General features: G+C 38.4%; 9 protein-coding genes, 2 long non-coding RNA genes and 1 other non-coding gene across 16 annotated transcripts; 8 read left to right on the top strand and 4 right to left on the bottom strand.

Annotated features, from left to right (window-relative positions):
- Positions 1 to 6,623: 6,623 nt before the first annotated feature.
- LOC103454871 ((+)-neomenthol dehydrogenase) lies at positions 6,624 to 9,369 on the bottom strand. The gene is made up of 4 exons (XM_008394463.3): positions 9,168 to 9,369; positions 8,483 to 8,741; positions 8,164 to 8,358; positions 6,624 to 7,444 (listed from the first exon to the last, which is right to left on the bottom strand). Exons 1-4 carry the CDS (start codon positions 9,257 to 9,259, stop codon positions 7,049 to 7,051), a joined length of 942 nt encoding a protein of 313 aa, XP_008392685.1. The 5' UTR covers positions 9,260 to 9,369; the 3' UTR covers positions 6,624 to 7,048.
- Positions 9,370 to 17,019: 7,650 nt separating this feature from the next.
- LOC103454938 (uncharacterized) lies at positions 17,020 to 20,366 on the top strand. Of its 2 annotated transcripts, none has more exons than XM_070811556.1 (4): positions 17,020 to 17,089; positions 18,238 to 19,090; positions 19,700 to 19,849; positions 19,982 to 20,366. In XM_070811556.1, the coding sequence occupies exons 2-4, from the start codon at positions 18,242 to 18,244 to the stop codon at positions 20,201 to 20,203; spliced, it is 1,221 nt and encodes a 406-aa protein (XP_070667657.1). In that variant the 5' UTR covers positions 17,020 to 17,089; positions 18,238 to 18,241; the 3' UTR covers positions 20,204 to 20,366. The 2 variants fall into 2 exon arrangements, with proteins under 2 accessions (XP_070667657.1, XP_070667656.1); XM_070811555.1 differs by having other exon boundaries at positions 18,235 to 19,090.
- A 17,842-nt stretch (positions 20,367 to 38,208) lies between these two features.
- On the top strand, positions 38,209 to 41,533 carry LOC139191620 (uncharacterized). 2 transcript variants are annotated; one of them, XM_070812567.1, is made up of 4 exons: positions 38,209 to 38,350; positions 39,462 to 40,314; positions 40,925 to 41,074; positions 41,207 to 41,533. In XM_070812567.1, exons 1-4 carry the CDS (start codon positions 38,262 to 38,264, stop codon positions 41,426 to 41,428), a joined length of 1,314 nt encoding a protein of 437 aa, XP_070668668.1. In that variant the 5' UTR covers positions 38,209 to 38,261; the 3' UTR covers positions 41,429 to 41,533. The 2 variants fall into 2 exon arrangements, with proteins under 2 accessions (XP_070668668.1, XP_070668667.1); XM_070812566.1 differs by having other exon boundaries at positions 38,223 to 38,350; positions 39,459 to 40,314.
- A 13,836-nt stretch (positions 41,534 to 55,369) lies between these two features.
- Positions 55,370 to 58,058, top strand: LOC103454870 (uncharacterized). The gene is made up of 5 exons (XM_029092327.2): positions 55,370 to 55,519; positions 55,982 to 56,832; positions 56,976 to 57,128; positions 57,434 to 57,701; positions 57,780 to 58,058. The coding sequence occupies exons 2-4, from the start codon at positions 55,987 to 55,989 to the stop codon at positions 57,689 to 57,691; spliced, it is 1,257 nt and encodes a 418-aa protein (XP_028948160.2). The 5' UTR covers positions 55,370 to 55,519; positions 55,982 to 55,986; the 3' UTR covers positions 57,692 to 57,701; positions 57,780 to 58,058.
- A 1,390-nt stretch (positions 58,059 to 59,448) lies between these two features.
- On the bottom strand, positions 59,449 to 59,818 carry LOC139191388 (uncharacterized). Its single transcript, XR_011575429.1, has 2 exons — positions 59,691 to 59,818; positions 59,449 to 59,560 (listed from the first exon to the last, which is right to left on the bottom strand). It is a non-coding gene; the product is annotated as an uncharacterized lncRNA (long non-coding RNA).
- Positions 59,819 to 83,370: 23,552 nt separating this feature from the next.
- Positions 83,371 to 89,219, top strand: LOC103452281 (uncharacterized). Its single transcript, XM_070812388.1, has 4 exons — positions 83,371 to 83,376; positions 83,597 to 83,734; positions 84,873 to 85,025; positions 88,959 to 89,219. Exons 1-4 carry the CDS (start codon positions 83,371 to 83,373, stop codon positions 89,214 to 89,216), a joined length of 555 nt encoding a protein of 184 aa, XP_070668489.1. The 3' UTR covers positions 89,217 to 89,219.
- On the bottom strand, positions 86,829 to 88,722 carry LOC103423753 (uncharacterized). The gene is made up of 3 exons (XR_527661.4): positions 88,341 to 88,722; positions 88,039 to 88,119; positions 86,829 to 87,184 (listed from the first exon to the last, which is right to left on the bottom strand). It is a non-coding gene; the product is annotated as an uncharacterized lncRNA (long non-coding RNA).
- A 1,655-nt stretch (positions 89,220 to 90,874) lies between the features above and the next one.
- Positions 90,875 to 93,795, top strand: LOC103451662 (calcium-dependent mitochondrial ATP-magnesium/phosphate carrier protein 2-like). 2 transcript variants are annotated; one of them, XM_008391076.4, is made up of 4 exons: positions 90,875 to 91,859; positions 92,197 to 92,985; positions 93,102 to 93,192; positions 93,342 to 93,795. In XM_008391076.4, the coding sequence occupies exons 1-4, from the start codon at positions 91,388 to 91,390 to the stop codon at positions 93,529 to 93,531; spliced, it is 1,542 nt and encodes a 513-aa protein (XP_008389298.3). In that variant the 5' UTR covers positions 90,875 to 91,387; the 3' UTR covers positions 93,532 to 93,795. The 2 variants fall into 2 exon arrangements, with proteins under 2 accessions (XP_008389298.3, XP_008389299.3); XM_008391077.4 differs by having other exon boundaries at positions 90,892 to 91,859; positions 92,183 to 92,985.
- Positions 93,796 to 98,298: 4,503 nt separating this feature from the next.
- Positions 98,299 to 98,380, top strand: TRNAS-AGA (transfer RNA serine (anticodon AGA)). Its single transcript has one exon. It is a non-coding gene; the product is annotated as a tRNA-Ser (tRNA).
- Positions 98,381 to 100,086: 1,706 nt separating this feature from the next.
- Positions 100,087 to 101,237, top strand: LOC103414245 (uncharacterized). 2 transcript variants are annotated; one of them, XM_070812209.1, is made up of 2 exons: positions 100,087 to 100,231; positions 100,414 to 101,064. In XM_070812209.1, the coding sequence occupies exon 2, from the start codon at positions 100,429 to 100,431 to the stop codon at positions 100,903 to 100,905; it is 477 nt and encodes a 158-aa protein (XP_070668310.1). In that variant the 5' UTR covers positions 100,087 to 100,231; positions 100,414 to 100,428; the 3' UTR covers positions 100,906 to 101,064. The 2 variants fall into 2 exon arrangements, with proteins under 2 accessions (XP_070668310.1, XP_008350863.1); XM_008352641.4 differs by having other exon boundaries at positions 100,185 to 100,320; positions 100,414 to 101,237.
- Positions 101,238 to 112,293: 11,056 nt separating this feature from the next.
- LOC103454869 (calnexin homolog) lies at positions 112,294 to 115,294 on the top strand. Its single transcript, XM_008394461.4, has 6 exons — positions 112,294 to 112,520; positions 112,620 to 112,689; positions 113,296 to 114,425; positions 114,527 to 114,598; positions 114,683 to 114,796; positions 114,898 to 115,294. The coding sequence occupies exons 1-6, from the start codon at positions 112,440 to 112,442 to the stop codon at positions 115,063 to 115,065; spliced, it is 1,635 nt and encodes a 544-aa protein (XP_008392683.3). The 5' UTR covers positions 112,294 to 112,439; the 3' UTR covers positions 115,066 to 115,294.
- Positions 115,295 to 116,610: 1,316 nt separating this feature from the next.
- On the bottom strand, positions 116,611 to 122,839 carry LOC103454868 (ribonuclease TUDOR 2). The gene is made up of 17 exons (XM_008394460.4): positions 122,574 to 122,839; positions 121,924 to 122,109; positions 121,631 to 121,705; positions 121,416 to 121,529; positions 121,214 to 121,324; positions 120,874 to 121,080; positions 120,542 to 120,760; positions 120,360 to 120,467; positions 120,001 to 120,171; positions 119,706 to 119,903; positions 119,242 to 119,607; positions 118,915 to 119,145; positions 118,654 to 118,839; positions 118,488 to 118,568; positions 118,206 to 118,400; positions 117,419 to 117,796; positions 116,611 to 117,079 (listed from the first exon to the last, which is right to left on the bottom strand). The coding sequence occupies exons 2-17, from the start codon at positions 122,077 to 122,079 to the stop codon at positions 116,891 to 116,893; spliced, it is 2,985 nt and encodes a 994-aa protein (XP_008392682.1). The 5' UTR covers positions 122,080 to 122,109; positions 122,574 to 122,839; the 3' UTR covers positions 116,611 to 116,890.
- Between the last annotated feature and the right edge of the window lie 1,336 nt (positions 122,840 to 124,175).

Genomic DNA, 124,175 nt, shown 5'->3' with positions numbered 1-124,175 from the left:
ATTTGAGGCAAGTGAAATTGCAGAAATATTATCACACCAGATATGAGGAACTCGAGGAAGATGAAAACCAATATCCTTGAACACTTTACATATCCAAGTTATTACGGCTGCTGTGCGAGTTAACGATCTGTACTCTGCTTCAGTGGAAGAGCGAGAAACAATTAGTTGCTTCTTAGCACTCCAGCTAATAAGATTGGATCTCAAAAATATACAATACCCACTAGTAGATCGTCTATCAAATATACAACCAGCCCAATCAATGTCAGAGTAAGCACTGAGATGAATATCACCTTTCTTGAACCACAAACCATGACTCACTATGCTTTAAGGAACCTGAGAATTCGTTTGGCTGTTTGGAGATGTGATTTTTGTGGAGCATGCATAAATTAACAGACCTGATTTACTGCAAAAGACAAACCAAGTCGTGCTTAAGTCAAGTATTGCAACACTCCTACAATTGACTGAGATGAATGATACATGGTTTAGCACCTTTCATATGTATCTTTTGAAGCAAGTCAAGAAGGTACTTGCTTTGATGTAAAAAGATGCCTTCAGAAGATCTTTGAACCTCAAGACCTAAGAAATAATGTAAGGGTCCTAAATCCTTCACATGAAAGACAATACCTAATTTCTAAATAAATTGTTGACAAGCTAAAGGATTAAGACTTGTGACAAGTATGTCATCGACATACACCAATACAATAACAAGAACATGTGATTTGATCATAAACAAAGAAGCATTAGATTGTGACTGATGGAATCCCAAAGACTGGATAACAGCAAATAGTTTGTCAAACCAGGCCCTAGAGGCTTGTTTCAAGTCATACAAGGATTTTCGAAGTTTTCAGACATGATTAGGGTAGTTGGGATCACTGAAACCTAGTGGTTATTGCATATAGACATCTTCTCGAAGATCCTTATGTAAAAAAACATTACTGATGTCCAATTGGTTGAGGAACCAATTGTATTGAGCTGCTAGAGAGAGAAGAATTTGAATTGTGACTAGCTTTGCTATTGGACTAAATATTTCCCTATAGTCCAAACTAGCTTGCTGATGAAAGCCTTTGGCAACAAGCTGAGCTTTATATCGATCAATAGTCCCATATGGATGCTTCTTAACTCGAAAAATCCACTTACAACTAACAATATTTTGATGAGGTTGAAAATTTACTAGAGACCAGGTACCTGTGAACTGTAAGGCATTGTACTTATCCTTTATAGCAGACCTCTAATGAGCATGTTTCGAAGCCTGAAGATAAGTGGTAGGGACAAAATCAACAGTTTCAGGCAAATGATGTTTGGTAGTTGAGTAGGCATTAGGTTTAGATATTCCAACCTTAGACCGTGTGATCATATAAATATTAGTTGCTGCAGGTAATTGAGATACTATAGGTTGAGAAACTGTAGGTGGTGTAGAAGAAATATTAGCATCCAAAGTGGCAGGTTATGAAACTGAAGATATAGGGAGAACAGACTGTGGAACTGGGGCATTAGTGGCATGAGGTATAGTAAATTGCAGAGTAACATTGGGGTTCACTTGTGAAGAGCCATTAGAAGAACTTGGTGTAACAGTAGAGGTAGGTGATAAAGAATGAAATGTAAAATTAGTCTCATCAAATAACATATGCCTTAAGATGTAAATTCTCTATGTAACTAGATCAAGACACCAATACCCTTTGTGTTGAAGGCTATACCCTAAAAATACACAGTGTTTACTCTTACCGTCCAACTTGGATGTAGTATAAGGCTTGAGCCAAGGAAAACATCCACAACCAAAAATTTTGAGCCGAGAGTAACCTGGAGGTGTACGAAAAAGAAGTTCCCAAGGAGATTGCAATAAGTCACCAATGGGAAGCCTATTAATCAGATAAGTAGCAGTGGGAAATGCTTCAACCCAAACCACATGAGGGACTTTAGATGCAACCAATAGTGTTCTTCCAGTTTCAAACAAGTGACAGTGCTTCCTTTCAACACATCCATTTTGCTTAGGAGTATGAAGGCAACTAAATTGTTGCAAAATGCCATAAAGTTTAAGAAAATTCTGAAACCGATGACTAGTAAACTCACCCCCTGAATCAAAGCGAACAATTTTTATTTTATTACCAAAAATGTTTTCTACATAAGTCTTGTACTCCACAAATGTTGAAAATACAAAAGACTTAGACTTTAGAGGAAAATACCAGATATGCTTGTTGTAATCATCAACAATAAGCAAGTAATACCTATAGCCACTTACTGAAACAACAGGAGATGGCCCCCCATACATCACAATGCAACAATTCAAGACTTCTAGTAGACACAGAGTGAGGAGCAGCAAATGAAAGCTTGTGATTCTTTGCGATAGTACAATCATTGTAGAAGAAGTCCATATAGGGTTTGCCTTGGACAACAACCTTATTTGTAGATAGAACTTTATGAAAAATAACAGAAGAGGGATGACCAAGCCTGTTGTGCCAGATTTTAACATTGGCAAGAGTACTTACTAGTGCAGCATGAGTAAAAGGAGTAGTTTTGCAAAAGGAAGATGAACTTTGAAGAGGAAAGAATCCATCTTTAACTTGTCTCCGCAAAAGCGTTCTCCCCGTAAAACGATCATTGACAGAGGATCCATGAATGCCAAGAGTTAATGAGCAATCATTATTGTTGATAAATTGATAGGCGGAAAGTAGACTATGTTGCATTTGGGGCACATGAAGAACATTTTGCAATTTAAAGGAATAAGCAGGAGTATGCAAAATAGAAATGCCAACATGATCTATAGATAGACCTTTACCATCTCCAATGTACACCTTGTCTTCACCATGGTAGGGAGTATGAGACCATATATTAGATATATCATTGGTAATATGGGATGTAGCACTCGAGTCAATGAGCCAAGAAGTTGATGGCTTGGCAGTGTAATGGGCACATATAGCAGCAAGTTTAGCCTAAGAAACCTTGCCTAAGATATCTGGATTCATTCGATTGAAGCAATCAATAGCTTCATGGTTGGTAGACCCACATATTTGACAAGGAGTTTTGTGACCAGAAGAAAAAGAACCACGATGGAATCCAGAGTTATAATTGCCACAATTATAACCTTGAAAACCTCGATTATTACCACGATTGTGCCTGCCTCGATTAGAATTATACCGAAATGAGTGTTGAAGTGGCTGAGTGCCATGATTTTGAGTAGCAAGAGCTTGTGGTGGTGTAGGAAGTAGTTGCAATTGGATTTACACAGAGAACTGTTGAAAAGGCTCAGAAGATGTGGTTTTCTTGCGACGCGCCATGGATAACTCCTTAGTAAGTAACAAGCCATGTAATTCATCCAAGGAAGTGGACGAAAGATGAAGCAAGATTGAATTAGTGAATGATTCAAATTCATTAGGGAGGCCTGCAAGAGTTGCTGCAATAAGATCGCGATCAATAATAGATGCTCCAGCAGCAGTGAGAGAATTATAGATTTTCTTGATTTGCTGAAGGTAATTGGACATTGACTGAGAGCCTTTCTGAATATTCTGAAGTCGCAAACACAATTGATGAATATGCCTATCCGAGACACCACCAAATCGTTGCTCAAGTTTGAGCCAGAGATCACGAGCAGATGAGACACCAATAGGAACAGAATGACTTCCTCAGAGTGAGTCGAATTGAACCAGATGAGCATATTTTGGTCCTTCTCATATCAGTGCTCAAAGGCAGGATTATCCAGCAGAAAGAGCGATGGACAAGGCTTAATGCCATCAACTTTACCAAGGAGCTTGTAACGACGAAGGATCGGTGCAAATAAAGCACGCCATGATAAATAATTTGATCGCTGGAGCATGATCCGAACATGCTTCCGATATTTTGGATTGTGAGAGAAGCATAGGATTGAGAGAAATTAGGGTTTGAAGGAGAAAAATTAGGGTTTAGAGCATGCACCGACTCAATCGGAGAAGAGGGTTCAGACGGAGACACCATCAAGATTCAAGATTAACAAGCCAGAAATTTGAATCGTAGTATAACAAGTACTCAATCAACACACCGGAGAAGAAGATCAGAGAGGAGCGGAAGATTAGAGAAGAAGGATTCAGCAGGATCAAAGAAGCCATGAGGCGGTTGGCGATGGTACCATGTAGAATCTAAGAATACACAGTTTCAGAATATAACTCTTTCATTTCATTCAATGTTTATTAAATTACAATGGTGCTTCAGTATATATATAAAAGCAATATACTACTCTCACAATTACAGTATGCCCTTGTTTAATCTACCAATTTACAAAAGGATTGTAACAAACATCTAACTAACTTGATGACTCAATACTTGACTCTTTAGTAGATTCGCGATTTTCCACCTCAAGTAGTAAGCCACAAGTTCTTCATCCAAGGGTTTGAAACAATACCCCGACAGGATTGAGTTGAAGAAAGAATCATAGTTGCCGTTGTGTCCGTCGTGGAGATCACTGCCATTGTTGGTCAAAAGAACAGCTCTGCTACTTCTTATGTTATGATTATTATTCTCCATTGTTTGTTAGAGGGATGCTCCGGTTTTGATGCTCTTGGGACTCATTGGAAACGTAGTTGAAACTTAAAGATATTGTTAACAACTAAAAATATGTATAAAATAAAAGAAATTAAATAAAACAAACTTAAAGTAGAGTTTGAGTTGGATTTGTTCACTATTTTTCTGTAGCCGGTGATATTATCATTAATCTTAAATTGAGTCGACCTTGATAATTCTTTTGGATAATCACGATTATCCCTTATTCTTATTGATTAATAATTATTATTTATTTTTATTTTGGCAGTATTTTCACGTGGTGCAATTTCACCAGTCAAAAAGTCAAGAAAAAGAAGTAAAAAACCATCTACCCGGAAAGAAATTAAGCAGTATGGACAAAATTTTAACTTTGAAAAATCTTATGCAGCCTTTTTTCTTTTTTTGGGAAAATGGGTTTCTTTATTACTAAAACACAACATAATTACATAACAAAGGCCCAAATACATAAACCACAAAAGCAAAAGAAGGACCTCCGTTGTAACCCAATAGCCCAAAACAGAAGCACACAAACAAACCCTAACGGCTTTCTCCATGCGCCGTAGCCGAAAACGCCGCAACAGCACAACGAGCACGAGTCTCCACAGCCAACACCTGCCAGGAGCCCAGCCAAATGGCACCTAAGAGATGGAAAGAAAATAAAGTTCGTCCTCCGTCAGATAGCAAACCGTAGATCGCAACCACCAAGTTATAGAAACCGAAGAAGCTTGTGGGATTTCCACAAGCAACACTGCCAAAGAAGGCAAACAGGGAGAAGGTGGTGGTGTGACCACCCGAGCGGGTGAAGACACCGGAACTCTACCCACCTTCTCGGTGAAAGGCCGCAACAGATCGCAGGTAAAAATGGTTGCAGATAGGAGCGAAGAGGGAATCCATGGAAGACAAACGAACATGCAAAAGAAGGTATGGTTGGGGGGGGGGGGGACATGCAGATGGGTGGGTGGGTGGATGGGGAGATGTTGATTGGTTGAAGGGGAAAAGAAATCAGATCTGAGGGCTGGAAAGCTCAGTGGCAAGTAGGGGTGGAAAAGCAAGAAAAACAAGGAGGAAACTGGGATAACCACCAAAGAACCAAAAAGGAGAGGCTGCCACGGACCCTACCGGTGGCTAGAGGAGGAAATTGAGGTTCTTTGCTACTCTCACGCACGGGGAGAAAAACTCTCACTCACGGAGAGGAAGACTTTCACTTACGGAGAGAAGTCACTACACACTTTAATCTCATGCAGTTTTTGCATGGGTTGAGACTTAGAAGAAATCTCACATGGGTAAAACCTCGTTTTAGCTCCTTGGAAAATAAATTTTTAATGTGGCACGATTCGAATCGAAAAAGAATGACTACCGGTGAAAGATCAGATGTATATTATTTTTACATTACGATACAAAACTATTGATGACATATGTATAATTTAGTAAGTGACCTTTTACCACAGTGGTGGAAAGATGTTGAGCATTTGCATGATGGCGTGGGTTCAAATCCCGTCGGTGATTAATCTAACAAAATCTATCGTTTGATAGAAAAAAAAAGAAAAAAACTCATGCATAATTTAGTGTAGAATAAATGAACTTAGGCAGAAATTTTAGGTAACGTCTTTCATGGATCGCTCTTTTATGTCATGAAATCCTAGAGCATGATGAGAATGATGAGCAAGATTGCACTCTAAGGAATAAAGTATAATTAAACTGTTTTATATGATAATTTTTTTTTTGTTTTTCTTTAATTTTACTTATTTTAGTTATTATGGTTTTTTATGAAAACATATTTTAGAAAATAAAAAACTTATTAACCATCTATAGTCCCGCTACGCTAAGTGGTTTTTTTTTTTTAAATCCTAATGGAAGAAGAGCAATTTTGGGATTATAAAAACTTCATCTTTTTGTACTCTCTTTATATATATAGATATAGCACACTTATAAATAATACCTCATTGATAAGAGACTTGTAACTCAGCTAGTTGTTCGATTTTTACTTTTTCAATATCGCTTATATAAAAAACGATATCCCCACAAAAAAGTATAATTGAAGTAAGAAAACTAGTAGAGCAGGATTTAGACATTTACTAGTAGAGTATCAAAATTATTTCCCAACATGATACCAAAAATTCTTCAAATGCACATAGAAAAATCACTTGCATTGATAGGTAAAACCTAAACAAAATAAACAGTGGCATAACAATCACTAAGCGAAGACTTCCCAACTTAATCTCTAACCCCAATAACTAAACACGATTGGGAACAAAATTGTGCTTTTAAAAATTCCAGCTTTCCGATGACACAGAAGCACGTCGCATAGCCTTTGGACATCAAATATTTTCTAGCCTCCATCATATCCGTTTACACCCTACAGTAAGTTGCTGGCTCCCTTCTTCAACATAATTCATAAGGTATTCACTCACGGCATATTGCAGTTCGGAAGATGTCGATTACAATAGAATTTTCACTGTCATTAGGACTGTAACGGATGTGAAGTCCGTAATGAAGCAATTGAACTGTTGCACAAACTTTCTTAGTCTTTAGACAGACTACCTTAGAAGCTTATCTCACGTCTTTCAGCGAAAAACTTCCCCGTTACTGCCAGGTCTGGAAGCAAGGCAAGCCAAACTGCAGTGTCAGCCCCTGCTTCAACTGAAATATTCCCAGCATAACCTGTCATAGCAGTCTTCACCCAACCTGGGCAGTAACAGTTGATATAAATTTTCTGGCCTTCTGGTCTGTCGGATAGCATCTTTGCCATCAGCCTGGTGTAAGTGTTGACTGCAAGTTTTGATACCGAGTAGTCAGTGAACGTTTTAGGCCACCCCCCGGATTCCCAAGTGCCATCTTGTACTTGTTGTAGAAAACTGGAAACTGTTTGATCAATCAGTTCCTCAGTGATTGTGTCCAAATTGCTAAATTTCTCTCTCAAACACACATCTTCAATTTTCTGTCAAGAAAAAAAATGATTAGATCGATAGCAAAGCTGTGCAAGTGCATAAGGTCGGGGAAAGATGAACAAGTTTCGTTAAGCTTCTGATATATTCTCAAAAGATATATAGCATCAAATGATATCATGCAATGGAGATTCCCAGCACGCTAATGATATCCCTCAGGGAGAAATCAGAGTTGATTAGAAAACCCGACGGCAGCTGGAAATCTAGCAAGCCTCTCAGAGATGCTTCATCTAGCAGCTAGACACTTACTTTCCTGACCTGTTCCGGCACCAAATCCACCTCATATCATTCACCCATGGTTTCTCAACACTGTTCCTCAATCCAGCAGCATAACCTGGGCGAACTATGATGCCTCCTAGGAATTTGATGCCATTGGGTCAAACATAAAGGCAGGTTCTCAAACTTCTGGTCAAATTTTGGTCAAAGGGGTAACACTCTGCTAGCACTCAGATGAGCACAAACCCTCTTCTTAGCTTCTATAACCTAAATTGGTTATTTTGAAATCCATCAAGTTTTGGCCTTTTAGAAAACACAACTTATTTCTTTTCAAGCATGCAACCAAAGATAACTGCCCCATGAAAAGTAGCGATCTAGCTCATCCCTGAGCACAACATTCTCCAATTTCCCTACCCGCAACATTCATGGACATACATAAAAAGGATGAATTTTTTATGAATACAAAATAAAAGATGAAAGAAACCAAGTTACTTACACTCCGCTTGCCATTTATTCTACCCAATCTTGAGCTCACATTAACAATACGAGCTCCAGCAGCTGAAGGTTTCATCAAGGGGATCATTGCTTGAATCATATTTTTGGTGCCATAATAATTTGTAGTAATAACCTGAGAGGCATACTCGACAGTATTATCAAAACCCTGATTGAAATTAACAGCTGCATTATTTATCTGCAAGATTGAAAGGGGAGCAAAATAATTGCATAAAATTAGAACCCATATGGAAAATGGCAAAGTACAGCTGGGAATGGAATGAAACAGTTTATCTTCAAAGCCCAAAATCTGATCAACTCACCAGAATATCCAACCCACCATAGTTTTGTTTCAACCAGTCACAAAACTCGGTGATGGACGCGGTGTCTAACACATCGAGCTGGTGACAAAACACATTGAAACCACCTTCTTGGAAGACCTTAGCCGCTTCAAGCCCCACACTGTGATCTCTGGATGTGAGTATAACAGTTACCCCTTGTGCCGCAAGCTGCTTCGAAATCTCAAACCCAATCCCCCTGTTACCCCCAGTCACCACCGCAACGGTCTCTGCTGACCACCACCTATACAGTCACACACATGTATGCCCAAATACACAAATCACAATTGGGTTGATCGTTTTGTTGTTCTTAATTCATGAACATGAAGAAATTGCAAAACTAACAAAGATCACAACAGCTAGAGGCTAAATTAAGATCATGCATTCCACCATGCACAAAATCACAAATGTGTTTTCTTTTTCTTTCTTTTTTTTTTGTGTATGTTCAATTCACAAACATGAAGAAATTGCAAAACTTGCAAAAATCATAAACATTCAATGCACAAATAACAAATCACAACTGGTTTTTTTGGTCAGTTCTGTTTTCAATTACGAACACGAAAAAATTGCAAAAATAACAAAGATAACAACAGCTAGAGTCATCATTTTTTACTCTATCAGAAATGGAAATGTGAGGAAAATTAAACGAGCAAGGTAAGAGCAAACCAACCTCTGGTGATCGGAATAAGGAATGGTTCTGAGGAGGGAGATTTCTTGAAGTCTCTTTTCTTTTCTTTCTTTGGCTCTTTCAGATTTTTCCATGTCTGCTCTGCGCTCTGCGTCTTGAGAGAGAGAGAGAGAGAGAGAGAGAGAGAGAGAGATAGAGAGAGAGATAGAGAGAGATAGAGAGTGAGAGAGCGTATGTTTTGGTTAGTTTAGCGTCGTTGGAACAGTTTTATCACAGCCGCCGCGGCTCTAGGAGCGACAGGACTCCGTCATTTGCCACGTTGTTGGTTTTGGTCAAGTGCCTGGCCGTTGTTCCTTCGTCAAAACTCCCGCCATAATTTCGGATCCTTTCTCTCCTCCTAACCATTGCTTCCCATGCAATGGACTTCCAGAACTTGCGATGTGTTGGCCCGACCCAAAGGCTTACAGCCGGATCGGGTTGCGTTGGGCCGACTTGATTTTAATACAATACAATACAATACTTACCTCGTTCCTTTTTCCTTTGACGTAACATTATTTTATAGTTAGCAAAAAAGATTTTTTTTAAAGGTATGTTTAGATAAATTTATTTAACTTAAAAATCGTTTAGTCATTAAAATGTGTCGAATAAATTGACAGTTCTGGTAACATCTAGCATTCTCATGATAAATGGTTAATATGTTTTTTTATTCATATGGATGACTAAACAGCCTAGAATGAATTTTTCTAAAAATAATTTTTAGATGATGATAACGAGAATGTCAGTTTTGATTATGATTGTTATACAATGGTAAATTAAAAAGGGGAGATAATGTGGGGTGCTTAAGAGACGTCAGATTTAATTATGAAATTGGTTTAAAATTACTTTGTACAAAAATTTACAATTAAAAAGTGTATTCAGTCAGTATGTCATTAGTATTCGGTTAGTATCTTGTCATTGTTGGATATCTCGACAGTATTATCATATGTCATCACTACTTGCTCAATATGTCGTCAGTTTTAGCGATTGAGTTGTTTTATGGAAGTAGCATTTTGAGATTCAGAATCCTCTTTTCTGTCAAGGGAGGGGCCACTAGGGTACCAGAGTGGTCACGGGCCCATCCTCCCATCCTGATTACAGTGTAAGAAATTTACCGGTAGTTCTAAGCCTACAGTTGTTGTGAAACATGAGGAAGAAGATAAATTGTCCTCATAAAGAAGTTGACTCCAACCACATTGTTATCTTCAAATTCTAACAATTTTGTTGTTTTGTATTTGTAGTTTAATGAAACGAGGAGTTTGTAAACCAGGGTTCTAAAACAAATTTTAATATTATTTCTAAAGCAACCTAATCATATATTATTTGTAGACTTCCTTTTTGCCCTCTTCTATCAAACTAGGCAAACCTGAATAATTTTGTATGTTCTTTTTATTTTTTATATTTTTTTAGTAGTTACCCTCCTCTCTGCCTCCTATTAAGTTGTATTGTGCAATTCTTTTGATTCTCTCTATTGAATTTAATGGGTCTTTTAGTTTTGTGAAAATTACTTCAATTACTCATGTTATAAGTTAAAAAAAAAAATCCATGCGTTTATGAAAGGCCCTCACTCACATAAAATTCTGACTCTGTCATTATTCTTTTGTCACCCATCCCACCATCCCTTCCTCCATCGCCTCCTCCATTCGACATTGCATTTGCAAAATCATAGTCAAACTTACTAGCACAATAATTTCCCAACTTTTATATCCATGAGTTGTCATCGCTTCCGATCGATCCCATTTCCAAACTCCATATGAGTGACTAAGAGGCTGTTTGATAACACATTTGCTTCTAGTTTTTAATTCTAATTTTTTTTTTCATTTTCTCTGAAACTTGTTTGGTAGCTATTTTCAGTATAAACCAAAACTTAAACATTGAAAGTCAAATTTTAAAAGGGAAATTTTATTTGAACCCATATAACCTCTTTCTACACCCAACTTACTCTCTACATCTATATTATTTTTAATTAAAGGTTTAATATCTTTTTAAACCCAAATTTACTACCTAAACTACCCACATAAACCCAATTCAAAATATATATTTATCTTTACACCCATTCCTTACCAATTTTCTTGGTGAACTTGGACTTCGCAAGCTTCTTGATCACCATACTTTGGGGGTTTGCTATTAGAAGATGATAGATCAGAAGAAAGAATAAAACATAAGCTCATGATCAAACAAAAATATGAACTATATCAAACAGAACTAGTCTACCATAATGTCATACCTTGAGACCCTTTCTATCTACATTTTTCTGGACCTCTTCAAGCATTGTGATCCCACCAGTATCGATGCTTCCAACAGCTGTAATTTGATTTTAATTTTAGCATTAGACTCGTAGTAAAGCTTAGTGGCAGATATCGTAAAGGTTTAATTTATGACCGTTGCAGATTGATCACTTATTGCCAATATCTATTATAACATAGTGTAAGCTTGTTTCTCCCATTTTATCTTGCATTCCTTCTCATGTACCACTTTGAGATCATGTGAACCAGATTTTGAGCATAGATTAAATATCTATCTCGCTGACTACTTTGTTTTCATATATCGATATCTAACTTGTATTTTATTACCTTTCCCTTAAATAGTTTGCATTAGGAAAAGTAGATATTGGTGCATCAATTTGAAGAATAAGAACTCGTGGAATATTATTCACAACGTATGGTCAATGCTTCTACAAATCGAAGATGGGGTCTCATCACCGGACAACGAGGATACTTGACTTCTCCTTTCCTCACCACGGCATTCAAGGTCATGGCTCCTCTGTTTGTTGTTTATCCAATGCATTTGGCTTCTATTGGAATCGTTCTTTTGTCAAGTTTGAAGATTAAGCTGTACTTCCTCAAGATGAAATAGATATTGAGCTTTATATGCTCGGAAAGTTCTGGATGTCTAGTTTATGAAGAATTTTATGGTTCTTGACTTTCGATTTTTCTAAAAGATGTTATTGCTATTTTTTTGTGCGGACAACTCATAATGAAGATTTCTTGCGAATAAATGGCTTAGATAAATGTTGATTAATTGCGTGATGAAAGTAGGATAAACATTGCGTGATAGTAGAATTCGATTATTTGGGATGTGGGTTTATTGATAAATTTTGGTTTTATTGTTAATTTCATCTTGTATTTGGTGGTAATTATGCACTAGGGTAAAAAAACTATTCACAATTAAAATTTAAGTTGGGTGTAGAAAGAGGTTATATGGGTTTAAATAAACTTTCTCATTTTAAAAACTCAAGAAACTAACTTTCATTTTTTGATTTTCGATTTTCAGTTTTCAAACGAAAGATGTTACCAAACGAGTTTTCAATTGAAAACCAAATAATTACCAAACAACCCTAAACTGAAACAGACCTCTTTAAAATTTTAAACTATCATGCCTACAATCCCTTCGAGATTAGATCGACTTTTCTAACATTTTGCCAAGAAATTATAAACATGTGGTAATTGACTAGTTTTGTAATCAAAACTCAAAAGATAACCGCAGCTAGCTAGCTCACTGTTGGGTTGTAATTTGTGAATGGGTTGTTTTCACGCATTGTACCATAGAGTCAATATCGATATTAAACCTTTTGATCAATCATAAGGCTATGAACATTTGAAGAATTATTAATTCTAAGAACTAATTACATGATCAATTCATAGATGTAGATTTCGTACTTATATGAATCCTCAGAGATAATGTGTTTGTGGGTCAATTTTCTGTATATTGATTGTCTCCGTAATGAGTTTTTTATATTGCAATTTACAGAACTAATATCTAAAGACCATTTAATTACAGCTGCTAATATTCACTTAACAACATTTACTGTGAGTAGCAACTAATGTTGACTATATATCAATGTTGTTGACAGATAGCAACTATTGTTGAAATCTGCTATATACATATATTGTTTGAATCTTTAACAGCAGCTCTTTTTGACATTAAAATCTTACTATCAAAATGGAAAAACTTGGACAAAAAGAAAAAATTGACTTTGAAAAAATCTTTCTTGTTCACCAAACCATCGTAATGAATCGAATATTGAATAATACGCAGTCGATCCCACCGTACGTAACTCCGGCAATCCTTCACCCCTCATTATAGCGGCTTTGAGTACGACTTGCAATCTTTTACTCCGATAGGTTTGAATGTTTGATTAAGGATGGGCAATGGTTATGACGGACGGGTAACTGCGGTTAATTTATCCATAACCGTTTATGCTCATACCCGCATAACCATTTACCCGTTGGGTAATTGCCTAAACGGTTATACCCATACCCATAACCGTTTATAAACGGTTAACCATACCCATAACCACATACCCATTTAACCGTAACAGTTTAATACCCGTTTACCCATTTATCCTTTTTAACCCGTTTATCTTTTTTTTTTACCATTACCCCTTTTTCACCCGTCTACATGTTTTTTAACAACTTGAAAATTAAAAAAAAATTGTCATTTTTTTTTACAATTAAACACCATTATAGGTACATTTATCATACATTTCCATATTTTAATTTTTTAAGTCCTTATATCATTCCAATAATTGAAATAATAGTTTACGGACGATATTTTTAACTATTACCAATGAAGGTAAATATAATATTTGCTAAGTATTATTTGGTTACACAAATTGTTTAGAAGACATTTCTGTCAAAGCATTTCTTTCAATTTCACGATTACCCGCAAGGAATTTAAATTAATTTGACTAATTCCTTGATGATGAGAATCATCATTCCTGTAGTAGTGTTATTGAGAGAAGGACCGATGAATTCCTTGCTAATTTATTGGGTGCGAAGTATTGTTAGATCGAGAACATGGTTTGTGTTAGTTTTACATATATAAAATAAATGGGTAAACAATTACCCGTTTATAATCGCGGTTAATACCCATAACCGCCCATTTAAATTTCGCGGGTAAACGGTTATACCCATAACGGTTTATTTATCTACACGGTTACCTATAACCGTAACCGTTTAATTTAAATGGACGGTAACCACGGTTATCCATAACCAATGGATATTTGCCCATCCCTATGTTTGATCCAAATTGAATAAACTTAAGATGAGACTAAATGCAGTCATACTTTCTTAGGTAGTTCCCTTAATTAGCATCATCATGGCTGAGGGCTGACTACTAATCTAGACCCTTATACCATTATTTGGCTTGTGCAGGAAGAAATTAACCCATCTGTCCAATTCCTGAAGTGGCAGTAAAGGCGGCGATAAGCCTCCATGGAATGGTCTAAGATTGCCCGTAAGTTCAATTCCTGGGGTGGGATGACCGAGGACAAGTAAACCGTACACATTGATAAAATAGTTGAATATCAGAGTACGCAACAAACATGACTAACAAAAATAATAGAAATATTATTAAACAAATGAGAATGCCGGAAAGGCTACAAAAAAACCTAAGAGACTACATTGTGAATAACTTATTATTCTATAAAGTTACAAAGTATCATATATATAGAAAACTAACTTAATCCTAATAGACAAGGAAATAAAATCCTAATACTAACGGGCTAAGCCCAAAATACCAAACATTAAAATAAATCTAAATAATAATATTTTCCAACAACCCCGTCAAACTCATGACGGTACACGACATGGGTTTGCCAAAGTAGACGTGGATGCATGATTCCAAATTCCAGTGCCGATGCCGATGCAAGACTCCAAATTCCAATGCCAATGCGCCAATGCCGATGCCAATGTCAATGCCAATGCGCCAATGCCGATGCCAATGTCAATGCCAATACCAATACCAATGCCAATATCAATACCAATACCAATGCCAATATCAATACCAATACCAATACCAATATCAAAATCAATACCAACTTCCAAACAAACAATAAAAAAAAAAATCCAACCAAACATACCATATTTCTTTCTGCCCATGTGGGTCTTCAAACAAAAAACCAACGTTTTTTGTCTTTATTCTTTTCTACCTTTTTTTTCCTATTTTTTTTCCTTCAAACATCACGTCTTCTTTCTTTTTTTTTCTTCTTTTTTTCTTATTCCTTTTTCTCTGCCCTTCTTCAATTCATGCAAAAACAGCACACGTGCAGATACGAAACAGATGCAGGTTTACAGGACTTCAAGGGAAAACGTGAAACAGCACGAGCGGTGATGCATATCAGGTACCGATGCAATTTCGAACGGTAGCAGAGGACGATGACATGACGCAGCAAACTGATTTTTTTTTTTAAACTAATATCAAACAAACAACATGGATACCTATCAAGAACAGATTAAATCCCGAAAGATCTAATCTGCTCTGATACCAAGTTGAACATCAGAGTACGCAACGAATAAGACTAACAAGAATAATAAAAATATTATTAAACAAACGAGAATGCCAGAACGGCTACAAAAAAACCTAAGAGAGCCCATGCCAATGCGCTAATGCCGATAACAACAACAACAACAACAACAACAACAAAGCCTTTTCCCACTAAGTGGGGTCGGCTATATGAATCCTAGAACGCCATTGCGCTCGGTTTTGTGTCATGTCCTCCGTTAGATCCAAGTACTCTAAGTCTTTTCTTAGAGTCTCTTCCAAAGTTTTCCTAGGTCTTCCTCTACCCCTTCGGCCCTGAACCTCTGTCCCGTAGTCACATCTTCGAATCGGAGCGTCAGTAGGCCTTCTTTGCACATGTCCAAATCACCGGAACCGATTTTCTCTCATCTTTCCTTCAATTTCGGCTACTCCTACTTTACCTCGGATATCCTCATTCCCAATCTTATCCTTTCTCGTGTGCCCACACATCCCACGAAGCAGTCTCTTCCTCTACCCCTTCCGCCTATGTTTTACATGGCCGGTCCCAAGCCCGGATAAAGGAGGAGGGGGAGGGCGTCAGGTAGTCGACAGCCGGCACTCCATGATCACGTCGAATCCTTATGAAAATGAATCCAGAACAATGCGCTAATGCCGATACCAATACTAATACCAATACCAATACCAATGCCGATGCCAATGCGAATGCGAATATCAATATCAATACCAATATCAAAATCAATACCAACTTCCAAACAAACAATAAAAAAAAAAAATCCAACCAAACATACCATATTTCTTTCTGCCCGTGTGGGTCTTCAAACAAAAACCCAACATTTTTTGTCTTTATTCTTTTCTACCTTTTTTTCCCCTTTATTTTTTTCCTATTTTTTTTCCTTCAAACATCACGTTTTCTTTCTTTCTTTTTTCTTATTCCTTTTTCTCTGCCCTTCTTCAATTCATGCAAAAACAACACACGTGCAGATACGAAACAAATGCAGGTTTACAGGACTTCAAGGGAAAACGTGAAACAACACGAGCGGTGATGTAGATTAGGTGCCGATGCAATTTCGAACGGTAGCAAAGGACGATTGACATGACGCAGCAAACTGATTTTTTTTTTTTTTTTCAAAACTAATATCAAACAAACAACATGGATACCTATCAAGAACAGATTAAATCCCGAAAGATCCAACCTGCTCTGATACCAAGTTGAATATCAGAGTGCGCAATGAATAAGAGTAACAAGAATAATAAAAATATTATTAAACAAACGAGAATGCCTGAACGGCTACAAAAAAACCTAAGAGACTACATTGTGAATAACTTATTATTCTATAGAGTTACAAAGTACCATATATATAGAAAACTAACATAACCCTAATAGGCAAGGAAATGAAACCCTAATACTAAAGGGCTAAGCCCAAAATACCAAACATTAAAATAAATCTAAATAATAATATTTTCCAACAAAAACATGTCAATTCCAGATTCCAGGCAATTTCTCAAGTTTTATTTTCTTCATTTGTGTCTGACATACTTACAAATAAGTATATATATAGGATAGGATGGATAGGTAATGGATTCATATCTAACACGGTGCTCATCTTCAACTCATACTCTTTCGGTGGTTGAGTGCTTCCTCTTCCAGCAACATCCATTTCGGAGTACTCTCTCTACTTTTATCCTTTTTATTTTCATCATTCTTTCAATTCTTATGGGGTTTGTAGATTCAATCAAGGTGGAAAAGAGTTTATAACAATTACATTGTCTTGGTTTTTTATTTTTTGAGGTGTTTTACTTATATCTTTTCTTATATCCACAATGTTACTCCAGACAAACAAAACTGATCGAATATATTAGAACGTATAAAAAAAAATATATTAGAACGTATGTAATTATATCTGTAATTATATCTGAAATCCGCCTATATTAGAACGTATGTAAATGAGGGAATAATTTCCCTCACCACTCTATTTATAACCGTTGAATGAATTTAAATTTTGAGATCTGTGTAGTAGATAAATACAAATCTCAAAATTTAAACTCGTTCAATAGTAATATGTAGGGTAGTGAGCATTACCATCACTTGAGGGTGGTGAGAAAAAATGTACCCATGTAAATGATGAGATCGGTTTTTTGTGTTTATAGTCCCTGTATCTATTTGGAAATCTTTTCCCCCATTCAGAAAGCCCTTCAAACTTGTTTTTTAGCTATACTTTTTTGTTTCTTGCGTGTTTTGAATTTGTGATGAATGTAAACATTAATGTCGTCATACATGTTATTTTATTATCTTACGCTTCGTAATATTATTTTGTAATTTCTGATAGTTTATAAATTGATTAATTGACATTAAAAATAAGAGATGAATAATACTTTCTTTATTCATAATTAAGTGAAAAGTTCTCAAATCTCGCTAATATGGTATTATTTTAGCATACAAAAGTCATAATTTGAGTCATTTATCATTGTTTAAAGATATTTCTAGAAAAATTCATTTGAGTTAGAGTTTCTTTAGTTATTTATATGAATAAAAGAAATCAATAGTTTACCACAAGAATGCTACTTTGTTATTAGAACCATTGATTTTTTTTGACATATATGGATGACAATGGTATCTAAATTGAATGATTTTTTAGAGATGGTCTAAAATTCTAATGAAAAGAATAAACGGTTTCGTTTATGTATTTATACAATGAAATGATATCACGTTCGTGAAGGAAGACCTTTCTCTTATAAGTATTATCCGTAAGAGATTTCATGAGCTTTTTGTGCGAGTATTTTTTCTAAGAGATTACTACTTCATTATTAGCAGGAAAATGGCACGCTGTTTTCAAGGTTGGGTATTTTTGTTAGCCGCGCTAGTATTGGCATTAAGCACTCCATGTTCACATGCACATCTGAAACACAAGAAATTTAAGACCAAGACTGGCGTCTACCTCTCCCCTAAGTTTGTATTGGAACCAGGATTAAGTTCCAGCAAATACTTTTACAACGTTCACTTCCCAAAAGGTCACATTGCCCTAAAGAGTTTCAATGCTGAAGTAATTGATGAAGAAGGGAATTCCAGTCCTCTTCATGAAGTCTACCTCCATCACTGGATTGTTGAAAGATATTATGCTCGGATAGGTTACGTGGAGCCAGAGCAGCAGCTTCCCCTGCAGCTCTCGGAATCGGATGTTATATGGTTGAGGAACAGTGGGATGTGCCAGAATGGTGCTCTTGGACAATATTTCGGACTCGGATCCGAAACACGAAAAACAGCCACAGACGTTCCAGGTCATTATGGAATCGAAGTTGGGGATGGTAAAGGGGTTCCTGATGGGTTTGAGGAGAGATGGATGCTCAATGTGCATGCAATTGATACTAGAGGAGTGGAAGATGACCTAGGGTGCACGGAGTGCAGGTGTGATATGTATAACGTGTCCAGGGATCAAAGTGGCCAGCCTCTGCCGGCTGGGTACACCGGGGGTTTGACATGTTGCCCTGACGGTGCAAAGTGCAGACTGAAACAAGGGTTTGATGGTGAAAAGAAAAACCACTACTTGAGATATACTGTGAAGTGGGTTGACTGGTCTGAGTCTGTTGTGCCTGTCAAGGTTTATATCCTTGATGTCACTGATAGAATGAATCATTCAGCGCCTACTGGAGCTAAACACAATTGCCTGGTAATTAATTAATTAATGAACTTAATTTTGTACTGTATGGCATTAACATTCTCTTATCAAACACTGTCTGTCTCTATACAGTTTATGTTGCCAAACTTATCTAAAAATTGACGTAACATACAATGTAAGACTTAGGGGTGGTTTGGGAGTGAGGTGCTTAAAAAAAAAGCACCCATGAAAAAAAGCTGTGAGGGTTTTAGGTGTTTGGTAAACTGAAAAAAAAAAGGCTTATTTTGGAAGTTGCTGTGAGAATAAGCTGAAATCAATGGAAAAAGCTGAAGCTGCTATTTGCAACTTTGGAAAACTAGCTTTTTTTTCAAAACACACAGAGCTACAATACTCCTTTAATGAAAATACCCACTATCAGACTGTTTTTTTTTTCCAAAAACACTTTTACAAAAAAGTTTACCAAACACTCTGCTGATTTATTTCACAGCCGCTTATTCTCACAGCACAGCCGCTTATTCTCACAACAACTTTTTTTCAAAGCCTGTACCAAACCAGCCCTTAGTTATGTTGATTACTAATTTGTTGCTAACATGCATGTGTGGTTCATCCAGTTTGACGACATACGTCTTTTGATTCTTTATATATCTTTCTTTTGTGCAGGTCGAATATGATGTTGAAAAATCTTGCAATGCCACTAATGGGTGCTTAGACAACAAATGGGCAAAGATTACAATGCCAACTGGTGGTCATGTCATCTATGGTGTAGCCCATCAGCACAGGGGGGGGCTTGGTTCAACACTGCATGGAGAGGTGCTTTTTTTCTTCCACTCCAAGTAATTTAATTGGTTGTTACTCAAATTAATAATTATACACTGTCGTAGTGTCATTAACTAACTGATTAACTAATGTTCTTGTTAATTAATTGTAATCGTTTTAATTTAGGATGGAAGGGTTTTGTGTTCGTCAACACCAATTTATGGAAAAGGAAAAGAAGCGGGAAATGAGGCTGGTTATATCGTTGGAATGACCACTTGTTACCCTTGGCCGGGCTCAGTCAAGATAAAAGATGGGGAGACACTGACTGTAGTTTCTAATTACGAGAGCACTCAGCTGCACAGCGGAGTTATGGGTCTCTTCTACATTTTGGTAGCAGAAACACTTTGAGTAAAATAAGCTGCTGGTTATGGGTCTCTTCTACATTTTGGTAGCAGAAACACTTTGAGTAAAATAAGCTACTGTTATCAAATTAAATAAACATCTGTAAGATCATATTCATCTGTTTGGTGAATGTGTGATGAAGTAATAAAGCTCCAGTCAACTTAATAAATTTGAAGATTTGCATAAATATTCTGGTGTTTGTTCACGAAATGATCGTCACTATATGTAAAGTTGAAAGCAAGATATCAGTTAAGCACCATCATTTAAGGATTAACTCATGCATTTATACATTCCTGCAAAGGGTAATGTTAGGGTGACAAAATTTGTAAACAAAAGTTGCAAACTAAATTATGTGTCACAAATAAGAAATAAGCACCTTAATAAACACTTAAGTTATAATCAAATCATCAACTTTTTGTCATTTAGTTTACAAAATTAGTCTTCCTAGCATTACTCTTCTCACAAATTATGAAATTTAAACAAGCATCAATAACATTTTTACAATATAATAATTACCTAAACCCTAATATTATTCTTCACATAGTTATATAGCTAACAAAAAATGTACCCACGTAATTACAAATATATTTTAAAAAATGAATACGCGTAATTAGCATGGGTATATTCAGCAAACATATGTGTACAAATTAAATTAAAAAATATGGGTACATATTCAAATTTGTTGTAGGCATAATTTATTGAACAATTATGAAGGTCAGGGAGAGGGAGGTGCGGCACATAGAGAGAGAAGAGAGAGATGTATAATTGTGAGGTGTGTTTTATTCTACCTCATTGTGCCTTTATTTATAGTAGTAGGGAAGGTTAATTCCTTACCCTTTTAGGATTACAACTTTAACAGGATATTAATTAACTACTAAAGGGAATATTCAAAGATATCCCTAGATACACTAGGATTTACACAATTACATTCCTAATCTAATAGGACTGCAACACTCCCTATTGAGTGTGTAAATACTCAAGTAAATAACGCATCAGGTCTTCAGCGATGAAGTAAGTACAGTTGATGAAGTCGTCGACACAATGAGCGAATGTGAGTCTCAAATCAACGGAAGAATGCATAATAAGGTAAAACTCACAAAACCATGCTATGGTAAAACCTAATGTGGGAGAAAAACTTATAGACTAAAGAGAAAAGTGAAAAGTTGCATTAAGTCAAAACTATACGTCTTCTGGACGCAAGTAGAAGAACTCACAAAGATATGATCGGCTCAGGATGGGTGCCTCGTGAAAACCTAGTTAGGTAGCAAAAACCCAGTGGGAAAATACTCTTAATCGTAGGGAAAAAAGTACATTAAATAAAGTGAGTATACTTCTGGATAATCCCCCTGAGTTTGACAGAACTTCCAAATGAGAACTACAAGCATTGCATACGAATAGTTACCAATTCCTCGAACAAGCTTCTGGAAGGTTGACTTCGGCAGTGACGTCGTGTAGAGGTTGGCAAGGTTGGCTAGGATCGGCTTACATGACTTCAATCTCCTGATGCTTTGCTAATGTACATGTAGACGCAATATGTCTTGGCATGGACTTCATTGATGTATCATGTCTTGGTCGGGTGAATACATGCAACATAATCTTCATGGATCATCGTTGAAACTCAACGATGGATGAAAACAGCAAGTGTTTCAAATATGCTCAACAAGAACACCTAACCATGTATCACTTGTGGCGTAGTGAAGTGAGGTGAGTCTTGGAACGATTTGAAGATTTCGCAACTAAGGTTATATTGTAGACCTCCAAGATATTACAATATCCCTATTGGTAAAGACATAACCATAGATCACCAGCGAATGAGATGTCCTGTCTAATACACTGAACTAAGTACAACGAAGTGCAAAGTTGAACTTAGATATGGAATTTCAGATTCCATAACCTCTTCAAGGGTCTCATTTGCATACAACATATGGACGATCACAAGTATACTCAAAGGTAACACCTTTGGGGTGTAGTTCGACTGGTAGACCAAGGTATCGTCAGAACAATGCTTCAACTTCAGGTGAAGGCATAAACGAGTTTTCCCAAGATCCTTCATCTCAAATTCCATCTTCAGTGCAAGGCAGTTTTCTCAAGCTCTTCCAAAGTCTTAGTGAGATTCATGTCAATGACATAAACTGTAACTCTAGCAATTCGGAATAAGACTTCATAGTTTAACACGTAAGGGCATAATTCATCCCTGACTAATAAAATAATCACTTAGACGGGTATACCACATCCGTTGCATTATTTCAATCCATAAGTGAATGCCTCAAACGAGTTAAGAAGGTGTCCCGTAATTTGAAACTATTTGAACCAGTCTATGTAATTCTTTGGGAACTTACATGTAAATCTCCATATCTATATCCCTATGGAGAAAACACTAACCACATTTCATAATGTTGTTATCAATCATAGGACGTTTGAAAGAAACATTGCATCGTAAGGCGTGCATCATATCGCACTATTTCACTCATCTCATAATGCTTCATTTCCCACTTGTAACACAACAGGGTTACCTTAAGCAGTGTAGGAACGATAGGTCCAAACACACTTTGGTAAGGAATTTGACTTGGATTGTAATTTCGGTTGTCCAATCAGTTTTACGTTGTCACTTAATCAACAGAACACGGTTCAATATTGTGGCTTTTTATTTATGTGGGTAGCTACCATATAAGTGAAAACATCATCGATGGTAATCTCATTTCAATTCTATTTAGCTAACCCAAACTAGTATACTGGACCAAAAACTTCAAGTCTCGGGAGTAATCTGGATTAATCTCATAAGATGGAAATGATTTGAGACAGCGATCAAGTATATATTCATTGTTGTGTCGTGTCTTCCTCTTCTAGGGAAGTGAATCATACGAACCGAGTAATCTGTCGTCCTCCAGGCCAAGACAGATTGATTGGCTATCTACCGATGTACCGGACCGTCCAACATGGGCGTTTAAACCGTTCAACAGGAGCGGCACGCCCTCCAGGGATGTTGACTCGACATCCGTTAAGTATGTCTATCCTTGCAGACATGTTTGTAGCTGGTATAATACGCCCCGATCCCGATGTTCTCGGGACATCGGGATGGCCGTGTGCTGGCTGATACCCGAGGGTGACGAAAGCTATTTAATTAATGCAAATGCTGAGAACATGTGAAACATGCATATAAATTGTAGCAAGATAATAGAATGTGTCTCTTCATGCAGTAACTAACACCATAACAATATTCAACTGCCAATAATGAATTGTTATGATAATGTAAGACATGTCCAGAGCATACAACTAATACAGAGTACGAGCGGAAGGTAAGATAGAGAAGTTATATTACAATAGATGCCAAAGCAAAGAGAATATAGCACGATGTCACTGGTAAGGGAATACCTCATACATCGGATCGTAGTCCTCGTTTCTATGTCCTGAGGGGGCACAAAACAAATATAAGTGGACCAAGTTGATATATATATATATATATATATATATATATATATATATATATATATATAATAAAACAGTTATCAACACACTAACCCCCAAAATTTTATGGAAATTTAATAGTATAATATGTAGTAGTGATAGGAGCATATTTATGCGACTTAGTTGGCTTGTTCTTGTGCATTTATGTCGTGTTTCCTTAGTTATTTTAATGTTTAAAGTCATTTTCGTGTGTTTTCAGATTTTATGGACAAAGTAGGCAAGAAGATGCATTTTGGAGCATTTTGGAGCAAAATGGGGCTTGGAATGGATAGCAAATGCATGGGCCAAAGTGGATGGACGAATTTGAGAACTAAAGAGGCCAAGAATATGAAGAATTATGGTCCAAAAGATGAAGAAAACAGCCCAAAAATCTGTCACCCCAACTTGCATTCCTTGCCATGCAAACCACATAGAATTCCCTTTGGATTCCCATGCCATGCTTGATCACTCTTGTCCCCTACATAATTTCTGATTTCATGCTTCAATTCATTTAATTATTACACTCAATTGCTTGATACCTCTTGTTCCCTTCACTCATTAGATTTTAGACAACATTTACATCCATTACATGCACCAATTGATGCTCCATCATTCACATTTGGAATCCAATGCCATGTGCAACACATGTTGTTGCACCTTTGACCCATTTGTTGACACATTTCACCTCCCTTTCCATCTCTATGCAATGTACACAATCATTCATGCTCCCTAGCTACAACACCACTCCATTTTACCCTTCACACTTTGCATCATTACTTCATTTTCACCCTTGGACCATCGCACACCACACACACAAATTGCCATGCATTTCATCCTTAACCTAACTTGATTTTCTAAGGTTTTTGGGGCCTATAAATACATGTTTACACCCCTTGGCCAAAGGACAATCCCCCATATTCATCATTTTATCACAAAAATTCGTCCATACACACCCTAGGAAGCAAAACACCCCAAAAACACCATTCTAGTGCCTAGAAAACATAACAGCCACTCCACCTTCTTCCACCCTCTTTGCCTAGTTCTCCACCACCCTCCAACCATCAAACACTCCTCCACACTCACCCTAAACCCTTCCATACCATTCCCCATCCATTCTACATCATAAAACTACCCAAAATCTGTCCATAACCCAATCTGCCGCAAGCATAGGGAAATGAGGAATCTTGGATGCACTTGCTACCAAGTTGGAGCATTTTAGGTGTTTTCTTTCCTTTGATTTTAATGTCTAATTTTATGTATCTTTGCTTTGTGAGTATGAGGAACTAAACCCCTCTTAGTTAGGGGGTGATTCGAAACTATGTTCATACTTGCAATATGATTTGATTACATCCAGTTGTGATTCATAAGTTGTGAATTCAATTTACTTATCCGTTCATATTAAAACTAATTTGTGTATGTTGGTTAAGAGTGCACGCTTAATTTTCATGCATGAATTTGACGCTAGAATATAAGGGAGTTTCACCTAATCGTTATAAACTTATATTCACAAGTAGTGAAGGTTGCTAGTCACAATCACGTTAAGTAAACTCTTGGCATAAGTTTCATGCAAATCATAGTAACGAGTGCCTCGTCAATGCTTATGTTTTTCATAGAACTTAATGATTCTTGCTTGTATCTCTATTATGCAATTCATGTAGGGAACTTGTAGGGAATGTTTTGGGTTGTCGTATGCAATCATCCAACCTAATAACTTGTGGAAAAAACTGAGGGTTAATTAGTGCAATTCACGGTTAATTTGGGGCGTTGAGTATTCATAGCTTATCGAAAAGCAACTGGAAATCGTTTTGTATGCAAGTGTGACATATGTGGAGAAGAACCTCCTAGCTAATCTTCCATCCATAAGTTTCATTCAAATTCACTTACAATCTGTTTTGTTTTACAAAGTTGTTTTGTTTTCAAATTCATTAAAACCAAAATCCCCCTTTTACTTTATTGTTTCAAAGTGTTTAATTTCTGTTTTGGTTATGTGTTAAAGTGTTTTGATTCACCCAAATTTGTCTAAGAATTTGTTTACTTTGTTCTTGTCTTAATTTAATTATTTTCGTCGAAAATCAACCCCATCTTATTTCTTTGAGTCATATTAATTAGAACTTGTCTTAGATTATGTTTTTAAGTGTTTTAGTTCATTAGAAAACCAAAATTTGTCCAAGTTTGTGTGAGAGTCCCAAAATTGCCCAGATTGTGTTTTTAAGGTAGTTTTGAGTGTTTAGGGGCTGTTTTGAGTCTTTTGGTTTGTTTTAGTGTTTTAAAGTATAGTTTTGCATTCTTTGAGTCTAGTTAGTGTTTTAAACTTTGTTTTTACGTTTTCAAGTTAGTTTCCAAGTGATTTAGCAATCCCTCCTAATCCCTAGCCTAGAACGATCCCTACTTACATACTTTACTACAATTGATAAAAAGAGGGTTTAATTTGTGTGTTTAGTTATTTTACGCATCAAGTAGGTTTTTCCGAAAACCCTAGCATGCCATAAAACTTCTCATGAAACATATCTTATATATAGTGTGCTAGCTAGTGGTATCAGTATCAGTATCGTACGATCGAAGTCACCAACCTACGTTTGGCTGAAGCCAATATAAGTATCTTCCGGCCGAAGCCACCAACCTACACCCGGTTGAAGCCAATATAAGTATCCCGAAGCCACCAACCTACACCCGGCCAAAGCCAATATAAGTATCATCGTCCTCAGGTACCAACCTACACTCGGCTGAAGCCAATATAAGTATCATGGCCCGTAGGCAGAACATTGACCACTAGATATGCACAAAAACATTAAACATAGTCTTTCGAAACATAGGTACATATATCTCAAAAACATCTTCATAGTATAAATTCATCTATCATCTATACTATAAAGAAATGTGTAAAAAACCATTTTTTAAATAGTATATCGTCATCCATCAAATACCCTACAAGAACATGAGTTCGATAGAAAGTATAGTGTTCCAAAATATTCTAAGCAAGTATAATATCTTATAAAACGTAATCATTAAATCATGCTTTTCATGTATGTATTTCTACTATTAAAACATGCATTTTATAAAGGGGTCCACTCACAGATACCCCGTACGAAATAGGAATGACGAAATCGCTGCTATTAATTGCATTTAAGTACATAAAGGGTACAATTAATAAAACTATACTCAAATGATTAAATTTGGAAAAATAGACATAAAAAACGGGTCCAGGATGTCGAAATTAGCCTAGCAGGGGTCTCGAACGAAAACCTAAAAAAGTCAACAAAAGTTAACGTTGACTGGTCAAAGTCAAAGTCAATGCTGATAGTTAACCAGGTCAAAGTCAACAGGTCCAGGTTGATCAATGGGTCAGGTCAAACTAATCTGAGTCAAATTGGGTCAGTTAAACCGGGCTGGGTCAAAGGGTCCGGTCAACTGGGCTTAGGGGGTTCTGGGCTTAGTCACTAGGCTAGGTTTTAAAGCCCAAAGGCCTAAGTCCAAGGGTTTTGGGTCAAAGGCTTATGGGTCGAAGCCCTTTGGTCTTGGGCTGAAGGCCTGGCCCAACTAAAAAGGTTTTGGGTTTTAAGGGTTTACGAGCCTAAGACCTTAATGGAATGGCCCAAAAGCCTTTGGGTTTTAGAAACCAAATAATTAAAATAAAAAAAAGGCTTTGGGTTGGGTTTAACGAGCCTAAGGCTCGAGTCCTATACATAGCCCAAAAGGCCTTGGTTCATTGGGTTTAGGTCGCTGACCCATTCCTCGCTATGGAAGGAGGCTGGGGTCTTCCAAGCTCCGGTCAACGTCAAAATGCAGTCCTAGACTCCGATCTAGATACCAAAACAAAGGTATAGACGAGAGGAATAAGTTTTATACCTGAGATCCGTCATGGAATGACCGGAGGTGGCCGGAATCCTACTTGAAACCTACTGGTTCACCGAACCTGGGTTGGGTGCCCTAGAGCTTCCCAGAGACAAGGGGAAAGAGATGGGAGGTCCACGAAGGTGTGCTTTGTCATCAGGGTGTTCAATTGGGTGAGGTGTGTGTGTGGGTTCGATCGGAGAGAGTGAGACAGTTAGAGAGCTAAGAGAGAGAACTGAAAGTGAGAGAGAGAGAAATGAGAGTTGACTCGGGAAGGGGAGAGAGAGAGATAGAGTGAAGGTTAGTGGGCTACCACATGGTAGCTAAAGAAAGGGAGATGATCTAACATTTAGATCTGGATTGGGTATAAGATAAGGGACCAAATTTGATAAACTTTCAGGGACAATGTGAAAATACATATTAAGAATAGGGGTGGGGTTTCACAATCTACCCCCTTTATAAAAAATTTTGCCCCTAAATTTGAAATAACATGCTACATTGAAAAACTAAAAAATAAGAAGAAGAAAAAATATATATGTATACATATGTAACGAAGAGATCAAGTCAGAGCGGTTGCACAAAAGGAAAAATGCCACACCGTCGCGATCGGGTTGCACTAATTCCATCTTTCGTGCCTCCAGGCTCATGCCTTCTTTCCCAATCCGTGTAAAAGTAGAAACCTACTTTTATAAAGATATAAAATCGAAAACAAATAATGATGTAAGGTAAAAAATAAGTACGTAAAATACGATATCGTCAAAATAGATAAGTAATAACATAGAGGTCGAAAACTTGTACTGAAATTAACATCGAAGATGGAAGAGACTTAACCAAACATTTGTAATGTTGAAAACAATTAAATATAGTAAAATAAGTTAAAATACTTGTATTGAAAACCAAAACTGAAAATGAGAGTGGGTCTCGCCCAAAACGTAACGTCACGTACTGCAAGGAAAGTTGTCTTTGGGTCGAGTCCCGACAATGACTACCCAGTAACATCTATCGTAGATGGGTATACTGCCTAGTTTCTTAACGAACCCAACGAATAAGTTATCGATACAACAGTCAGCCGCCTGTAATATCGACCACACATTTATTTTCTCGATAAGCAAGCAGTAATTTCCCAAGGATGCATAATTTCCCATATCATAATTTTGATCTTCCGAATACCATTTTGCGGCATAATGTGAGAGTGTACAAAGATCGTCCGATTCTCGCCTTGACCATGTTGTTGTACCATTCTAGACTGCACCAATCAGATCTGCTAGAAGTGTTTCGACATCCACGTACTCACAAACAATAAGGTCCTGAAGTGAAATAGCGGAAAGATGCGTTAAGGCGCACACATCTCCTTATCATGCTACAATTCATAGGCATCATATCCTTGAAAAAGTACTAGAGTACGATATGATGTTTATGAATTGTAGTAGGATACTAAATGGTGACTATTCAATTCTGCGTGAAGATAATGATGCAATCTGCTGATCACCTGCACTACAATCTTCACCAATCTATTACTAAAAGACGACTTAACCTCACACCTACATGGAACTTTTCCTGGTAAGTCTGGTAAACTTGTGGAAAGGTTATGCTCTTAACTGTCCTATCCGAATCAATTAAAACTAGGCGCACACTTTCGCTGAAATGATCGATCATGAATTCCTCACTAATTGAGGGAGAAACCATGTCAAGAAGTCTAAAAGAACACTCAAGAATTGAGGTTCAAAACAAATCCATCAAAATTTGAGTACAAGACCAAGGATACTTCGCATTTCACGACACCTTGTGAGGATTTTCAATTTTCAACGATCATAACCTTTTTGTAAATTGATGAGAATAACATTTGTTATCGAAGAGTCTCCCAAGAAAGTATTGTAGAACCTCCTGATACCAACATAGAAATGGGAAGACATCACTATGGACTTTGTGTATAGTTTGCCGATAACGTAGTCGAGATTTGATGGCATATAGGTGATTGTAGACCGACTCACCAAGATTGCTCATTTCTTACCTATTCGACAGACCTACTCATTGGAGAAGCTGGCAAAGTTGTTCATTAATAATATTGTCAAACTTCATGGTGTACCTGTCACTATTGTATCAGACGGAGATCCCAGGTTCACCTCTAGGTTTTGGAGAGCTTTTAATGCTGCCATAGATACCAGTTGCTGTTTAGTACTACCTACCATCCATGGACCGATGGTTAGTCTGAAAGGACAATTCAGACCTTGGAGGACATGTTGAGAGTGTATGTTCTCCAGTGAAAGGGTAGCAGGGATAGTTATTTACCGTTGGTTGAGTTTGCCTATAATAACAACTATCATTCTAGTATTAGCACGGTACCTTTTAAGGCACTTTATAGGAAGGCGTGCCAGTCGCAGTTGTGTTAGACAGAGGTCGACGAACGAGTGTTAGTGGGGCCATAGATTGTGGACACTATTAATGCTAACATCTAGCTAATTAAGGGAAACCTGAAGGCATCACAAGACCGACAGAAAAACATTGCGGATAAACATTCTAGGGACCGTGAATTTAAGATTGGTGACTTTGTCTTCTTGAAGTTATCTCCTTAGAATGGTGTAGTCCGGTTTAGTATGCGAAAGAAGTTGAGCCTTCGATATGTTGGTCCCTATCAAATTTCAGAGAAGATCGGTGCAGTTGCCTATAGGTTGGAGCTACCACCAGAGCTGTCATAGATTCACAATGTTTTCCATGATTCCATGCTCCGGAAGTATATGTCGGATCCCTCTCATGTTATTAAGCCAGAACCATTGGAAGTGAATCAGGATGCGAGTTATGTCGAAGAACCAGCGGCGATCATTGACCGGCATTATAAGACCTTGAGAAACAAAGTTATCCCGTTGGTGAAAGTGATGTGAAGAAACCATGTCGTTGAGGAAGCAACATGGGAAATGGAGGATTTGATGAAAAACCAGTATCCATTTTTATTTTGTTGAGTTTGTAATTTCAGGGACGAAATTTTTATAAAGGGGGTAGATTGTAAAACCCCTTCCCAAAATTATGTAATTTTTACAATTTGGTCCCCTATCATAATATAATCTGAACCTTCCATCTAGATTTCCCTTATCCCCTACGCTGCCACATGGCAGTCCCCTAACCATCACCCTATCCCTTTTTCCTTTCCCGAGTCCCTTTCAGATCTTTCACTCTCTCAGCTTAACTCATACTCTCTCTCTCTTTCCCAATTACACCCACACATCCATCGGCATACCAGAGACCTTCACACTGACCGACGATGGTACCATCACTATCACCGGCGTCTACTATCTCTCCATGCGTCTTTGTGGAACTTTGGAGCACTTAAAGGGCACCAAAAACCCAGACTCTGGCGAGCCCATTGAGTGTCGAGCAAAACCCGGCCACCTCCGGCCGTTCCACGTCAAGTCTCAAGTAACACTCTCTTCCTCTCATTCCTACCTTTGTTTTAGCGCCTAGATCGGGCCCTAGGGAAGTAAGTCGCAGTTGACCGGAGCACGGTAGGCTCCGGCCTCCTTCCCCATTGAGAAAACCAACCTAGGCCCTTTAGGCCGTGTATAGGACTTAGGCTTTAGGCCTGTTAGCAGTTAGACCCAAAAGCCTAACCCGTTTAGTTTTTAATTTTAATTATTTTCTTTAAAAACCCACAAGACTTAGAATCGAGGCATACAATTCCGGTGTCAAGGCACTTGCGCATCGACATCTTCGAGTCCTCTTGATGTAGGACCCATTCCTTGTTTATGCTATTTTATATTGTCTCTTTTAGTGCTCTAATTAGTTCTATGCTCTGAACACGTTCATCATTTACATCTTAATTATATTTAAATTTATAAGTCTTATTTACTTCTTGTTCTCAGCATTTGCATTCAATAAATGACTTTTGTCACCCTTGGGTGTCGGCCATCACATGACCATTATGACACCTCACGGACATCGGGATCAGGGCGTGTCATGGTATATGATTTCGTCACTTTAGCTAGATCAGAGGAATGTGTCTGGAGCAACATTCTGAAAGCTAGAATTCATCGCACTTGCTTGGATCGAGATGAGACATAGTGGGCAATGTCCACGTAAATTCAGGTCATTGTGCAGGAACGTTGACATTCTTATCTCCCCCTAACAGAGGGAAGACTGTCTCATTAAAGTGACAATGAGCGGTAAAGAGATCGCAGCAAGTGCTCTACGAGAGCTAGTGTGAAGGAGAATCATGATTGACAAAGATTCACATTCTTCTTTGAGGACTCATGTTGGTACGTTACGGCGGCTCAATTGGCACATGGAATGCACACCCAAATGCATAAATAAGAAAAACATCAGGTTCGTACCCAGTAACCAACTATAACGTCAGTCTGGTTGGGTGGCAATGGGCCTCAAGACAGACCAACATAGCTACGTACAAGATTGCATAGCCCTAGGTAAAAACCGAAAACTTGGTACGTTCACCAAAATCCGGGTGATCATCTAAATTGCGCTTTATGATCACTAGGCGAGGCTATTTGGGGGTGAATCATGGGAATTCAATGTTCAATTATAAACCCAAAATACATGCAATACTTTATCGAAAACCATCGATATAAACTCTCCGGCATTATCTAGTCTCTCGGACTTTAAGGGATAAGTAGGTTGGTGAACCCTTAATCGGGCAAAAGGTTTAGTAGCAATGTGTGTGGACAAACATGTGACCAATTTGTCGATTCATCAACCCTTAATCTCCCATTTAATCTTGTTTTCCTCCTCTTGTACCACTTTGAGATCATGTGAACCAGATTTTGAGCATAGATTAAATCTTTATCTCGCTGACTACATTGTTTTCATATATCGATATCTAACTTGTATTTTATTACCTTTCCCTTAAATAGTTTGCATTAGCAAAAGTAGATATTGGTGCATCAATTTGAAGAATAAGAACTCGTGGAATATTATTCACAACGTATGGTCAATGCTTCTACAAATCGACGATGGGGTCTCATCACCGGACAACGAGGATACTTGACTTCTCCTTTCCTCACCATGGCATTCAAGGTCATGGCTCCTCTTTAAAATTTTAAACTATCATGCCTACAATCCCTTCTAGATTAGATCGACTTTTCTAACATTTTCCCACAAACAACGCGCCCCGCCAAGAAATTATAAACATGAGGTAATTGACTAGTTTTGTAATCAAAACTCAAAAGATAACCGCAGCTAGCTAGCTCACTGTCGGGTTGTAATTTGTGAATGGGTTGTTTCAATTAAGGTGAGTATAGAATGTATGTTGTATTTCACTTCATGATTTACAATGGAGATGCTCTTTATAGGAGCCAAAGGAGCGGACAACAACTAATGGAAATAGTAAAGAAAGGCTAATGGACAATTAGTGGACTAGACAAAATTATGAAAGGCATGTCTAATGGAAGTACTCATGAAAGGCTAGTGGACAAGCAATCAATGTGTTGAGAAGAAGATTCCCTTTTATGCCCCCGCAAGACGGTGGTCCCGTCAGAGACACCGATCTTGGATCGTAACAATTGGAAGCGTGGACGAGGAAGAGCTTTTGTGAGGACGTCTGCAAGCTGATCCTGAGTAGAAACATGTGAAACTTGAAGAAGCCCGCGATTGACGTGATCACGAACAAACTGAAAATCAAGTTCAATGTACTTCATGCGAGAGTGAAGAACAGGATTGACACTATAAAAAGTTGCCCCAATATTATCGCAGGAAATGGTTGGCTTATCCATTGAGGAGACACCAAGCTCATGGAGAAGGGATTGAAGCCAAGCTAGTTCAGCAGTAGTAGAGGCTATGACGTGGTATTCTGCTTCTGTGGACCATCGAGCGACAGAACGTTTGCGAGAGCTCTAAGAGATTAAGTTGCCTCCCAAATAGATGACATAACTCGTGGTAGACTTACGGTCATCACGATCACCAGCCCAGTCAGCATCTGAGAAGGCATATAGACGAGATGAGGCACTGCGGCGGAAGAGAATGCCATGAAAATAGTGCCTTTTAGATAGCGGATGAGACGTTTCAAGGCCTGCCAATGAGACTCAGTTGGTCGATGCATGAACTGTGAGAGTTTGTTGATGGTAAATGAGATGTCAGGGCGGGTGAGACTGAGGTATTGGAGACCTCCAACAAGTTGTCGAAAGGTAGTAGCATCAGTGAGAGGAGAGCCATCAGAGAGAATCAAAGGAGTAGAGGTAGCCATTGGTATGGTCACATCCTTAGCACCATCCATTTTAGCTTTAGCGAGAAGATCATGGATGTATTTATGTTGAGAAAGAAACAAACCCGTGGTGGTGGGTATCACTTTAACCCCAAGGAAATAATGAAGGTTCCCCAAATCTTTGACAGAAAAACGATTTGCCAAGGCTTGAATGAACGTATAGAGGAGACTGGTATTATTTCCTGTAAGAACAAGATCATCAACATAAACTAGAAGGAAGATCACATCATTATCCTGACGAAAAATAAAGAGAGAAGTGTCTGAGATGGCATTGACAAATCCTTGATTGAGCAAAAAGGTGCTCAATTCCTTGTACCATGATCGGGGTGCCTGCTTGAGGCCATATAAAGCTTTGCGAAGTTTGCAGACATGTGTGGGAACGGTAGATTCACCGAACCCGGGGGGGGGGGTTGTACCATGTAAACATCTTCAGAGAGTGATCCATGCAAAAAGGCATTGTTCACGTCTAATTGATGAAGAGGCCAACCATGAGTGAGAGCCAAATGAAGAACAATACGGATGGTGGTGGGTTTGACAACTGAACTGAAGGTGTCTAAGAAATCCACGCCAGGACGTTGGTGAAAGCCTTTAGCAACAAGGCTTGCTTTGTACCTATCAATGCTGCCATCAGAATGTCTTTTGATGCGGAAGACCCATTTGCACTCGATAAGATTCTGTGAAGGTTGAGGAGGAACAAGCTCCCATGTGCCATTGCGGATTAACGCATTGAACTCGTCGAACATTGCTGCACGCCAAAGAGGATCTTTGATAGCCTGAGAAACACATGTTGGTTCAATGGGAGAAGGAAGTGGGTGTTTGGTGGCAGTGCAAAGTTGTTTAGGTTTAAAGATATTGTTTTTGGCTCTGGTGGTCATGGGGTGATGGTTGAAATTATTTGGTGGTGGTGGTGGGGGTAAAGGAATGATAGATGTGGGTATGAGATGATGTGGGGATGGGGGGTGAGCAGTTGCAGATGGTGATGGTGCAGGGGAGAGACACAACTCCGAGACATCCGAAGACGTATGAGTGACAGCATGCTGAGAAGAGGTGTGTGATGGAACCGGTGGCACTTTGGCAATGTGAGCATGAATGGAGATGGCGGCTGGAGTGACAGCAGACCATGCAGTGGAGTCGAGGAAAGGAACTGAAGGGATGACGGAGTCACGAGAAGAAAAAGGAAAAGTGTTTTCATCAAATCGAACGTGACGGGAAACAAACATACGACGAGAAGGGAGATCAAGACATAGATAAGCATTTTGAGTAGAGGAGTAACCAAGAAAGAGACATGGACGAGATCGAGGAAGAAACTTGTTGGAATTATAGGGTCTTAACTAAGGGAAACATAAGCAACCAAACACACGAAGCTTAATGTAGTTAGGAAGATCACCAAAGAGAGCTTTGTATGGAGAGATATTTTTGAGAACATGAGTAGGCATCCTATTAATAAGATACACAGCAGTTTTGAAAGCATATGACCAATAAGTTAGGGGTAAGGATGTTTGGTGGAGAAGTGTTAACCCTGTTTCGACAACATGGCGGTGGCGGCGTTCAGTAACACCATTGTGTTCAGGAGTGTGTGGAGGAGTGGTGAGGTGAGTGATGCCATTTGTGGAAAGAAAATGTTTGAGTTTAACATATTCTCCTCTTCCGTCAGAGTAGAAGGTGATTATTTTGGTGTGGAAGTAGTTTTCTACAAGAGCTTTAAAGGTTGTGAAGATTGAGAAAACATCAGATTTGTGTTTCATGGGATAAAACCAAATATATTTCGTGAAATGATCGACAAAGATAACATAGTATGAAAAACCATCAGTAGATAAATAGGGAGCAAGACCCCATACATCACTATAAATTAGTTCAAGGGGACGCTTACTAACAAGCGTAGAATGACCAAACGGGAGCTTGTGGCTCTTATTGCAATGACAAAAAGTGCAAACAGAAGGAGTTGAAGACATAGGAATGGAGGAGGTACGTTGGATTTGAAGATAGGTTCGATGGTTGGGGTGACCAAGCCTACGGTGCCACACATTGGAAGAGTCCATCACACTGCTCATAACTTGTTTTTGAGGCATCAAGCACGGCCACTCATATGTATCGTTCTTATTCGGGCCTCGAAGAAGTGCCGTTCCCGTGTTGAGATCCTTGACAAGAAAGGAATCAGGAAAAAATTCAATAGAGGTGGCATTTTGTCTATTAAATTTGGCAATGGAAATAATATTATGGGAAATGGAAGGAACACACAGGACATCATTTAAGTGAAATGGGGTGGTAGAGGAAGAAGAGAGTGATGTGGAACCAACATGTGTAATACTTAAACCTGTTCCATTACCAATAACAATCTGATCAGGACCATCATAGGTAGTGGAGTCCGAGATGTTCCTGGAGTCAGAAGTGACATGGTGAGAGGCACCCGAGTCGAGCAGCCAAGGAGATGATGTTGAGGGGCGGATAGTGGTGTGGTTGACCGTGGGTGGAGCGAAAGAAAGTTGAGGGCAGCGTTTTGCACTATGCCCTTGAGTACCACACCATTGACAAAAACCACGATACCCCGTAGTAGAATGACGATGATTGGAGTTGTGGTGGTTAGCACGGTTAGAGTTGTAGGTGGTATTTGTTGGACGTTGTTGGGAGGCTTGTGTGGCCCTGAAGTCACGCTGGAAGGAGCGGGGAGCTTGAGCAACAAGGGCAGTCATAGGAGTAACAGCAGCTAGTAGTGAATCCCGTTGGAGGAAAGTTTCATGTTCAATGAGTTTGTCATACAGATTTTCAAAGGAGATGGAGGTATCGCTAGCTCGAACAACGACAACGATTTCTTTGAAGGCAGGTCCAACACCATTGAGGACGTGTAGAACAACATCATCGTCGGAGAGTGGAGAATCAATGATGGCAAGCTCATCAATGATAGCTTTGATAGCTTGTAGAAAAACTGACACAGGTTGTGTATCACGACGCATGAGCGTAAGACGCTCTTTGAGGTTGAGAACCCGAGAGCGTGTTTTGTTGGCATAGAGCTTGGTGAGCTTGTCCCAAGCCTCCTTGGATGTTTTAGATGAGGAAATGAGAGATATAATCTGTTCAGAGACAGAAGCTAAGATAGCATGTAGTAGCAGCTGATCTTGACGAATCCAGAAGGTATAGCACACAGTAGAGGAGGCAGCAGGACGTGGTTTTGATCCATCAATGTAACCCATCAGGTCATACCCAAGAAGCAGGGCATTGAATTGAGCTCGCCAGGAAGGAAAGTTGGTGGGTGTGAGTTTTAGAGGTAACTGAGCAGCAGCGTTAATGGTGACAGGAGTGGGCAAGGGGGGTGAGTTGGTGGATTCAGCCATGAGGATCGGAAAAAAAAATTGCTCGATGGAGCTTTGTTGCTCTTGATACCAAATTAAGGTGAGTATAGAATGTATGTTGTATTTCACTTCATGATTTACAATGGAGATGCTCTTTATAGGAGCCAAAGGAGCGGACAACAACTAATGGAAATAGTAAAGAAAGGCTAATGGACAATTAGTGGACTAGACAAAATTATGAAAGGCATGTCTAATGGAAGTACTCATGAAAGGCTAATGGACAAGCAATCAATGTGTTGAGAAGAAGATTCCCTTTTAGTTTCCATGCATTGTACCATAGAGTCAATATCGATATTAAACCTTTTGATCAATCATAAGGCTATGAACATTTGAAGAATTATTAATTCTAAGAACTAATTACATGATCAATTCATAGATGTAGATTTCGTACTTACATGAATCCTCAGAAATAATGTGTTTGTGGGTCAATTTTTTGTATATTGATTGTCTCCGTAAGGAGTTTTTTATATTGCAATTTACAGAACTAATATCTAAAGACCATTTAATTACAGCTGCTAATATTCACTTAACAACATTTACTGTGAGTAGCAACTAATGTTGACTATATATCCATGTTGTTGACAGATAGCAACTATTGTTGAAATCTGCTATACGCATATATTGTTTGAATCTTTAACAGCTGCTCCTTTTGACATTAAAATCTTACTAGCAAAATGGAAAAACTTGGACAAAAAGAAAAAATTGACTTTGACAAATCTTTCTTGTTCACCAAACCATCGTAATCAATCGAATATTGAATAATACGCAGTCGATCCCTCCGTACGTAACTCCGGCAATCATTCACCCCTCATTATAGCGGCTTCGAGTATGACTTGCAATCTTTTACTCCGATAGGTTTGAATGTTTGATCCAAATTGAATAAACTTAAGATGAGACTAAATGCAGTCATATTTTCTTAGTTAGTTCCCTTAATTAGCATCGTCATGACTGAGGGCTGACTACTAATCTAACCCTTATACCATTATTTGGCTTGTGCAGAAGAAATTAACCCATCTGTCTTTCCTGAAGTGGCAGTAAAGGCGGCAATAAGCCTCCATGGAATAGTCTAAGATTGCCCGTAAGTTCAATTCCTGGTGGGATGACCGAGGACAAGTAAACCGTACACATTGATAAAACATGTACAATTCCAGATTCCAGGCAATTTCTCAAGTTTTATTTTCTTCATTTGTGTCTGACACACTTACAAATAAGTATATATATAGGATAGGATGGATAGGTAATGGATTCATATCTAACACGGTGCTCATCTTCAACTCATACTCTTTCGGTGGTTGAGTGCTTCCTCTTCCAGCAGACATCCATTTCGGAGTAATCTCTCTACTTTTATCCTTTTTATTTTCATCATTCTTTCAATTTTTATGGGGTTTGTAGATTCAATGAAGGTGGAAAACAGTTTATAACAATTACATTGTCTTGGTTTTTTATTTTTTTGAGGGGTTTTTCTTATGTCTTTTCTTATACCCACAATGTTACTCCAGACAAACAAAACTGATCTAATATAAGTAAGGTCTGTAATTATATCTGAAATCCGCCTATATTAGAACGTATGTAAATGAGGGAATAATTTCCCGCACCACTCTATTTATAACTGTTGATTGAATTTAAATTTTGAGATCTGTGTAGTAGATAAATACAAATCTCAAAATTTAAAGTCATTCAATAGTAATATGTAGGGTAGTGAGCATTACCATCACTTGAGGGTGATGAGAAAAAATGTACCCATGTGAATGATGCGATCAGTTTTTTGTGTTTATAGTCCATGTATCTATTTGAAAATCTTTACCCCCATTTCAGAAAGCCCTTCAAACTTGTTTTTTAGCTATACTTTTTTGTTTCTTGCGTGTTTTGAATTTGTGATGACCGTAAACATTTATGTCGTCATACATGTTATTTTATTATCTTACGCTTCGTAATATTATTTTGTAATTTCTGATAGTTTATAAATTGATTGATTGACATTAAAAATAAGAGATGAATAATACTTTCTTTATTCTTAATTAAGTGAAAAGTTCTCAAATCTTGCTAACATGGTATTATTTTAGCATACAAAAGTCATAATTTGAGTCATTTATCATTGTTTAAAGATATTTCTAGAAAATTTGATTTGAGTTAAGAGTTTCTTTAGTTATTTATATGAATAAAAGAAATCGACAGTTTACCACAAGAATGCTACTTTGTTATTAGAATCATCGATTTTTTTGACATATATGGATGACAATGGTATCTAAATTGAATGAATTTTTTAGAGATGGTCTTAAATTCTAATGAGAAGAATAAACGGTTTCGTTTATGCATTTATACAATGAAATGATATCATGTTCGTGAAGGAAGACTTTTCTTATAAGTATTATCCATAAGAGATTTCATGAGCTTTTTGTGCGAGTATTTTTCTAAGAGATTACTATTTCATTATTAGCAGGAAAATGGTACGTTGTTTTCAAGGTTGGGTATTTTTGTTAGCCGCGCTAGTATTGGCATTAAGCACTCCATGTTCACATGCACATCTGAAACACAAGAAATTTAAGACCAAGACTGGCGTCTACCTCTCCCCTAAGTTTGTGTTGGAACCAGGATTAAGTTCCAGCAAATACTTTTACAACGTTCACTTCCCAAAAGGTCACATTGCCCTAAAGAGTTTCAATGCTGAAGTAATTGATGAAGAAGGGAATTCCAGTCCTCTTCATGAAGTCTACCTCCATCACTGGATTGTTGAAAGATATTATGCTCGGATAGGTTACGTGGAGCCAGAGCAGCAGCTTCCCCTGCAGCTCTCGGAATCGGATGTTATATGGTTGAGGAACAGTGGGATGTGCCAGAATGGTGCTCTTGGACAATATTTCGGACTCGGATCCGAAACACGAAAAACAGCCACAGACGTTCCAGGTCATTATGGAATCGAAGTTGGGGATGGTAAAGGGGTTCCTGATGGGTTTGAGGAGAGATGGATGCTCAATGTGCATGCAATTGATACTAGAGGAGTGGAAGATGACCTAGGGTGCACGGAGTGCAGGTGTGATATGTATAACGTGTCCAGGGATCAAAGTGGCCAGCCTCTGCCGGCTGGGTACACCGGGGGTTTGACATGTTGCCCTGACGGTGCAAAGTGCAGACTGAAACAAGGGTTTGATGGTGAAAAGAAAAACCACTACTTGAGATATACTGTGAAGTGGGTTGACTGGTCTGAGTCTGTTGTGCCTGTCAAGGTTTATATCCTTGATGTCACTGATAGAATGAATCATTCAGCGCCTACTGGAGCTAAACACAATTGCCTGGTAATTAATTAATTAATGAACTTAATTTTGTACTGTATGGCATTAACATTCTCTTATCAAACACTGTCTGTCTCTATACAGTTTATGTTGCCAAACTTATCTAAAAATTGACGTAACATACAATGTAAGACTTAGGGGTGGTTTGGGAGTGAGGTGCTTAAAAAAAAAGCACCCATGAAAAAAAGCTGTGAGGGTTTTAGGTGTTTGGTAAACTGAAAAAAAAAAAGGCTTATTTTGGAAGTTGCTGTGAGAATAAGCTGAAATCAATGGAAAAAGCTGAAGCTGCTATTTGCAACTTTGGAAAACTGGCTTTTTTTTCAAAGCACACAGAGCTACAATACTCCTTTAATGAAAATAACCACTATCAGACTGTTTTTTTTTTCCAAAAACACTTTTACAAAAAAGTTTACCAAACACTCTGCTGATTTATTTCACAGCCGCTTATTCTCACAGCACAGCCGCTTATTCTCACAACAACTTTTTTTCAAAGCCTGTACCAAACCAGCCCTTAGTTATGTTGATTACTAATTTGTTGCTAACATGCATGTGTGGTTCATCCAGTTTGACGACATACGTCTTTTGATTCTTTATATATCTTTCTTTCGTGCAGGTCGAATATGATGTTGAAAAATCTTGCAATGCCACTAATGGGTGCTTAGACAACAAATGGGCAAAGATTACAATGCCAACTGGTGGTCATGTCATCTATGGTGTAGCCCATCAGCACAGGGGGGGGCTTGGTTCAACACTGCATGGAGAGGTGCTTTTTTTCTTCCACTCCAAGTAATTTAATTGGTTGTTACTCAAATTAATAATTATACACTGTCGTAGTGTCATTAACTAACTGATTAACTAATGTTTTTGTTAATTAATTGTAATCGTTTTAATTTAGGATGGAAGGGTTTTGTGTTCGTCAACACCAATTTATGGAAAAGGAAAAGAAGCGGGAAATGAGGCTGGTTATATCGTTGGAATGACCACTTGTTACCCTTGGCCGGGCTCAGTCAAGATAAAAGATGGGGAGACACTAACTGTAGTTTCTAATTACGAGAGCACTCAGCTGCACAGCGGAGTTATGGGTCTCTTCTACATTTTGGTAGCAGAAAAAGTTTGAGTAAAATAAGCTACTATTATCAAATTAAATAAACATCTGTAAGATCATATTCATCTGTTTGGTGAATGTGTGATGACGTAATAAAGCTCCAGTCAACTTAATAAATCTGAAGATTTGCATAAATATTCAGGTGTTTGTTCACGAAATGATCGTCGCTATATGTAAAGTTGAAAGCAAGATATCAGTTAAGCACCATCATTTAAGGATTTAACTCATGCATTTATACATTCCCGCAAAGGGTAATGTTAGGGTGACAAAATTTGCAAACAAGAGTTGCAAATTAAATTATGTGTCACCAATAAGAAATAAGCACCTTAATAAACACTTAAGTTATAATCAAATCATCAACTTTTATATCATTTAGTTTACAAAATTTAGTCTTCCTAGCATTACTCTTCTCACAAATTATGAAATTTAAACAAGCATCAATAATATTTTTACAATATAATAATCACCTAAACCCTAATATTATTCTTCACATAGTTCTATAGCAAACAAAAAATGTACCCACGTAATTATTAATATATTTTAAAAAATGAATACACATAATTAGCATGGGTATATTCAACAAACATATGTGTACAAATTAAATTAAAAATATGGGTACATATTAAAATTTGTTGTAGGCATAATTTATTGAACAATTATGGAGGCCAGAGAGAGGGAGGTGCGGCACATAGAGAGAGAAGAGAGAGATGTATAATTATGAGGTGTGTTCTATTCTACCCCATTGTGCCTTTATTTATCGTAGTAGGGAAGGTTAATTCCTTACCCTTTTAGAATTACAACTCTAATAGGATATTAATTAACTACTAAAGGGAATATTCAAAGATATCCCTAGATACATTAGGATTTACACAATCACATTCCTAATCTAATAGGATTGCAACACTCCCCCTTAAGTATGTAAATACTCAAGTAAATAGCGCATCAGGTCTTCAGCGATGAAGTAAGTACAGTTGATGAAGTCGTCGACACAATGAGCGAATGCGAGTCTTAAATCAACGGAAAAATGCATAATAAGGTAAAACTCACAAAACCTCGCTATGGTAAAACCTAATGTGGGAGAAAAACTCATAGACTAAGGAGAAAAGTGAGAAGTTGCATTAAGTCAAAACTATACGTCTTCTTGACGTAAGTAGAAGAACTCATAAGGATATGATAGGCTCATGATGGGTGCCTTGTGAAAACCTAGTTAGGTAGCAAAAACCCAGTGGGAAAAATGCTCTTAATCGTAGGGAAAAAAAGTACATTAAGATCAAGTGAGTATACTTCTTGATAATCCCCCTGAGTTTGACAGAACTTCCAAATGAGAACTACAAGCATTGCATACGAATAGTTAGGCATACCAATTCCTCGAACAAGCTTCTGGAAGGTTAACTTCGGCAGTGACGTCGTGTAGAGGTTGGCAAGGTTGTCTAGGATCGGCTTACATGACTTCAATCTCCTGATGCTTTGCTGATGTAGATGTAGACGTAATATGTCTTGGCGTGGACTTTGTTGATGTATCATGTCTTGGTCGGGTGAATACATGCAACATAATCTTCATGGATCATCGTTGAGACTCAACGATGGATGAAAACAGCAAGTGCTTCAAATATGCTCAACAAGAACACCTAACCATGTCTCACTTGTGGCGTAGTGAAGTGAGGTGAGTCTTGGAACGATTTGAAGATTTCGCAACTAAGGTCATATTGTGGACCTCCAAGATATTGTGATATCCCTAACGATAAAGACATAACCATAGATCAACAGCGAAGGAGATGTCCTATCTAATACAATGAACTAAGTACAACGAAGCGCAAAGTTGAACTTAGATATGGAATTTCAGATTCCATAACCTCTTCAAGGGTCTCATTTACATACAACGTATGGACGATCACAAGTATACTCAAAGGTAACACCTTCGGGGTGTAGTTCGACTGGTAGACCAGGGTACCGTCAGAACAATGCTTCAACTTCAGGTGAAGGCATAAACGAGTGTTCCCAAGATCCTTCATCTCAAATTCCATCTTCAGGTGCAAGGCAGTTTTCTCAAGCTCTTCCAGAGTCTTAGTGAGATTCCTGTCAATGACATAAACTGTAACTCTAGCAATTCAGAATAAGACTTCATAGAGTAACACGCAAGGGCATAATTCATCCCTGACTAATAAAATAATCACTGGTATACCACATCCCTTGCATTATTTCAATCCATAAGTGAACGCCTCAAACGAGTTAAGAGGGTGTCCCTTGGTTTGAAACTATTTGAACCAGTCCATGTAATTCTTTGGGAACTTACATGTAAATCTCCATATCTATATCCCCATGGAGAAAACACTAACCACATTTCATAATGTTGCTATCAATCACAGAACGTTTGAAAGAAACATTGCGCCGTAAGGCGTGCATCATATCGCACTATTTCATTCATCTCATAATGTTTCATTTCCCACTTGTAACACAACAGGTTTTCCTTAGGCAGTGTAGGAACGATAGGTCCAAACACACTTTGGTAAGGAATTTGACTTGGTTTGTAATTTCGGTTGTCCAATCAGTTCTACGTTGTCACTTAATCAACAGAACACGGTTCAATATTGTCGCTTTTTATTTATGTCGGTAGCTACCATATAAGTGAAAACATAATCGATGGTAATCTCATTTCAATTCTATTTAGCTAACCCAAACTAGTATATTGGACTAAGAACTTCAAGTCTCAGGAGTAATCCGGATTAATCTCATAAGATGGAAATGATTTGAGACAGCAATCAAGTATATATTCATTGTTGTGCCGTGTCTTCCTCTTCTAGGGAAGTGAATCATACGAACAGAGTAATATGTCGTGCTCTAGGCCAAGACAGATTGATTGGCTATCTGCCGGTGTACCAGACCGTCCAATAGGGGCGTTCAAACCGTTCAACAGGGGCGGCACACCCTCCAGGGATGTTGACTCGACATCTGTTAAGTATGTCCATCCTTGCAGACATGTTTGTAGCTGGTATAACACGCCCCGATCTTGATGTCATCGGGACATCGGGATGGCCGTGTGCTGGTTGACACCCAAGGGTGACGAAAGCCATTTAATTAATGCAAATGCTGAGAACATGTGAAACATGCATATAAATTGTAGCAAGATAATAGAATGTGACTCTTCATGCAGTAGTAGAGTACTAACACTATAACAATATTCAACTGCCAACAATGAATTGTTATGATAATGCAAGACATGTCCAAATCATACAACTAATACAGAGTACAAGCGGAAGGTAAGATAGATAAGTTATATTACAATAGATGCCAAAGCAAAGAGAATATAGCACGATGTCACTGGTAGGGGAATGCCTCATACGTCGGATCGTAGTCCTCGTTTCTATGTTCTGAGGGGGCGCAAAACAAACATAAGTGGACCAAGTTTATATATATATATATATATATATATATATATATATATATATATATAAAATAAAACAGTTATCAACACACTAACCCCCAAAGTTTTATGGAAATTCAATAGTATAATATGTAGTAGGTTTTTCCGAAAACCTTAGCATGCCATAAAACTTCTCATGAAACATATCTTATATATAGTGTACTAGCTAGTGGTATCAGTATTAGAATCGTACGACCGAAGTCACCAACCTACATCCGGCCGAAGCCAATATAAGTATCTTCCGGCCGAAGCCACCAACCTACACCTGGCTGAAGCCAATATAAGTATCCTGAAGCCACCAACCTACACCCGGCCGAAGCCAATATAAGTATCATCGTCCTCAGGTACCAACCTACGCCCGACTGAAGCCAATATAAGTATCATGGCCCGTAGGCAGAACAGTGACCACTAGATATGCACAAAAACATTAAACATAGTCTTTCCAAACATAGGTACATATATCTCAAAAACATCTTCATAGTATAAAGTCATCTATCATCTATACTATAAAGAAATGTGTAAAAAAACATGTTCTAAATAGTATATCGTCATCCATCAAATACCCTACAAGAACATGGGTTCGATAGAAAGTATAGTATTCCAAAATATTCTAAGCAAGCATAATATCTTATAAAACGTAATCATTAAATCATGCTTTTCATGTATGCATTTCTACTATTAAAACATGCATTTTATAAGGGGTCTACTTAGAGATACTCCGTCGTAAAAGAGTCGTACGAAATAGGAATGACGGAATCGTTGCTATTAATTGCACTTAAGCACATAAAGGGTACAATTAATAAAACTATACTCAAACGATTAAATTTGGAAAAACAGACATAAAAACGGGTCCAGGATGTCGAAATTAGCCTAGTAGGGGTCCCGAACGAAAACCTTAAAAAGTTAACAAAAGTCAACGTTGACCGGTCAAAGTCAAAGTCAATGCTGACAGTTGACCAGGTCAAAGTCAACGGGTCCAGGTCGATCAACGGGTCGGGTCAAACTAATCTGAGTCAAATTGGGTCAGTCAAACCGGTCTGAGTCAAACTGGGCTGGGTCAAAGGGTCCGGTCAACTGGGCTTAGCTGCTAGGCTAGGTTCTAAAGCCCAAAGGCCTAAGTCCAAAGGTTTTGGGTCAAATGCTCATGGGTCGAAGCCCTTTGGTTTTGGGCTGAAGGCCTGGCCCAACTAAAAAGGTTTTGGCTTTTAAGGGTTTACGGGCCTAAGACCCTAATGGAATGGCCCAAAAGCTTTTGGGTTTTAGAAACTAAACAATTAAAAATAATAAAATAAAACAAAGGCTTTGGGTTGGGTTTAACGAGCCTAAGGCCAGAGTCATATACATTGCCCAAAGGGCCTTGGTTTATTGGGTTTAGGTCACTGACCCATTCCTTGCTATGGAAGGAGGCTGAAGCCTTCCAAGCTCCGGTTAACGTCAAAATGCAGTTCTAGACTTCGATCTAGATACCAAAACAAAGGTATAAACGAAAGGAATAAGTTTTGTACCTGAGATCCATCGTGGAATGGCCGGAGGTGGTCGGAATCTTACTCGAAACCTACTGATTCACCAAACCTGGGTTGGGTGCCCTGAAGCTTCCCAGAGACAAGGGGAAAGAGATGGGAGATCCACGAAGGTGTGCTTCGTCATCAAGGTGTTTGATTGGGTGAGGTGTGCGTGTGGGTTCGATCGGAGAGAGTGAGAGAGTTAGAGAGCTAAGAGAGAGAACTGAAAGTGAGAGAGAGAGAGAAAAGTGAGAGTTGACTCGGGAAGGGGAAAGAGAGAGAGAGAGAGAGATAGGGTGAGAGTTAGTGGGCTGCCACGTGGCAGCTAAAGAGAGGGAGATGATCTAACATTTAGATCCGGATTGGGTACAAGATAAGGGACCAAATTGCACATTTGATAAACTTTCAGGGACAATGTGAAAATACAAATTAAGAATAGAGGTGGGGTTTCACAATCTACCCCCTATAAAAAATTTCGTCTCGAAATTTGAAATCACATGCTACACGGAAAAACTCAAAAATAAGAAGAAGAAAAAATATATATGTATAGATATGTAACGAAGAGATCAAGTCAGAGCGGTTGCACAAAAGGGAAAATGCCACACCATCGCGATCGGGTTGCACTGATTCCATCTTTCGTGCCTCCAGGTTCATGCCTTCTTCCCCAATCCATGTAAAAGTAGAAACATACTTTATAAAGATATAAAATAAAAAACAATTAATGATGTAAGGTAAAAAATAAGTACGTAAAATACAATAGTGTCAAAATAGATAAGTAATAACATAGAGGTCGAAAACTTGTATTGAAATTAACATCGAAGATGGAAGAGACTTAACCAAACATTTGTAATGTTGAAAACAATTAACTATAGTAAAGTAAGTTAAAATACTTGTATTGAAAACCAAAACTGAAAATGAGAGTGGGTTTCGCCTAAAACGTAACGTCACGTACTGCGAGGAAAGTTATCTTTGGGTCGAGCCCCGACAATGACTACCCAGTAACATCTATCGTAGATGGGTCTACTGCCTACTTGCTTAACGAACCCAACGAATAAGTTATCGATACAACAGTCAACCGCTCGCGATATGGACCACATATTTGTTGTCTCGATAAGCAAGCAGTAATTTCCCATATAGTAATTTTGATCTTCTGAATACCATTTTGCCGCACAATGTGAGAGTGTACAAAGATCGTCCGATTCTCGCCTCGACCATGTTGTTGTACCATTCCAGACTGCACCAATCAGATCTGCTAGAAGTGTTTCGACATCCACGTACTCACAAACAATAAGGTCCTGAAGTGAAACAGTGGAAAGATGCGTTAAGGCACACACATCTCCTTATTATGCTACAATTCATAGGCATCATATCCCTGAAAAAGTACTAGAGTATGATATGATGTTTATGAATTGCAGCAGGATAATGAGTGGTGACTATTCAATTCTGCGTGAAGATAATGATGCAATCTGCTGATCACCTGCACTACAATCTTACCAATCTCTTACTAAAAGACGGCTTAACCTCACACCTACATGGAACTCTTCCTGGTAAGTCTGGTAAACTTGTGGAAAGGTTATGCTCCTAACGTTCCTGTCTGAATCGATAAAAACTAGGTGCACACTTCTACCGAAATGATCAATCATGAATTCCTCACTGATTGAGCGAGAAACCATGTCAAGAAGTGTAAAAGAACACTAAAAAATTTAAGGTTCAAAACAAGTCCGTCAAAATTAGAGTACAAGACCAAGGATACTTCGCATTTTACGACACCTTGTAAGGATTTTCAATTTTCAACGATCATAACCTTTTTGTAAATTGATGAGAATAACGTCTGCTATCGAAGAGTCTCCCAAGAAGGTATTGTAGAACCTCCTGATACCAACATGGAAATGGGAAGACATTACTATGGACTTTGTGTATAGTTTGCCGATAACACAGTTGAGATTTGATGGCATATGGGTGATTGTAGACCGACTCACCAAGACTGCTCATTTCTTACCTATTCGACAGACCTACTCATTGGAGAAGCTGGCAAAGTTGTTCATTGATAATATTGTCAAACTTCATGGTGTACCCGTCACTATTGTATCGAACAGAGATCCTAGGTTCACCTCTAGGTTTTGGAGAGCTTTTAATGCTGCCATAGATACCAGTTGCTGTTTAGTACTGCTTACCATCCACGGACCGATAATTAGTCTGAGAAGACAATTCAGACCTTGGATGACATGTTGAAAGTGTATGTTCTCCAGTGAAAAGGTAACAAGGATAGTTATTTACCGTTGGTTGAGTTTGCCTACAATAACAACTATCATTCTAGTATTGGCATGGCACCTTTTAAGGCACTTTATAGGAAGGCGTGCCAGACGCAGTTGTTGACACTACTAATGCTAACATCCAGCTAATTAAGAGAAACCTGAAGGCATCACAAGACCGACAGAAAAACATTGCAGACAAACATTCTAGGGATCGTGAATTTAAGATTGGTGACTTTGTCTTCTTGAAGTTATCTCCTTAGAATGGTGTAGTCCGGTTTGGTAAGCGAGGGAAGTTGAGCCTTTGATATGTTGGTCCCTATCAAATTTCAAAGAAGATCGGTGCAGTTGCTAATAGGTTGGAGCTACCACCAGAGTTGTCACAGATTCACAACATTTTCCATGATTCCATGCTCCGGAAGTATGTGTCGGATCCCTCTCATGTTATTAAGCCAGAACCATTGGAAGTGAATCAGGATGTGAGTTATGTTGAAGAACCAGTGGTGATCATTGACCGGCAGGATAAGACCTTGAGAAACAAAGTTATCCCGTTGGTGAAAGTGATGTGGAGAAACCATGTCGTTGAGGAAGCAACATGGGAAACGGAGGATTTGATGAGAAACCAATATCCGTTTCTATTTTGTTGAGTTTGTAATTTCAAGGACGAAATTTTTATAAAGGGGGTAGATTGTAAAACCCATCCCCAAAATTATTATGTAATGTTACATTTTCCCCAAAATTATGTAATTTTTACAATTTGGTCCCCTATCCTAATCTAATCTGAACCTTCCATAAAGATTTCCCTTATCCCCTACCTTGCCACATGGCAGTCCCCTAACCCTCACCCTATCCCTTTCTCATTTCCCGAGTCCCTCTTAGATTTCTCACTCTCTCAGCTTAACTCTTACTCTCTTTCGAGCCTCTCCCTCTCACTCTCTTTCCCAATCACACCCACACATCCATCGGCATACCTGAGACCCCCACACTCACCGAGGACGGTACCACCACCATCACCGGCGTCTACTATCTCTCCATGCATCTTTGTGGAACTCCGGAGCACCTAAAGGGCACCCAAAACCCAGACTCCGACAAGCTGACTGAGTGTCGAGCAAAACCTGGCCACCTCCGGCCGTTCCACGTCGAGTCTCAAGTAACACTCTCTTCCTCTCATTCCTACCTTTGTTTTAGCACCTAGATCAGGCCCTAGGGAAGTAGGTCGCAGTTGACCGGAGCACGGAAGGCTCCGGCCTCCTTCCCCAGTGAAAAAACCAACCCAGGCCCTTTGGGCCGTCTATAGGACTCTGGCCTTAGGCCTATTAGCAGTTAGACCCAAAAGCCTAACCCATTTAGTTTTTAATTTTAATTATTTTCTTTAAAAACCCACAGGACTTATAATCAAGGCATACAGTCCTGACGTCAAGGCACTTGCGCATCGACATCTTTGAGCCTTCTCGATGTAGGACCCATTCCTTGTTCATTCTATTTTATATTGTCTCTTTTGGTGCTTTAGTTAGTTCTATGCTCTGAACATGTTCCTCATTTGCATCTTAATTATATTTAAATTTATAAGTCTTATTTATTTCTTGTTCTCAGCATTTGCATTCAATAAATGGCTTTCGTCACCCTCGGGTGTCAGCCAGCACATGACCATTACGACGTCTCACGGACATCGGGATTAAGGCGTGTCATGGTATATGATTTCATCACTTTAGCTAGATCAGAGGAATGCGTCTAGAGCAATATTCTGAAAGCTAGAATTCATCGCACTTACTTGGATCGAGATGAGACATAGTGGGCAATGTCCACGTAAATTCGGGTCTTTACGCAGGAACGTTGACGTTCTTATCTCCCCCTAACGGAGGGAAGACTGTCTCATTAAAGTGACAATGAGCGGTAAAGAGATCGCAGCAAGTGCTCTAAGAGAGCTAGTGTGAAGGAGAATCATGATCAACAAAGATTCACATCCTTCTTTGAGGACCCATGTTGGTACGTTACGGCAGCTCAACTTGGCACATGGAATGCACATCCAAATGCATAAATAAGAAAAACATCAGGTTCGTACCCAGTAACCAACTGTAACGTCAAAATGCTTGGGTGGCAATAGGCCTCAAGACAGACCAACATAGCTACGTACAAGATTGCATAGCCCTAGGCAAAAACTGAAAACTTAGTACGTTCACCAAAATCTTGGCGATCATTTAAATTGCACTTTATGATCGAAAACTTGGTACGTTCACTAAAATCCAGGTGATCATTTAAATTGAGCTTTATGATCGCTAGGCGAGGCTATTTGGGGGTGAATGATGGGAATTCGATGTTCAATTATAAACCCAAAATACATGCAATACTTTATCGAAAACCGTTGATATAAACTCTCTGGCATTATCTAGTCTCTCGGACTTTAAGGGATAAGTAGGGTGGTGAACCCTTAATCGGCCAAAGGGTTTAGTAGCAATGTGTGTGGACAAACATGTGACCAATTTGTCGATTCATCAACCAAAACCATAAGTATTTATATGGTCTGCATTTTAGTTGGATTAGTCCACATATATTCCCTTGAATCCACTGTGAAAAGAGGGTTATTTCGTATCTTTGAGATGGATGACTTAGAAAATCAAATTCCTTAATGAGCAGGCTTGGCAAAGTGTGTTTGTAAGCATAAGTTCCTTACTTCGGGTAAGGAGATGCGCTGTAGCATCATTGTTCTACCTAAGTGTTCCAAAAGGTCGTATGTGGTGTGTTTTAGGCCGGCCGCATGTGGTGTTTTCCCAGTTGGGAGACAGCCCATTGGCCCCAAATCAAAGCTTCAAGCTTATTTTTGGAGGTGGTGCAAAGATATTTCACTCTATTTTCTTCAATGGTTTCATTCATGATCATTGTCATCTCGAATATCCTTAAAAAAACTCAACGACGTTCTTCCGGAGTGAATAGAGTATAAGGCCTCTGACATGGTAATTCAGTACCATTCATACAAGGTTGGAAAGATCTGAAGTCGTTGCTAGAGATGTGTTTTAGGTGTAAAGTTAGTGTGCGTAGTATCGCATTCATCTAGACAACTAACTTTCCCATATTCCTACCTAATCATGTGTTTAATTGAATTCGATCATATGTATACAAGAAACATGATTCAATTAACTCTTATTTGAGGACAATATCAATATCATAAAGTAAATGGTTTACTAAAGGGATTCGGCCAACAAGGCCATCCATGTCAAAATTATGTTCTTCCAACGATGTTCGATAAAGCAAAATCAATCTCACATATTAACTACGAGAATGGTACTCCTCAACAACATTGGTAGGGGCACAAATACGTGCATAAGCAATGATCTATTCCATTGAGACGGAAGTAGATTATGCAAGGTTGAGGTTCGGGAATACGATCCCTTATTCTTGAAGTTTTAGGTCTTAGGTGCCAAGGATCATGCTTCAGGCACGATGCCACACCCTGGCAGGCCCTGATTCTACCATGTATTGTAAAAACAAACTTGAAATTGGATCGTGAGAGAGACAGACCCAAAATTGGATTCGGTAGGCTCCAGCTGAAGCTAGAATGGTATGTTCGGTAGGCCTCTGCCGAAGCAGAGAAGTATCGTTTGGTGCATATCTGCCGAAGCAGAGCATGCCCTTCGATGCATTTCTGCCGAAGCAGGGCATCACCCTTCGGTAGGCTTTGACCAAACTAGGTCAAGCCATTCAGTAGACTCCAACCAAACTGAGTCTATACCTTTCTCTCACATATATGGTAGTATTTAGATCCAAGAATTTGGTAAACTTCCGCTTTCTACACTGCTGCTTCAGGAGCGAGTTAGAAACATGGAAGGACGAGAAAAGTATTCTCCAGTCAAGATTCGATCGGATCTATAAACTTCATAATCGTACTTATTCATGGACGTAATCATGGTATGCTTCAGGCAATGTCTTTCATGATTAGACGGTTCATAGGAGCGAGCTAAAGAGCCATAGAATCCTCGTTCAAGAGGTACTTCTATAGGTAATGCTTTGGGCATAAGTCTTCGAATGAAGATCATAGCGGAGGCTTATTCAACTCTTCCTTACCATTGTTGGCTTCAATGGTTTCTCAGCTTCTTAATGGTCAAGTGGAGATTCACATCTTGTACCCCACATAAAGTGGTTTCTATTAGAAACGTCCAAATAAGGGAAATCGAACTTGTGGCAGTTCGACAATCTACTAAATTGGAATGAACAAGATTGTGATTGGTGCTATGGGAATAAATCATCCATAAGTATCAAAGTTAGAACACTCGAGTTTTAAGACATGGTTTTCATGAAAACGTCAGGTTCTGTATGGGTGTGTTTGTTTTATGAAAACTTCTGGTTTCAAAGGCATTAAATTCAAAATTACAGGTTCGAGTTTAGTTATGAACTTCCGGTTCATAAAATGAGGTACTTGTAAGAACACAGAATACAAGATACAACTAAGTGTAGTGGATTTTGGTTGTTTTAGGAACTCAAGTGTGAGTGCTTCGGGACTACGAAAGTAAGTCAACGGTTGAAAGAAAAAGAAATAAATTATTGAATCGTTAATGTCCAAAAGTGATCTTCAGGTCAATAATTTTGGATTTCTTGTCAGATTAATGGACTGCTGGTCATTTTTAATTAATTCAATAGATCGGGACCAAATGAGGTCGATTGTAGAAGCAAATTGAAAATATAAAGATTTAGGCCTATGCACAGAAATTATGTTGACTGCAAGCCAATTAGGTGGTAGCCCAAAAAAATGGGTTTAAATCTACTTAGGCAACCACAACCCAAGCTACGTTGCGGGCTAAATCAAGAGGGAAGCCCAATTGGGCTTTGGTCCGTGAAAAAGAAGCAACCCATGTTATTGGTAGGCTAAAGCGGGCTGGAAAATAAACAGGCCAAAAATGGCTTTGGGCCGAGAAAACCACAGCCCAATCACGTGTTGGTTGGCTGTTTAAGTCACGGCCTACAACAAGCTGCAAGGGTGGGCCACGGTTATTGTGCAATCCATAGTGGTTGCAAGTTTAATAGGCCAAGGGAAGATGGGCAGAGCCCAGCAGCGTTAAGCTGCTAGCTTTGGATCGAGATGCGAGGGAACCTAGCTTTAAACCGAGGATTGAGGGCTTGAAGCCCATGCACCAGGGACCCATGTAGCAGGCCTGGTCAAATTTGAGCAGTAAGCCTAAAAAGGTTGTCCAGTAGCTTACCCAAGCTTCAGGCTTGGTGCGTTTTGATGGGCTCAGGTGCAAAATTTTCCCAAAAGTTTAGTTGTATTTTTTTTCTTTTTCCAACAATCTTAGGGTTTGAAAAACCCTAATTGCTTCTAATTTCTTTCGATTCTTTGACTCACAAATTCCACATAGCAAAAATTGCGTAATGCATGAAACGTATATATATATATATATATATATATATATATATATATATATATCGGAAGGTAAATATAAATGTAGGGGGTTCATGCATCATGGGGAATGTTTTCATGCTTTATGGTCGTTTCAAATATCTTCCTTTATTTTAAGCGTACCTGATTGGCAGAAAACAATAAAAGCTTTTGACTTTGTAGAAGATCATTCTCAGAGAGCCGGAATTGCATCTCCAATGCATTGTATCATGTTCGACACAGAAAAATTAAATTAAATCAATAGCATGTATTCAATAAAATAATAAATTAATCATAAAAAGAATGATTAAAACGTAATACTCCCTTGATTGAAGATCAAACTCTCTTTAGCGTAGCGTCAAGATCGTGCTGATAACGTATTGTAGGCATAATTTACTGAACAATTATGGAGGCCAGAGAGAGGGAGGTGCAGCACATAGAGAGAGAAGAGAGATATGTGTAATTGTGAGGTGTGTTCTATTTCACCCCATTATGCCTTTATTTATAGTAGTAGGGAAGACTAATTACTTACCCTTTTAGGGTTACAACTCTAATAGGATATTAACTACTAAAAGAAATATTCAAAGATATCCTAGATACACTAGAATTTACACAATCACATTCCTAATCTAATATGGCTACAACAAAATTTAAATTATGTGAACAAATTGAAATTTAAAAAATATTGGTACAAACTAAAAATAAAAATATGTGAAAAACACTACAAATATATATTTGCAAATGATTAATAAGGTTTTCATTTTTTAAATTGACATATGAGGAATGTAAATAATTTAATATTCAAATAACGATATGGAAAAAAGTCAAATAGGCCAGATCAAAAATGAAAAATAAATAAAGTTTCAATTAATAAAAAATGAATATTTAAGATAGGAATTTAATTTATCCAAACATAAAATCAAAGCTAAGGTCGAAGCAGAAGAAAAAAAAAAAAAACAAATCACACAAAAATACATGAGTCCTTATGAACAAGGTCGGAAGGTGTTCATTGACTAGGTTCGGTTTGTTTTGTATTTATCATCCTTAGTCAAGGTTTCCAATGTGGACTTTTCAAAGTACCAAGGAATTCAATGGTTTTTATTTATTGATGCATTGATTTCATTGTTAAAATTTCATACAAATTACTTAGTACTACGGTCTAGTGATGTGGTATTCTTGATTATTTTTCAATGAAAATCTTAAATTCGATTCTCGTCAAAATCAAATTTGAACTATATTATTATTAGTTATTTGTAAGGCTAAGTGCACTCATTCTCGTTAATGCAGATATTATCGTTTATTTTATAAAATAAAATAAAATAAATTCTTATGCGTCATGGCTGAGGCAACCAACCATATTTTAACTATTAAGCTCTCTCTCTCTAAAATATCACAAAACGTCATCACTTCCGTAATATGCCTAGAGTTTCCAGTCACTCTCAAGCTCTCTCTCTCTCTCTAAAATATTTAGAGCTTATAATCCATGATATATATGTCTGTTTTGTTTCAAACAGATTGAAAGTCTCCAACTTTTCATCTCAGACTCCTCGTTTTATTCTGGTACGCTTCTTCAGCCTTTCATCTTTTATGACTGAATTATATTTGTTCATTTCCATATTAATCCATATGACAAATTCGCCTGGAAAGTAAATAAAATGTTCAGAAATGCGCAAATTCGATAAGGAAATATTTCCGCACACTCCTTTATAAAATTAAGAGAGAGATGGAGAAAAAGGAGTGTTCGCGGAATCATTTACTACACCCTTTTCTCATCTGCAGTCCTTCCTTTTTGTGAGTAGTGATAGAAACAATTGAAAGATATGCAGAAGGAGAAAATTGGAGTGTGAAAATCGCTTCACATGTGATTACCCGTATCCATAATTCTTGCAAAAAAAGTATAAAGGATGCTGATGACGCTTTTGGAGTGTCAATAACATTGATTGTTATGATCTAAAATTTGAGTCTTGAGCTTCTGTGTAAGTGTTCTGATTGTTTAACCATAGATTATCTTAATTTTGGCAGAAAAAATGGCAAGTTGTTATCAAGGTTGCGTGTTTATGTTGGCTATGGTTGTATTGGCATTAAGCACACCATGCTCACATGCTCTTCGAATTGTCAAACCTAAGACAAGAACTAGTGTATTTGTCTCCCCTAAGTTTGTGCTGGAACCAGGATCAGTTGCAGACAAGTATTACTACGATGTCAACTTCCCGAGAGGTCATATTGCAATCAAGAGCTTCAATGGTGAAGTAATTGATGAGGAAGGTAATCCGATTCCCCTTCACGAAACTTATCTCCATCATTGGGTTGTCGGGAAGTATTATGGCCGGATAGGTTTTGTGGAGCCGGAGGACGCTCGTTTTGACGAGTTTCAAAGGTCGGATTTCGCTTTTGTGAGAAACAGTGGAGTGTGCCAGGGGGATACTAATGGACAGTACTTTGGAATTGGGTCCGAAACACGGAGAACAGATACACATGTTCCGGATCCATTTGGAATTGAAGTTGGGAATCCGGCAGTGATTCCTGCTGGCTATGAGGAGAGATGGCTGCTCAATGTGCATGCCATTGATACACGGGGGGCGGAGAATGGGTTGGGATGCACCGAGTGCAGGTGTGATCTTTATAATGTGTCAACCGATTCTCGAGGCCAGCCTTTGAGGCCGGGGTACAAAGGAGGTTTGCGTTGTTGTTATGATGGTACACAGTGCAGAGTAAAACAAGGCTTTAACGGTGTCAAGAGAAACCTCTACTTGAGATATACTGTGAAGTGGGTTGATTGGTCTGATTCTATCATTCCTGTCAAGATTTATATCTTCGATGTTACTTATAAAATGAATCGTTCAGCTGGACTTGCCATCGAACATGAGTGCCAGGTTAGTGAGTTTCACCTCATCGTATGATATGCTGTAGTAGTATTCACTCAAGTTATGATAACGCATCAATATTCTGGTGTTTGCAGTTTTGTATGAACTTAGTTCCTTTTTTAGGATTGAGGCTATATCTTTCTATTGTGCAGGTTGAATATGATGTCGAAGAGTCTTGCAGTGCGACTAGTGATGGGTGCGTTGACAGCCAATCATCAGTGGTTACTATGCCGACTGGTGGTTATGTCGTCTACGGTGTAGCTCATCAGCACACAGGCGGGATCAGATCAACTCTATACGGAGAGGTGATTTCTTCTTCTACTCTTAGCAATTTGGCTTCTGGTGGCCTTAAATTAATTTCTTTCAGTGTGTGGTAGAACTCAAAAACCTTTTATAATTCCTGTAAGTAGTATGTACTGGCTTGGATACATCACCGTTTAAATTATCTGCATTTCCAAGTCTGCGACCATATTGTATGTAGGATTTAGGTCAAGAGTTTCTTAGTATGTCAGGCTAAATTCCACTCTTCCTAGTCTCTTTCTTGTTTGAGTTCACACATGTACTGAAAGTATGTGCCTCTACGTAATGTACTTGTTTGTGATTACATTAGGATGGACGGGTTCTGTGTTCGTCAATACCAATTTATGGAAAAGGGAAGGAAGCTGGAGATGAGGCTGGTTATATTGTAGGAATGTCCACTTGTTATCCTCAACCCGGCTCAGTCAAAATAAACGATGGGGAGACTCTGACTCTAGTATCTAATTACAGCAGCTCCCAGACACACACAGGAGTTATGGATCTCTTCTACATTTTGGTTGCAGACTACCTCCCAAAGTCCTCTGCGCTTAGCTTGGACTCTACACTTTGAGCAATATACTGTAAGGCGTCCGGGTTGTTTTTTACCTAAACTCAATTTCTTTAATCAACTGAGTACTGACGTGGTTTTGTTCTTGCAGATATTTGAGTCGTATAAGCCAAAGTTGCTCGCGTCCTTCATCAACGCCGATGAGAAAGAGGTTGGCGATGGCCATAGATTGATTTTGGTGTGAACTTCTATGTATGAATTATGTAAAGTGTCTTGATTCTGCTTCTCACTCAGTGCTGTGATATGTAGACATAACAAAGCCAATGTACTTATAGCAATAATTTGAGCTTTTTCTTAAGTGTTTTGTTAAATGTGGTGAACTTTGAAGTTCAATTCAGTCTGTTCAATATAAAAAGCTAAATTATATGGATTTGGAAGCATGTCATCAAATCAAGACTCCCTATTTTTGCTAGGAGAATGTACTTTTTAACTATTTTATTTGTGTACATGGCTATTATGATTGGGGTCGGAGGGAAACCTCTACTTGGCTATGATACTAAGTGAAGCTGAAATGATCAATTCTTGAGCTATTCTTGAGAATAAATTATCAATATTATGGTGTTTCAAACTTACAATGCGAGCATTTGAACTTAAGCGTTATTGTCTTTATATTGAGAATTGCATACATGATGTATATATGCTTATTCAGCAATCACAATTTTCAGCTCTAAATGTTGGCACGGAGGACGTTTGTAGTCGTACGGCTCCTGCTATTGTGTCTAGTTTTTTCTTTATGTGTTTTGTATACTTGAGTTTGGGTGCTTTTCTGAATACATGTAAACAGTATCGTACTGTACTTGGTTGTGCTAAAGTTATGCAGCCACTACTTGGGGCAATTTCTCCTGATTTAACTTTCCTCACCTCCCTCACCTCCCTTTTAGGTAAACTTAGAGGTCTTTGTTGTTGATCATTCGAAGTTCATTTGTTTCCAATATATCAAAAAAACCAAAAGATTATATATTAATCAAAATCATTGGTTTCTATACAAAATATCTGAATATGCATTGAAATCTATGTTAAGAAGAAATAGGATCCAAATCATTGGTTTCTATACAAGATATTTCTTCCATTTTTTACTTCCATTGTTTGGTTGAGCTCTTGGTCATCATTTCCTCTTGAAGTAGAGCCATGCATATTATACATACTATAACCTCCATTTCAATATTTATTTTGTTGACCCTAAATTAAGGAAAAAAAAACATAAGAATTACAAATAGAGAATTATACTATGCAATGTAAATAAATATTAATAAATAACAACAAAAGAATTATATGCAACCTCTTAGTATTTACTTGAACTATATCGTACTTTTGGTCAAGTACGTTGTGTTGAATGTAACATCATCAAATTCTTCATATCTTGCCTTTATGGAAGAAATTTGCATTCTGAACTTGCATTCTTACGAAGTAGTTTTGAACTGCAGTAGCATTCCCTTCTCCAAATGGTAAGCGCCTTACCTTTTCAATATAACTTCTACAGTCTTTTTCTAAATATGTTATGTTCTAATGCCCCCTACCCCACCCCAACTTTAGCGACCACTAAATTATAACTTTTGTTTACCTTTATTACGACTTTATCATTCACTTCAAGCTTCTTCTTTTTATAGAAGAACTTTTTTTTTCTTTTTTTTTTGTGGAAAACCTCGACGGTATGAGGGTAATTTTATTGATAACAAAAAAAACAAGTTACACCTAGTCAGGAGGGACATAAACCTTACCCCTAAAAAAACAGAGACAACAAAAAGGAATACACTAGAAAGAATGAGGGATATAAACCTTACCCTTCTAGAAACAAAAAAACGAGAATGATACAAAGAAAAAGGGGGGGACATGAAACCTAACCCCTTTAGAACCAAACATGAAGGTCTAAACCTACAAAACAAGTCAAACAACACCATAAAGTTAGGAGAAAAAATGGAAAGTGAGACAAATCTGGATGCCATTAATTTGAGAAGCGGTAACTAGGCAAGCGAACATAGTCAGAAAACAGAGCAGCACGAACCGTCATTTGAGGAGAATCATGTCATGTTAAAGATGGAGAAGACAAGCCCATGTTAGCAAAATTATCCGCAACAAGATTTCCTTCGTGATATATGTGAGATGCGTAGAAAGTCATTTTTTGAATGCGATCCAAACAAATAGACCATTGCGTATGAAGAGGCCAAGGAAGATCAAAATCAAACGATTGAAGAGCAGAAATAACACTAGAACTATCACTTTCCAACCAAAGACAATTCCAACCCTGCTGATAAGCAAACTTAATACCAATAATAATTGCTGATAACTCGGCAAAAAAAAGAGTTGCAATGATCCGTTGACAGAAACCTCCAAGAAAACGACCATGGCAATTCCTAAAAACTCCTCCACATGCAGCAGGACCGGGATTTCCTTTAGACAAACCATCTGTATTAAGCTTAACCCAAGGAAACCAAGAAAGAGACCAAAGGACAGGAAGAATAGTAGGTGCCTTGCGAGGGATAGGTTGGATCCCCAAAGAAGAAATGATCCTAGTGTCAAAACCCTGAGAATAACCAGGAATAAACTTCCCACCATGAACAATCGTCGAATTGATAGACATGCAAAGACGATGAAAATAGATTGGACAACCTTCAAAAATAAATTTATTTCAAGCCTTCCAAATAGCTGAAATAGTAGAAAGACCTGCAAAAATCTATAGATTGTGCAATTGTTTGGAAAATGGCTTACGAACATATATATCCCAAAAAGCAACCAAAGAATCTGGAACATGTAAAGATGTACCAAATTAACATGCTAACCACCTCCAAAGTTGCTTAGATATCCGACATCCAAAGAAAAGATGAGCAGTAGATTCTTCAGAATTATGACATAAACAACAAATGGATGCCAAAGAAATACCACGTCGTTGTAGTGCATCTTCTATAGGAAGTTTATCATGAAAAAGTCTCCAAGCCAAAATAGATAGTCGTGGCGGAATAAAATGTTGCCAGATAACCTTAGCCCAAGCACAATCACTATGTCTCCTTCGAATAAGGTGATAACTAGAAGAAAAAGAAAACTTCCCAGTGGGTGAAGGTTGCCAAATCAATTTGCCATCCTTAACATTTAAAGGCAAAGGTAGACGTAAAATATGTTGCACAATTAAAGGGAATAAATTTGAAAAATAATCTGGCAAAGACCAACTTTGTACTTCAATAACATCTAAAACCCGAGGAAGAACCTTAGGTGAAATGATCGAAAATAAAGAAGGGCTAATAATAGGCTCATCCAACCATTTGTCAAACCAAAAGGAAACTGACCTCCCATCACCAATAATCCAACGACTGTTATTATTCAAAATAGGCAAAGCACGCTTCAAACCATGCCACACAGAAGACCGTAAATAGATATTTTGATTTCTGTAAGGCGAAAGAGGAAAACGCTAATGAGCAAAAGAACCCCACAGAGAGTAGGATTGTAAAGCATCACATCCAAAACTAAACAAAACCGTCAAATTCAAAGAAGCTAAATCACGAAGACCAAGCCCACTTTCTTTTTTAGGTCCACACACCATACTCCAATCAACTGTTACCAATTTTCGGGAAGATAAATCCCCTGACCAAATAAAATTCCTTGCGCAAGCAGAAAAATGCTTTAAAACGCAAGATGGCAATTGATAAACTGAGAAGCTATGGAGAAATAAGCTTTGATAAACAGACTGCACCAATTGAAATCGTCCAGCCATTGAGATAAGTTTACCTTACCAACCCGAGAGGCGAGCTTTAGCCTTGTCTACCAAAGCTTGAAAATGAATTCTTTTTGGCTTACCACGAAAAATGGGTACCCCAAGATCAGTGAAAGGAATAACACCCAAATGAAAGCCAAGATGCCTAGAAACATGAGCTTTACGATAGACTGAGGAAGAGCCGAGATAAAAAGTGCTCTTAGATGCATTAACAAGTTACCTCGATGCACAACCATACTTATCCAAGAAATTTCAAAGAGAACGAAGAGATCAAACATTCCCACGACAAAAAATGAAAAGATCATCAACATATTACACATGAGTAGGAGGGCAACAACCTCGCGGAGCTAAAATAGAACTAATCCTTCCAGTAGATAGATAAACCTCTACTCAAAGCTTCCTCTGCTAGACAAAAAAGAAGTGGAGAAAGAGGGTCACCCTAACATACCCCTTAGGAGCAAGAGAAAAACCCATGCGGTGTGCCATTTACCAGAATTAAAAGGCGAGCTGACTGTAATAAAACACGCAGCCAATCCATAAAGATACTAGAAAAGCCAAAACTAGAAAGCACATGGAGAAGAAAATCCCAGTTCAAAGAATCAAAAGCTTTAGCGATGTCGACTTTTATGCCTACGTTACCACCAAAAGCCTTTTTGTCCATAAAATTGAACCCTTCTGAAACTAGCCCAATGCAATAAGAAATACGTCTACCTTTCAAAAATGTCGTTTGTTGAGGAGAAATAATGCGAGTGGCAATTGGGCCGAGCAGATCAGCAAGAATCTTGGGGATAATTTTGAACAGAAAGTTAGCAAGAGTAATGGGCCGATACTGAGCAATAGTGGCAACACTTACATTAGGGATAAGCACCACAAAATTGCAATTGGCATTGGGATAAAGCCATCCACGCTTAAAAAAATCTTGTACAAAAGAAATCACATCTAAACCAACAATATCCCAGCATGACTGATAAAAGGAACCAGGAAAACCATCAGGTCCCGGAGCACTGAAGGGATCCATAGAAAATACAACACTTTTAATTTCATCTGCTAAGGGTAAACAAGAAAGAGAAAGATTTTACTCTTCACTAACCATAGGTGGTATTACACCATAAACATCCTCAATTCCAGTTGGGGTGAATGAAGAATTATATAAAGACTGATAAAAGTTTACCACATGATCAACAATAGCAGTATGTGAAGAGAGTACATTATCACCATCTAAAAGAGTTACAATACTGGAGGAAGAATGCCTATCTCGAGCATAAGCATGGAAAAAAACAATATTACGATCACCCTTAGTGAGCCATTTAACCCAAGCACGGACATGCCAAAAAGCTTTTTGCACTGAAGAGCATCGAGGACAGCCGTCTTAGCCACAACTTCCTCATTAAACTTCTCTTACGAATTCCCATCAGAAGAAATACTATTTTGGATATTATGAAGTCTTTCCTTAGCAATCGTGACATTTCTATGGACATCGCCAAAAACATTAGAGTTCCAAACTCGAAGACAGCGCTTAAGGGCCTTAAGCTTTTCCAACATAACAAACATGGGACACCCATAGACAACAGTTGATTGCCAACACATAGCAACCAAACCAAAAAATTCTAAATGTAAAGTCCATATGGACTGAAACCGAAAAAGCTGCGAACCTTCAAGACGAATAGCAGAAGCCAAGAAAACTAGACAATTATGATCATAAACGACCCTGGGTAAAGCTGAACAACTAGTATAAGGCCAAGACTGTAACCAACGTGTGTCACAAAGAGAGCAGTCAAGACGCCTCTCCATGTAACCACGGACACTCCAACCATTAGTCCAAGTGTAAAAAGCACCAGTAGTATCCATATGAGTAAAGTCACAAAGCTCAGTAGTACTGCGAAAGTCTTCACATGAAGTTCGAGCAGGCAAGTGACCACACATTTGCTCATGCGCTCCAAGGATAGTATTAAAGTCACCAATTGCCATCCGTAGAATACAAAACTCAAATATTAAGCAATAAATCACCCTTGTTATTAACAGTAAGTAAAGAAAGACCTAATGAATTCCAATAAGCAGAAGGAATAGAATCAAAAGTAACCATAGGTTCAGAGATGCAAACCAAGTCAGGATGATGAGAGTGGCAAACATTAGAAAGTTCCGTACGTGTATCAGAATTACCAGTACCGCGAATATTCCAATAAACTAGCTTCATTTGGAGGTAGAAATAACTTGTCTTCCTGCCCTTGTAACATAGAGGTCTTCTTGCATACATGCATTAACTTTTTGGTTTGACGGTTGAAAAAATATCTAGCAGTCAAAAAATTAAAACTGAAGTGTACGCACCACACATGCTCGTGTTCCTAGGGTTTGACGGTGTTATGTTGGTGCCGTCCCAGGCGGCATCGTCCCAGCGCCGTTGTTGAATCTTCCACATCGCCATTTGTTGGTCTTGGTTTGCTATTTCGCTGCGTTGGTTACTTTACGGTGTTGAAGATTGACTGCTGTTTGGGTATTGCGATAGCCCGCAATTGGGGTTTTTAATCTCCAACAATTCTTAAGGTCTTACTGCACCAACAGACTCTGCTTTTAAAGGATTTTCAACAATTGGTTGCACCTACACACTTTTCAACAGGTTGAACTATCTAATTTTATATTTAATTTTTTATATTATTATTATGGAATGCATTTTGTTCTAGGTTAATCTCTTGGTTTCCATGGACAAGTCACCCGTTGCCTTATGCCCATGGGATTTCTTGACTTCTCTGCTACTTTTTCCAAATTGAATATTGCCACTAGTCAATTATCCGGACAACTTCCAAAAGCACGGACCTTTGCTTCCATTGTCACAAATGGTGTGGAAAGTTCAGTTAATTTAAGTCAACTTCCCTCTCCTACTGTTCAGGGAGATGTGACTTATGTCAAAATCAGTGAGGACCTTTATCAAGAACAATTACGTTCATGTCGAACAAACCTTATTGGTAGGCTTTTGTTAAAAAAATGAACGATGCCGATGAAGACTGAGCTTCTCAAGAGTGCTTTGGCTTCTTTATGGAAGCTTCATAATTCATGGAAACTGGTACCTCTTGGCAAGGAATATTTTGATCTTCACTTTTCCAGCGAAGAAGATATGAGAAGAGTGTGGGGTGGTGGAACTTGTACACTTCAATTTGGTCTTTTTAGGTTGTCTCAATGGCACCAGATTTCAAACCTGGTGATGTCCTTCCCCAACCACATGCTCAGGTATGGATCAAAATATATGGCTTAAGTCAAGAGTATTGGCACCCTCGCATTCTTATGGAAATTGCTCATGGGGTAGGTACCCCTCTCCAGTTGGATCATGCTACACGTGAAAAGTTTTATAGTTATTATGCTAAAATTCTGGTCGTTGTGGATCTTTCTGCTGATTTTCCTTCGACTATTATGGTTGAGTGGGAACAACATGGTTTTTCTGTTGATATTATTTATGAGAATCTGCCACCAACATGTGGACATTGTGGTGTAATTGGCCATAATACAAACAAATGCCGACATTTAAAGGGTAATCATTTCGATAGGATGCATCCGGATGTTAAGGCGCATCGTCGCGGACGACCACCAACTCGTCAAGTTTATCGTCCAAAACCATCGGCTAAGACTGTTTCTCCTTCAGGTGATACTATACACATGGAACGTTCCCCTTCAGTTGAAATTATTCACAATAAGCATTTTATTGGACTTAATGATGATATGGGGGCCCCACTTTGTAGCTCTCTTGAGCAATGCCATGCTGAACAAGTCAACAATTTTGCGAATCAAATACTAATGACTGTTGTGAATAATGAGCTAAGCATGTTGGCTGACAAGGTCATTGATTCATCGACAAACCCTCATGGTCACTTAGAGACAATTTCAGATAGACAGCTTCTAGAGGTACAACCAACCAATATTATTAATGATTCCCCTTCTCGTAACTTGAATGATACTCTTTCAAAGGAGATGAGAGATGTGCCTGCGGAAGAAATTAATATCGACCACAATGTTGATGTTGATGTCCCACCTGGTTTTGGTTCAAGGAAAGAGATCAATGTTGTGGATGCAAGGAAGGATTCAAATGACTTTACTCTAGTTCTTAGTAAACCCCAGCATAAGAAACACTACAACATCAACATAGAAGAACTAACCTTTGGTAAACACTACAAATAACGAGCTTTTGTTGGACTCGATCCATGATTATGATGAAGCTTTACAAAATTCACTCGCTGCTTCTCACGCAAGTATAAGCCTGCCCTTAATTGAGCCTTGCAATCATTCTTTATACTTGGATATGGCTTAAGAGGATACATAGACTTCAACGTTAAAATACCATAGAAAAACACATAAATACTACAAAATTACTATCAGAATACTATACTACAATAACATTGATTAAACAAAAGACTTTTGAATTGACACTGAAAGATGTGATTTGTTACATAGAATTGAACTAAGCTGCAAATTACTTGGCAAATATGGCTTATCCTTTGAATGAATATGAGACGAGAGAAGCTTGTGTTTGGGTTGTAATGTATAACAAGTTCATTGTCGCGTGACGTTCTAACTCAATAATATAGTATTATATTAATTAAACTTATACATAACATTATTTCATTTGAAAATGATGTAAGTCACGATTACCTTAAAACCTTTCTATCCTTGAAACTTGGAGCTCCATCCAAAAGAAAATAATGAAAAAGAAGTTACATGTAACACGTTGCCCGTTATATGATGTTGGTTGTTCAATAATTCATTGCTATGATGTACTAGTAAATCAAGAGGTCACATAATAGTAAATTCGTTTCATATAAATTGTGCTTCAAATACTGGCATAAAAAAGATAGAGTAAAAAGGTGGTCAATTTGCCGTAGTTAACCTATGCGTCATGGCTGAGGCAACCAACCATATTTTGACTATTAATACAAAACGTCGTACATATCACAAAATGTCAAGAGACGATCCTCGCCGGATTCTCTTTGTGAGGATCTTGGGAATCCTTTAATCACATTCGTTTATCATACATCGTGTGGTCAGTTTTTATTAGGTACTGTTTATATTCAATTTTAAATAAAAAAAAATTACAATGATAATCTAGCAGGAATCCTCTTGGCAAAATGCCATCACTTCTGTAATATGTCCCTCTGGCAAAACGACATGTGTCTTTGTGTTCAACAAACTCGTGTTTCCAGTCACTCTCAAGGTCTCTCTCCCTCTAAAGTCTACGGAGTTTGAAGTTCAAGGACCGTGTACACACTCACCCACACACGAATAATCCATTATATATTTTTGATTTGTATCAAACAGACAAAAAGTCTCCAACTTATCAACTCAGACTCTTCTTTTTACTATGGGGGAAGGAACCGGATCCCCTCTTGAGTATAGGGTGGGGATCCTCCTGACCGGACCATCTAGACCATTGAAATTTGATCTAACGGTTACAATAATTATAACTTTTAAAGGGCCCCCTGTTTGTAGCCGTTGGATTAAATTTCAATGGCTTAGATGGCCTGGTCAAGAGGATCCCCACCCTAAGCTCAAGAGGGGATCCGATTCCCTGGGGGAGAGGATCTCTTTCACCAAAACCATCAAATCAAGTGATATGATTAAAAATAGGGGTTCCTTTAAAAGTTATAATAACTTTAGCCGTTGGATCAAATTTCAAAGTTCTAGATTACTTGATTTGGTGGCTTTGGTGGGAGAGATCCGCCTTACTTTGATATGCTCTTGACTTCCTCTTTATGTTTGATTTATATTTAGGGGTAGGCATAAAAACCGCCAAACCGGAAAACTGAATCAAACCGTGACAAAAAAAACTGTAAAAAACTGCGTTGACCAAAAAAGTCAAAACTAGAACAAAACCTAAACTAAACAGTTTCAAACGTTCCGGTTTCGGTTTGGAAATATTAAGAACCGGAGAAACCAGACTGAACCGCTTTTAATATAAATGATTGTTTTATTATTATTTTTATATAAATAATGTTATAAATAGGCAAAAGTTAGAGAAATAACCTTTGCTAAAAGAGAGGACGAAGTGGTGCAAAATATCACACTGTTTAGTTTTTTACTACCACCACAAAAGTATTGCAGGTATTAGAAAATGAGGGATATTTAGAGTATTATATTTCTTCCTTTTCTCTTCTTGATATTCTCTGACTTTGAACAATCGAAGTGCTCTATTCATAGAGCCACTTCAATGGAAACTTACAAAAGGATTACTATTTAGCATATGAGTCTTTACTATACACATTGGGCAAACATACCCACTATTTACAACACTCCCTCTTGGATGCCCACATAACAGTATCAGTTGCCTCGTTAAAACCTTGCTTGGAAAAACCCAGTGGGAAAAAACCATAGCGAAGGAAAAAGAGTACAACTTTACCCGGATGGTGTTGAGCATGCTTATGTTGCCTCATTAAAACCTTGATAGGAAAAATCCTAATCGAAGGAAAAAACGTACAACAGGTATGTATCATGGATGCTCCCCCTGAATTGTATCTCCCCCTGATTCCGCATTCTTCAAATTTGTAATGTGCACTTTGGTAGAGATTTGGTGAACAAGTCTGCTAAATTTTCATTGGAATGGATTTGTCTGACTTCAATAACTTTAGCCTTCTGAAGCTCATGTGCACTGAAAAATCTTAGAGATATGTGTTTAGTCTTATCACCCTTGATGAATCCTTCCTTCATCTAGGCGACATAGGCTGCATTACTTTTATGGATGACAGTTGGAGTGTCTGTCTTTGAAGGTAGACCACATGAATTCCAGATGTGCTGGATCATTGATCTTAACCAAGAACATTCACAACTTGCTCCATGTAAAGCAATTATTTTTTAGTGATTGGAAGATGTAGCAACTAGCGTTTGCTTCGTTGAACGCCATGAAATTGTAGTATCTCCATTAGTGAACATATATCCATTTTATGAGCAGGCTCTATGCGGATCGGAGAGAAAACCAGCATCTGCGTGTCCAACAATGATTTGTTCATTTGTGGGCTTGTCTGAGTAGAAGAGACCCATATATGTTGTCCCATGAAGGTATTGTTGAACATCTTTGAGTCCATTCCAATGACGAATTGTTGGAGCAGAGCTGTACTTGGCTAACAATTTAACTAAAAAAGCTATATCTGGTCTAGTACATTGTGCTAAATACAATAAAGCACATATTGCGCTCAAATATGGTACTTCTGGACCAAGGACTAGTTCATCATCTTCTTTTGGTCGGAATATATCTTTCTTAATGTCCAAAGAACGAACAACCATTAGGGTGCTAAGTGGATAAGCCTTGTCCATGCCAAATCGCTTAAGTATTTTTTTAATGTAAGCTGATTGATGGTCCAAAATTCCATTAACACAATGCTCGATCTGGAGGCTGAGACAATATTTTGTTTTCCCAAGGTTTTTCATTTCAAATTCGTTTTTCAGATATTCAGCAGTTTTGTTGAGCTCTTTAGGGGTTCCAACTAGGTTCATATCATCGACGTATACTGCCACCATAGCAAATCCAATATTTGATTTCTTAATGAAGACATAAGGGCAGATGACATTGGTCGCATATCCTTCTTTAATCAAATACTCACTAAGACGATTTGATCACTCATATATTTCATGCATTTATACCATTCATTTCTAAAGTCTTTGGATGTTTTTGTGTTAAAATTGTGGCATTTTACCTTACCTTGTGTTAATGTACAATTAATTTTGTGTTAGCATTTTTTTTCATAGAAAATGAGCTGAAAAGAAAATAAAAGAAACGGCATAAAGAAGTACAGAGATGATGGCACAAGGGACAGAAAGAATAAAAGAAATGAAAGAAGACTAATGAGAAATGGAGTGCACCGATGCAGCTAATGGAGGAATAAAGAAACGGACTGTGGGGAAAAGAGTAAAGAAAAGAATAGGTGCAGTAGGCAGAAGTGGAAAAGAAAGCAGAAATAAAATAAGAAAAGCAGAAAACACGGGCAGACAAAATGGAGTGGAAGGAAAAGAAAAGAAAACAAAAAAATATAAGAAAATGATGAGGAAAGACAGAAGGAAAGCACGGCAATACAATAAAGGAGAGAGCAATGAGGGCAGAGAGCAGTCAGACGTGAGAAGAAAATAGAAAGAACGGAGAAAAGGCACGGACAGACAGAAGCAGCAAGCTGCCTTCTCTCTCGGTTAAATCCTTCCAAACTTATATTTTATTTATGTTTTAATAATGTGTAACTAAATTTATTTTGGCTAGAGGTTAATTCAAAGCCATGAATATATTTGTAATATGAATTGATTACCTTAAGTTGTGATTTCTGAGTTGTGATTTAATTTGCTTAACTGTTTGATTGATAGCTTATTTTTGTATGTCGATTAAGAATGCATACTTAATTTACATGCATGAATTTGACGCTAGAATATAAGGAAGTTTCACCTAATCGTTATGAACTTATATTCACAAGTAGTGAAGGTTGCTAGTCACAATCACGTTAAGTAAATTCTTGGCATAAGTTTCATGCAAATCATAGTAACGAGTGCCTCGTCAATGCTTATGTTTTTCATAGAACTTAATGATTCTTGCTTGTATCTCTATTATGCAATTCAGGTAGGGAACTTGTAGGGAATGTTTTGGGTTGTCGTATGCAATCATCCAACCCAATAACTTGTGGAAAAACTGAGGGTTAATTAGTGCAATTCACGGTTAATTTGGGGCGTTGAGATTTACAATTTATTGAAAGAACAACTGAAAATCAATTTAGGTTGCATATGTGTCATGTGTGGAGAAGAACCCTCTAGCTAGTCCGTCACCTATCCTTTCAACTTAATTTCATGCTTTTGTCAATTCTGTAATTTATTTAAGTTTAATTTACTTCTCGTTAAAACCAAACCCCCCCCCCATTATTAAATTATATTATTTAGTTAGTTTTCATTGTTGTTAGTCTTTTAATTCAATTTCCGTCCATTTCAATTCCTAGTGTCTAATTTGATTGTTTTCATTATTTTGAGTCATTCTAAGTGTGTTTTGAGTTATTAGAGTTTTTAGCCTAGTTTTGTGTCCTTGAGTCTTGTTTAATATTTTTAAATTAATTTAGAATAGATTAGCAATCTCTCCTAATCCCCAGCCTAGAACGATACCCTACTTACATCTATACTACAATTGATAAAAAGAGGGTTTAATTTGTGTGTTTAGTTATTTTACGCATCAAATTTTGGCGCCGTTGCCGGGGATTAGCAACTTTGCTAATCCCTTTATTTTTGTTTTTGTTTATGTTTATATTGGTGTTTGTTGTTGTTGTTGTTGTTTGTTATATTGGTGTTTGTGTATTTTACTTTTGATATTTGATTTATTTTTCTTTCTTTGATTTTAGGTACAAATAGAGCAAGACATGGCACTTGCGACCATTCAAGCTCAATTGGCACAGCTCACTGCTCAATTGACTCATAATGCCGAACGGACCACAATGCCAAGTGTCCCTACACTTGATGTGCCCTATGAGCAAGGATATCAAAGTCCTCAATTTTCTGCAAATGAAGATGTTTGGGGATATCAAGGCCATAACCAATCAAGGGGCAACATGTTTTCCAACGCTTGCAATTCAGATTGGAGAGGTAATTCAGATTATATGTGGGATGAACCTCAACAATTTCAACAAGGTGGATATTGGCAGCAAGACGAGTTCTATTCAAAACCTATGCAGCCACCACAGCATCCGCCACAACAATTCCAATCAAATCAAAGTATGCCCGTGAATTATAATGAAATTCTTGAAGGACTAATTTCTTTGACGCATGGTTCACAAAAAGAAGAACAATTGCCGCCATCGGAAGAGTTCTATCAGTGGCCATATGAACCGTCACAGCCACCACAACAATCAGCCCAATTCAATTCAGGTACGTCCTTGAATAATGATACACTTAATAAGTTACTCACCTCTTTGAATCAGGGAGTAGAAAATCAAAACCAGGAGATGCAAGACAGAGTCAAAAGAGTGGACGAATTGGATATGCAAGTTGGGCAGATTGTGGAATTCATGGCACAGATTCGAGATCAAAGTGAACTTTCCAACTCAAACATTGCAAATTCAAAGGCAGAAAGTGAAATCGATGAAGCCATCACTTTGGAAGGTGACATGAAGGATGAAGCTGTCCCAGAACCATCCAAACACAGCCCGAACATGGATGAATTGCTGTTGCAAGCAGAAGAGGAGGAGGACGACCTGGGCAGTTTAGAAGAATTCTTGCTGCAAGCTCCTCAAATCCCTATGTCATCCAACTCAGGTGAGGAAGTTCTAAATTCACTTCATTCTAACATTATTCCACCGAATGTCCTTTGTCCTTGCAGGTTTTTTATTCCAAATATCAAAGAGAGTGAAAAAGACATTGTGGAAGCTCTTCCAAAGGTGCAAAGTGATATCCCAATTCTTGGTGCACCAAAACAAGTTCCCGATGGTATTGAAACGTTCAAAGAACCTTGCACACCAAGAAAAGGGATTCAAGAAAATGAAGTGGTTGAAGCATATCAAGAATACATCCAAGAGGCTGTGCATGAGACAATCAAGCCCAAAGCAGTTGAGTTTGATGACACGGGACAAGCCACAACCATCATAGTAAACCTGGCCAAGTTCAAAGTCCCGGAAATGTTCAAAGATGTGGTGTTTGTCATTGAGTTTGTGTCGGAAAAAGAAAGTAAGCCATCTTCTCCAATTTTAATTTTAATTTATACTAACATGTTTCTGATTTTGATGATTCAGGCACCCACTCTTGAATTTAAACCATTGCCGAATCATTTCAAGTATCACCTCCCATTAAAAGATAAATTCCATGCTTTGGAGCCGAAGGGAGTTTAAAGGAAAGATTCGTCCGACTGCGGACGTTAAAGCAAGCGCTTCTTGGGAGGCAACCCAAGCATTCAACTTACACCCTTATCTTTACTGCTTTCATTTTGTTTTGTTTAGTTAGTTGTATTATTTGGTTGATTTCTGTGAGTTTGTGTTATTTAGTTTAAGTGTGGGGGAAGGTTAAACAAAGTCTTTTTACATTAATTTACATATTTTAAAAAAAAAAAACATAAAAGTAAAAATATTTTACAATGATGTGTAAACTAATAGCATTCATTGGTCAGGTGGTGCTTCAGTAGTCGGCGGAGCTTCAGCAGTCGGCGGGGCCACGGAAGGAGGAGGTATCGGAGGTTGATCAGTTGGAGCTTCACTATGCGGTGCCGCCCCAGAAGACGAAGGCAGTTGCGGTTGGAACAAACCCACAAACCTCCGGTGATCAAGTAAAATCTGACCATCAGTTTCCTGCAGCTGGTCAATTTTCCTCTTCATGTTTGTGGCATAATTGTGTGCAAGCTTGTGCAATTGTTTATTTTCATGCTTGAGTCCTCTAATCTCCTCTTTGAGACTCTGTATTTCAGCCACCAACGATTCAACGTGACGGGTTTGAGCAAATAGGCGTTGGGCCAGGTTGGACACAGAACCCGCACACTGCACGCTAAGAGCCAGAGACTCCTTAACCGCCAATTCATCAGACCGTCTAGCGAGCAGTCTGTTATCTCTGGGGGTGACAAGGTTCCGGGCCACCACCGCAGCGGTCATGTCATTTTTCATCACCGAATCCCCAACGGTAAGAGGACCAGTAGGGGATATGAAAGATGGGCGCCATATGTTGTCTGGTGAAGGCAGAGCTGCCTCTTCACCAATGTTCAAGTCAAAACGACGATCGGAAGGGCCATACATTTTTCAGAATGGTAAAGAAAAAAGAGATCGGACAGATTAAGATTTTGGAAGTGCAAGAAGGGAGTGTTTACAGGAGGGAGCTCAAGTGTGTTGTGGAACAAAAATAACGCCTCTATAAAAAGAAGAAATCAAAGAGGCACTCCTTAGAAATCGAAGAAGCGTCCTCTCGCAAATCAAAGAGTCGGGGCTCCTTTCTCAAAAGTCGGATTCTTTTCTCAAAAGAGCCGTTTCATTTCTTAAAAGTTGGGCTTACTCAGAAACCACGAGCCGAACCCCGGATTTCAAAAGATCAATTTGTCCAGACGTGTCGTCACTCGTCACATGCAACTGGCAGCTTTGCGGAAATTACGGGCAGCTTTGTCAGAAAGCGCGTAATTTGTACTATTTATCCATCCACCGGCTGCCGACAATGAGTGAGAGAATAGTTTCGGTTGTGAAGAAAAGTCCTATAAGTATCTACCTTCGCCTTCCACAGCAAAGGCACACCCTCTCAGCACTTCTTCATCTCCGAGAATGCATTTCCAACACACCCTCTCGAGTCACTCAGTGTTCCTTATTCCTTGGGGTACCTCTGCAAACAACCCATCCAAAGCAAAAGTATTTCATATCATGAAGGTTGAAAGCAAGAGTATCTCATATCATGCTTTCTCCCTGTCCTTTTCCTTGTCTTTGTTTTACGACAAGGAGAAAGAGAGCAATCAGCCAGCATTTGGTATCAATCTTCCGATCTGGAGCCAACTGCCTGGAACCCCTTCCTGATTGCTTGCCTAGCCTTGCTCTCGAGTACTCATCTTCATCATCTTATGCTTCCGTTTTGTCTACCACATCTACTTGGGTGACAAGTAAGGGAAGTGAAAATGATACCTCGAAGCATGTGGAGACAATTTGCCAATTCATCCTCAGCTAGGGACAAGGAGAAAGAAAGCAAGAGGTGGGCACTTGGAAAGATTGAAGAAAGAATCAGACCAACACAGCTACCTTGTGCCAGCCCGCGGTGCAAAAGAAACAAGTAGAGAAGAACTCAGCAAAAGGAGTGCGAGTTACATCCAAGAACTCGAGAAGCTTCAACAACATTTGGAGGGCACCTTCGCCAAACAGCAAAGCCTCGCCGTACAATATCATCAAATCATCACTTGCAAGTAAAAAGCTAAGTGTCACCCAGTTCAAGAGGAAAGCTGTGGAAAGTCAACAAGCACGACCAATGATCACTTATTAGTTCTATTCATTGTCTTTTATCGTGATTTTCAATTTTTCGTTTGCAATTTTTTTTACATTTTCTTGCGTTACTTAACTGAATTATTTCTTTTCTTTGCAGGAACTTTTGGTTATTTCCACCCTTGAAGTTGATTGCAGAATTTTAGCTTGGGGGGTCATCGCTTGATTTTACTGCAAACTAGGGAAGTTTTCAGTCTAATTGCTTTATTTTGTTTCTTATTATTTATTTATTTTATTTTTATTTGCATTATAGTGTTTTCTGACATTGGGGACAATGTCCAGTTTAAGTTTGGGGGTAAAGAGTATAAAAAATGACCAAATTGAAATTTTTTGTACCTTCAACTATGAACGGGTTTCATTTGTTTCCGTGTTGTTGCTTTTTGTTTTCTTAATTAGTTTTGTTTTCTTTTTTTTTTCTTTTTTTTTAAATTTTAAAAAAAAAATTCGGAAAATTTAAAAATCCAAAAATATTGTCTTGTTTTCCTTATTGTATTTTTGTTAGTTTCCCGACCCAATGATATAATTGGATCAATTTTGAACCATGATCATCAAGAACTTAGTTAACATGTGTTTTGTGAAATTCCTAATTCTCTTGTTAGTTTTGTACATGTTTGATCATCTTTGAAAAACCAAATGCACATAGCCTTGTTGATGTGAAACTAAAGCATGACTTAAAGCTTCATATGTGAATTTAGTGACCATATACATCCTATGTGAGTTTTTGAGCCTATTGAAAGTGTGTGCATTTTTCATACACTCCTATTTTTTTATGTGTGATGAACTTATGTGAGATACATCTCTAGAACTTGCGTAACGATCTTTCGAAATGTTTGTCATTGATTGCATGAACTTGGAAATGATAGAGGCATTAGGTTTACCACTATGGCCCAAATAACCATGTTTTCCAAAGAAAAATGATATCATTAGATTGCCAATTTGAGCTGTATTTGTTGAGCCTTTTATTTCTTATCACCAGATATGTCTACCCTTATACCTGAAACATTTTTCCTTACCCTTTCCAAGGCGAGCTAGTGAGCAATGTGAGATTGTCTTATGAGAAATGTTTGTGAAGTACTTTGAAGGTGTTTGGCAAAAGAATAAGTGTGGGGGTATTTCATGTTTGGATTCAAAAAAAAAAAAAAAAATAAAAAAAAAGAAAGATTGTATACAAATGAAATAAAAAGTTTTTAAAGTTTTAGTTTAAGGGTGTGGTTGGAGGTGCTAGAAGAATTGCTGGAGAGCTTGAGTTCTTATAAATCTAAAGAAAAGAATTGCTTGTAATGTAGCTTGAAACTTGTGTTTTCCTATTCTATCGTTTCAATAACCCTATCCCTAAACCTCATTACATCCAATAAAAGTCCTCTTGATTTAAGTTTTGCAATTATGACTGTGGAGAAGTGATCTTTATGTAAGCTTATGGTAGAAATTTCACATTTGATTTTTTTGAGCGAAACACATTAAAACTAAACACATGTGTGATTGAGTGTATATCCCGTGAGAAGGTTGCTAGTTTGCATATGGTGATTTTAAAAATTAAAAAAAAATTAATTGCATTAGCATGGCTATCTCACACACTACACTTCAAGGATGATTCAAAGATTACTGCTAATATTTGAATAAGGAAGATGAACTTGGATTAGTTCCTTGATGCTAGCTATGGTTCTTGATGATTTGTTTTCTTGAATGAAATTCTATGAGGGTCACATAGAGGGAAGCTAATATTTTTCATGTTATTACTTTTTCATGTTTTCTTTGTTTTGCTAGAGGACTAGCAAAAATGTAAGTTTGGGGGTATTTGATCACTCATATATTTCATGCATTTATACCATTCATTTCTAAAGTCTTTGGATATTTTTGTGTTAAAATTGTGGCATTTTACCTTACCTTGTGTTAATGTACAATTAATTTTGTGTTAGCATTTTTTTTCATAGAAAATGAGCTGAAAAGAAAATAAAAGAAACGGCATAAAGAAGTACAGAGAGGATGGCACAAGGGACAGAAAGAATAAAAGAAATGAAAGAAGACTAATGAGAAATGGAGTGCACCGACGCAGCTAATGGAGGAATAAAGAAACGGACTGTGGGGAAAAGAGTAAAGAAAAGAATAGGTGCAGTAGGCAGAAGTGGAAAAGAAAGCAGAAATAAAATAAGAAAAGCAGAAAACACGGGCAGACAAAATGGAGTGGAAGGAAAAGAAAACAAAACAAAAAAATATAAGAAAATGATGAGGAAAGACAGAAGGAAAGCACGGTAATACAATAAAGGAGAGAGCAGTGAGGGCAGAGAGCAGTCAGACGTGAGAAGAAAATTGAAAGAACGGAGAAAAGGCACGGACAGACAGAAGCAGCAAGCTGTCTTCTCTCTCGGTTAAATCCTTCCAAACTTATATTTTATTTCTGTTTTAATAATGTGTAACTAAATTTATTTTGGCTAGAGGTTAATTCAAAGCCATGAATATATTTGTAATATGAATTGATAACCTTAAGTTGTGATTTCTGAGTTGTGATTTAATTTGCTTAACTGTTTGATTGATAGCTTATTTTTGTATGTCGATTAAGAATGCATACTTAATTTACATGCATGAATTTGACGCTAGAATATAAGGAAGTTTCACCTAATCGTTATGAACTTATATTCACAAGTAGTGAAGGTTGCTAGTCACAATCACGTTAAGTAAATTCTTGGCATAAGTTTCATGCAAATCATAGTAACGAGTGCCTCGTCAATGCTTATGTTTTTCATAGAACTTAATGATTCTTGCTTGTATCTCTATTATGCAATTCATGTAGGGAACTTGTAGGGAATGTTTTGGGTTGTCGTATGCAATCATCCAACCCAATAACTTGTGGAAAAACTGAGGGTTAATTAGTGCAATTCACGGTTAATTTGGGGCGTTGAGATTTACAATTTATTGAAAGAACAACTGAAAATCAATTTAGGTTGCATATGTGTCATGTGTGGAGAAGAACCCTCTAGCTAGTCCGTCACCTATCCTTTCAACTTAATTTCATGCTTTTGTCAATTCTGTAATTTATTTAAGTTTAATTTACTTCTCGTTAAAACCAAACCCCCCCCCATTATTAAATTATATTATTTAGTTAGTTTTCATTGTTGTTAGTCTTTTAATTCAATTTCCGTCCATTTCAATTCCTAGTGTCTAATTTGATTGTTTTCATTATTTTGAGTCATTCTAAGTGTGTTTCAAGTTATTAGAGTTTTTAGCCTAGTTTTGTGTCCTTGAGTCTTGTTTAATATTTTTAAATTAATTTAGAATAGATTAGCAATCCTTCCTAATCCCCGGCCTAGAACGATACCCTACTTACATCTATACTACAATTGATAAAAAGAGGGTTTAATTTGTGTGTTTAGTTATTTTACGCATCACGATTATACTACATTCGCCTAAATTGTTTCAACTCATATAGTGATCGCCTTAATTTGATTGAGAACATACCTCGTGGTTTGTTAGTTGCTTCAGGCAACTTAAGTCCTTCTGGGACTTTCATATATATATATATATATATATATATATATATATATATATATATATATATCAGTATCTAATTCTCCATATAGATACGCGGTGATGACATCCATAAGTCGCATGTCAAGTTTTTCTGAAATCACCAAACTTATTAAGTAACGAAACGTAATTGTGTCCATTACAGGAGAGTATGTCTCTTCATAATCAATTCCAGGTCTTTGTGAAAAACCTTGTGCAACGAGTCGTGCTTTATATCTTGCAATCTTATTTTTCTCGTTGCGTTTCCTTATGAATACCCATTTGTAACCTACGGGGTTCACACCAGGTGGGGTTTGGACTACTGGTCCAAAAACACTTCGTCTTTCCAAGGAATTTAATTCTGCTTGGATTGCATCTTTCCACTTAGGCCAATCGTGTCTCTGTCTACATTCATCAATAGAGCGGGGCTCAATATCATCACTTAATATAATTTCAATGGCTATTGCAAATGCAAACATGTCGTCTATGATTATTTCATTTCGATCCCACAATTCATTAGTACATGCATAATTTATGGATATTTCTTTGCTTTGATGTACTTCTGTCTCTTTAGGGAAATGTGTCTCATCAAGGACATTTTCTTTTTATGGAAGTACAAAATCATGAATTGTGGATTTATCATTCATTTTCTTTTCTTGAATGATTTCATTTTGGTTCAACTGTGCCCTCATCTTTCTCTTTCGAGGGGTTGAATCTTTTGAACCTGGGGGTCTACCACGCTTCAAGCGTGCACTGGATGAATCACTCGTTGCCACTTTATTTTACCAACAGAGACATCAATTCATGCAGGTGTGTTTGCAGCTGGTATATGTGACTTTGTCACTTTCGAAGCATCATTAAATTCATCTGGCATTTGATTAGCAATACCTTGAAGATAAACGATCATTTTCACTTCATTTTCACATTGAGTGCTTCGTGGATCAAAATGAGATAAGGTGGGAACAACCCATGTCAGCTCTTGCTGTTCTTCTGGAACGGTCTTTTCTCCCCTTAACGACGGGAAGACTGTCTCATCAAAATGACAATTAGAAAAACGAGTTGTAAACATATCACTAGTCAAAGGTTCCAAATATCTAATGATAGATGGTGAATCAAAACCCACATAAATTCCCAATCTGCACTGAGGTCCCATTTTAGTTCGTTGTGGCGGTGCAATAGGCACATAAACAGCACAACCAAAAACTCGTAAATGTGAAATATTTGGCTGATGTCCAAACACGAGTTGTATTGATGATTATTGGTGGTTGGTTATGGGTCTTAGTCGAACCAATGATGCTACGTGTAAGATGACATGTCCCCATGCAGAGACTGGCAATTTTGTTTTCATGAGCAAAGTGCGGGCTATTAATTGAAGCCGCTTGATAAATGCCTCTACTAAACCATTTTAAGTATGGACATGAGGAACATGATGTTCAACATCAATGCCCAGTGCCATGCAGTAATCATCAAATGTTTGAGACGTAAATTCACCAGCGTTATCAAGTCGAATGAACTTAATAGGATAATCTGGGAACTGTGCTCAACTTAATTATCTGAGCAAGAAGTCTCGCAAAAGCGACATTTCGAGTAGACAATAGGCAAACATGTGACCATCGGGTATCAACCAAAACCATAAAATATCAAAATGGTCCACAAGGTGATTGAATAAGTCCACAAATATACCCTTGAATTCTTTGCAAAAATGATGGGGATTCATTATCAACCTTTAGTTGTGATGGTCTAATTACCAACTTCCCTTGGGAACAAACCTTGCAAGGGTTATCATTTGAGACATCAATGTGTCTGCTCAATAATGGATGTCCATTAGAGTTGGTAATGATTCTACGCGTCATGGTAGATCCTGGATGACCCAGACGGTCATGCCAAAGCATATAAACCTTTGAATCCATGAACTTCTGGTTCATGACAGCATATGTCTCAACTGTTTTTATGTATATATAATACAATCCACTCGATAAACCATGCAACTTCTCCAATATACGCTTCTGGGTATCATTTGAGGTAATGCATTAATATTCCACATTTTCTACACTTTTCGTTTCAATGTGGTATCCATTTAGACGTATGTCTTTCAAACTCAACAAATTTCGAATGGATCGAATAGCGTATAATGCATTATGTATGGACAATATTGTTCCATTTGGTAACATAATCTGGGCTTTTCCTGAGCCTTCAATTACATCTGATTGACCTAATATTGTTGTTACCTTTACTTTTGCAAGTACCAAATACGAGAAATACTTTCGATCTCGAAGTATTGAATGCGTGGTTGCGCTATCTGCAAGACAAAAGTCTCCGCCATTGCTCTTGTTTTGAGAATAACCATAACTTTTATCCATGTTCTCTGAGTAAAGAAATTACAGTTAAAAGCAGTTTATTCATACTGGAATACTACTTTTATTGAATTGAAAATGCGAGCATTAAACCACAAGTACAAATAACAGGAGTACATTAAACATAAATGATTCAATCGGACCCATAAACTTCATTCCTTCTTTCAATAATAAAGTCTGAAGCATCCAGGTGGGTTGTGTTCAACTGTCCTAATAAATTGGTAACTGGATCAGGTGTTTCCATTGGTTGAGCCTGGTCGAGGAAATTGATCTCGACACCCTTCTCCTTGAAGGAGGCTTGATACATATCCACCAGATGCTTTGGGGTGCGACAAGTACGCGCCCAATGTCTGTTGCCACCACACCTATGGCAAACTCCTTCAGAATTTCTACGAGTGTTCATATGAGATTTTTCTTTCTGACGATTTGCATTTTTAAAGCTCAGACCTGGATTATGCCTTGGAACCTAGTTATGAAACTGGACACCATGGTTCTTACCTTTCCCGTTCCACCGGCCTCACTTGTGGCCACATCCTCGTTTGTAATTATTGTCACGGAAGGATATGGTATTCCCTTCAAGGAAAGCAGCATTCACTTCTGGGAACGGTGCTGATTCGGTCAATCGGGACTGATGATTTTTCATTAGGAGCTCATTGTTTTGTTTAGCTACCAAGAGCACAGATATCAGCTGGTTGTATTCAGTGAAGCCTCGCACTCTATATTGCTGATGTATAAGCACGTTAGAGGCATGAAATGTGCTGAAAGTCTTTTCCAGCAAATCTTCCTCAGTAATAGTATCCTCACAGAGCTTCATCTGAGATGTAATTCTGAACAACGCAGAATTGTACTCTACTATTGACTTGAAATCCTAGATCCTTAGGTGAGTCCATTCATAGCGAGCTCTTAGAAGAATCATCGTTGTCTGGTGATTGTATCTGTTTCTCCAGGCCTTCTAGAGGGCTAACGGATCTTCAACCGTTAGGTACTCGCTATTTAGTCCCTCATCAAGATGGCGACGAATAAAAAACATGGTCTTCGCTCGATCTTGAGAGGATGAGATGTTTTCTTCCCTAATGGTATCTCCAAGATTCGCTGCTTCCAGATGGATCTTGGTATCCAGTACCCATGTAAGGTAATTCTTCCCAGTAATGTCCAGAGCAGCAAAATCAAGCTTTGCCAAGTTTGCCATTTTCTTTTCTGAAAGAAAAATGAGGTGTGTAAGAACTTGCAATAATCTGTGTTCTGGAGGAATATATTGTTAAAACTTCTGGTTCTTACAAATTTTGATCTTCAGGCCAAAATGATAAGTACTCAAAACTTCAAGCTCGAGATTTTCATGATTAATGAGAATGGTGATTGTACCGCACCATTCTCATCGAAACAAGTACAGGATGGGCAATTATTCCGCACCACTATAAACAGCAGGAAAATTTAAATATGTAGAGCAGGGTGGACTATACCGCACCACCTAAAATTGCGATAAAATTTAAATATGCAGAGCAGAGTGGACGATTATACCGCACCACTTAAAATTGCGATAAAATTTAAATATGCAGAGCAGAGTGGGTGATTATTCCACACCACCTAAAATTGCGATAAAATTAAATGTGTAGAGCAGGATGGGTGATTATTCCACACTACCTAAAATTGCAATAAAATTAAATAGCAGGTAAATTTAATTATGCAGGATAGGGTGGGCGATTATACCACTCCACTTAAAATTTGCAGTAAAATTAGATCTGCAGTCCAAGATAGGCGATGATACCGCACCATCTTGGATTGCATAAATAAACACTGGGTTAGTAGTCAAGAGTTACACCAAACAAGAAATCAAAGATATAAGTAACTGTTAGGTTGAGAACTAGAACTAAACATGGTGCAAACAGTTCTTCACGAGGGTATATCCAGCAATTGAGATAGAGGAAGAAAAAGACTAGTAAAAACCTTAGAGGAAACAATTTTTTTTTCTTTCGATGAAGGGAAAATGAGAAATGGTTAGAGAGTCGTGCTGATAATGTGTTATAAATAGACAAAAGTTAGAGAAAAAACCTTTGCTAAGAGCGAGGACGAAGTGGTACAAAATATCACACTGTTTAGTTTTTTACTACCACCACAAAAGTATTGCAGATATTAGAAAATGAGGGATATTGAGAATATTATATTTCTTCCTTTTCTCTTCTTGATATTCTCTGACTTTGAACAATCGAAGTGCTCTATTTATAGAGCCACTTCAATGGAAACTTACAAAAGGATTACTATTTAGCATATGAGGCTTTATTATACACATGTGGGCAAACATACCCACTATTTACAACAAATAAGACATTTTTCCAAGAAGACCATGTGCATAAGCCCAATATTTTTCTTCACTTCTCTCCCCTCCTTTGTTGTTTTATCACTTTTCTACCCCTACATTATTTTTCTCCATTCTTTTCCAGTATATTATGCATTAAGTACATTTTAATTTTAGTTTAAGATCTACACTTTGGTTTTGAGATGAGTCTTTCTATCTTTTGATTTATATTTATATGCACACTTTCTATCCTCCAGTCACAAATCTTGTAGATCTAGTAGTGGAAAATCAAATTTACTTGAATTTGTGGTTGAAATATGTGTTTGGTATTAGAAGTAGAAAATTAGAAAAAACATATATATAATTTTGGTTCATGAACCAAACTATATGGTTTTAGTAATAAATTTAAGCAGAATCACACCAAATCGAACCGTTGAAATTTTCTGGTTTCGGTTTCATTTTGAGGGTGGAACCGGACCGTGTCCACCCCTATTTATATTTATTCATTTATATATTAACCCATATGAAAGTTCGCATGGAAAGTACATAATTTGTTCAGAAATGTGCAAATTTGATAAAAAAATTATTTTCGCACTCACTTTTATTCATTTTTAGCATTTGATTGATCAAATAAAAAAATCAAGAGAGAAAGAAAAAGTGTGCAAAATCATTTACCTTATGCACTTCCTTTTTTTTCCCATGCAGCCCTTCCTTTTGCGAGTAATGATGGAAACATCTAGAAGAATGAAAATTTAGAGTATGAAAATCGTTGCACATGTGAATATCCGTACTATAATTATTGCAAAACAATATAAAAGAAACTGAGGAGCTGTTACAGAATATTGGCACTCAAAAAACATTATCTTTTTAACTTCTCGAAGTGCAGCTTTTCCCCTATGTTTTTATAAGAGATGCGTGTATGGTGATGTTTTTGGAATACCAATAACATCGCTTTGTTATGATTTGGAGCATAAAATTTGAGTCTTGAGATTGTGTGTGAGTGTGAGTGTTCTGATTGTTTAACCAGAGATTATCTTAATTTTGGCTGAAAAAATGTCAAATTGTTTCCATGGCTGCGTGTTTTTGTTGGCTATAGTAGTATTTGCATTAAGTACACCATGCTTGCATGCTCTATAGATTGTCAAAACTAAGACAAGAACTAGTGTTTTTGTCTCCCTTAAGTTTGTGTTGGGACCAGGATCAGTTGCAGACAAGTATTACTACAATATCGACTTCCCGAGAGGTCATATTTCAATCAAGAGCTTCAATCGTGAAGTAATTGATAAGGAAGGGAATCTGATTCCCCTTCACGAATCTTATCTCCATCATTGGGTTGCCGGAGATATTATGGCCGGATAGGTTTTGTCGAGCCGGAGGAGATTAGTTTTGAGGAGTTTCAAAGGTCGGATTTTTACTTCGTGAGAAACTGTTGGAACCAGTCACTAACCCTAGCAACCCTAGCATGTCTTTTCACATCACAAGTCTCCAAGTAATCATGGATGCACAAGTCAACCGCTTGCATTTCAGTTTTCCAGCTCCTTGATTCAAAGCCCTTAACTTGCTAATTACTTCTTAGTCTTGGATTTGATGTAAATCACCTTAAATTATGGAAAAGCTTGTGTCCTAGGTTTACCCGATCTCTAGGGTTTCATGTAAAGATGGTTGCTTGTAACCATTTGTTTCTCTTGCCTGTATATACTGCCTTGTACATTCAGAATTATTCATGAAATAGAAATACTTTAAAACCAAAAAATTCACATGGTATCAGAGCGGTGTCATCCTTGACATGTCTCTGCCCGTGTTGTTTCCGCTGTTGTTCTTTTAAGCTTCTGTAATGGCTGAGGAAAGCTCAGTCAATCTTGAGGGAGAAAGCTCTCAGGTAGCTCCCTCGAATTTTTTAAATGCTGAAGTCAATACCAACCAATGTCTATACTCGATGCTGTTGAATGAGTTCAACTACCTTCCTTGGTCTAGAGCAGTTTCACTCGCTCTATGAGGAAGGGGAAAGTTAGGGTTCATCAATGGAAGTGTTGAAACTCCAAATCCTTATTCTTAGGCCTATGAAGCATGGCTATGCAAGGATCAACTTGTCATGTCCTTATTGCTCAACACTATGGAGAAACATGTTGCTGAGATATTCAGTTACTATGAATCCTCACAAGATTTATGGAAATCTATGAATGATATGTACGGAAACTAGAATAACGACACTAGAGTATTCAAGTTGAAAAGAGATATTGCTTGCCTTCAGCAAGAAAAGAAGTCCTTTGTTCACCTCATCAGTATGATATGCTGTAGTAGTAGTATTCACTCAAGTTATGATAACGCATCAATATTCCGGTGTTTGCCGTTTTGTATGAACTTAGTTCCTTTTTTTTTTTTATGATTGAGGCTATATCTTTCTATTATGCAGGTTGAATATGATGTCGAAGAGTCTTGCAGTGCGAATAGTGATGCGTGCATTGACAGCCAATCATCAATGGCTACTATGCCGACTGGTGGTTATGTCGTCTATGGTGTAGCTCATCAACACATAGGGGGAATCAATTCAACTCTATATGGAGAGGTGATTTCTTCTTCTACTCTTATCAATTTGGTTTCTGCTAGCCTTAAAATAATCTCTTTCGACATATGGTAGAACTCAAAAACCCTTGATAATTCCTGCTAGCCTTAAAATTATCTGCAACTAGACTGTAACAATTTGCAGTTGAATATCAGAGTGCGTAACGAACAAAACTATAAAATAATAAGAATATTATTAAACAAACTAGAATGCCGAAACGGCTACAAAATCATAAGAGGCTACATTGTGAATGACTTGTTCATTCTACGAGCTACGAAACATCATATATATAGAGAACTAACCTAACCATAATAAGCAAGAAAACGAAACTCAAATACTAATGGGCTAAGCCCAAATTCAAACAATAAAATAATCCTAAATTCCAACACCCCCGTCAAACTCATGGCGGTACACGTCACGAGTTTGCCAATAAGCAGATGCGGATGCAAGCTCCGTTAGGCGGACAAGACAAAACAAGCTCCGTTAGGCGGACACAAGCTCCTTTAGGCGGACACAACAAGGCAAGCTCCATTAGGCAGACAAGACAAGACAAGACAAGCGGGCAATCAATCAAGTGAGCAAACGAATAATCCAGGCCTCAATCAACAAGGCCCAACAGATTGTGGACTCCGCTCCATACCTTTTTTTTCTTTTTTTCCTATTTTCCTGTTTTCTTTCTTTTCCTTCTTCTTTCTTTAGTTCCGGTAGAAAAATGGGCTCAAAACATGTGTAGACCAACATTCTGAACCCAGACTCCGTGGTGCGGTTGCAGCTTTTCAAGCGAGAAGCAAAGAACAGTTGCAGGATTTCAGGCAATGATGGAGGCGTGACTGGGTGGCTTGGCGGCGAGGTGGATTCGAACGACAGATGTCTGGGTTTCTGGTTGCAACGGCAGCGTGCAGATGGGGTTCGTGGGTCTGGGTGAGAATGAGAACGAGCAATGCGGTGGTGGGCGGACGGGTTTACAGGTTCAGGGCTGATTTGCAGCGTCAGATGTGAACAATAATTGGATCGTACATGTCCGAGTTTTAGGCAGCAAGGCGGTGTGGCGTGGCTGGTGGTGCGACTTATGGTCCTGATGTAGATTCCACACAGGCGATGAGACGGATGGGTCTCCATGCAGCATGCGGCGGCGGGACTCTAATTTTGCTTTCATCTGTTTTTTTTTCTTTTTTTTTAAACTACCCACAAATAAACAGTCTAAACCATTCAAGGCAGAAACAAGATCCCAAAACCAAACCAGAAGAAGAAGAAGAAGAAAAAAAAAAAAAAAAAAAAAAACAGTTTTCACGAACCTAATGTCACACCCTAAAACTTGAGGTGTGAGATTAGGTAAAATAAATAGAACAAAGTGGTTGTTTAAGGATGCAAAACAAATCTCATCTTAAGATTATGTCAACGAAAATTTAAATTTCCCAATTCCCTTAAAGTTAAACTACAAAAGTCAATTTAAAGAATAGAGTTAAAGACTCATGGTAATACAACTACAAAAGCGACCTGAACCGTAAAATTCACCGAAAATAGCTTGTTCAACCAAAATGAGTGAAAATTTCCAGATCCAAACTAGAGCCATGAAACTAAGTTGTGTCAAAATTTCATTGATTTTCGAGTTCGGGAAGTATAGGAAAATTTTTAAACTAAAACAGGCATGCTACTGTTTTCTTGTAAAAACAATTTCAGCAGCACCAAATTACTTTGCAAATAAAACTATCTATATTCCAAAGAACAAAAATCTGAATTTTGCAACATACCACTTAGGTAATAGATACACACCCACAGTTTTAAACATAACCAAGTTCATAGTGATTCTTCAAGAGCCATTCATAAAACCTTACAAATTAAAATAAGTTCACAAAAGACCTTTAGGGCTTCTAACAAGAAAACATTTTCAGGCCATTTGAGGAAAATGTACATGAGCAAAACTATACAAGTCAAAAGACGAGTAGTTATATATACATGGTTCTCATGGCCCAGGTAAGTAGTGACTTTAACCCACTGAGGTCTACAACTTAGGCTACTACACAACAAAAGGATCGATTACAGACAGAGACCAACTATACAACACTTTGGTAGCTCACCCAAAAGACGTGGACGCCCGGACTCCCTTCAATTAGCCCACACTAGAGCTGCCACTTGAAAATCAGCTAGTTGACTCTACACACCTGAAAGTACATGTTTAGAAAAACGAGGTGAGCATAAAATGCTCAGTAGGGGTAAGTCTGTAGTCATTTAAAATCTCTAGTGCATGCCGAAAGTAATAAGAGTTATTCAAAACCGTTTATTTTCACTACTACGTAATCCAACAATTTGAAATATGCTCAAAAATTTCTGACAAAAAAATCAAAGGTTTTGGAGCATTCGTAGCTTGATAACAATGGTACAACACACAAGTTCAAAATCACTTCTTTTGTCATAAGGATAACAAAGCCATTATCATTTAAAGAATCACTAGCACACCAAATCACAAAGATCTTCTTTTATCCCAACAAGTGATAAGCAGATTGGAAAGAACCATAATATACCTAGCCAATATACATATCACATGTATTTATCACTTTCGTAACTCATTCTCACAGCCCCCACACATGGAGCTTTCCTCGGGGAACCTTGGGTCATTGTGCCCATAATCAAACAACTTCACGGGTCATTTTGCCCATTCATACATTTCTCAACATTCTCAACTGCACAGGTATTACACCACTTTTCATCTACTTTTACAATTTGAACATTCGTATCAAGATGCTTCAGAAATTGATATTGAGTAAAATGAGAGGCATGCACGTCAAAACACAATTTTAAAAAAAATCATGGCAATCACTTTAAACTCCCCAAAGTTATAGCAACGAAATTCGAATTATTCAAATCAATCTAAAGAGTAATATTTGTTCCACTTCTTCCACATAATCGAAAATGGAAAAACATTTCAAATAAGCTTGAAATAGTGCTCAAATGCCAACAATCCTTGATCAAGTAAAAATGAAAAATCAAAATACTTTTATAGTTAAAGCTCCCCTACCTCAAACTAAATTTCTTGACATTCAACTTCCAAGGAGTTCGTCGACTTGTGCCATAGTCCCCTTATCCTTCTCTTCCTTATCTATAAGCAAGAAAAATCATCACACACCACTTATACAAATATCTAACAACATACCCTAATTCAAGGTTAATTGGGGACTTTAATCAAACACTTGGTGCTCAACTCTAAAACTATAACATGAACTATGATACCTTCATGTTTCCTACTCCCACCCAAACTAATTCATGGGTTAACAAACAAAAATAAATAAAATAGATCTCAAAGGTAAGAGAAATAGATACCTTAAATGGAGACAAAGGAAAGATCCTCAATTGTTCTAATCTTCACAAGCAAAGAAACTAAACTCCTCTTCCTTAGATTTTCTTTTTGGCAAGTTAAGAGCTAAAAGGGATAAACCCCTTTCCTTTCTTTCGGCTGGAAGGGAAAAGGAGCTAAATGGGGGGTTTCTAGAACCCATCCCCCTTTTTATCCTAAACTAGACAAGACAACAAAATGATATTAAACAAGAGCAGATTAAATCCCGAAGGATTGTACCTGCTTTGATACCAAGTTGAATATCAGAGTACGCAACAAACAAGATTATAAAATAATAAGAATATTATTAAACAAACTAGAATGTCGGAACGGCTACATAACCCTAAGAGGCTACATTGTGAATGACTTGTTCATTCTACGAGCTACAAAGTATCATATATATAGAGAACTAACTTAACCCTAATAAGCAAGAAAACGAAACCCTAATACTATTGGGCTAAACCCAAATTCAAACAATAAAATAATCTTAAATTCCAACATTTGCACCTTGCATTTCCAAGTCCGTGACCATATTGTATGTAGGATTTTGCTTTAATCACTGCATTGTGATATCTAAGTAATGTGCTTGTTTGTGATTATTGTAGGATGGACGGGTTCTGTGTTCGTCAATACCAATTTATGGAAAAGGGAAGGAAGCTGGACATGAGGCTGGTTATATTGTAGCAATGTCGACTTGTTATCCTCAACCCGGCTCAGTCAAAATAAACGATGGGGAGACTCTGACTCTAGTATCTAATTACAGTAGCGCCCAGACACACACAGGAGTTATGGATCTCTTCTACATTTTGGTTGCAGACTATCTTCCAAAGTCCGCTGCGCTTAGCTTGGACACTACACTTTGAGCAATATACCAATGAACATTAAGGTTGATGAATCTAAATAACGCGTCCGGGTTGTTTTTCACCAAAAATCAACTTCTTTAATCAACCGAGTACTGACGTGGTTTTGTTCCTGCAGATTTCTGAGTCGTATAAGCTAAAGGTTCCCGCGTCCTTCATCAATGCCAATGAGGAAGAGGTTGGCGATGGCTATAGATTGGTTTTGGTGTGAACTTTTACGTATGAATTATGTGAAGTGTCTTGATTCTACTTCTCACTCAGTGTCAGTGCAGTGATATGTAGATATAACAAAGCCAATGTACCCTTTGGTTGAACAATTATTTGAGCTTTTTCTTCAAGTGTTTTGTTAAATGTGGTGAACTTTTGAAGCTCAATTCATTATGTTCCATATAAAAAGCACTCCTACCTTTTGTGTGTGCACCGTGGTATGATGGATGCTAGGAGTAGTTTGCAAAATCTAGAGTATATGGGTTTAGAAGCATGTCATCAAATCAAGACTCCCTATTTTTGCCAAGAGAATTTCCTTTTAACAATTTTGCTCGTGTACGTGGCTATTTGGTTTAACGGCACTCAATTTCTACTTTATGAAAAATGAGTTGGAATCTCATATACAACATTTGTTTGTTCATTTACCGCAATGTGATATTCTGAAATACTGTAATAGAGTGAAGTATGAATGTAAGATGTGGGTACGTTGTTTTTGTTTGCTCCAAAATTGATTTGGATGCGTATATATTTATCTAAATGTATTAAAATTCAAGTCGATGAATCATGTCTCAACCTAATGTAACTAAGAAAATAGTCGTGTTGGAATTGGTTTTTTAATTTGCATGATTTTTTACATTTTTACCTGCGTGATCAAATTAAAAGTCGAGTTAGTTTAGGGTTGATTGAACCCAAATTTATCATCAACATCTCATTAAATTTTATAAAACGAAAAATAAAAAGTAAAATAACATGGCTGAGGGAAATAAACTTGGAATTTGGGTAAAAGTCAGAATTTATAAATTGGCATGCACCAATTCTCTTGTTTGGATTTATAACATAGAAATTTAGAATTTCCGCGTGGAAAAAAAACTTGGAATTTGGGGTCTCCAATTTCCAAGTTTAAATTCCATGTAAATAGGTGTCATTTCCCAATTTCTATGATTGGGAGTTTAACACTATGTTTAGATGAAGAAATTTAAGATTACTAAGGAATTTTAAAATGAAGGAAATTTAAACGATGAAATTTTATTATATAGAATTTGTGAATTTTCTTGTTTGGGTAACCTAAAAGAACAATGGAATTGAATACGGAATTTGTTGTTTTTAAACTCTCAATCATAGAAATTAGAAAATGACACATATTTATATGGAATTTAAACTTGGGAATTGAAGGTCCCAAATTCTAAGTTTTTTTTCCATGCAGAAATTCTAAATTTCTATATTTTTGAATCCAAACAAGGGAATTAGTGCATGTCAATTTACAAATTCTGTCTTTAATCCAAATTCCAAGTTTATTTTTTTCATCCAAATATAGTGTAAAATTAATAAATTTCATTTTCAATTCCATTATTCTTTTAAGTTAACTAAACAATAAAATTCATAAATTTTATAAAATAAAATATGTTCATTTCAATTTTCGTTATTTTAAAATTTCTTAGTAATCTTACATTTCTTCGTCAAAAACGCAAAAAAAGAAAGTGGAGGAGTGAAAGGCGACCAAACACGAGGAAGAATATCCACTTCCATTCCAGAGCGATCCTTCTCCTTCACCGTCAGGCTCATATCAGACGATCTTCACCTCCTCCGTCGTATTTATATACTTCAGATAATATATATATATGTATGTATGTATATATATGCCCACTCGGCTGTTATAATCTGCGTTACCGGTCCGCTCCTTAACTACCATTAAATCCAATCCACCCAATTTCTAAGATTGAAGAAGAAGTTGAGTTCCCATCTCCCCCAACCCTCATTTCCTTTGTCCTGTTTTTATCTTTGCTGAATGGCGATGGCTGAAGAATTTATCATGAATTTATGATCGAACACCCAAAAATCCACCAACCATTTGCCCAAAATTCGCAAATCTAATACCTTTAATTGTGGGTTGTGATCGATTTGATCCGCCATTGAAGAAACTCGAAGAACATTGAAGAAGAAGAAGGGGACATAAGAATTGGGTTTTTATGTCAGGGGCAAAGCCGGCCGCGGCAGAGCATGTCAGCTTCTCCAAAGTAGATGTGAACAAGTCCACCGCCTCCGCCACCGCCAGAGCCGACGGATGTTGCAATCCGGTCAAGAAAACTGGACCCATTTCGATGGATCACGTTCTTCTAGCGTTACGGGAGACCAAGGAGGACAGGGAAGTCCGAATTCGAAGCCTTTTCAATTTCTTCGATGCTGAAAATCTTGGGTATTTGGATTATTCTCAGATCGAGGCCGGACTGTCGGCCCTTCAGATTCCTCCGGAGTACAAGTACGCCAAGGATCTTCTGAAGGTCTGTGATGCCAACAGAGATGGAAGGGTCGATTATCCCGAGTTCCGGCGGTACATGGATGACAAGGAGCTCGAGCTCTACCGCATTTTTCAGGCCATTGATGTTGAGCACAATGGCTGCATTCTGCCTGAGGAGCTATGGGATGCCCTTGTCAAGGCTGGTATGCCCCAACTTTACTTTCTTTTGTTTTGAAATTGCGAAAATTCGTTAACTTTTACATGCTAGTTTATACTTCCTTCGGTAGATTGTAGAGCATTGGTATCATTCTTTGAGGCATTGTTTATAGTATTGCTCTGACTGTAGTATGGTTTTTCACTAGGGAGCATTTTTACCTTTGTGTTCTAGTTCTACATTGAGAATGCATAGTTAGAACTGTAATATAATTTCTGAAACTGTTTAGAAGGGAACGAAAGTGGTAGGGTTTCCATTTCTGTAGATTTAAGTGGGAGGATTTTTTATTTTTCACCTTATAAGTCCTGGCAGTTTTTAACTTGTAGGGATTGAAATGGATGATGAGGAACTTGCCCGGTTTGTAGAGCATGTTGATAAGGATAACAATGGTATTATAACGTTTGAAGAATGGAGGGATTTTCTTCTACTGTATCCACATGAAGCAACGATTGAGAACATATATCATCATTGGGAAAGGGTGTGCCTTGTGGATATTGGTGAGCAGGCTGTTATTCCAGAAGGAATTGGTAAGCATGTTCATAGGAGCAGATACTTTATTGCAGGTGCTATAGCTGGAGCCGCTTCTCGTACTGCCACTGCTCCTCTTGATCGCTTGAAAGTGGTTTTGCAAGTTCAGACATCACGTGCTTCTGTGGTGCCAGCTATAAAGAAGATATTGAAGGAAGACGGTATCCTGGGGTTTTTCAGAGGTAATGGAATAAATGTTGTGAAGGTAGCACCTGAAAGTGCCATCAAGTTCTATACTTATGAAATGTTAAAGAAGGTCATTGGAGATAATATGGGGGCCGACGAGGGAGATATTGGTACTGCTGGTAGACTTTTGGCCGGTGGTATGGCAGGTGCAGTGGCACAAACTTCTATCTATCCGTTGGATCTTGTGAAAACTCGGTTACAAACTTGTACTTCAGAAGCTGGAAAGAGTCCTCGGTTGGGGACATTAACTAGGGAAATATGGATTCATGAGGGACCTCGGGCCTTCTATAAAGGTCTGCTTCCATCTCTTCTTGGGATTGTCCCCTATGCTGGTATAGACCTCACTGCCTATGAGACCTTAAAAGATATGTCAAAGACATATTTTCTTCACGATAATAGCGGTACAGTTTCTCTGGTTTTCTGTTTTTTTTTTTTCTCCTTTTTTTTATCTTTTTCATCTCGATAACATTTTTTGTACCGTTTGGTGAATTGCCTTTTAAATCTTACTTTTTTCCAGAACCTGGTCCTCTCATTCAGCTGGGATGTGGGACAATATCGGGAGCTCTAGGAGCAACATGTGTTTATCCATTGCAGGTTATCCGAACCAGGTACAATTTCATGGCTGAAGTCTTCCACTACTGGTTATTTATTTTTAGTGAAGAGGGCACATCCAAACTACTTGATTTTCTTCACTTCATGTTAGGTTTTCTATACCTAGTGAATTTGCTTTCGGTTTTAATATATTATTTCTTTCCAGATTGCAAGCTCAACGTTCTAATACAGCTACTGCATATAAAGGAATGTCTGATGTATTCTGGAGAACCCTTCAGCACGAAGGCTATAGAGGTTTCTACAAGGGATTGTTTCCAAATCTTCTCAAAGTTGTTCCAGCTGCAAGCATTACATATATGGTATACGAAGCCATGAAAAAGAAACTAGATCTGTAGCGAGTTGGTAACTACATTGATCTTTGTAGTTAGAAATTGTAACGGAGCTGACGGTGACGAGAAAGAAAATGAGATTACTAGTTAAGTAGAGGATACGATTGTTATATGACAGATGGTGTCCCCCTTCAGGATACGGGGCACAGGATTTTCAATTTTGTAGTCGGAAAGCTTTTTTTCCCGGATTTATCATAACTTGCTATTGAGAAACAAGGTTACAGGCCATTCGGAATTTGATGGCAAACGTGAAAGGTATTATCTTGCTCCTTTTTCTGTGTTTCTTAAGACTTATCTCTCTCTTTTACAGCAAGATTTGGGCGGGACTTGATGCTGTTCTCTCAACTAAATCCGTATGTGGTCAAAATTACAATGAGTATTGTCCCGCTCGTTTCGTAACTTCATCTTGTTCTCTTGTTGATATCATATCCTGAGATGGATATGCTGTAGTGTGTAACTGAATTTCTTGGTTGCTTGCTTTGGCCTTGTATGTTATTTAGACCATCTTTAACGCTTTGGTAAAAATATAAAATTTTTAATTCAAAAGCGTTTTTTTCTTCTCCAACCTTTCTGGATTAAATTTTTTGCCCGAAATTATTAAAGAATGAATTTAGGCTAAATTTTTTTTTTTTTAAAAAAATGCATATCATGTAGATTATCCTAATTTGCCCCAAAAATCAATTTGAACTCAAAACTGATTTTTTGCCAAGGGTTGGAGTTGGAGAAAGTTGGGGGATGTTTAAAACCTAAATTTTAGGTTCTAACCCAAGAGTTGGAATGAGCCTTAGGTAGTTGCTTGCATTTCCAGTTCCAACTGGTCGTTTATTGCGCCCAGGGAGTCGTACAAACTTAAGCATGTCTATAAGTGCAAACTGGCATTGCTAATTTGTAATTACCAGCAGCAGCAGCACATAATTAGCGTTAGGTGGTTGTAAGATTATGTGCAAAATCAACACATAGGAAAGCCAAAAGCTCTTATGCACCTGAGATGCCACCAAGGTGGTATTTCAGGCCATTCATGTGTTGTCATGTCATATTTATTACTTAATATATTAAGAATCTTACATCCGTTGTTTGTATGATTGAATATTTGGGACACTGAGTACATGACATCTCAAATGCAGAGAAGTTTCTCTACCATTGAACTGATTCAAAGATAAAGAACAAAATGCAAATATGAGTTTTTTGGGAATCTCAATGAAACACTCCCAGTACTGTTGACTTTTAACGAAAATAACATTTTTACCTTGAAAAGTCACTCCAGGTACTCTTCACTTCACCTTTATTTTGCCATTTTTATTTAAACTAAAGTTTTTGAAGCTTTTTCGTTAGTTTTCATTTTTATTTAATCCTTAGCACAAGCTTAAAGTGTAGTAATTCTTTCCAAATTGATATTTTTAACTACAATACTGCAACGTTGAAAAGTTATTAGAAATTAAGTGGGAAGAACAAACAGATCCACATAGACCCTCAAAACAGGCATAGAATTGCTTTTTTTTGGTAGCTATTGGCAAGAATCTCAGCCATGTAAATAACAAAGACCACAACTGAAGGGAAGAAGCTGCCAAACATTTTGAACATACACCATTCAAAATAACTTGGCATGCTTGTTTACTCTACTATTACATAAAGATCCTATTACATAAAGAGTTCGACATGTGAGGAAAAAAAAAACATATAGATTTTGACACTCTTCTTTTAGCCATTTGCACTCCAAACCGAAAATATGTTATTATTTATCTCCTTATTGACGAGAGGGGCGCAAGAGGCTCCAAAATGAGTACTAAAATCGCTAGCCGATAACAAACCGGAAGAAAGGCTTTGCCTCCCCTTTGCCTTTTTGACTTGCCTTCTGTCCCTTCACATCCCATCAAGTGAGGAAGAGGGTGGGATTGACCAAGCATGTAGAAGAAGTTCTACTCACGTTCTTCATCATCTTCTTCCTCTTCTTCCTCCACATTTTTGTGTGTGCTTTAGCCAGAGAGAGAGAAGAGGGGAGGGGGGGGGGGGGGCGCTTCTTAGATGGTTTACAATGAAAGTGGGAGTGTTGTTATTTGCATCTACAAGTGTATATATAATTGTATGAACCTTTCAACGAGCTAGGTAGGTTGCTGGTGGCATCCATAATTTTTTAAGGCCTAATCCGAATTTTTTTACCACAGGGGCTATCATTTTTTAAAGATTGTTTAGTGAAAATAGTGTATGAGATTGACATAATTCTTCATTTTGGTTCGTAACAACGAAAACTGATAGAAGTGATTCCTGAGTTTGTCAACAGTAAATCATTATGGTCACTCCATAAAAAATCTATAAATATCCTTGTTAAGTGGAAATGTTGGTTTAACAAAAATATTCTTTAAAAAGTGGTCACGTGACAGTTTAACGAAGACATTGACAAATTATTCACAGAATAACCAAAATGATTTACGGTACATAAACTCAAGAACCACTCATATCGATTTTCAATATTAAAAATTTAAAATGAGGAGTTATGTCCATTTCAAGAACCATATTGACTAAAAAAATCCTTTTTTCAAATCATAAAGAGAAAAAGAGGAACGCAAAGAAGACGAAGGAAAGAATCACAACTCTAATGGTCCCCATTAGCATTATTAATCTCTGATTGAGGTAAGTGTGCTTATCTTTTTCTTAGAATATTATCACTCTTTCTCTGCTTTCTATCAATCACAACATTAGCCTTTCAAGATAAGAGAGAGAGTTTTGCGTTCGAAATATCGCTCGTAATAAAAAGTGAGTTTTATTCACTAAATGATACGTCTGTAGTTAATTTTTAATCTAAACTCACTTTAATTTTTGTTTATTTTTAACATTTAATGAAGAAGAGAAAAACTTAAATAAAGCAGTTTGACCGGTTAAATTATCAGTCACTTACTCTAACAAATACGTTCTCGCTAACGTTTAATATCATCGAACTCCACGAAATCTAGGTTTCTTTATTTGGTAAAACAAGTGAGGGTTCGTTTATTATTAATCAAAGTAATGGGTGGAAAGATGAGTTAACATATTGCCACGTGGATGGATCTTTTGGAGTCGAGTCCAAGGGGGGAATTTGGAAATAGAACTGGTCTCCTCTTTATGGGAGTGGATTTGCACCGTCCGTCTGTGAGAATCTGTGTGTCCGAAGCCACTAATCCACTTAGTGGGAGACCCAAAATGTGGAACAAACTGTTGATTATGTCACTAACCTAACAATAATCCAAAGCTAATCTCTCTCGAGATTTTTCAGTATATTCAGGACACAAGGTGGTACATCATATGTCATTATACAAGTAGTGAGATACTTATATTAAAAAATTAACAATTAAAAAAAAAATTTCCTCCACTTATATAATGACACGTGGTGTACCACCTGTATTCTAAATAGATAAAAAAAAATTCGTCTCTCTTATAGATAAGGAAGACCTAGTGACCTAGTGTGATAAACAATAGGGAATAACTAGGGTTTGGATTTGCTTTAGTCACTAATTAGACTCCTTTATAGATTAGTGTTTGCTACATCTATAAAGTGTTTGCTACATTTGTGCTATGTGCAATAATTGAGGGCATTTGATTTATTCTTAATTCCAAAGTGTAATTGACTAAGGGTCTTTTAAGTAATAAAAACCCCTAAAAAAATTCACATAGCAAAATAGAAATTGAGAAGAAGATGCATGAGCTCTTGTTGTGCATCATTTTGCATATGCCTATTGGAACCCACCAATTCCCTTCAATTTGAAGTCACATAGCAAATGCAAATTTAGAAGAAGATGCATCGAAATTGTTATTGGTACTTCAAGAATCTAATTGTGCATTACAAATTTTTTATATTTAAAAAAAATACTCTTATAAGGAGTGCACAATCTGAGTATGAAGTGTTAATAATAGTTCACTTTACTTATATTTCATTACTTTAGATTATTATTATAGGAGAAAGACTTTTATGTAACGAGAATGTCACTATAACAGTATCTCAAATCAATTGCATACTAACATGTGAAAAAGTTAGATATGTGATAATTAACTTAAGATACTGCAAAATAAAAATCTCAATAGACGTAAGTTTCTCTCAATGAAGTAACATTCCCAATAAACGTAAGTTTCTCTCAACGAAGTAACATTTTGTTCTCTTGGCACTGAATATACGTTGAGTAATCATTTTGAAAAGGAAAAAAAAATTGTTTAGCCCTAAACCCGATTTTCGCGGCCTTGGTGGTGGCTGCTCGGTTCCCCAGAAAAGAAAAACCTAAAGCCGTTTTTCCAATGTCCATTGAGTTGGTTCTAGATAGATTGGACTGGACCTAGGCCCAAGATTGTGAACTTCATTTTAAGATCCGGCCTTCTTCTAATGATATTCTTATTATATTTTTGTACTACAATTGTATATCATCTTAGGTGGCATTTGATGTAGACAATCACAGCATCTAAATTAATTAGCATTTAATTTCAAAATGTTAATCAATAATTAATAAAAAGATTTTAATTAAATGATAATTGTGGTATACGAGGATTTTTTTTTCTCACCTAATATTATTTAAGTGTTTTAATTAATAAAAATATTGAAATTAAATGATGTAACTTATCCAACTCATCTGTCACTTAAAATGGTAAAGAAATATGATATAAAATTGTAGTAAGAATAGCATTACTCCCTTCTTCTTCACTTTCGTACTGGGGATCGTTTTGTTGTCGTATAATTTGCACCAAAAAAGGTAAGAAAAGATTATTGTCAATCAAAGAATATTACCTATTTTTGCATTCAAGCTTACAAATAAGGTGGACGTGCCGGAGTGGTTATCGGGCATGACTAGAAATCATGTGGGCTCTGCCCGCGCAGGTTCGAATCCTGCCGTCCACGTTTTCTTTTTTCTTTTTATTTATAAAAATCAATATTTGCATTTTTTTTTCAATAGCTCCTCCTTAATTTACCGCCATTTCCTTCTTTTTGTTCTTCGATCCTTTTGATTTCCGAAAACATAATGACTGTCAGAGCAAATCGAAGTGAATGAACGCCGCCAGTTCCACCACCATCGCCGCCGCAATCAAACACTGCAAAACCCCAAAACAGCTCCTCCAACTCCATTTCCACACCATCAACAACCCCCCTCTAATCCAGATTTCATCATCCCCATGCCTTCATCTCGCTCCTCCCACCCTTCTCCGCCTCTGCAACCGCCTCCCTCAGCTATGCCGTCGCTCTCTTCAACCGCATCCACCCATCAACCTTCTCCTTCAACAAATGGAATCAGTCTACGGGGTCCCTCGAGAGCTCAAGAATTAAGGGTGCATGACTAATCTGCTTCGAGAGCAGGTTTGATCAAAGAAGCAATGGAGATGATTGTGAAGATGCCGATGGGGGGCGTTGTGTTTGAGTGGGATGGTTTGCTTGGAGGCTGCAGAATCCATGGCCATGTTGAAACGGCGAAGAAAGCGGCGGAGCAAGCGACGGAGTTGGACCCTGAAGATGAGGAGTGTGTTCAGTATGCAACTGCAGAAAAATGGAACCATGTTGTGAATGTTAGAAAGTCGATTGGATGGAGTCACTCATGAGTTCATTGCAGGGGATTGCTTGCATCCTAGGACAGAAGCTATAATTTGGTTTTGAATGGACTTCAAAAAGATCAGTTCGAAGCATGCTACGGTAACCAATCTTTGTTTTTTTGTAAATCATATTTTTAATTTTTTACAATCTTAAACAGAAGTTGAATTTTGTGAGAAAGAACTTCTATGTAGTAGGATGTCAATGTAACGTGTCTCTAACTAATGACAGTGTGTGATTGATTCGGAAATCGTCGCTATCGTTGTCTAATCACTTAGATACTAACTTTTATATAACGAGAATGTGATTGTAGCATATCTCAAACTAATGACAATATGTGATTGGTTACTTTTATATAACGAGAATGTTATTGTAGCATATCTCAAACTAATGACAATATGTAAACGGTTAATGCACTAATGACATTTGATTAACGTAATATACAAACTTTCTGACAATATGAATGTCATTGTAGCTATCTCAAGTCAATGACAATGTATAATTAGTTTATGGTGCACCACTAACAATGCCTAATTCACGTAAGATACTAATTTTAATATCACATGAATATTGTTTTAGAATATCCTAAGTCAATTGTGACTATTACTATAATATATCTCAAGTTAATGATAGGATTAGTTTGGAATTCGTCTCACGGTGGCTCATTGACTAAAGAGTAGCCGCAGTAACATTGTTCGTAGGTAATTAAGTTCTTACTGTCGAGTGAAAGTAAATGATATTTATTTAGCCAACAGGATCCACTTTGGATTTTTTGGTGAGGATCTTAGAGATTCGTAAATTGTGTACGTTTATTGTATATCGTGTAGTCAATTTTTATTAAGTACTGTTTGTTTTTAATTTTAAATAAAAATATTTAAAATAATTTTTTAGTATAAAATATACGATAAACAAACATGATTCGCGAATTCTTGAAATCCTCACAAAGAAGATCCGAAGAAAATCCTAATTCTTTATTTAGTAAGTTTTGTTCCAGTAAAGTACAAGAAAGATTGAGGTGCCAGTTTCAGGAGGGTTCTTCTGACACTGTGCACTTTATAATTCCACACGTGTCCCATTCGCTTCTGTATTGCGTTACGTGGCTCCAGAACTCTCTACCCTTCTCGGTATCCATCTGACTCTATAAGTAATATCCAGCAGCAGTTAGTTCAGGTAAAAAAATCGCTTACTGCAAATTAGTAAGATAAACTGAAACTTCATTTGTCTGGTTTCTGCATAAGATCATGGCTTTCAGATCAATGGTAAAATCTTCTTCTTTTTTCTTTACCTTTTTTTTTGTTTTTGTTTTCTGAGGATTTACTTGCGATTTAATATAAGTGCATCAAATGCTACAGAACCACTGGAAACAAATGTCGACCGGCTTACGCCGATACGCAACGGCGACCTCTCCGAAGATGAAACCCTACGCCCCGGCTGCCGGTGCCACCGAAAATCCCCAACAGAGCTACTTCAAAAGGTTCATGAGGGGCGACTTTGTGCCGGTCTACGTTGCTGTCGGGATGATAGCGCTGTCGGTGGCGCTGGGGCTCCACACCGCCAAGCAGCACCTGAGGTACAACCCCCACGTCTACGTGAAGAAGAACCGGAGAGAGACGCTGCCGGAGGTGGTGGAGCCGGAGCGCGTGGTGGAGGAGTCTGACAAGTTCATTCAAAATTCGTTTTTCAGGAAGGTGGCGCATGTTCAGGAGTTTGACGACTACAATCACGCCGTTAAGGATCCGATCCGGAAAGATGTTTTCGCTCACAAAGCCGAACCGCCCCGTTCGAAAACCGTGACCCTCAAGGACGTCGGAGTAGACCCTATCCGTGCCCAACCCGAAGCTTAGTTAGTTCTGCTCTTCGTTTTTTTTATTTTTTCCGCTCTCGGGTTTTTCACTTGCTTGAATTTCTTGTATTTATCTTTTTAGCTTATGGCTTTAGTGACGGATGATGGTTTGTTGCTGTAACTTTTAACAAAGTATATACTAGGTATTGTAATCTTACAAGTTACAACTGTGCTGCAACTTTACTAAGACGTGGACAAGACTTGATCTGATCTGTTCATGTGACTGGCAGACAACGAGAATCGTAAAATAGTGTTTGGTGTGATGTACAACAAATTTTTTTATTTCAAATAGTGTTTAATGTAAACAAAGTCTTGTGGATTGTGATCGTAAAAGAGATTTGTTTTCCTCTGTTATGAGTAACGGACAGAATAAGAATAATAGCCTAATAGGGACTAATAGGAGAATGCAAATAATAGGAAGGTCCTCGAACTTCCAGGCGGTTTTTCTTTTGAGCAGTTGTTCACCGTTGGGTCTCGTCAATACAGATTCCTATAGTTTTCATATCTTTTTTTTCATTGTTACCAAGGATTTTTTGGGTAATCCGCTCCCAGGAGAGGTTCGGGATTTTATAAATATGGGTGTGTATTCTTTGTTGAGTGTACATTCTTGTTTGAGTCATTCTAAAGGAGCAAAGATCCTAGTTAGTGTAAAACTTAAGTTCTGTTTTGGTATTCTATTTGAAAATTTTAATCATTTCTTAAAATATTTTTTGAAAACAATTTTTATTAAAACTCAAAAACTTGATTGGTTTGCGATTTAAAATTTTTAAATATTACGACTTAAACTAAACAAAGGGATCTAAAAAGATAGGATCACAGGAGAGGGAGAACGAGGAGAGAAGAGGAAGGAAGTAAAGTTCGTTCATAGAGTCTCCTTTATCCGTAGGACCGTCTCCTTAGGAAGCAGGTAAACAATGGTAGTAGCAAAGAGTTGGCGTTGTAAGTACCCACGAGTTGTTCGAGTCATCCTAAACAGTAAGGATCCTAGTTAGCGGAAAGCTTAATTTTCTTTTGATAAATTCTGGGCACGTGAACAACATTTCGTGAAGCTCCTATATAAGGAAGGATGGAAATGCCTCACCCTCGAGGTTAGCGGTGACATGGTTTTTGAAGATTTGTTGACCTATGCTACAATAGCCTTCGGTTCAGTTGCCTACTTTCCCAGTAAGAATTGCGTATCATCCAAACTTTCTAATCAAATCTTTCTGATCGTATGACTTTGTTCATTCCTCTAACCGTCTCGTATATAGAATCAATTTGACAATGCGAACAATCTGCAACAATGAATTCTTGAACGAGACCGTCTACTTCTATAAGAGAGCAATCCGGCTGCTTCCGGGCACCCTGAAGAGCCACACCCTTCCTCATCCTGCTCACATCATGCCACCTTGATGCTGAAGCATATAGATTCGACAACAAAACACGCGATGCAAACTTTCTTGGTTCCAATTCCTCAATCCTTTTGGCAACAAACTCTCCCAAATCCATGTCCCCATAAGTCCTACATGCGAAAAGCAGAGATCTCCATATAACCACATCAGGTTGAATAGGCATATCTCTGATGAACTTTTCAGCCTCGTTTAACAGATTAGCACGACCAAGAAGATCCACCATGCATCCGTAGTGTTCGATACGAGGACTGAGCTTATAAATTTTAGTCATAGCTCGGAAATAGTGAAACCTTTATCCACAAACCCGCCATGACTGCATGCAGACAACACGCCGAGGAATGTGACCTCGTTCGGCCTCACATCACTCGACGCTTCCATTTGTGAAAACATTTCCAGTGCTCCAACAGAGTCCCCGTTGAGAGCAAGACCAGTTATCATGGCAGTCCATGTAAAAACATCTCTTGTCCTCATGTCATAGAAAATTCCAAGAGCCCGTATAATGTCTCCGCACTTCGAATACATGTCAATCAAGGCATTCTTCACTGAGATGTTGGTGTAAAAGACGCTTCTTTCGCAGTATGTATGCACCCATCTTCCATGATCTAAAGCACCCGAATGCCCGCACGCAGATATTACACAAGCAACCATTGCTGCGTCTGCTTCAACTCCATCTAATTGCATTCCCCTAAATAATTTAATGGCCTCCTTGAAGGAACGTGACTGAGCATAACCGGCGATCATAGAAGTCCAACACACTACATTTCGCTGCTCAATTCTTTCAAAAACCTTTCGAGCATCATCCATGCGCTCACATTTCGCATACATGTCGATCAAGGATGAACCCAAGAAGACATCCAATGCAAACCCACCTGCCAACACTAACCCATGAATTTGCCACCCCAAATGAAGACACCCCATCTTCCCACAAGCAGTGAAAGCGCTGACCAACGTCAAATTATCGGGCCTCGTAAATGCAAGCATTTCCTCAAACACCTGGAGTGCATCCCGGTTCCGATTGCTCTGCACATACCCAGAAACAATGCTGTTCCAAGAGACCACGTCGCGAACTGAAACGGGAAGAAAGTCGAAAACTTTACGAGCAGAGTGAAGCAATCCGCACTCGGAGTACATCGAAACAAGGCCGTTTTGGACGAAGACGTCGGTTTGGAGCCCGAGCGAGACTGTAAAAGCGTGAAGCTCTTGGCCCTTGTGGGGGAGACTGAGACGACCGCATGCCTTGAAGAGGAAAGGGAAGGAGCAGTTGTCGGGAAGCAAATGAGGGTAACGACGTCGCACGAGATTGTATTGAAAGAGCGCTTCTTGCGGGCAGGAGCTGAGCGAGAAGTCTTTGAAGATGAAGTTGCAGGCGAAGAGATTTGGGTTTTGAATCTGGGAGAAGAGGGAGCGGGAAAATTCGAGGCGGCGGTGGGAGAGGGAGAGGAGGAGGAGCTTGCTGGAGACGAAGGAGTCGGTGGAGAAGACGCCGGAAGTAACGGCGTGGGAGACGAGTTGGTAAAACCGCTTGGGGTTGAGATCTCCGCTGCATATTTCTAACAGAGACGGCCGTTTGTGTTTTGGTGTGAGGATTCGAAGTGACATTGCCGCATTGCAGGCTCGTCGGCCGCCGCTAGTAGCCTTTTAAAACAAAAACAAACCAATACAACTTTGTATAAAGGCGATCCAAGCAAAGTGTATGTAATTATTACATTAATTATGACGATGAATTGTTGCTTAGCATGCCAATCATCAAATCATGTAATTAGTTAAAGCAGTTGAAAATAACAATCTATTTGACAATTTTTATGGATAATAAAAAATGGAGCGATCCTGAGTCTCTCTAACGTTATTTGTATAATTTCTTTGATTAAAAAAACATTATTCGTTCCATTACTTTAGTTGGTTATCATATTATCACTTTAAACAAAAAGACAGCCAAATCTCGTATTCCCCTTCTCGTACGAAAAAAAAAGACATAATAGAAAGAGAACTCACAAATATCGGATTCTATTAGAACATCGAAGTTAAGTAAGTTTAGAAGAAAGTAGTACTAAAATGGATAACCTTCTGAAAATCCTCATGTTATATCCCCCGTCTACAACAACAACAACAACAACAACAACAAAGCCTTTTCCCACTAAATGGGGTCGGCTATATGAATCCTAGAACGCCATTGCGCTCATTTGTGTCATGTCCTCCGTTAAATCCAAGTACTCAAGTCTTTTCTTAGGGTCTCTTCCAAAGTTTTCCTAGGTCTTCCTCTACTCCTTCGGCCCCGAACCTCTGTCCCGTAGTCACATTTTCGAACCGGAGCGTCAGTAGGCCTTCTTTGCACATGTCCAAACCACCGGAACCGATTTTCTCTCATATTTCCTTCAATTTTGGCTACTCCTACTTTACCTCGGATATCCTAATTCACAATCTTATCCTTTCTCGTGTGCCCATACATCCCACGAAGCATCCTCATCTCCGCTACACCCATTTTGTGTACGTTGATGCTTCACCGCCCAACATTCTGTGTCATACAACATCGCTGGCCTTATTGCCGTCCTATAAAATTTTCCCTTGAGCTTCAGTGGCCTACGACGGTCACACAACACGCCAGATGCACTCTTACACTTCATCCATCCAACTTGTATTCTATGGTTGAGATCTCCATCTAATTCTCCGTTCTCTTGCAAGATAGATCCTAGGTAGCGAAAACGGTCACTTTTTGTGATCTTCGCTAGATTGCTCCGGTCATTAGTGTGGATAAGTACATAAATGGATAGAGATAGGAAAGCAAACACAAGATGTACGTGGTTCACCCAGATTGGCTACGTCCACGGAATAGAGGAGTTCTCATTAATTGTGAAGGGTTTACACAAGTACATAGGTTCAAGCTCTCCTTTAGTGAGTACAAGTGAATGATTTAGTACAAATGACATTAGGAAATATTGTGGGAGAATGATCTCGTAGCCACGAAACTTCTAAGTACCGGAGTGTGGTATCGTCTTGACTTGCCTTATCTGTCTCATATGTAGATGTGGCATCTTCTCTGGAAGTACTCTTCCTCCATCCAGGGGTGGTATCTGTAACTGGTGGAGATGCACAAGGTAATGTATCAATTTCACTTGAAGCTTACTTGTAGTTTCATGCTTGGTCAAGCGAGATACAAACCATGTAGTAGAAGTCCCCCAAGTCGCCGAGCTGGGGGATCTGCTGAAAGAGGTGACAGACAAGGTAAGCAATCAGAGCTTCGGCTGATTGTTCACATTCTCCCTATCTTGCAGGCAGCATGAAGGATAAAGAGAAGAAAAATGAGGAGAGATGATATGGGATACTTTTGCTTTTGAAGAAGTAACTTTCCACAGGCTTATTCTTGAACTGGGCTGGAGGGTTTTCTGGTTTCCTCCAGAGTATAAGGCCGACTGAAGAATTTGAGGGTCAAAACAAGTCCATCAAATCTAGAGTACGTTCGACCCTGCTGATATGGGATACTTTTGCTTTTGATAGAGTAGTGGATGTATCGGCACGTGTGCTGTTCCGCTTATCTCCACATGCTTCCTTGTATCCTTCTCACTTGCCCTATCTGTTCCTCAGGCAGATGCGGTATCTTCCCTGGAAGCATAAGATGTTGAAGATGAGTACTCGAGAGCAATGCCAGGTAAGTAATCAGGTAAGGGGTTCCAGGCAGTCAGTTCCTGGCTGGAAGCTTGATTCCAAGTGTTGACTGATTGCTCTCTTTCTCTTTGTCTTGCAGGTAAGAACAAGGCCAAAGGAAAAGACAGGGAAAAAGCATGATATGGGATACTCTTGCTTTTAACCCTGATGATATGAGATATTCTTGCTCTAGTATAGCTTGTTTACAGAGGTATTATCGGGGGGAAAGAAAGCTGAATATTTCGAAAGGCTTTGTTGGGAGTGCCCTCTCAGATAAGAGAAAGGGTTGAGCATTTTTGCAGGTCTGCCTGTCCGTTAGGGATGGAAGTCGACATATATAGGAGTCTCCCTAACATCAAGTAATAATGCTATTCCTTTACCCTGCTTGGTTATAGCACGGTAGTGGGAGCTGCCAGCTTCACATGTTTTAATTCTGTCAGAGCACTTTGAAAAAGTGGTTTGTGGTATCTGGAAAGCTGATGTTGCGTGTGAAGATTACAGACCTGTCGGGGGTCTGGCTCTCGAGATTCGGAGAACGATGCCTCTTCGATTTTTGAGAAAGCAATCCTGCTGGGGGTCTGGCTCTCGAGATTCGGAGAGCGGTGTCTCTTCGATTTTTTGAGAAAGTAATCATGTTGGGAGTCTGGCTCTCGAGATTCGGAGGGCCGTGCCTCTTCGATTTTGGAGCAAGCAATCTTGTTGGGAGTGTTTTCTCGAATGTGAGTAAAGGTTGGGCATGTTTGCTAGTCTACCTTGCCACGAAGCACAGAGGTTGACACACAGGGACTTTCCAATTATCCAGCAGTGGTACTGTTCCTTTACCCTCTCTTCGATTTTGAGAAAGTAATCATGTTGGGAGTCTGCCTCTCGAGATTCGGAAGGCGGTGCCTCTTCGATTTTGGAGCAAGCAATCTTGTTGGGAGTGTTTTCTTGAATGTGAGTAAAGGTTGGGCATGTTTGCTAGTCTACCTTGCCACGAAGCACAAAGGTTGACACACAGGGACTTTCCAATTATCCAGCAGTGGTACTGTTCCTTTACCCTCTCTTCGATTTTTGAGAAAGTAATCATGTTGGGAGTCTGGCTCTCGAGATTCGGAGGGCGGTGCCTCTTCGATTTTGGAGCAAGCAATCTTGTTAGGAGTGTTTTCTCAAATGTGAGTAAAGGTTGGGCATGTTTGCTAGTCTACCTTGCCACGAAGCACAGAGGTTGACACACCAGGACTTTCCAATTATCCAGCAGTGGTACTATTCCTTTACCCTTGTGGGTAATAATATGGTAGCTAGACCTTCAAAATTTATGTGTCTAAACTTTGTTAGTGTTGTTTCTTTGCAATTCTTTTACCCTTCTTGGTCAGAGCGATGTAGTGGGAGCTGCAAGCTTCACGTGTCTCAACTTTGTCAGAGAACTTTGGCAAAGTTATATGTGGTACCCATGAGCTACTGTTGCGTGTGGGAAGTGGGTGATTGAACAGTACGATTCATGTGCTTTCTACTTCGCCAGAAATCTTCGATAGAATGCCCATAATTTCCGCAAAGCTGAGTGTGCGTGTGACAGGTGCTGACAAGGCTGGAAAAGTAGGTGCCTCTTCGATTTCTGAAATCGGCCCTCGTGGTCTCTGAGCAGCCCAGCTTTTGAGAAAGCAAGCCTCTTTGATTTCTGAGATCGGCCTTTGTGGTCTTTGAGCAGCCCAGCTTTTGAGAAAACAAACACCTCTTCGATTTCTGAGATCGACCCTCGTGGTCTCTGAGCAGCCCAGCTTTTGAGAAAGCAAACGCCTCTTCGATTTCTGAGCAGGCGCCTCTTCGATTTCTGAAGCTTCGTCGAGTGCAGATTTTTATAGGGGCTGACATTAAGTTCCAAAGCACACTTGAATATCCACCAGTAGAAGCTCCATTCTTGCACTTCTAAGATCTTAATTTGTCCGACCTCTTCTCTCTTCAACACCTTTGAAAATGTCTGGCCCCTCCGACCGTCGTTTTGACTTGAACCTTGTTGAAGAGGCAGCCCCGCCTTCTCCAGACAACATATGGCGCCCATCCTTCGTCTCCCCTACTGGTCCTCTTACCGTTGGGGATTCCGTGATGAAGAATGATATGACCGCTGCGGTAGTGGCCAGGAACCTTCTCACTCCCAAAGATAACAGACTACTTTCCAAACGGTCTGATGAGTTGTCTGTTAAGGATTCTCTGGCTCTCAGTGTTCAGTGTGCAGGTTCTGTGTCTAATATGGCCCAACGCCTATTTGCTCGAACCCGCCAAGTTGAATCATTGGCGGCTAAAGTGATGAGTCTCAAACAGGATATTAGAGGGCTCAAGCATGAGAATAAACAGTTGCACCAGCTCGCACATGACTATGCTACAAACATGAAGAGGAAGCTTGACCAGATGAAGGAATCTGATGGTCAGGTTTTACTTGATCATCAGAGATTTGTGGGTTTGTTCCAAAGGCATTTATTGCCTTCGTCTTCTGGGGCTGTACCGCGTAATGAAGCTCCAAATGATCAATCTCTGATGCCTCCTCCTTCTAGGGTTTTGTCCAGTACTAAGGCTCCGAATGATCCCCCTCCGGTGCCTTCTCTTTCTGGGGCTCTACCGACTGCTGAGACTTCTCCTAAGCAACCTTTGTGAAGGCTCCCTCTTGTTTGTTTATTTTGACTCAAGTATATGTACATATTTGTAACTTATCGGGGATATCAATAAATAAGCTTTCCTTCATTTCAACGTATTGTGTTAAATACACCAAAGCCTTCTTCGCTAAGTTCTTTGAATTTTCTTTTGTTGAAGCTTGTATGTTGAAGCTTTGTGAGTGGAGCATATAGGTTGAGGTAGTGTTCCCTTAATTTCCCGAGTGAGGAAAACTTCTCGGTTGGAGACTTGGAAAATCCAAGTCACTGAGTGGGATCGGCTATATGAATCTTAGAACGCCATTGTGTTCTATCCTGTGTCATGTCCTCCGTTAGATCCAAGTACTATAAGTCTTTTCTTAGGGTCTCTTCCAAAGTTTTCCTAGGTCTTCCTCTGCCCCTTCAGCCCTGAACCTCTGTCCCATAGTCGCATCTTCTAATCGGAGCGTCAGTAGGCCTTCTTTGCACATGTCCAAACCACCGTAACCGATTTTCTCTCATCTTTCCTTCAATTTCGGCTACTCCTACTTTACCCCGGATATCCTCATTCCTAATCTTATCATTTCTCGTGTGCCCACACATCCAACGAAGCATCCTCATCTCCGCTACACCCATTTTGTGTACGTGTTGATGCTTCACCGCCCAACATTCTGTGCCATACAGCATCGCTGGCCTTATTGCCGTCCTATAAAATTTTCCCTTGAGCTTCAGTGGCATACGGCGGTCACACAACACGCCGGATGCACTCTTCCACTTCATCCATCCAGCTTGTATTCTATGGTTGAGATCTCCATCTAATTCTCCGTTCTTTTGCAAGATAGATCCTAGGTAACGAAAACGGTCGCTCTTTGGTATTTCTTGATCTCCGATCCTTACCCCTAACTCGTTTTGGCCTCCATTTGCACTGAACTTGCACTCCATATATTCTGTCTTTGATCGGCTTAGGCGAAGACCTTTAGATTCCAACACTTCTCTCCAAAGGTTAATCTTTGCATTTACCCCTTCCTGAGTTTCATCTATCAACACTATATCGTCTGCGAAAAGCATACACCAAGGAATATCACCTTGAATATGTCCTGTTAACTCATCAATTACCAACGCAAAAAGGTAAGGACTTAAGGATGAGCCTTGATGTAATCCTACAGTTATGGGAAAGCTTTCGGTTTGTCCTTCATGAGTTCTTACGGCAGTCTTTGCTCCTTCATACATATCCTGTATAGCTTGGATATATGCTACTCGTACTCCTTTCTTCTCTAAAATCCTCCAAAGAATGTCTCTTGGGACCCTATCATACGCTTTTTCCAAATCTATAAAGACCATGTGTAAATCCTTTTTCCCATCTCTATATCTTTCCATCAATCTTCGTAAGAGATAGATTGCCTCCATGGTTGAACGCCCTGGCATGAACCCGAATTGGTTGTCCGAAACCCGTGTCTCTTGCCTCAATCTATGCTCAATGACTCTCTCCCAGAGCTTCATTGTATGACTCATTAGTTTAATTCCCCTATAGTTCATGCAATTTTGTACATCGCCCTTATTCTTGTAGATAGGCACCAAAGTGCTCATTCGCCACTCATTCGGCATCTTCTTCGTTTTCAAAATCCTATTGAAAAGGTCAGTGAGCCATGTTATACCTGTCTCTCCCAAAACTTTCCACACTTCGATTGGTATATCGTCTGTGCCTACTGCTTTTCTATGCTTCATCTTCTTCAAAGCTACACCCACTTCTTCCTTCCGGATTCTACGATAAAAAGAGTAGTTTCTACACTCTTCTGAGTTACTCAACTCCCCTAAAGAAGCACTCATTTCATGTCCTTCATTGAAAAGATTATGAAAATAACCTTTCCATCTGTCTTTAACCGCGTTCTCTGTAGCAAGAACCTTTCCATCCTCATCCTTGATGCACCTCACTTGGTTTAGGTCCTTTGTCTTCTTTTCCCTTGCTCTAGCTAGTTTATAGATATCCAACTCTCCTTCTTTAGTATCTAGTCGCTTATACATATCGTCATAAGCCGCTAACTTAGCTTCTCTCACAGCTTTCTTCGCCTCTTGCTTCGCTTTTCTATACCTTTCACCATTTTCATCGGTCCTATCCTTGTATAAGGCTTTACAACATTCCTTCTTAGCCTTCACCTTTGCTTGTACCTCCTCATTCCACCACCAAGATTCCTTTTGGTGTGGGGCAAAGCCCTTGGACTCTCCTAATACCTCTTTTGCTATTTTTCGGATACAACTAGCCATGGAATCCCACATTTGGTTAGCTTCCCCCTCTCTATCCCACACACACTGGGTGATTACTTTCTCTTTGAAAATGACTTGTTTTTCTTCTTTTAGATTCCACCATCTAGTCCTTGGGCACTTCCAAGTCTTGTTCTTTTTTCTCACTCTTTTGATATGTACATCCATCACCAACAAGCGATGTTGATTAGTCACGCTCTCTCCTGGTATAACTTTGCAATCCTTACAAGTTATACGATCCCCTTTCCTCATTAGAAGAAAATCTATTTGTGTTTTTGACGACCCACTCTTGTAGGTGATCACATGTTCTTCTCTCTTCTTAAAGAAGGTGTTGGCTAAGAAGAGATCATATGCCATTGCAAAATCCAAGATAGCTTCCCCATCCTCGTTTCTCTCCCCAAAACCATGGCCACCATGAAAACCTCCATAGTTGCCTGTCTCCCTGCCCACGTGTCCATTTAAATCTCCTCCTATAAATAACTTCTCCGTCTGAGCAATTCCTTGCACCAAGTCTCCAAGGTCTTCCCAAAATTTCTCCTTCGAACTCGTATCCAACCCTACTTGAGGTGTGTACGCACTAATCACATTGATAAGCTCTTGTCCTATTACAATCTTGATTGCCATGATTCTATCTCCTACCCTCTTGACATCTACAACATCTTGTGTCAAGGTCTTGTCCACGATGATGCCAACACCGTTTCTCGTTCTATTTGTGCCCGAATACCATAGTTTAAACCCTGAGTTTTCTAGATCCTTTGCCTTACGACCAACCCACTTAGTTTCTTGTAGGCACATAATATTTATCCTTCTCCTCACCATAACTTCTACTACTTCCATAGATTTTCCCGTCAAGGTTCCTATATTCCACGTTCCTAAACGCATTTTGCTCTCTTGAACTCTACCCTTCTGTCCTAGCTTCTTCACCCTTCCCCGTCTAATAGGATCAAAGTACTTCTTTTGTGTGTCCAGTGTAAAGTTGATAGGAGCATATGCTCCCAAACAACTTTGAGTGGAGTCGTTCGAAAAGAAGTTTCTATAGCCCCCTTGCTCATTTAACACTGTATCCGGGTGCCGATGGAGATACAGCGACCCTTGCTCACTTATCACTGTGCTCAGGCCACACAGCGCGCCACTTACGGGTGACGCCCTAGCTTTAGCGCGATTTCGTTCTGGATTCATTTTCATAAGGATTCGACGTGATCATGGAGTGCCGGCTGTCGACTACCTGACGCCCTCCCCCTCCTCCTTTATCCGGGCTCGGGAACGGCAATGTAAGATAAACTTACACGGCGGAGTTTATATCCCCTGTCTACGAAAAAAAAAAATTCATACAATAAAAGATAAAACCAAATAAGAAGAGAGAAATTCAATTTAGCCGGGTGAATAATTATTTGGGCTTGACCCGGCCCAGTCACGAGAAAGAACGGAACCAAAAAGGTCGAAACTCGCAAGGGACGCAACGATGCGTCAAATTTTTACGTGGCCGGATATCATTGGTCCATTCAACGTGGCACGTGATTTGATTGGCCGACGCAAGTCGAAGGCAGTGTTGTACAGATCTATATGTACAAGTCTCGGTACTCTATTTCCCAGAGAGAGGAGTTGTCAAAGAACTTGGACGAGCGATAGGGAGAAAGAGAGAGATGGTTAAGGTTCGCGCTGGTGTTCTGCTGGTGCTCGCAGCTTGCTTTGCATTTCAGCAGCTATCTGCTTCCGACGATACGGTAATTTGCATCGTCTCAATCTGTAATTGCAATTTCATGCTTTGAATCTCAGATTTGAATCCCAATTTCTTACGAATTTCGATTGGTTTGTGAATTTAGGTGTTTTACGACTCGTTTGATAACCCATTCGAAGGCCGATGGGTCGTTTCCAGCAAGGAAGAGTACCAAGGTCCGTTCTTTCTTTCTAATTTAAGAGAAAAAGGAATATATATTTGTGTGTATGTGAATGTTTGTATGTGTCTGTAGTTATTGGATGGTTGTGTGATCGATCGATCTGAGTATTTAATGGTTTCCTTGTATGTTAAACTTGAATAATTGTGTTAACGCAGATGCGGATTAGGTCAGTTGGTCACGGCACGCTGTGCCCGAGTTCGAATCCACCACCCTGTAGATTAGATTAGTTAGAATATTGCTTTTGTGACAGAAATAATCATTTGGTAAACTATTAAGCTAATAGCTAAGTGAACTATTAAGCAACCGTACAAATCCCTATGATGCGAAATATTGTACCTTTTGGAGGACAATATGTAGCATGCAGAGTGAGATCACTACAGTAATGTATCCTTCTGTTTTCATGGAATTGTTTATTGTGTGATCGGATCTTGTTGTGCAAACGTATGGCTTTTGTGAATCGTAATGGACTTGAATGAGATACGAAATTTTTATGTCCCTTGCTCATAAAATCTGACAATTCTAGCTCATTGATCATGATTTTGGGATGTTTGTTGCCGTATTTGGAGTTGCAAGCTTATAGTGACGTCTGATTTGCTTTTAGGTGTGTGGAGCCACTCGAAGAGTGAGGGTCATGAGGATTACGGGCTTCTTGTGAGTGAGAAGGCCAAGAAGTACGCAATAGTGAAGGAGCTTGAGAAGCCTGAGAGTCTGAATGATGGAACTATTGTTCTCCAATTTGAGACTCGTCTCCAGAACGGGCTTGAATGTGGTGGTGCCTATCTGAAATACCTTCGACCCCAGGAGGCTGGATGGGAGCCTAAGATATTTGACAATGAGTCTCCTTATTCGATCATGTTTGGACCTGACAAATGTGGGCTCACAAACAAGGTTCACTTCATTTTCAAGCACAAGAACCCCAAGAGCGGAGAGTACGTTGAACACCATTTGACGACTCCACCCTCTGTCCCATCTGACAAACTCACTCATGTGTACACTGCCATTCTGAAACCAAATAACGAGTTGGTAATTCTGGTTGATGGAGAAGAGAAGAAGAAGGCGAATTTCCTATCAGCTGATGATTTTATGCCACCTCTTCTTCCTACCAAGACAATCCCTGATCCAGAGGATAAGAAGCCTGAGGACTGGGATGAGAGAGCCAAAATTCCAGACCCAAATGCCGTTAAGCCAGAGGATTGGGATGAGGACGCCCCAATGGAAATTGTTGATGAAGAAGCAGAGAAACCCGAAGGATGGTTGGATGATGAGCCTGAGGAGATAGATGATCCCGATGCCACAAAACCAGAAGATTGGGATGATGAGGAGGATGGTGAATGGGAAGCCCCAAGGATCGATAACCCGAAGTGTGTGACAGCCCCTGGTTGTGGCGAATGGAAGAAGCCAATGAAGAGAAACCCAGCTTACAAGGGAAAATGGCATGCTCCACTCATCGATAACCCCAGTTACAAGGGTATCTGGAAGCCTCAGGAGATTCCAAACCCCAGCTACTTTGAAGCTGACAAACCCAACTTTGAGTCTATCGCTGCTGTTGGCATTGAGATCTGGACAATGCAAGATGGTATATTGTTTGACAACATTTTGATAGCGAAAGACGAGAAAGTTGCACAAGCATACAGAGAGACCGCTTGGAAACCAAAATTTGAAGTTGAGAAGGAGAAGGCGAAGGAAGAGGAAGATGTTCAGGGCGCAGAAGGGTTCCTTGTTACTTTCCAGGTAAATATTTTGCATCTTCTCAGTTCTTGCTGTTGTCTAATGGAATTTATATGATGGATACTTTGAACAGTTACTGATAATCGTGTTTTTATTTCCTGCAGAAGAAAATATTTGACCTCCTATACACAGTCGCAGATCTTCCCTTTTTAAGTTCCCACAAGTCTAAGATCATTGTAAGTCATCAGTCTTTCGTTTATTATCTGTTTCGAAGGTGATTTTCTGGAACGCAACCTAAAATCCAAGCTTGTTTTGTGCAGGATCTCATTGAGAAGGCAGAGCAACAACCAAATCTTACCGTTGGCATCCTTGTTGCCATTGTGGTGATCATCTTCACCGTATTCGTCAAGCTACTCTTTGGCGGGAAGAAACCTGTGAGCGTTGAAGGCCCTCAAAAACTCCTAATGAAGTAGTTGTTGCTAGTGATGTTGCTAATGAAGTAGTTGTTGCTAAATGTTGCTTTCTCTTTGTGCAGGCAAGAGTTGAGAAGAAAACCACCGGAGCCACCGCTGCTTCAAGCAGCAGCTCAGCAGCAGCTAAGGAAGATGAGAAGGAGAAGGAGAATGAAGGTACTTCATCTGAGAGCGAGAAGGAAGGAGCCGCTGCTCCTCGCAGAAGGACAACGACCAGGCGTGAAAACTGAGGCGGAGAAGTAAGAGGAAGCCACCGATGGCAGTTTTCACTTCCGTCATCTTCAAATTTTGAGCCTTAGTATGTTTTTGTAGGTTATTCATGAATGTTGGCAATATTTTTCTTTTCTTTTGTTCTTTTAGCCCTTTATGTTGAAACACTTAAAATGCATGAGGAGTGTAAATGACGCATCTATTAAGCGATATTCTAATGACCAAAACAAAAGAATTTCTTTGACAGCATGATGATTGCAAGTCTATGATAGTACGTGTTTTTATTTGTTCGAGCGATATTCTAGTCTCTTCTTTATCCGTAGTTAAGCTATATTCTAATCTATTCTTAACCTAAACTACGGAAGACAGACAGATGAAAGACAAGGAGGAATAATAGGGGATTCAGAGAAGGGGCCTCTAGGTGTTGTTTGTTAGGGTAATTAGGGTAATTTAAAGGAAGATGTGAGATTAGATGCTAAATATCAAATCATTTATTTGATAGAAAGCTTTTGCGATTTTTGAGGATTTGGAAAGTGGGCTTAGTGTTTACTTACGAACACATCTAAATGAAGGAGAAAAAAAAGAAAGTTGTTGTAAACATATTCATAATTAGTGGCGGAATCAGAATTTTATCTCAATAAGGACACCATAAAAATGTTATTTATTACTAGCTATACATTCAACTACGATTGTCCGTATATCTAGTTTCCTACAAGTAATCTAAGGCCAACTTATACTAAGGCATTTCACAACGGTTTATACCATTTTATAGGATGGAATTCTTGAGACCTATATAACACTCAATAACCCAAGATAGCATCAATGACCAAATTTATGAGTAGCAAATTTTAAGCATCACCAAGAGCCACCATTTCTGCCACCAAAAATCTTCCTCCTAGCGAGTTAGGGATTCCCAAACTCATTTCTCCTCGACGAATTCTTTTCCCAATCAGAGAAGGTAGGCCCAATCAGAGAAGGTAGGCCTTGGTAACAGGAAGTTTTTTAGAGTGACCTAAACATGAAATGATATCACGTGTCACTATACAAATAGTGAGACATGTGTGTTAAAAAGTTATTAACTTAAAAAATAAAGTTTTTCATGTATAAAAACATGTAGTGTACCATCCAGTGTTCCGGTCAATGAAAATTTTCTCGTTGGCAACATCTTCTCATTAATACAGGACGCCGGCAAAAAATAGAAGCAATTGGTTGTTCGATGGTATATCACCGATAATACAGCATTGTATTCGAACACAATCAACCAATCTCACTAACGTATTCGGTAAACAGTTGAAGTAGTCAAATCCGTATTAAGGGTCATGGCCTCTCTCTGGCTTTTATCACTCATTGACAAATGTTGATAAACTTAACACTCCTTAACCCTTATTATCATAAACTTAACACACATCAATCAATAATAATAATAGAAGCCACACACACAAACAGCTCCAAACAGTTAATGTTTGGTGCAGGAAAGCTTTTTCGAAATGTACCGTTGTATACCGAAAAAAATTTATAAATACAAGACAGTAACTAAATGTTAAGCTTTTGGTGGACGCACAAAATTGTCTATGCTGGCCTCAAAAGAGAGACTGAACAACACATGGGGTAGAGTTTTACCTTATTCGAATTTTGCAAAAAAATTGTTCCCTCTCATCCAAAAAAACAACAGAATCCGCAGACCGGAAACAAAACTTTAACTGCAACAACATAACGTTCCTTTTTTCTTCTTTCTTTCCCTCTCTTACTCTGAAAAGCATATGATATATGCTATAAATTAAACTCGTCTTACGTCGGAGTTGTTTTTGTAACTTATCTTCCGTCACTATTACTATTACTGTATATTCATCGCTTGCCAGCAGCGGCCTTCCTAACCGGAGGAACGTCCTCATCATCGGACTGGATGTCTCCGTAGCGCCACATCCCCCGCCTATCAGTCCTTGCTTCTTCCTGGAACTTTTCCAAGTTCTCGATTGCAGTCTTCCTCTCCTTGGTTTCACGTTTCTTCATTTTCTCTAGCCTTGCAAGTCCTTCCTGAAAATTCCACAAATTTAAACAGATGACATTCAGAAAGACATTACGAAAAAAGAAGTTTAAAAAGATTCAGACAAGCATTACATATTTATATAACATGATGAGGGTTCTGTTTGACAGAAGCATGAATTCATCGATGTTTTATTGTATACTTGATCACAAATTAAACATTACTTATAAGTTCACAACAGATTGTTTCCGAGTAAAACTGATTATATATGTCCCCGAGGGACAACATATACACGCAGATTTTGTGTGGGTAGGATTGTGATGGGCAGCAGGAAAGAATTTAAAAGATGAGATTCAAAACTAAATAGAAAAAAGAGCTATAACTCAAACCTGAAGCATGGCGGCATTCAAGCTGATCTCAGTATCCACAGCGACAAGAGTCACAAGAAGCACTGGCCCGGTTCCCTGACCCTTAACTTTTCCCCCTGAAAGATCCCTTTCCTCAATCATGGCCCTAAATTCTTTGGCACTGTTTAATGCGTGCTCACTTAAATACTCTGCTGCTTCTTGACCAAAGTCCTCCTCCAAGCCCGGGACTTTAACGTATGCAAGGCTGCATAATTGAGCAAGACCGGGTGCAGAGGAAACCGAAGGGTCAAGAGGCCGTATCTGACTGTAAGGGACAACCTCTTGGTTACCATAATCCATGTAGAAAACTTCAAACTTGTCTTTAGGGGATTCCACAGCTCCTCGAGGTGCATTGACAATCTTTGCATGAAGAAATACACAAATTAAATAATTTGAAATTATAAAGACTCAGTGTACAAGTCACATAATCAGACTTGCCTTTTATGAAAATAGAGAAACCTATACCTTAATGCCAGATGATAAGATTATTAATTTTCCTGGAAATAAAAGCCTAGGGATAAATCTAAAGAGTTCATCAAGGGAATATGATTATCATCTGCTATGTTTTTATCATCCAGCCACTCTTTTCCTTGGAAAAATTGCTAGCAGACGTATATAAATTCACAACACATTAACATTTTTATTATTTTCAAAATGGGGAAGGGATGAAAGGCAAAAAATGTATGCTTATGGACTAAAATAACTCAAGAAGATTAAAAATATTTATTACAATTGGAATATAAAACTGACGATTCAGGTTGTAACTCACCATTGCGCGGTTCCAAGAATTATCTGCACTAAACTGAGCAAGGACAATGTCACCCTTCTTAGGATTATAAGCACCAATTACGGGAGCTTCTTGAAGATTCAAAGATGCAAGCTGTTGCTGAATTGAGGCAATTTTCTGATCCCCAACTGTCTGAACATAAAATTTACCGCTTCCCAAAACCTCTGTCACCGCTACCTGAAAGTAAGGAACATGATAGATATTCCTCAGCATTTTATAATACATAGAATGGGAAATAATAAAATCCAATTGCATTCCAGGTACCTTTAGCACTTCTTTCTGTTTCGTGTTGTCAACGGCTGAACCGTTGGGAACCTCCTCTCCTTCAACATAGTTCTCCCAGATCTGCAAAAAGAAAAAAAAAAGAATGTAAATTAGCATAGTTACCAGGAAGACAGCTGTAATAATGTAGGTATGTTGCTTCACATACTTTCAGTTTCTTCTTTTTCGCAGATTCCTCAGCTTTTTCAAGAAGGTGCCCATCAGGGATTTCACCGCCAAAAGAATTTTGAAATTTTGCAAGGCCAGCTTCAACAAGGGCAACCGCCACATTGGTCTTTGACTCCCATAAAGATCCCAAGAAGGTCCCGGTTCTATCAACAGTCTCGACTTCAATCTATAAAAGACATAATTTTATCAAAGCTAGAACATAACCAAGTGGCAACGAGAATTGAATGTTAAATGAGATTACCTCAACATCTCTCTGCATAATTCTTCGCCTCATGAGCGCAATTGCTTCGTCTGAATATGGCTCCTCACGACCAGGACATCTGACACCAGAGAATGCGAAGGCAATGCTGCATGTTTCCTTGGGAATCAATAATTTAAAACGATGCCCACTGAGGACATATTCCACAACAGCAGGAATTTTCCTCCTTTTCTGTAAGAATGGAAAGAAGTCCCTGGCTTTCTTTGCTGATGCCTGTTAGAGACATCAATTAAGGAATGAGTGAAATTGTATACTGACAGTTAGACACATCAATTAAGTAAGGAATGATTGAATTATTTTATTACTCACCACTGTCAAGTCTGTAATGTGCATGACTGGAGGTTCCTTGGTAGAATGTATTCCTTTCTTTCCAGCAGTAGCACGTGTTTCTGCTGACATAAGGGCATCATAATAGTTTGATCTCTCCTCAAAATCTCGATGTCTAATAACAGTGCCAAAGCCACGTGAAACCACCAACTCAGCAACATTCACACCAGCCTGCTGACTGGCAGGCGCAGATGAAGCAGGTGCTGGGGCGTCATCACCCTCAGCCTTAGTAGGAGATGCAAGGAAAACTGTTCCAAAATCCATTACCCTTGAATCGGCAGGTCCAGAAGTAGGTGCAGCTCCCTCTCCAGGGACGACCTTCCTTGAATACTCCATTTGAACATTTACCTACAAAACATGCCAAATGGAAATATATTGAAATTATTTGAAATTAAAAGAGAGACTTCTATGATGAAGAAAACAGTGACTCAAAACTAATCTCATACTTGACGTCCAATAAGGCGTGTTCTCAGGAACTCTTTGGCTTCACGGGCATATGGAGCCGGCTTTTCTTCCCTACGAGGATTGCCCATTTTCGGACACCTAATACTTGAAAGATTAACTCGCCTCTCTGCTAGTGGACTGCCAAATGGAACAGAATCATCAGCAACAATCACGCAGTCCCCGCTTACAACCTCCACAACCTGGAAGAAAGAAAAATCAATTACATGAGTATATATTATAGGACAAATCATTATGTTGTGATAAACAAACATAACCATAACTAACATTACATACTACCTTTCCAGTGAAATTCTGGTTATGAATTGCTTTTGAATTTGTAGGAGGGGGTGTGTAGTTTGTCCAAATCCTCAACTTGCTTTTTTTCGCTTGAAGCTCTGCAGTCTTCAGCCGCCGCTTCACATCATCTTCCAACGTGGTTGCACTCCATTCAACGTACTTTGCATAACCCTAAACAAAAGGTTTGAAGATTGTCAGTATGCCCTAGATATGGGCCTGAGAGATCTGACAATAGAGCATGCAAGAAGCTGCATGGAAAGATTGAAAGCATGCCATAAAATATTTCAACAGTCAGCGATAGGAAAACATTAGTCATCAATAATGTTAAATTTGAAATACTACACAGTTTAAGCTCTTACATTTTCAACAAGCTCGAGGGCCAAGTCTTTTGCCGAGTCCCCATCGGAGTAATATACTGACCCAATCAAATTACTGAACTTGTCATTGCCTTCCAGAACGATGCGGACCTATAAATCGATCACAATATTGATAAGATTGTAATAACAACGTCCAAGATAACCTGCAATAGAAAGTTGCTTACATCTCTATGCAACACACGAATTTCTGTAAAATGTTTAGCTTCCAATGCAAATGGATCAGCAGAAACTTCAACAGACGATGCTGTTGAAGCTAAAATCCTTTGAGCAGAAGTTAGAGGTCCTCGAGGTTCAGAAGAAACATCTCCATTTGTTTTATTGGAAGTTGTTTCTGGTTCAGCAACAATGTCTGATGTAACAGGTCTCCTTCCCACCGATGGGGCCTAATTGGAAGAGAGAACTTATGTTATATATACATGTTATTACTTTCTGAGTAAAAATCAGATATGAACAAAATCTTATACGTACGTGTCCAGATTGAAGAAAGAATGCACACCTGAATTCCTGCAACGAATACTTGGACAAACTGAAAATCCGGAAGCAAGTAGGCCCTAACTGTGCTTCCATCACGAACCTGCTCGACAATACATTCCATTGACCTGCCCTTATTTTCAGCCAACAGACTCACAGCATCTAAGTTGCTGGCATTCCCAATAGCAGAGGGAGGTAGATTCCTTTTGGATGCTTCACCAGCACCAGGAACCTGTTATTATCAACAAAATAATCATATTTCATGTCCTCAAATACAGAACGAGTTTGACGTCAACTTTCAACATACTGCAACATGTTAGATGTACAATATAAGAAAAAAGGAGGAAAATAATTTAAGTGCAAACCTTGCTATGAAGACCAAGGCCCTCAGTCCTAGCTTGCTCTTGGAGACGTAGCAGCTCTGCAATGTAAGGACTCGCTTCTGCTTTCTGTGGACCTTGCTTACCCTCCTTGACCTGCACAAACAGGATTCAGCTTACAGCCATTAGAAATAAATAAAAAATCAGCAACCAATAGAAATGAAAAGGTAGTTGAAAAGATAACTACCTTTGCCCAGCCTTCAGCAACAACCAGCATAGCAAGATTCTTGTCACCAAGGAAAACCGAGCCGAATTCACGCCCTATCTGTTGTACAACATAGTCCACTCTGAAAGCCACCTCCTGTTTGAAAAATATAATGAGGTGGATGCATCATGCACATTATTACCAAAGATGACTAGTATTGAGATAATAAAGCACAATAACGTATATAAAATAAGCACCTTTCCTATGCAGAGTTTTCTCAGAAACTCCCTGCTGCCCCATGCAAATGGTTCATCCTGGCCATCTCTACGAGCCTAGCAATAAAAACATCACAATAGCAAAAAACCATTAAAAAATGTCAGCGATCAATCTACTCCGTGATCAATAGCAAAAAATTAAGCTAAAACAGAACCATAATCTGTTATTATAATTCTCAAATGCTGGAAAAGACCAAGAATTTACAACAATTCAATGCATACACCAAATAAAAATACATAGGCAGATGAAAGACAAGGGATGTTATTCATTTTACCAGTTTCGGAGCCATAAGTGACGACAGAGTGATGGTTCTTTCGGGTGGAGGTCCGGCCTTGTTGGCTGTGAGGGCCATGACGACCAAGGAGTCCCCTGAAGGCACAGCCTTCACTCTCCCTCTGTACCATCCTGTGGAAGCTGTTGATGAAGCCATCTCAACAGCCTTCTAAATTTTAATCGAGATCTACACCACCAAAATCCAAATAATCCCATCAACAAAAACCCAATTAAATTCCAAACAACACAACCCAATTAAATTTAAAAAAAGCCACAACCCAATTAAATTTTAATCACCAAATCACTGTGAACACTAAATATCTCTCCAACCCAGCATGCAAAGCCACAATCTTTACAAACACCAACAATCAAATCCGTACCAGAACGTCAACATTCAGATCCAAATCCCACACCAACAAAGACATGCATCAATATGACAACGACATATCGAATACGACATGACAAAAAAACAGCAGAATTAACCATTCGAGTCACAAGATCCATCAATCAATCGCAGATTGCAAAACCAAACAGTTTTCCCTCAAAACTTCTTAATTCCGCGTAATGCAAACAATAACAATCCGATTAAATGATCCGAAGCAAAATTTTCAAGCCAGAGAGATCTGCGAATGCGATAGAAAGAGAGATTACCAAGCTGGATCGGATCAGGCTATTCGGATCTATCCGGGCTGACGCGTTCTATCGGATCCTTGGGGTCGTCGAAACGGCGTCGTCGAGCGGCGGGATCAAGACGAAAGCGAAACAGAGAGAAGATATTTCGCTATGGCTTTCAGAAGTGTTGCATATATATAGGGGAACGATGGCGAGCTCTGTATCCAGCAATACGTTTATATTTATACCCCGCGTTTTGGGTCGAAATTACCCAACATGCCACGGTGGTCTGAATTTCTTACCCTTTCCATTTTAGATTATTACTAATTAGGTAATTAGTTATTTTGAGAGGGGAAATGTGGAATTACAGAATCTATCTGGATGTAAATTCTAATCCCAAAAGGTTCTGACACGGATTAGGACAAATTAAAAGGATAAGGATTGTCTGCCCTCTTTGTTCGTGTTTTCGTGTTCGTGTGATCACGGTTAAGCCAGGTTAACATTTTATATTACTATTCATTTTTGTCTTATTATCTCTATAAAAAAATAATATAAAATGTTGACGTGACTTAACCGTGACCACACAAAACAGGAGAGCACGGAACAAGGAGGGCAGACAATCCTTATCCCAAATTAAATGGCCCACTTTTCTTATGTCATATTTTTGGCACCCCTTGTTTTCCGCTCCTCCACGAAATTTAATTTTAACTCATTACTCAATAAAAGACGTCACCAACTCTCATATATATACTTAACAAACACTAAAATAGTTAGTAAATTAATGTATTATACTCGTATGAACGTATTTTTTAAAAATATTTTTGTTTTTCGTACGCATTTGAAAGATTCGTTAAGTTGCACGTTTTATAACTTCAAAGTACTATACATGTATTATATGCGAACATAAATATTAATACACGTTCATTTTGACATATATTTTTTTAATAAAACATATAAAATTCACGGATTCTATACTTATTATAACATATTAATGAAAATAAATAAATAAACTGAAATTTTAAGAAAAATGACCGATTTTCAAAACATTTTTTTAACGAAGTTATCGTATAATACACATATGTATTTCTCACATAATATACCCGTTTTATTTTACTAACTATGAACACAAGTAAGTAATAAAACGTAACGTAAAGCCAAAAGCTACAAAAAGGAAAAAGCAAAGCACTAATAAACAATACAAGAATTTTATTTTGGTTACATCATATAGAAACAAACTTTTATCTAAGTGATTGGAAATCATGATTCGTCTAAGAAATAAATTTTGACACGTTATCTCACCTTTTATTGTTATGTAGGTTTTTCTAAAGAGTCGAAGATTCCCTTTTCTTTTACGAGATAACTATCTTTTGTGTATTAACTTTACATAACTTAGCATTTTATCATGTAACTGATTACTTTTTGATACGTTATCTATAATCATGTAATTCTCTCTAACACACCCCCCGAGAAGAGTTACTTTAAATGACCCAAGTCTCTCTCATTTTATATGATCAACAACGTTATTTGTCCCACTTCAGACCTCATTGTCACAGTCTGAGGAGAGTGAATTCAATTGAGCTCAATTTCAATAATCATTTCCCTCTCAATTTTTATAATTAACAATATCATTTGTCACATGTC

This window comes from Malus domestica, chromosome 14 (genome assembly GCF_042453785.1).
Source record: "Malus domestica chromosome 14, GDT2T_hap1".
Taxonomy (NCBI): domain Eukaryota; kingdom Viridiplantae; phylum Streptophyta; class Magnoliopsida; order Rosales; family Rosaceae; genus Malus; species Malus domestica.
Note: the sequence above shows the minus strand (reverse complement) of the source record. Positions and strands in the feature narration are given on the sequence as shown.

What these genes read in the sequence shown, in the direction of transcription:
- LOC103454871 (XM_008394463.3), bottom strand. Translation starts at nt 9,259, where the DNA reads ATGGAAAAATCTGAAAGAGCCAAAGAAAGAAAAGAAAAGAGACTTCAA. An exon ending in CCTTATTCCGATCACCAGAG is followed by an intron (nt 8,742 to 9,167) that starts GTTGGTTTGCTC and finishes GTGACTGTATAG; the next exon opens with GTGGTGGTCAGCAGAGACCG. An exon ending in ATGGTGGGTTGGATATTCTG is followed by an intron (nt 8,359 to 8,482) that starts GTGAGTTGATCA and finishes TCAATCTTGCAG; the next exon opens with ATAAATAATGCAGCTGTTAA.
- LOC103454938 (XM_070811556.1), top strand. Translation starts at nt 18,242, where the DNA reads ATGGCACGCTGTTTTCAAGGTTGGGTATTTTTGTTAGCCGCGCTAGTA. An exon ending in GAGCTAAACACAATTGCCTG is followed by an intron (nt 19,091 to 19,699) that starts GTAATTAATTAA and finishes TCTTTTGTGCAG; the next exon opens with GTCGAATATGATGTTGAAAA. An exon ending in GTTCAACACTGCATGGAGAG is followed by an intron (nt 19,850 to 19,981) that starts GTGCTTTTTTTC and finishes GTTTTAATTTAG; the next exon opens with GATGGAAGGGTTTTGTGTTC.
- LOC139191620 (XM_070812566.1), top strand. Translation starts at nt 38,262, where the DNA reads ATGGATTCATATCTAACACGGTGCTCATCTTCAACTCATACTCTTTCG. An exon ending in GAGCTAAACACAATTGCCTG is followed by an intron (nt 40,315 to 40,924) that starts GTAATTAATTAA and finishes TCTTTCGTGCAG; the next exon opens with GTCGAATATGATGTTGAAAA. An exon ending in GTTCAACACTGCATGGAGAG is followed by an intron (nt 41,075 to 41,206) that starts GTGCTTTTTTTC and finishes GTTTTAATTTAG; the next exon opens with GATGGAAGGGTTTTGTGTTC.
- LOC103454870 (XM_029092327.2), top strand. Translation starts at nt 55,987, where the DNA reads ATGGCAAGTTGTTATCAAGGTTGCGTGTTTATGTTGGCTATGGTTGTA. An exon ending in CCATCGAACATGAGTGCCAG is followed by an intron (nt 56,833 to 56,975) that starts GTTAGTGAGTTT and finishes TCTATTGTGCAG; the next exon opens with GTTGAATATGATGTCGAAGA. An exon ending in GATCAACTCTATACGGAGAG is followed by an intron (nt 57,129 to 57,433) that starts GTGATTTCTTCT and finishes TGATTACATTAG; the next exon opens with GATGGACGGGTTCTGTGTTC.
- LOC103452281 (XM_070812388.1), top strand. An exon ending in TCAAGAGCTTCAATCGTGAA is followed by an intron (nt 83,735 to 84,872) that starts GTAATTGATAAG and finishes TCTATTATGCAG; the next exon opens with GTTGAATATGATGTCGAAGA. An exon ending in ATTCAACTCTATATGGAGAG is followed by an intron (nt 85,026 to 88,958) that starts GTGATTTCTTCT and finishes TGATTATTGTAG; the next exon opens with GATGGACGGGTTCTGTGTTC.
- LOC103451662 (XM_008391076.4), top strand. Translation starts at nt 91,388, where the DNA reads ATGTCAGGGGCAAAGCCGGCCGCGGCAGAGCATGTCAGCTTCTCCAAA. An exon ending in GGATGCCCTTGTCAAGGCTG is followed by an intron (nt 91,860 to 92,196) that starts GTATGCCCCAAC and finishes TTTAACTTGTAG; the next exon opens with GGATTGAAATGGATGATGAG. An exon ending in TTGCAGGTTATCCGAACCAG is followed by an intron (nt 93,193 to 93,341) that starts GTACAATTTCAT and finishes ATTTCTTTCCAG; the next exon opens with ATTGCAAGCTCAACGTTCTA.
- LOC103454869 (XM_008394461.4), top strand. Translation starts at nt 112,440, where the DNA reads ATGGTTAAGGTTCGCGCTGGTGTTCTGCTGGTGCTCGCAGCTTGCTTT. An exon ending in TATCTGCTTCCGACGATACG is followed by an intron (nt 112,521 to 112,619) that starts GTAATTTGCATC and finishes TTGTGAATTTAG; the next exon opens with GTGTTTTACGACTCGTTTGA. An exon ending in GGTTCCTTGTTACTTTCCAG is followed by an intron (nt 114,426 to 114,526) that starts GTAAATATTTTG and finishes TATTTCCTGCAG; the next exon opens with AAGAAAATATTTGACCTCCT.
- LOC103454868 (XM_008394460.4), bottom strand. Translation starts at nt 122,079, where the DNA reads ATGGCTTCATCAACAGCTTCCACAGGATGGTACAGAGGGAGAGTGAAG. An exon ending in CGAAAAAGAAGAAACTGAAA is followed by an intron (nt 118,569 to 118,653) that starts GTATGTGAAGCA and finishes TTCTTTTTGCAG; the next exon opens with ATCTGGGAGAACTATGTTGA. An exon ending in AACAGAAAGAAGTGCTAAAG is followed by an intron (nt 118,401 to 118,487) that starts GTACCTGGAATG and finishes CCTTACTTTCAG; the next exon opens with GTAGCGGTGACAGAGGTTTT.